This window comes from Bos javanicus, chromosome 21, assembly GCF_032452875.1.
Source record: "Bos javanicus breed banteng chromosome 21, ARS-OSU_banteng_1.0, whole genome shotgun sequence".
NCBI lineage: Eukaryota > Metazoa > Chordata > Mammalia > Artiodactyla > Bovidae > Bos > Bos javanicus.
Window position 1 is genome coordinate 26922624 of NC_083888.1, and position 121896 is coordinate 27044519.

General features: G+C 44.0%; 4 protein-coding genes across 6 annotated transcripts; 2 read left to right on the plus strand and 2 right to left on the minus strand.

Annotated features, from left to right (window-relative positions):
- Positions 1-34429: 34429 nt before the first annotated feature.
- MCEE (methylmalonyl-CoA epimerase) lies at positions 34430-42529 on the minus strand. Its single transcript, XM_061394617.1, has 3 exons — positions 42408-42529; positions 37418-37752; positions 34430-34858 (listed from the first exon to the last, which is right to left on the minus strand). Exons 1-3 carry the CDS (start codon positions 42457-42459, stop codon positions 34706-34708), a joined length of 540 nt encoding a protein of 179 aa, XP_061250601.1. The 5' UTR covers positions 42460-42529; the 3' UTR covers positions 34430-34705.
- A 238-nt stretch (positions 42530-42767) lies between these two features.
- MPHOSPH10 (M-phase phosphoprotein 10) lies at positions 42768-55492 on the plus strand. The gene is made up of 11 exons (XM_061394614.1): positions 42768-43295; positions 45603-46302; positions 47126-47277; positions 47741-47912; positions 50158-50299; positions 51088-51155; positions 51981-52118; positions 52841-52951; positions 53451-53558; positions 54628-54858; positions 55241-55492. Exons 1-11 carry the CDS (start codon positions 43207-43209, stop codon positions 55388-55390), a joined length of 2061 nt encoding a protein of 686 aa, XP_061250598.1. The 5' UTR covers positions 42768-43206; the 3' UTR covers positions 55391-55492.
- Positions 55493-58656: 3164 nt separating this feature from the next.
- On the plus strand, positions 58657-81343 carry FAN1 (FANCD2 and FANCI associated nuclease 1). Of its 3 annotated transcripts, none has more exons than XM_061394612.1 (14): positions 58657-58802; positions 59274-60820; positions 63045-63185; positions 63583-63784; positions 67486-67719; positions 69248-69379; positions 71960-72068; positions 73026-73145; positions 74942-75106; positions 75548-75695; positions 76604-76751; positions 77461-77655; positions 78292-78420; positions 81098-81343. In XM_061394612.1, the coding sequence occupies exons 2-14, from the start codon at positions 59566-59568 to the stop codon at positions 81108-81110; spliced, it is 2991 nt and encodes a 996-aa protein (XP_061250596.1). In that variant the 5' UTR covers positions 58657-58802; positions 59274-59565; the 3' UTR covers positions 81111-81343. The 3 variants fall into 3 exon arrangements, with proteins under 3 accessions (XP_061250596.1, XP_061250595.1, XP_061250593.1); XM_061394611.1 differs by having other exon boundaries at positions 58658-58815; positions 76604-76707; XM_061394609.1 differs by having other exon boundaries at positions 58658-58802; positions 76604-76707.
- A 1161-nt stretch (positions 81344-82504) lies between these two features.
- MTMR10 (myotubularin related protein 10) lies at positions 82505-121224 on the minus strand. The gene is made up of 16 exons (XM_061394613.1): positions 120914-121224; positions 120312-120372; positions 108329-108465; positions 105785-105857; positions 105187-105329; positions 99292-99382; positions 93445-93604; positions 92880-92967; positions 92711-92799; positions 92183-92313; positions 91081-91150; positions 90402-90472; positions 88745-88914; positions 87505-87675; positions 86231-86413; positions 82505-85475 (listed from the first exon to the last, which is right to left on the minus strand). Exons 1-16 carry the CDS (start codon positions 120971-120973, stop codon positions 84879-84881), a joined length of 2295 nt encoding a protein of 764 aa, XP_061250597.1. The 5' UTR covers positions 120974-121224; the 3' UTR covers positions 82505-84878.
- Positions 121225-121896: the final 672 nt, after the last annotated feature.

Sequence of the window (121896 nt, forward strand, 5' to 3'; positions counted from 1 at the left end):
ACACCCTTTAAGGAAAAAAAAAAAAGAGGAAAAAAGAACCCAAATAGCCACAGGATAAGATGCTCAGCATCCCAAATTATTACAGGGGTGATGCTGATCAAAACAACAACAAGAAATCAAATCCCATTTGACAGAATGGCCATCCTAACAGTCTTCAAACAGTACATGGAGAAGAAAGCCAGGAGATGACAGAAACCCCCCTCATGTTCCCTGGGAACAAGCATTGGCAACAGCCTCTTGAAGGGACAGCCTGAACAGGCCAGAACAAAAGGGTCAAGAGAACTAAACCTAAGATTCTAATACCCACACCTGGGCCTACATTACAAAAAACCATCATTCAAAATGACACAGGCACCCCAACCTTCAATGCAGTGGTACCTCCAGCTTCCAAGAAACAGACTCAAGAAAAGTTCTGCTGACAGACTGAATCTTAAGGAAATGTTGTACATATATACAAGGGGCTATTACTCAGACTTCAAATGTCGCCACTGAAATTATGAAGTGATACCAGTGGTCCCCACAAGGATGTACCTTGGAGGAAAATACACTAAGTGAAGTCAGCCACAGAAGAAGAAAATAGCAGGTGATGTCCTGGAGGGCAAAATTGGGAAAAAAAGAAAAGATACAGAGGAAATAATTTACATCATAAAATGAGACTTTGAGATTCAAACACAAAGATTTTAAAAAAAGAGAGAGAGAGAAAGTGCCAGGAAGGAATTAGGAGGTTGTTACTACCCTATACACTGAAATCTGTATCTGTAATAGATTATATACAAGGATTATCTCCTTTCTTCCTTCCACATATGCACTGAAATGTCTATCTCTAACATTTTTGTTGTTGTTTGGTCTCTAAGTCATGTCAGAAAATTTGCAAACCCAATGGACAGTAGCCCACCAGGCTCCTCTGCCCATGGCATTTCCCAGGCAAGGATACTGGAGTAGGATGCCATTTCCTCCTCCAGGATCTCTAATATACCCCCAGAAATATGTATCGGTATTAACCGAGCAACAAGGATTATTTTCCACCTTCCATCCTTCCTTCTGTGCATGTATCCAGAGAAATATTTATCTCTAACATATACAAAGAAATATGTAGCAGTAATAGAACACCCACAAGGACTATGTTCTTCCTTCATTCCTTGCACACATAGAAAAAAACTGTACCTCTAATAAATGTCCCACAGGGACCTGATGTTCAGCACAGAGAACTTTACTCCACATTGTTCAATAAACTGTATGGCAAAATAAATCAATAAAAAGTACTAAAGCCCATATGCATGGGTTGTAGCTGAATCAGGCCACTGTACACTGTGGACAATGACAAAACTGCAAATAGACTAGACTTCAACATAGCACTGGCACGAAATATAGGAAAGAAAAGTAATGTCTAGTTTATTTCTTCCAACCTGCTTGACTTAGGATGCTATCTGAATCTTGGTAGCTGAGTAGGCTTAAACCAGGGCTGGATGGGGGTGGTGTCGAGACAGCCGAGCAGGGTGCCCTTCACAGAGAGCCCTCTTAAACCTGTACTGTCTGGGTTGCCCTAACTGGGGTCAGAATCCCTAGTGAACTGAAATCCTAATGGCTCGACCCTCTGACTTAGAGGAATATAGAAAATTGCCCAGACCTCAGGTCTCCTGGTGCTGGGGTCCCCAGCTCAAGACTCCTTCCTGAGAGTGCAGCCTCCTTGGCACCTCAGCAGGGAGTGGTGCCCCAGGTAGGCATGAAGCTAAAGGGGAGGATGAAGCTTCAGTGGGGAAGAAGTGGTGAGATACAAGTCCTTGGGTGTTTTCTCAGGCACCTCCACTCTAATTCACTGTCCAGGAAGTCGACATTCCCTAAGGCTCTGGTTGCAGGTGAGAGTTGGGTATGAAGAAGTGCTGCCACCTTGTGGACATTTACTGGAACTACACTTGCCAACAAGTGCTTACTGGCACCTCCAATTCACAAGGGGGGCAGTTAATGACAGCTGCTCTCAGGAAAGGTCATGTGGTGGGTATTGCAGAAATCAATTCCAACCAAAATCAACTTTCAAGAAGCCAACTGTAACAGGTAAAATTTCCTCACACCCTTTAAGGAAAAAAAAGACCCAATCAGCCCAAGGACAAGATATTCCACCTCCCTACTTTATTACAGGAGGAATGCCAATCAACACAGTAAGAAGTCAATTCCCATCTGACAGAATGGCCATCCTGACTATCAGCAAACAATAAATATTAGAGAGGCCCTGGAGATGAGTGAACCCTCCTTCATATTCTGTGGGAATGGACCTTGACAACAGCCCCTAGAAAGGACAGCTTCCACAGACCAGAAAGAAAATTTCAATAGAGGTAAGCCTAGAATTTCAATACCCACACCTGGGCCTATATTACGAAAAACAGTCATTCAAAATGACCCATGCACCGCAACATTCACTGCAGTGCTATTTACAGTAACCAAGACACAGATCCAAGAAAATGTCCCTCAACAGATTAAATCTTAAAGAAATGTGGTACATATATACAATGGGCTTTAATCAGACATGAGAAAGAACCACTGAAATTATGAAATTCTGCCAATAGTCCCCACAAGGATGGACTTTGGAGGATCATACACTAAGTGAAGTTAGCAACAGAGGGAGATATCAGCAGAAGATGTTCCTTGTAGGCAAAATTTTAAAAAGAAATAAGGGGAAGTAATTTACAACACAAAAAGAGAGTCTGAGAATTGAAACACAAAGAACTCCAGAGGGAAAAAAATGAAAATCCAGGGATGAATTAAGAGCTCAAGAAGGGAATGGCACCCCACTCCAGTATTCTTGCCTGGAGAATTCCAGGGGCAGCAACGCCTGGTGGGCTACAGTTTATGGGGTCGCAAAGAATTGGACAGACTGAGCGACTAACACTTAACACTAACATATACCCAAAAAGCTGTCTGTATCTGTGATAGATAGTCCACAGGATTATATCCTTTCTTCATTCTTCCACATTTACACAGAAATCTGTATATCTAACAGATACTGCACAGACACTCAATGTTCAGCACAGGGAACTTTGTTTGAAATCCTGCAATAACCTCTAGGGCAAAACAACCCAAAAAAAGAACAGTATGTTAATACATGCTAAGTCGCTTCAGTCATATCTGACTCTCTGCAACCCCATAGACTGTAGCCCACCAGGTTCCTCTGTCCATGGGATTCTCCAGGCAAGTATACTGGAGTGGGTTGCCATTGCTTTCTCTCGGGGATCTTCCTAGAGGATGTTAATATATGTCATTTTGAACCAGGTGGCTGTATACTGTAATACTGATAACAAGCACCAAATGGCAGATCAGCCATATTCCTGTATAGCATCGCCATTAGATTAAAGAAAATCAAAGCCTAGTTAATTAATTCCCACCTCCCTGACTTGGGGGCTTCCCCGGTGGTGCAGAGGCTAAAGCATCTGCCTGCAATGTGGGAGACCTAGGTTCGATCCCTGGCTCGGGAAGATCCCCTGGAGAAGGAAATGGCAACCCACTCCAGTATTCTTGCCTGGAGAATCCCATGGACGGAGGAGCTTGGTGGGCTACAGTCCACGGGTCTCAAAGAGTCAGACACGACTGAGCGACTTCACTTTCCCTGACTTGGGCTGCTATCCCATTCCTGGAGTCTGAGCAGCCTTGGATCTTATGACTGGCCTGGAGTGGGACTGAGTAGCTGGGCAGGTATCTTTAATTGAGCCCCCTCTTTAACCCATACTGTCTGGTTTGCTCGGGCTGTGACCAGACATCCTAGCTCAACCAACGGATGGTTGCCCAACCCTCTGGCCTTGAGTTTCGAAAAGTAACTTAGTCCCCAAATCAGTCCTCTTTCCTGAGAGTGCAGCCTCCTAGGCACCTCAGCAGGGTTCTGTGGGCAAGATAGGGATGAGTCGAGAAGTGAAGAGTGAAGCTTTGGGGGAAGAAGTAGTGGGACACAAGCCCTTGGGTCAGGCACATTTCACTCTAAGTCTCAGCACAGGAAGCAGACATTCACTAAGGCTCTGGTTTCTCAATAAACCAGAGTTGAGCATGAAGCTACAAGTTAACCAGCAATGCTTACTCATACCTCCAATTCACAAGGTCTGTGGGGCTGTTAACAAAAGCTGCCCTCAGGAAAGGATCTGGGGCTAGTACTGCAAAAGTAAATTCCAAACACAAACAATTTTCAAGAAGCCAATTGCAACAGGTAAATTTTCCCGACATCCTTTAAAGAAAAGAATAAAGGAAAAACAAACAAAAACTCCCACCCTGCAACAGGGTAAGATGCTCAACACCCCTAATCTTTACAGGAGGATGCAAATCAAAATGACAATGACCAATCAAATCCCACCACTCAGAATGGCATTCTCATGTCACAAAAAATAATGCTGGAGTCAGGAGGAGAGAGAACCCCCCTCCACAGTACATGGGAATGGACACCGGCAACAGCCACTAGAAAGGACAGCACCCCCATGCCAGGAGGAAAAAAAAAAAACCTTTCTAGACAACTTAACCTAGGATCTGACATTCCCACATGTGGGCCCAAGAAAAACCATCATTCCATACACCCCAATGTTCACTGCAGCACTACATATAGTAGCCAAAACACAGATCCAGGAAAATGTCTACTGACACATTAAAGCTTAAAAAAGATGTGGTACACATATACAATGGACCATTACTCAGCCTTGAAAAACCACCACTGAAATTATGAAATTATTCCACTGATCACCACAAGGATGGACCTTGGAGGATCACATACTAAATTAAGTCAGGCAGACAAAGTAATAAAATAGCATATGCTGTGAATGCTAGGCAAAAAGAAGAAATAGAAGAACACAAAAAGAGACTCTGAGAACTCAAAACACAAACAGAGGGTTCCAAAAAAGTTGAAAGAGCAAGGATGAATTAGAAGGATGGGACTAACATATACACAGAAATCAGTATCTAAAATAGATAATCCAAAAGGATTCCTTCTTTTCTTCTTTCCTTGCCCCTTCCTCCCACAAATGGGTTTCCCTTGTGGTTTAAACAGTAAAGAATCTGCCTGCAATACAGGGGACCTGGGTTCAATCCCTGGGTCAGGAAGATCCCCAGAGAAGGAAATGGCTACTCACTCCAGTACTCTTGCCTGGAGAATTCCATGGACAGAGGAGCCTTGGCGAGCTACAGTCCATGGGGTGGCAGAGAGTAGGACATGACTGAGAAAATAATACTTTCACCTTTTTTTTTAAACTTTCCTCCCACAAATACAGAAATCTTGGAATCTCTGAAGAATATACAGAAATCTATATCACTAAAATATACACAGAAATCTATATCTGTAATAGATAATCTCCAAGGATTATCTCCTTCTTGGCTTTGTTCCTACACATATAAACAAAAATCTGTACATCTAACATATATACCAAAATCTGTATCTCTAATAGATACTTCACAAAGACCTGATGTTCAGCATGGTGAATTTTGCTAGACCTTCAGCAATTACTCTGCGGTAAAAGAATCCAAAGAAAGAGATATGCTGTATGGCCATGTCATACTAAATCAGGCAGCAATACACTAATAACAAGCAAAAAACTGTAAATCAACTATACTCCTACATAGCCCTGGCATGAGATTAAAGAAAAGAAAAGGAAAAAATTCAATGACTAGTTATTCCCTCTGATGTCCCTGACTTAGGCCGCTCTCCCATTCCTGGAGCCTGAGCAGGCTTGGGTTCAATGACTGGCCTGGAGTCTGGTTGAGAGAGCTGGACACGGTGTCTTTCATTGAGCCCCCTCTTAAACGTGTACTGTCTGGTTTGCTCTGGCTGGGACCAGAGTCCAAAATGCACCCAAAGGATGATGGGTAGACCATCTAGCCTCAAACCTTGGAAAAGTAACCTAGCCTTCAGGTATCGTGGTACTGGTATCCCCAGTTCAAGCCTGCTTCTTGAGAGTGCAGCCTCCTAGGCAGCTCAACAGGAGCAGTGCCCCAGGGTGGGAGGAGTCTGAAGGGGATGGGTGGAGATTTAGGGGTCATAAGTAGTAAGACACAAGCCCTCTGGTGTTTGTACAGACACATTCCACTCTAATTCACAGCCCAAGAAGCCATCTTACCCCATGATCTGGTTACAGGTGGAACCAGAGTTGGGCAAGGATGAGTGCTGCCATCTTGTGGACATTTCCTGGAACTACAACTTTCCCACCAGTGCTTACTGGCACCTCGGATTCAAAAGGCCTGTGGGGCTGTAAATGAAGGCTGCCTTCAGGAAAGGTCCTCCGGCAGGTATTGCAGAAATAAATTCCAAACACAACCGATTTTCAAAAAGCCAATTTCAAAGGTCAGTTTTCTTCACACCTTCTAAAGAAAGAAAAAAGGAACCCACAGGACAAGATGCTCAGCATCCCTAATTATTACAGGAAAAATGTCAATCAAGATGACAAGAAATTAAATCCAACCTATCAGAATGGTCATCCTCACAAGTCTGCAAACAATAAATGCAGGAGAGAGCTCGGTAGTGATGGAATCTACTGATAGTCAGTGGGAATGGAGATTGCCATAGCCCTAGAAGGTACAGCCTCCACATGCTAGAAAAAAATCTTCCAAAAAACTAAGCCTAGAATCTGACATACCCCCAACTGGGCCTATATTCAAGAAAACCATTATTCAAAAAGACACATGCACCCCAGTATTCACTGCAGCACTAGTTACAGGAGCTAAGACACAGAACCAGCAAGATGTCTTTTGACACACTAAAGGTTAAAGAAGATGTGGTACCTATATACAAGGGACTCTCATTCAGTCATGAAAAAGGGCTACTGAAATTATGAAATTATGCCACTAAATGTCACAAGGATGGACCTTGAAGTATTACAGACTAAGTGAAGTCAGCCAGGCAGAGAAAGAAAATAGCACATGATGTCCCTTGTAGACAAAATTTAAAAATAGATACAAAGGAGCAAATTTACAACACAAAAAGTGACTCTGAGGATTCAAACACAAATAGAAGTTTCCAAGAAAAAGTGAAAGAACAAGAAAAGTGAAAGAACAAGTGAAAGAACAGAGCTAACATATACACAGAAATCCGGATCTGTAATAGATAATTCAGAAAGATTATCTTTCTTTTCTTCCTTCTTTCAAATATACACAGAAATTTGTATCTCTAACATGTACAGAGAAATCTCTATCTGTAATATATAATCCAAGATCATTATCTCCTTCCTTCCTTCCAGATATGCACTGAAATCTGTAGCTCTAACATACTCACAGAAATCTGCATCTGTATTAGGTAATCCACAAGGATTATTTCCTGCCTTCCTTCCTTTCTTCCAGCACAAGTACACAGAAATACTTATTTCTAACATATACATAGAAATTTGTTGCTGTAACAAATAATCCACAAGGACTAAGCCTGCTTAAGCAAACAATGATTAATAAATAGAGGAAAACAATAGAATAGGGAAGACTAGAGATCTCTGCAAGAAAATCAGAGATACCAAGGGAACATTTCATGCAAAGATGGGCACAATAAAGGACAGAAATGGTATGGACCTAACAGAGGCAGAAGGTATTAAGAAGAGGTGGTAAGAATACACAGAAAAACTATACAAAGATGGTCTTAATGACCCAGATAACCATGATGGTGTGATCACTCATCTAGAATCAGACATCCTGGAGTGCAAAGTCAAGTGGGACTTAGAAAGCATCACTAGAACAAAGCTAGTGGAGGTGATGGAATTCCAGCTGAACTATTTCAAATTCTAAAAAATAATGTTGTGAAAGTGCTGCACTCAACATGCTAGCAAATTTGAAAAACTCAGCAGTGGCCACAGGACTGGAAAAGGTCAGTTTTCTTTCCAATCCCAAAGAAGGTCAATGCCAATGACACCAGCCTTATGGCAGAAAGCGAAGAGAAACACCCTCTTCCAAGAACACCAGAGAAGACTACACATGGACATCACCAGATAGTCAACACCAAAATCAGATTGATTATATTCTTTGCAGCCAAAGATGGAGAAGCTCTATACAGTCAGCAAAAACAAGACCGGGAGCTGACTGTGACTCAGATCATGAACTCCTTATTGTCAAATTCAGACTTAAATTGAAGAAAGTAGGGAAAACCACTAGACCATTCAGGTATGACCTAAATCAAATCCCTTATGATTATACAGTGGAAGTGACAAATAGATTCAAGGAATTAGACCTGATAGACAGAGTGCCTGAAGAACTATGGACGGAGGTTCGTGACATTGTACAGGAGACAGGGATCAAGACCATCCCCAAGAAAAAGAAATGCAAAAAGGCAAAATGGTTGTCTGAGGAGGCCTATACAAAGCTGTGAAAAGGCCTACATAGCTGTAAAAAGAAAAGAAGTGAAAGGCAAAGGAGAAAGGAAAGATATACCCATTTGAATGCAGAGTTCCAAAGAATAGGAAGGAGAGATAAGAAAGCCTTCCTCAGTGAACAATGCAAAGAAATAGAGGAAAACAATACAATGGGAAAGACTAGAGATCTCTTCAAGAAAAGTAGAGATACCAAGGGAAAATTCCATGCAAAGATGGGCACAGTAAAGGACAGAAATGGTATGGACCTAACAGAAGCAGAAGATATTAAGAAGAGGTGGCAAAAATACAGAGAAGAACTGTACAAAAAAGATCTTCATGACCCAGATAATCACAACGGTATGATCACTCACCTAGAGCCAGACATTCTGGAATGCAAAGTCATAGGAGGCATCACTACGAACAAAGCTAGTGGAGGTGATGGAATTCCAGTTGAGCTATTTCAAATCCTGAAAGATGATGCTGTGAAAGTGCTGCACTCAATATGCCAGCAAATTTGGAAATTCAGCAGTGGCCACAGGACTGGGAAAGGTTAGTTTTCATTCCAATCCCAAAGAAAGGCAATGCCAAAGAATGCTTAAACTACCACACAATTGCACTCATCTCACATGCTAGTAAAGTAATGCTCAAAATTCTCCAAGCCAGGCTTCAACAGTACATGAACTGTGAACTTCCAGGTGTTCAAGCTGGATTTAGATAAGGCAGAGGAACCAGAGATCAAATTGCCAACATCCACTGGATCATTGAAAAAGCAAGAGAGTTCCAGAAAAACATCTACTTCTGCTTTATTGACTATGCCAAAGTCTTTGACTGTGTGAATCACAAGAAACTGTGGAAAATTCTTCAAGAGATGGGAATACCAAACCACCTGACCTGCCTCTTGAGAAATCTGTGTGCATGTCGGGAAGCAACAGTTAGAACTGGACATGGAACAACAGACTGGTTCCAAATAGGGATAGAAGTACGTCAAGGCTGTATATTGTCACCCTGCTTATTTAACTTATATGCATAGTACATCATGAGAAACACTGGGATGGATGAAGCACAAGCTGGAATCAAGATTGCCAGGAGAAATATCAATAACCTCAGATATGCAGATGACACCACCCTTATGGCAGAAAGTGAAGAACTAAAGAGCATCTTGATGAATGTGAAAGAGGAGAGTGAAAAAGTTGGCTTAAAGCTCAACATTCAGAAAACTAAGATCATGGCATCTGGTCCCTTCACTTTGTGGCAAATAGATGGGGAAACAGTGGAAACAGTGTCAGACTTTATTTTGCGGGGCTCCAAAATCACTGCAGATGGTGGCGGCAGCCATGAAATTAAAAGATGCTTGCTCCTTGGAAGAAATGTTATGACCAACCTAGATAGCATATTAAAAAGCAGAGACATTCATTCCCAACAAAGGTCTGTCTAGTCAAAGCTATGGTTTTTCCAGTAGTCATGTATGGATGTGAGAGTTAGACTATAAAGAAAGCTGAGCACTGAAGAATTGGTGCTTTTGAACTGTGGTGTTGGAGAAGACTCTTGAGAGTCCCTTGGACTGCAAGGAGATCCAACCAGTCCATCCTAAAGGAAATCCAAAATCCTAAAGGAAATAAGTCCTGAATATTCACTGGAAGGACTGATGCTGAAGATAAAACTCCAATACTTTTTCCCACCTGATGGGAAGAATTGACTCATTTGAAAAGACCCGGATGCCGGGAATGATTGAAGGCAGAAGGAGAAGGGGATGACAGAGGATGAGATGGTTGGATGGCATCACTGACTCAATGGACATGAGTTTGAGTAAACTCCATTAGTTGGTGATGGACAGGGAAGCCTGGTGGGCTGCAGTCCATGGGGTCACAGAGTTGGACAGGACTGATCGACTGAACTGAACTGAAGAGTAACTAAAGAACCTCTTGATGAAGGTGAAAGAGAATGAAAAAGCTGGCTTAAAACTCAACACTGAAAAAACTAAGATCATAGCATCTGGTCCCATCACTTCGTGGCAAATAGATAGGGAAACAGTCATAGACTTTATTTTCTTGGGCTCCAAAATCACTGCAGACGGTGACTGCAGGCATGAAATTTCCTGTTCTTGGAAGAAAAGCAGTAACAAACCTAGACAGTGTATTAAAAAGCAGAGATATTACTTTGTCAACAAAGCCCCATATAGTCAAAGCTGTTGTTTTTCCAGTAGTCGTGTACAGATGTGAGAGTTGGACCATGAAGAAAGCTGAGTGCCAGAGAAATGATGCCTTCAAACTGTGGTGCTGGAGAAGACTCTTGAAAGTCCCCTGGACAGTAAGGAGATCAAACCAGTTAATCCTAAAGGAAATCAACCGTGAATTTTCATTGGAAGGACTGATATTGAAACTGAAGCTCTAATATTTTGGCCACCTGATGCAAAGAGCCAAAGTATTAGAAAAGACCCTGATGCTGGGAAAGATTGAAGGCGGGTTGAGAAGGGGACAACAGAGGATGAGATGATTGGATGGCATCACTGACTCAATGGACATGCTGTTGCTGCCGCTAAGTCGCCTCAGTTGTCTCCGACTCTGTGCGACCCCATAGACAGCAGCCCACTAGGCTCTTCTGTCCCTGGGATTCTCCAGGCAAGAACACTGGAGTGGGTTGCCATTTCCTTCTCCAATGCATGAAAGTGAAAAGTGAAAGTGAAGTCGCTCAGTCATGCCTGACTCTTAGCGAACCCATGGACTGGAGCCTACAAGGCTCCTCCATCCATGGGATTTTCCAGGCAAGAGTACTGGAGTGGGGTGCCATTGAAACTCAATGGACATGAGTTTCAGCAAAGTCCAGGAAACAGTGAAGGACAGGGAAGCCTGCATGCTGCAGTCCATGGGGTCACAGAGAGTTGGACACAACTGAGTGAGTGAACAAGAAGTGCTGATAAAACAACTGACCAGGACCCACTGTGTAACACAAAGAAATGTACTCCACATTCTGCAAGAACCTATAAAGAAAAAACCCCAAGAAATCATATATACACCTGTAGATGTGAAACAATTTGCAGTAGAAAGAAAAGGAAAAATAAAAACACCCACAAGGTTGTAATTCACTGTGCACTCCAGTTCAAAAGATGGGATGAAACAGAAATAACCAAAGGAAATTCTGATTCTATTCCCCTCAGGACATACTGGTGTCACATCCCTGGAGCCTGACTGGTTTGGGTCCCAAGGCTGGAGTGTCCTGGGGCTGAGGGAGCTGGAAGCATGTAGCAGGCAGTGTATCTCCAGAATGGACCTGGAGTGCCTGTTGCCTCTGGAGAGACCCCAGACTCCAGACACAGGCAGGAGAAATTAAGAGATTGGAATTAACATATACATATTAATATATATATCAAATAGATGATATATCAAATATATCAAACAGGTGATAAAAGTACCTACTGAATTGCATAGAAAAGTTTATTGAACACACTGTAATCACCTATATGCGAAAAAGGACCCCAAAGGAATAATCATCTATGTGTAACTGAATCGAGTTCCTGTATACCTGAAACAAACATCAGAAATCCACTCTATTCCAATAGAAAATAACAAGGAATTTACAGAAAAAAAATGTGGCATGAAGTAGGTGCTTCTGTCTTGTGGCCATTGTCTGTCATAATATCATGAAGAGCTGTGCTGCTGGGAATTTAATATTCACAAGGATTCAGGGGCAGTAAGGTGTGGGTCTCCTGCATTGTAGGCAGACACTTTACCATCTGAGCCAGCAGGGAAGTCCCCCTAAGAAATGTTCTAAGAGTGGTCATTGAAAAAGAATTCAAAACAAGGCAGGCATTAAAGAAGCCAATTTCAAGATGTAAGTTTAAGTCACACATTTTTAAAAATCACGTGAAAAGACGTCAACATCATTAAATATTAGAGAAATGCAATTCTAAAATATAATGAGGTATCACATCACACTGGTAGGAATGGCCATTGCCAAACACTCTACAAACAATAAGTGCTGAGAGGGTGTGCAGACAAGGGAACCCTCCTCCACCGATGCTTGGGATGTAAATGGGTAACAGCCACTCTGGAGGACACCGTGAGGATTCCTTCAACCATGAAAATGAGAATGAAATTAGAAAACATCCTAACACCGAACACAAAATAAACCCCAGAGAGTATAAATATCTAAATGTAATGATGTGTGTGTGTGTGTGTGTTAGTCGCTCCATCGTGTCCAACTCTTTGCGACCCCATGGACTGTAACCTGCCAGGCTTCTCTGTCCATGAAATTCTCCAGGCAAGAATACCGGAGTGGGTTGCCAGTTCCTGCTCCAGAGAAATGTAATGATGGATACTATCAAATTCTTGAGAAAAATATGAACAGGACACAATTTGACATAAAATGTAGCAAGTTCTTTATGGATCCACCTCTTAGCATAATGAAAAATAAACCACAAATCAGAAAGTGGGGCTGAATTAACCTTAAAAGCATTTGCATACCTAAAGGAAACCTTCAAGGAAAGATAAGAACAATTCTCAGAATAGGAAAAAATATTTGCCAAGGAAGATACCCACAAGGGATTCATCTCCAAAACATACAATCAGCTTGTGTAACTTAATATCAATAATACATACAACCAAGAACAAAATGGGCTAAAGATTGAAATGGTTATTTTTCTGAGGAAGGCCTACAGACTGTACTTAGGCACATGAAAATGTGATCAGCATCACTAATTATTAGAAAAACACAAAGTCCAATGAGTTAAGCACTCATATTGGTCAGAATGGTCATCTCAAAACATCTTAAGGAATAAATTCTAGGACTTTCCTTGTGGTGCAGTATTAAGAATGTGCCTGCCAATACAGAAGACACAGGTTGGAACCATGGTCTCAGAAGACTCCATATAAATAAGGCCACAAAGCCCATGTCACAACTACTAAAGCTGTGCTCTAGAGCCCTTTAACTACAACTACTGAGGCCTCCCACCGCAACTACTGAAGCCTGGTGCTCTAGAGCCCACGTTCTGCAACCTGAAGCCACCACAATGAGGAGCCTGGACAGTGAAACTAGAGAGTAGCCAGCCCCCTTTCACTGCAGATAGAGAAAGGTAGATTTCTGCAACCAAGGCCCAGTGCAACCAAAGACAAATGATTAAATAAAATTATTTAGAAAAGAATAAATGCTGGAGAGGGTGTAAAGAAAAGGAAACCCACCTGCACTGTTGATTGGAATATACATAGGTTCATCCAGTGGGGAGAACAGTATGGAGATTCATTTGAAAAAATAACAGAGAAGTACGTTCAGTTCAGTTCAGTTCAGTCACTCAGTCGTGTCCGACTCTTGGCAACCCCATGAATTGCAGCACGCCAGGCCTCCCTGTCCATCATCAACTCCCGGAGTTCACCCAGATTCATGTCCATTGAGTCAGTGATGCCATCCAGCCATCTCATCCTCTGTCGTCCCCTTCTCCTTCTGCCCCCATTCCCTCCCAGCATCAGAGTCTTTTCCAATGAGTCAACTCTTCACATGAGGTGGCCAAAGTACTGGAGTTTCAGCTTTAGCATCATTGCCTCCAAAGGAATCCCAGGGCTGATCTCCTTCAGAATGGACTGGTTGGATCTCCTTGCAGTCCAAGGGACTCTCGAGTCTTCTCCAACACCACACTTCAAAAGCATCAATTCTTCGGCACTCAGCCTTCTTCACAGTCCAATTCTCACATCAATACATGACCACTGGAAAAACCATAGCCTTGACTAGATGGACCTTTGTTGGCAAAGTAATGTCTCTGCTTTTTAATATGCTATCTAGATTGGTCATAACTTTCCTTCCAAGGAGTAAGTGTCTTTTAATTTCATGGCTGCAGTCACCATCTGTAGTGATTTTTGAGCCCCAAAAAATAAAGTCTGACACTGTTTCCACTGTTTCCCCATCTATTTCCCATGAAGCGATGGGACCGGATGCCATGATCTTCATTGTCTGAATGTTGAGCTTTAAGCCAAATTTTTCACTCTCCACTTTCACTTTCATCAAGAGGCTTTTTAGTTCCTCTTCACTTTCTGCCAGGACCCAGAAAACCCACACCTGGGCATAAATCCAGAGAAAATAAAAATGTAAAAGACACCTTGCAATCTTGGCCCACAGGGTGCAACAACCAAGTCTGGGAAGCAAGCTAATTATAGAAATTTCAGATGAATGGATACACAATGGGGTACATATACACCATGGGGTACATATACACAATACAATATTTCTCAACTATAAAGAGTAGGAAATAATATCAAGTCCAGTCACGGAAAAGAAATTAGAGATCATCGTTCAAAGCGAAGTAAGGGAGACAGTGACAGACAAGCATCATATGATATCACTTCTAGGTATAATCAAAAAATGGATGAAAATGAACTTCTTTCTTAAAGAGACACAGTCTCACAGACTTAGAAAAGAGACATCTGCTCACCAACATAGAAAGCTATGGTGAGGGAGAAATGAACTGCTTCACACTAATATATGCACAGTACTACTCATAAAGTCACCATGACCTACTGTGTAACACAAGGAAACATACGCAACACTGTGTAATTACCTATATGAAAAAAACCCTCAAAAAGTAATGTATATACATCTGTGTAGAAGAGAATCAAGTTATGCTAGATTGAAAAGGAAGAAAAAAGAAGCAACCCATATGATTATAATTCACCTGTATATTCCAGTCAAATTATAGGATTGAAACATTAAAAAGAAAAATAAAAGAAATGCTGACTCATTTTCCCTCAGGCCATAGTGACCTAGGCTGTGGTCACATCCCTGGAGCCTGATTGGATTGGGTCCAAGGCTGGAGTGTCCTGGGGCTGAGGGAGCTCTGAGCATGTGGCAGGCAGTGTGCCTCCACAAAGAACCTGGAGTGCTTTTGCCCTCTGCAGAGCCTCCAGATACAGGCGCAAGAAATTAGGTGTTTGGAGTTAACATATACACATTAATATATAATCAAAAAGATAAAAAATGAGCTACTGAAAAGCAGAGGGAAGTTTACTGAATACACTGTAATCACCCCTATGCAAAAAAGAACCTAAAAGAGAATAGATAAATGTCTATGTATAACTAAATTTAATTTCTGTACACTGGAAACAAATACTACATCAGAAGTTGATTCTATTCCAACAGAAAATAGCAAGGAAATTACAGTTAAAAAAAACAGTGACGCATGAAGAAGGGCTGCTGCCTCCTTCTTCACACGTCACTGTTCATGGTGTAACATGAAGACTTGTGCTGCTAGGCATTTAATACTCATAAGGATCCAAGCTCTGTAAGAAAAAACACACACATCCATCGAGCAATGTCTTAGGAGTGGTCATCAAAAAAGAAGTCAAAAGAAGGCAGATGTTCAAGAGGCCAATTTCAGGTGGTAAGTTTAACTCAAATCCTTTAAAAAAATTAAAAGATGTCACTATCACAAAATATTAAAGAAATGTAAATCACAACTCCAATGAGGTATTTCCTTACATGATTCACAGTCACCTTTGTCCACAAGTCGACAGTAAGTGCTAGAAGGAGTGTGGGAAAAAGGGAACCTTCCTACACTGTTAGTGGAAAGGTAGTAACAGCTACTATTGAGAAAAGCATGCAGGTTTTTAAAGAAATGAGAATGAGAATGCAATTAGAATACTCCCTGATGCATATGCAAAAATAAACTCCAAATAGATTAAAGACCTAAATAAAAGTATGGATACAATGAAACTCTGAGGAAAAGAGTAGAACACACTTTGACATAAAACGCAGCAAGTCCTTTTCTGATCCACATCTTAGAATCATGAAAAATAAAAATAAATAAATGGGACCTCAGTTCAGTTCAGTTCAGTCACTCAGTCGTGTCCAACTCTTGGCGACCCCATGAATCGCAGCACAGCCAGGCCTCCCTGGCCATCACCATCTCCCAGAGTTCACTGAGACTCACGTCCATCGAGTCAGTGATGCCATCCAGCCATCTCATCCTCTGTCGTCCCCTTCTCCTCCTGCCCCCAATCCCTCCCAGCATCAGAGTCTTTTCCAATGAGTCAACTCTTCCCATGAGGTGGCCAAAGTACTGGAGTTTCAGCTTTAGCATCATTCCTTCCAAAGAAATCCCAGGGCTGATCTCCTTCAGAATGGACTGGTTGGATCTCCTTGCAGTCCAAGGGACTCTGAAGAGTCTTTTCCAACACCACAATTCAAAAGCATCAATTCTTCGGTGCTCAGCTTTCTTCACAGTCCAACTCTCACATCCATACATGACCACTGGAAAAACCATAGCCTTGACTAGACGGACCTTTGTTGGCAAAGTAATGTCTCTGCTTTGGAGATGGTCAAACAGAAGATGACAAGAGTGAACGTTGACATTCTAGGAATCAGTGAACTAAAATGGACTGGAATGGGTGAATTTAACTCAGATGACCATTATATCTACTACTGCAGGAATCCCTTAGAAGAAATGGAGTAGCCATCATGGTCAACAAAAGAGTCCAAATACAGTACTTGGATGCAATCTCAAAAACGACAGAATGATCTCTGTTCGTTTCCAAGGCAAACCATTCAATATCACAGTAATCCAAGTCTATGCCCCAACCAGAAATGCTGAAGAAGCTGAAGTTGAACGGTTCTATGAAGACCTACAAGACCTTTTAGAACTAACACCCAAAAAAGATGTCCTTTTCATTATAGGGGACTGGAATGCAAAAGTAGGAAGTCAGGAAACACCTGGAGTAACAGGCAAATTTGGCCTAGGAATACGGAATGAAGCAGGGCAAAGACTAATAGAGTTTTGCCAAGAAAATGCACTGGTCATAGCAAACACCCTCTTCCAACAACACAAGAGAAGACTCAACACATGGCCATCACAAGATGGTCAACACCAAAATCAGATTGATTATATGATTATATTCTTTGCAGCCAAAGATGGAAAAGCTCTATACAGTCAACAAAAACATGACCAGGAGCTGACTGTGGCTTAGATCATGAACTCCTTATTGCCAAATTTAGACTTAAATTGAAGAAAGTAGGGGAAACCACTAGATCATTCAGGTATGACCTAAATAAAATGGGACCTAATTACCCTTAAAAGCATTGTAACAGCAGAGGAGACCATAAACAAAACAAAAAGACAACCCTCAAAATGCAACTAATATTTGCAAACAAAGACACACATGAGGAATTTATCTCCAAAACACACAAACAGCTTATGCACCTCAATATCAAAGAAACCACCCAATCAAACAGGGGCACAAGATTTAAATGGACATTTCTCCAAAGAAGACATAGAGGTGGCCAGGAAGCACATGAAAAGATGCTCAGCACCTGTAAGTATTAGAGAACTGTAAATCAGAAATACAATGTGGTATTGCCTCACATGGAGAAGGCGATGGCACCTCACTCCAGTACTCTTGCCTGGAAAATCCCATGGACGGAGGAGCCTGGTAGGTTGCAGTCCATGGGGTCGCTAAGAGCTGGACACGACTGAGCAATTTCACTTTCACCTTTAACTTTCATGCATTGGAGAAGGAAATGGCAACCCACTCCAGTACTCTTGCCTGGAGAATCCCAGGGACGGGGGAGCCTGGTGGGCTGCCGTCTATGGGGTCGCACAAAGTTGGACACAACTGAAGCGACTTAGCAGCAGCAGCAGCAGCAGCATTGCCTTACGTAGGTCAGAATGGTCAGCATCAAAAAATCTACAACAATAAATGCTGGAGAGGATACAGAGGAAAAAGAAACTTCCTCCCTGTTGATGGGAATGAAAATAAGAAATTCACAAAGGAGATCAGACCAAAGGTTCGTTAAAAAAAACCCCTAACCCTCTTACACTGTTGGTGGGAATGTGAACTAGTATAGCCACTATGGAGAACAGTGTGGAGATTCCTTAAAAAACTGGAAATAAAACTGCCATATGACCCAGCAATCCCACTGCTTGGCATACATACCAAGGAAACCAAAATTGAAAGAGACATGTGTACCCCAAATGTTCATCGCAGCACTGTTTACAATAGACGAGACATGGAAGCAACCTAGATGTCCATCGGCAGACGAACGGATAAGAAAGCTGTGGTACATATACACAATGGAATATTACTTAGCTATTAAAAAGAATGCATTTGAATCAGTTCTAATGAGGTAGATGAAACTGGAGCCTATTATACAGAGTGAAGTAAGCCAGAAAGAAAAACACCAATACAGTATATTAACGCATATTTATGGAATTTAGAAAGATGGTAACGATGACCCTATATGCGAGACAGCAAAAGAGACATAGATGTAAAGAACAGACTTTTGGACTCAGTGGGAGAAGGCAAGGGTGGGATGATTCGAGAGAATAGCATGTATATTATCATATGTGAAATAGATTGCCAGTCCAGGTTTGATGCATGAGACAGGGTGCTCAGGGCTGGTGCACTGAGATGACCCTGAGGGATGGGATGGGGAGGGAGTTCGGGATGGGGAACACATGTACACCGATGGCTGATTTATGTCAATATATGGCAAAAACCACTACAATATAGTAAAGTAATTAGCCTCCAATTAAAATTAATTAATTAAAAAAAAAGAATGAGCATTGAAAGAAAAAAAAAAAAAACTGAACAGAGAAGTACCATAGGACCAGCAATTCCATTCCTGGGCATAGATCCAGAGAAAACCATAATTTTAAAAGACAGGTGCACCCCAATGTTCATGGCAGCACTATGTACAGTACTCAAGACATGGAAGCAAACTAAGTGGATAAGGATAGATGAATGGGTAAGCAAGATGAGGTAATGCACACAGTGCCATATTCCTCAGCCATAAAAGGATGACATCATGCCATGTCCAGCAACAAGGAAGGAAGTAGAGATGATCATACAAAGTGAAGTGAGACAAAGAAAGACAAGTATCATATGATATCACTTAGTGGTAAATTCTAAAAATGGATACAAATGAACTTTTCCAAACAGAAATGGCCTCACAACATAGCAAAACACTTTATGGTTACCAAAAGGGAAAAGTAGTGGGCAATGAGAAGTGAGAAGGTATTGATGAACATGTACATACTACTCTTTAAAATAATCAACAAGGACCCCTACTCAATACTGCATAATAAACTATATGGGAAGAGAACCCAAGAAAGGACATGTACACATCTATGCATAAGTGAATCATGTTGTTCACCTAAAACAAAAAAACATACAAACACACCCTACAACATTGCAAGTCACCAACACCAATACAAAAGACAAAATACAAAAAGAGAATGTTGGCTCTATTCCCCTCAGGCCTTGGTGACCTGGGCTGATGTCACATCCCTGAAGCCTGGGCAGCCTTGGTTCCCAAGGATGGACTGTCATGGGGTTGACAGAGCTGGGGAGGGTGTGCCAGCCAATGAGCCCTGCTCCATGGATCTGGTGAGCCTGCTCCCCTCTGCACGGGCCCACCACCTCCAGATGCAGTGAAACTGGGAGGGAAGAGCTTTGAAAAGCCCTGTGGGCTTCCTTTCTCCTGGTGGTGGGGTTCCCACCACCTTAGGGTCTCCCCATCTATGGATGAAAGCACTCTCCACAGAGTGGTGTTTCAGGAATTGGGATTTGGCCAAGGGATAGGGGTAAAGAAGAAAGAAGGAATGGGACATAAGCCTTAAGTGTTTCTTCTGGCACATTCCACCCTAATTGACAATCCAGGAACACGACTTACCCCAAGGCTCTCTTTCCCTCAGTAACCAGAGTTCGGCATAAAGACATGCTGCCACCTTGTGGCCATTTCCCATAACAACAACTTTGAAACCAATGCTCATGGGCACTTAACATTCACAAGACCTGAGGGGCTTAAGGGAAAAAACACCTGCCCTCAAGAAATGTCCTAGGGGAGGTCATCGGAAAAATATTAAAACAGAGAAGTCATTCAAGAAGACTATTTGAATAAGTAAGTTTAACTCACACTGTTTTAAAAAATCACATGTAAAGATGTCAACATCACTAAATATGAGAGAAATGCAAATCAAAGCTTCAACAAGGCATCACCGCACACCAGTCAGAAAGGCCATAGACATAAATGCTACAAACAATAAATGCTGGAGAGGGTATACAGCAAAGGGAACCTTCCTACACTGATGCTGGGAATGGAAATTGGGAGCAGCCACTTGGAGGACATTGGGCAGGTTCCTTAGCATGAAAATGAGAATGAAATTAGACTACTCCCTAACACCAAACACAAAAATATATAGCAAGTAGATTAAAGGTCTAAATAAAAGGACAGATACAATGGAACTCTTGAGTAAAAAAAGCAGAACACAATTTGACATAAAATGCAGCAAGATCTTTTTTGATCCACCTCTAAGAATCGGTACTAATAAAACAAAAATAAATAAATGGGACATAATAGACATTAAAAGCATTTGCACAACACAGGAAACTATCAGTGAAAGAAAAAGACAATCAGAATAGAAAAAAATTCATGCAAAGGAAAATAGCCACAGGAAAATTATCTCTACACATACAAACAACTCATAAAGCTCAATTAAAAAAAAAATCCAGTAAAATATTGGCCCAAGATCTAAATGCACATTTCTCCACAGAAGGCATAGAGATGGCTATGAAGCACAAGAAAAGATTTTCAGCATCACTAGTTCTTAGAGAAAGGCAAATCAATTGTCCAATGAATCAGAATGATCATTTGGGAATATAAATGGGTACATCCACTAGGGAGAACACTATGGAAGTTCTCTAAAAAACTAAACATAAAAAAACCTAAGCACAAAAGTACCAAGTAACCCAGCAGTTCATACTTAGGCATAGACCAGAGAAAACCAAAATTTTAAAAGATACCTGTACCCCAACGATTACAGCAACACTAGGTACAATAGCAAAGATGGGGAAGCAACTTAAATGTACAAGGACAGATGAATGGATACAGAAGATGTGGATACACACAATGCAATATTACTCAGAAATAAAGAGGGATGGATGAGATGACGCCATTTCCAGTTACAGGGAAGAAACTAGAGATGAGCATACTAAGTGAACTAAGTGAGACAGGGAAAGACAGGTATCACAGGATATCATTTCTGGTGGAACCTAAAAATGGATACAAATGAACTTTTTACAAGAGAATCAGCCTCAGAGACTTAAAAAAGAAACTTATGGTTACCAAAGAAGAAAGTTGAAGGGGGCAGAGAGAAATTAGCTGGTTCAGATAAATATATATAACCATAAAAAATGTGCTGAAGGGATCTTAATAGTCACAAGTCTGACAGGGCTATAAACGGACACCCACCCTCAGGAAATGTCTTGGGGTAAATCATCGGAAAAGAATTCCAAACAGGGCCAAATTTCAGGAAAGCAGATTCAAGAGGTAAATTGTGCTCACAAGGTGTAAAATAACAAAAGTACATGGAAACATACTTCACATCAGTAATTATTAAGTCGATGCCAATCAAAACTACAATGAAGTATCACTTCACACTGGTCACAATGGCCATCATGGAAAAGATCTGCAAAGAATAAATACTTCAGAGAAAGTATAAAAAAGGGAGTCCTCCCACCATCTTGGTGGGAATGTAAATGGTGAATGAAGACACTATTGAAAACAGCAAGAGTTTCCTTGAACACTAAACATACAGGTATCATATGATCCTGAAATCCCACTCCCAGGTTTAGATCTGGAGAAATTCATCACTCAAAATGACATGTGCACCCCAATTTTCAGGGTAGCACTATTTACAACAGCCAAGACATAAAATCCACCGAAATGTCCACTGACAGAAAAATGAAGACTATGTAGTATATCTATACACTGGAATACTACTCAGTCATTAAACAGGATGAAATAATGATATTGGCCACAGCATGGATGGACTGAGAAATTTTCATACCAAGTGAAGTAAGTCAGAGAAAAAGAAAAATATCCTAAGATATTATGTACAGGTGCAATCTATAAATTCATACCAATGAACTAATGTACAAAACAGAAATGGACTCACAGATTGTGAAAACCAAATTCTGATTATCAAAAGAAAGTTAAAAGGGAGGGATAAATGAAGAGTTTTGATTAATATATAAACACTGCTGCTACTGCTACTGCTGCTAAGTCGCTTCAGTCGTGTCCGACTCTGTGCGACCCCAGAGACGGCAGCCCACCAGGCTCCCCCGTCCCTGGGATTCTCCAGGCAAGAACACTGGAGTGGGTTGCCATTTCCTTCTCCAATGCATGAAAGTAAAAAGTGAAAGTGAAGTCGCTCAGTCGTGTCTGACTCTTAGCGACCCAATGGACTGCAGCCTACCAGGCTCCTCCGTCCATGGGATTTTCCAGGCAAGAGTACTGGAGTGGGGTGCCATTGCCTTCTCTGATATAAACACTAATATTTATCAAATTGATAATCTAATAGGACCTACTGAATAGAGAAGGGAACTCTATTGAAAAAACTGTAATAGCTTATATGAGGAAAAAAATGGAAAAAAAAGAATAGATATACTTCTATATAAAATCGAATCAAGTTCCTATACACATAAAACCAAAGAAACAATGGAAATCAACTCTAGTCCACTATAAAATAAGAATTAAATTACAAAGTAAATTATCTGAGCTTGGTGAAGGGGAAATCATATAGTAGTGACACTATGAATTAGACATGTGATATGCTATGATATTAATATGACACCTCCAAAGGTTTTCACTCAGCAGAACACACAGCAGCAACCCACTAAGGTTCCTGACCTCATATGAATGCAACAAGATGAAGAAAAAGGACCACAGGTTAATCAGGGCAACACCTTCAATTCAGATGTTGGGAATCTCAGAGTGGACAGGACACACTGCAGGTAAAGACCAGATATGTGGTCTCCAGGTACAGGATCTCATCCCATGTGGAGGGGGTTGCTGCTGCTGCTGCTGCTGCTGCTAAGTCACTTCAGTTGTGTCCGACTCTATGTGACCCTGTAGATGGCAGCCCACCAGGCTCCCCTGTCCCTGGGATTCTCCAGGCAAGAACACTTGAGTGGGTTGCCGTTTCCTTCTCCAATGCAGGAAAGTGAAAAGTGAAAGTGAAGTCGCTTAGTCATGTCTGACTCTTAGCGACCCCATGGACTGCAGCCTTCCAGGCTCCTCCATCCATGGGATTTTCCAGGCAGGAGTACTGGAGTGGGGTGCCATTGCCTTCTCTGTGGAGGGGGTGAGACCACACAATCCCCTGACTCTGCACCTGGGGTCCCACGACCCTTGGTTAGGACACCAGGACTCTGCTGGTTGGGCCCCTAAGGTGAAAACAAGTGGGCTCCTGTAACCTCCTGGGAAGGTGTAAAGTAGTGTAGAGTCAATCTCCTCTCCCCACACTTGTCCCAGGGAAGACCTCCTCTTTTCCCTTTGGTTCTATGTGATATTAACTGTTTTTATGGCTGTCATGATAATGTTGAACACACTACTTTGTTTCTGGCAGGCTCAGTCCTTTCTTGTTCTACTGAGGTGTTGAGAAGACAAACACGAGGTGCAGGGCTGGAAGACGAGGGGTAAGTCTGGTCTCTGCTGAGTAGGGATGGCCGATTGGAAGGAAATCACAGCAGCAACCTCACCTGCTGCCCATTGACTTTTTGCCTGATCCGTGTGCCCTGCAATCAATTCACCAGGTAAGCCTACCTCCCCGCCATGCTCATCCTGGTGAATTGGAGTAATTACCAGGTAGACATCTGAGGAAGCTCCAGGAGCCCCAGGGAGGGTGAACCTTGCAGGGGTAAAGAGAAAAACAGGCACAGGCCTGTATAAAGTGAATACTGTAAAGCATGAATTCCTAAACACCAGTGAAGCTCTCGTGTATTCTTCCTTTTTCTTAGTTGTGTGTGTGTGGTCTCCCCATACATATAATCCTGACCCATGCAAATGGAATGAGGCTCACACAGTGCCTAGTCCCCCAACCTGGGGTCACACATCCCCTTGGTTAGGACACCATGGCTGTGGTCAGTGGACCCCTAATGTGTAAACAAGCCAGGTCTCTGGGGCCTCCTAGGACCCTAGAAAGAAGTGTAGGGACCATCTCCTCTCCCCTCAATTGTCCCTGAGAAGTCAGGCCCCTCCTGTTTTCACTTTGGTTCTGTGTGATTTTTTGCTGGTTTGAATGCTCATGCTAGAGGTGAACACAGTACCTCGGTTCTGGCAGGCTCTTTCTTGTCCCGCTGAGGTGCTGAGAAAATAGGAGATCTGGGCTGAAAAACGTGGGGCAGCTCTGTTCTCTTCAGAGTAGAGAGTCAACTGGAAGGAGATCACAGCAGCAACCTCACCTGCTGCCCATTGGCTTTTTGGCCAATCCCTGTGCCCTGGAATCAATTCGCCAGGTGAATCTGCCTCCCTACTGAACTTGAATGTGCTGGAAAATTGAAATGATTACCAGGTAGCCCACCTGAGGGGTCTCCAGGAGCCCCAGGGAAATGAACCTGGCAGGGGACAGACTAGGAGCCTGACCGCAGCACTGACCCCCGGGAGGGCCAGGGAGGCCCACTCAGAGGACAGCACGGTTCCCAGAGAGGCCCACCCCGGCCGAAGACCCCAGACATCTGAGCACTGATGCTCAGATGCAGGCGCGGAGTTTCCAGACAGAGGCCAGGCCAGGCCTCCACCTGGGTCTCCATGTCCCAGCACACACAGAACAGTCAGGATTAAATGTCCTCATTGTAAAAAGCGCATGGTCAAGTCTCAACATCGTCAGTGTAGACTTAGAGAGGTCTAAATCTACCATGTAGATGGAACTTGGTCAGGTTCAAACTAGTTTAGGGCTGGTCTCCCAGGAGGCACAGGTCACACACATGCAGGGTCTCTTATCGTTGGACGGGGGCTCACCCTCATGTGGGAGCTAGGATGTACATTTCTTGAAGAAGAAATCATCACTCGGCTCCACACTTCACCCACATCAGGAAACTGAAAGAATCTTGTCATTAAACATCTCAATAGGCAAAACAACATTACCAATTTCTCTAGCGACATGATGGTCAGAATCCAGGGGAGATCCAGGAATTTCTTAGAGTGCAGCCCAGTGTCCTGTAAAGACAGACAGGAAGTGACCTGATTCTAGCATCCCAGGCTTCCAGTAGGAGGCGACCACACTAGAAGCCTCTGGAAAATTATATTCTTCGTCAGAATAAAAATATATTGTTGAAATTGCAAACATCAGTTCAGTTCAGTCGCTCAGTCGTGTCCAACTCTTGGCGACCCCATGAATTGCAGCACACCAGGCCTCCCTGTCCATCACCAACTCCCGGAGTTCACTCAGACTCACGTCTATCAAGTCAGTGATGCCATCCAGCCATCTCATCCTCTGTCGTCCCCTTCTCCTCCTGCCCCCAATCCCTCCCAGCATCAGAGTCTTTTCCAATGAGTCAATTCTTCGCATGAGGTGGTCAAAGTACTGGAGTTTCAGCTTTAGCATCATTCCTTCCAAAGAAATTCAAGGGCTGATCTCCTTCAGAATGGACTGGTTGGATCTCCTTGCAGTCCAAGGGATTCTTAAGAGTCTTCTCCAACACCACAGTTCAAAAGCATCAATTCTTCGGCACTCAGCCTTCTTCACAGTCCAACTCTCACATCCATACATGACCACAGAGAAAACCATAGCCTTGACTAGATGGACCTTTGTTGGCAAAGTAATGTCTCTGCTTTTGAATATGTTGTCTAGGTTGGTCATAACTTTCCTTCCAAGGAGTAAGCGTCTTTTAATTTCATGGCTGTAATCACCATCTGCAGTGATTTTGGAGCCCCAAAAATAAAGTCTGACACTGTTTTCACTGTTTACCCATCTATTTCCCATGAAGTGATGGGACTAGATGCCATGATCTTCGTTTTCTGAATGTTGAGCTTTAAGCCAACTTTTTCACTCTCCACTTTCACTTTCATCAAGAGGCTTTTTAGTTCCCCTTCACTTTCTGCCATAAGGGTGGTGTCATCTGCATATCTGAGGTTATTGATATTTCTCCTGGCAATCTTGATTCCAGCTTGTGTTTCTTCCAGTCCAGTGTTTCTCATGATGTACTCTGCATATAAGTTAAATAAGCAGGGTGACAATATACAGCCTTGACGAACTCCTTTTCCTATTTGGAACCAGTCTGTTTTTCCATGTCCAGTTCTAACTGTTGCTTCCTGACCTACATACAAATTTCTCAAGAGGCAGATCAGGTGGTCTGGTATTCCCATCTCTTTCAGAATTTTCCACAGTTTATTGTGATCCACATAGTCAAAGGCTTTGGCATAGTCAATAAAACAGAAATAGATGTTTTTCTGGAACTCTCTTGCTTTTTCCATGATCCAGCAGATATTGGCAATTTGATCTCTGGTTCCTCTGCCTTTTCTAAAACCAGCTTGAACATCAGGAAGTTCACGGTTCACATATTGCTGAAGCCTGGCTTGGAGAATTTTGAGCATTACTTTACTAGCGTGTGAGATGAGTGCAATTGTGTGGTAGTTTGAGCATTCTTTGGCATTGCCTTTCTTTGGGATTGGAATGAAAACTGACCTTTTCCAGTCCTGTGGCCACCGCTGAGTTTTCCAAATTTGCTGGCATATTGAGTGCAGCACTTTCACAGCATCATCTTTCAGGATTTGAAATAGCTCAACTGGAATTCCATCACCTCCACTAGCTTTGTTCATAGTGATGCTTTCTAAGGCCCACTTGACTGCACATTCCAGGATGTCTGGCTCTAGGTCAGTGATCACACCATTGTGATTATCTGAGTCGTGAAGATCTTTTTGTACAGTTCTGTGTATTCTTTCCAGCTCTTCTTAATATCTTCTGCTTCTGTTAGGTCCATACCATTTCTGTCCTTTATCGAGCCCATCTTTGCATGAAATGTTCCCTTGGTATCTCTAATTTTCTTGAAGAGATCTCTAGTCTTTCCCATTCTGTTGTTTTCCTCTATTTCTTTGCATTGATCACTGAGGAAGGCTTTCTTATCTCTTCTTGCTATTCTTTGGAACTCTGCATTCAGATGTTTATATCTTTCCTTTTCTCCTTTGCTTTTCAGTTCTCTTCTTTTCACAGCTATTTGTAAGGCCTCCCCAGACAGCCATTTTGCTTTTTTGCATTTCTTTTCCACAGGGGTGGTCTTGATCCCTGTCTCCTGTACTATGTCATGAACCTCATTCCATAGTTCATCAGGCACTCTATCTATCAGATTTAGGCCCTTAAATCTATTCTGACTTCCACTGTATAATCATAAGGGATTTGATTTAGGTCATACCTGAATGGTCTAGTGGTTTCCCCTACTTTCTTCAATTTAAGTCTGAATTTGGCAATAAGGAGTTCATGATCTGAGCCACAGTCAGCTCCTGGTCTTGTTTTTGCTGACTGTATAGAGCTTCTCCATCTTTGGCTGCAAAGAATATAATCAATTTGATTTTGGTGTTGACCATCTGGTGATGTCCATGTGTAGAGTCTTCTCTTGTGTTGTTGGAAGAGGGTGTTTGCTATGATCAGTGAATTTTCTTGGCAAAACTCTATTAGTCTTTGCCTTGCTTCATTCCGTATTCCAAGGCCAAATTTGCCTGTTACTCCAGGTGTTTCTTGACTTCCTACTTTTGCATTCCAATCCCCTATAATGAAAAGGACATCTTTTTTGGGTGTTAGTTCTAAAGGTCTTGTAGGTCTTCATAGAACCGTTCAACTTCAGCTTTTTCAGCGTTACTGGTTGGGGCATAGACTTGGATTACTGTGATATTGAATGGTTTGCCTTGGAAACGAACAGAGATCATTCTGTTGTTTTTGAGATTGCATCCAAGTACTGCATTTCAGACTCTTTTGTTGACCATGATGGCTACTCCATTTCTTCTGAGGGATTCCTGCCCACAGTAGTAGATATAATGGTCATTTGAGTTAAATTCACCCATTCCAGTCCATTTTAGTTCACTGATTCCTATAATGTCGACATTCACTCTTGCCATCTCTTGTTTGACCATTTCCAATTTGTCTTGATTCATGGACCTGACATTCCAGGTTCCTATGCAATATTGCTCTTTATAGCATCGGACCTTGCTTCTATCACCAGTCACATCCACAGCTGGGTATTGTTTTTGCTTTGGCTCCATCCCTTCATTCTTTCTGGAGTTATTTCTCCACTGATCTCCAGTAGCATGTTGGGCACCTACCGACCTGGGGAGTTCCTCTTTCAGTATCCTATCATTTTGCCTTTTCATACTGTTCATGATTTGCAAACCTAAAATATTCTTAAAAGCTTGGCCCTAATCATTGCACTTCTCATTGGTTCCTTTGTATTCAGATTTTCTGGGTAGAAACAAGCCATCATTTGAAATTAGTTTCTTCTAATTCTGTTATTTGTTGTTATACAAATGAAAGGTCACATTTGAAAAAAAATAAGAATTTTTCTGCAAAAAATACTGACTCAAAGAGCCCATAAGCTGCATGTACTTTGCGTTCTAATAGTTTCATTTTCCTTCCTGAAGAAACCTGAACAAATATGCCTCCTGATTTTGTTAAATTTTATTTATTTTTTAATTGATGGATAATTGCTGTACAGAATTTCGTTGTTTTCTGTCAACTATCAACATGAATCAGCCATAGGTACTCAGATGTCCCCTTCCTCTTTTTTTTTAAATTTTATTTAATTTTTAAACTTTACATAATTGTATTAGTTTTGCCAAATATCAAAATGAATCCACCACAGGTATACATGTGTTCCCCATCCTGAACCCTCCTCCCTCCTACCTCCCCATACCATCCCTCTGGGTCATCCCAGTGACTAGCCCCAAGCATCCAGTATCGTGCATCGAACCTGGACTGGCATCTTGTTTCATACATGATATTTTACATGTTTCAATGCCATTCTCCCAAATCTTCCCACCCTCTCCCTCTCCCACAGAGTCCATAAGACTGTTCTATACATCACTGTCTCTTTTGCTGTCTCGTACACAGGGTTATTGTTACCATCTTTCTAAATTCCATATATATGCGTTAGTATACTGTATTGGTGTTTTTCCTTCTGGCTTACTTCACTCTGTATAATAGGCTCCAGTTTCATCCACCTCATTAGAACTGATTCAAATGTATTCTTTTTAATGGCTGAGTAATACTCCATTGTGTATACGTACCACAGCTTTCTTATCCATTCATCTGCTGATGGACATCTAGGTTGCTTCCATGTCCTGGCTATTATAAACAGTGCTGCGATATCCCCTCCCTCTTGAACCTCCCTCCTACCTCCCTCCGCATCCCACCCCTCTAGGTTGTTAGAAAGACCCTGCTTGAGTTCCCTGAATCACACAGCAATTTCCCATTGGCTGTTTTACATATGGTATTGTAAGTTTCCATGTTATTCTCTTCATACATCTCACCCCTGATATTTTTGCTTCTCTGTTCAAACTGAGCTAAAATGAAATTGATATTCCTATCAACAAGAGTTTTTTAGTTTTGAGATGTCATACCAGGGTAACAGGGACTGGAGAAAATGGAACGTTCCCACGCTACTGGTAGGCAAACCACATCGTTAAAATAAACCTTTGGGTGTTGGTTCGAGTACATGCCAGAATATTGTCTGAAGTGTTAGTTGCTTAGTCGTGTCCAACTCTTTGTGACTCCCATGGACTGTAGCCCTCCAGGTTCATCTGTCCATGGGATTCTCCAAGCAGGAATCTTGGAGTGGGTAGCCATTCCCTTCTCCAGGGGATCTTCCAGACTCAGAGATTAAGCCCAGGTCTCCTGCATTCCAGGCATATTCTTTACTGTCTGAGCCACCAGAGAAGCCCAGAATATTGTACAGACCCCAATTAAAACTGTCTAAAATTTTCACTGGCAGGGTCACCACCTTTGGGCATAAGGATGTCCTGCAGTCTTCTGACAGTTCCCCACAGCAGCAACCTTAAAGGTTTCACTTCTGAATACTTAATATTCACAAAAATTGCTGGGCTTTAAATGACACTTGATATCAAGAAGTCTCCAGAGCTAAAGAATAAAAGATGCAAAAAAAGGTCAAACTATCAGAAGAAAATACCAAGAGGTAAATACAGTCTCTAAGTTTTTCTTAAGAAAGCACAGGAAAAGGTTCTCAGGTGAATAATTAGACACAGGACAATCAAAATGACAACAATGTATGGCCACAGAGAAGTCCAAAAGATCACTCTCAAAAATTTTAGAGACAAAGAATGCGAGAGTCCGGTGAAGAAAAAAGACCCTTAGATAGTGCTGGTGAATGTATATTGGTAATGTTCATTGGAGGACGTATGTAGATGTGCATTTTTAACAGCTGAGACAGACAGACCCTATAATCTGGCAGTCCAACTGCTGAGAGTGTATGAGGAGAAAACCAGATTTTAGAAAACTCATGCACATAAGCACACACTGCAGCAGTTCACAAAACAGCCCAGATATGGAAGTAAGCAAATGTACATGGACAGATGAATGGATAAAGAAAAAGGAATACATGCATGCAAAGAAATATGGTTCTGACTTTAAAAAATGAGATAATGCCAACTGCAGGGACACAGATAAATCTAGAGGTAATATCATTAGGTAAAGTCAGTTAGATGGAGAGAGAGAATTATTATATGATATCACGTACTGGGAATAGGTACTCATAGCATGCGTGCATGCTAAGGCACTTCAGTACTATGAGCTTATTGACGTGTGAAATAAGAAACAGTCTTAGGCAATAAACTTATGGTCACCCATGGGGAATGGTGGGAAAAAAGGCATAAATTAGGAGGGAGGAAATAACTCATACCCACAAATACATAAAAAATAAGTGATCAACATGGGCCTACTTGAGAAAGTGTGTTGGACTAAACACACTGTAATAACCTACATGATAAAAAACACAAAAGATGAATAGATACAGAAATAAGTATAACTGAACAAGATTTTGTACATCTATAACATAACCTTGTAAGTCATTTTTAGTCCAATTAAAAATACATATTAGGGGAAACAAAAGTATTAAAGAGACCCAAGTTTGGGGGGCTTCTTCTCACATATTCCACTCTAGTTTACAACTGGGCTCTAAGACTATAACTCCGGCCTTGGATCCCATAGTAACAAAACTTGGGCATGAAGGTGTTCCTCTGCCTTGTGTCCATTTTTCAAAACAGCAACCTAAAAATACTGCTCTAAGTTACTTCATACTCACAAGCAGTGCTGGGATCTAAATGATCAGATCAGATCAGATCAGATCAGTCGCTCAGTCATGTCCGACTCTTTGTGACCCCATGAATTGCAGCACGCCAGGCCTCCCTGTCCATCACCAACTCCTGGAGTTCACTCAGACTCACGTCCATCGAGTCAGTGATGCCATCCAGCCATCTCATCCTCTGTTGTCCCCTTCTCCTCCTGCCCCCAATCCCTCCCAGCACCAGAGTCTTTTCCAATGAGTCAACTCTTTGCATGAGGTGGCCAAAGTATTGGAGTTTCAGCTTTAGCATCATTCCTTCCAAAGAAATCTCAGGGCTGATCTCCTTCAGAATGGACTGGTTGGATCTCCTTGCAGTCCAAGGGACTCTCAAGAGTCTTCTCCAACACCACAGTTCAAAAGCATCAATTCTTCGGCACTCAGCCTTCTTCACAGTCCAACTCTCACATCCATACATGACCACAGAGAAAACCATAGCCTTGACTAGATGAACCTTTGCTGGCAAAGTGATGTCTCTGCTTTTGAATATGCTATCTAGGTTGGTCATAACTTTCCTTCCAAGGAGTAAGCGTCTTTTACATGACCTTAAAAAATTTTCAAGGGAATCCCATCAAAACAAGTTAAAAGTTGGCAGACTTTCAAGAAAAATACTTTCAACTGTAAATTCTCGTCACACTGTTTTAAAAAAAAACCCAAGTTGCTGAACATCGTGATCTATGAGAGATGTGTGAGTCAAGAGTATAATGAGGGATCACTCTGCACCAATGTGAAAGGCCATTGTGAACATTCTGCAGAGAAGAAACAGTGAAAATGCAGAGACAATGGAACCCATTTATGGTGCTTGTAGCAGGTAAAAGATAAAAATAGTACAGAGATGAAAATGGAACTGCCTTAAAAAAATAAAAATAAAGCTACTATAAGATCCTGCAGAAGCACTCCAAGGAATATTTGAAAAGAAGACAACATTTTGAAACGCACATGCAACTGAGTTTGCACTGGACTACACTTTACAATAGCCAAAAAATGGAAGTAAACATATTGTCAGTGGGGAGATAAATGGATAAAGAAAAAGAGACCCATGTACACAATGGAATATAACTCTGCCAGAAGAAAATTAAATAATGTAATTTTCAGGAACACTGAGTTTGCTCAGACTCATGTCCACTGAGTCGGTGATGCTCTCTAACCATCTCTTCTACAGTCGCCCCTTCTCTTTTCACCTTTGATATTTCCCAGCATCAGGGTCTTTTCCAATGAGTTGGCTCTTCACATCAGGTGGCCAAAGTAATGGAACTTCAGCTTCAGCAACAGTCCTTCCAGTGAATGTTCAGGTTTGATCTCCTTGCTGTCCAAGGGACTCTCAAGAGTCTTCTCCAGAACCACAATTCAAAAACATCAGTTCTTCAGTGCTCTGCCTTCTTTATTGTCTAGTTCTCACATCTGTACATGACTACTGGAAATACCATAGCCTTAACTATACAGACCTTTGTTGGTAAAGTGATGTCTTTGTTTTTTAACACACTGTCTAGGTTTGTCATCACTTTCCTGCCAAGAAGCAATAGGCTTCTAATTTCATGGCTGCAGTCACCATCCACAGAGATTTCAGAGCCCAACAAGAGGAAATCTGTCACTGCTTACACCTTTTCCCCTTCTATTTGCCATGAAGTGATGGGACTGGATACCATGGTCTTAGTGTTTTTAATGTTGAGTTTTAAGCCGGCTTTTTCACTGTCCTCCTTTGCCCTCATCAGGAGGGTCTTTAGTTCCTCTTCGCTTCCTGCCATTAGAGTGGTATCATCCACATATCTGAAGTTGTTGAAATTTTTCCTGGCAATCTTGATTTCAGCTTATAACTCATCCAGCCTTGCATTTCTCATGATGTGCTCTGCACATAAGTTAAATAAACAGGGCGACAACAAAAACAGCCTTGCCGTACTCCTTTCTCAGTCCTGAACCAGTCAGTTGTTTCATACAAGGTTCTAACTGTTGGCTCTTGACCCGCATACAGGTTTCTCTGTATGTGGAGACAGGTAAGATAGTCTGGTATTCCCATCTCTTAAAATAAGAGTTTTCCACAGTTTGTTGTGATCCACACAGTCAAAGGCTTTAGCATAGTCAATGAAACATAAGTAGACGTTTTTCTGGAATTCCCTTGCTTTCTCTATGATCCAGCGAATGTTGGCAATTTGATCTCTGGTTCCTCTGCCTTTTCTAAATCTAGCTTGAATATTTGGATGTTCTTCACATAATGCTGAAGCCTAGTTTGGAGGGTTTTGAGCATAACCTTACTAGCATGGGAGATGAGTACAATTGTCTGGTGGTTTTGAACATTCTTTAGTACTGACCTTCTTGGGGACTGGGATGAGGATTAACCTTTCCCAATCCTGTGGCCACTGCCAGGTTTTCCAAATTTGCTGACATTTTGAGTGCAGTACTTTAATAGCATGCTTTAGGATTCTAAATAACTGCTGGAATTTCATCCCCTCCACTAAGCTTTATTGGCTAAAAATAAAGTGCTTAGTGCTTCCTAAGGCCCACTTGTCGACTTTACAATCCAGGATGACTGGCTCTGAATTCACAATCTAGGATGACTGGTTCTGAGTGAGAGACTACACCATTGTGGTTATCGGGGGTCATTAAGATCTTTTTTGTACAGTTCTTCAGTGTATTCTTTCTATCTCTTCTTGATCTCTTCTGCTTCTATTAGGTCATTATCACTTCTGTACTTTACTGTGCCCATCTTTGGATGAAATATTCCTTTGATATTTCTAATTTTCTATGTCTACTGACTAAAAAAAAAATCACCTATGTACCCACTAGATTAGGCACCAAGTTTGCCACAAAACTTCCTGTTTATAATCTAGCACTAGCCCCCAAAATAAAGAGCCTGTGAACATGCACTGCTACAGAAGAACAAAAATTCTGAGGTCAACACTTTATCCTTAAACAGTTTGCTCTAAAAAAATTCTCTAAAACATCCTTAGAAAGCCCTTTGTCCCAGATATATAGCCATGTGGCTGTCAGGTGTTCTCTATGCCTCCATCCTGCCCCTCTTTACACACAGCAGACACACTGTACTCAACCCCATTTCAGAACAGGAATAATTTATTTCTCTGAATATGACTTTAATAATATTCCAGAAGTATTCAGTAGTCAAAGTTTTCTCCAAATCAAGAAAAAAGAATCCAACATAATCAGCAAATATTTTGTGTGTGTATCCATGTATATACACACATGTAATTAAAAAATCTCTTTCTGTAATTTAGTTCTGACTTCTAAGTGACAGAAGCAGTGAAAGACTCGATGTTGAAGCACCCTGTGATAAGGCTTTTTCAGGGTGATCAGTTTCTTGTGAATTATTCATTAGGCTTGCTCCAATTCCACAAGGACTCCACCACAGTCACTAGGATGGAGAAAGATCACTGGTTTTCCATGTGCTCCTATTTTGGCCTCTTCACTTAAAATACGAATCTTCTTTTCTTTCAAATCCATCACAGCCACATTTATATTATCCACCTTGAGAAAAGGAAATAAACAAGAACACATCTGAGATCATAAAAATACCAAACTATAGTATCGTAAGACATAGAAGAAACTTTGCAAACGTGTGTCTAACTCCTCTGCCTTTGGGCAGAACCATTCTTTAACCATCACAAAAATGAGAGTTTGCTAAATTTTCCTAGGTGAGCAACCATAGTGCTTAAGCATTTTCTCCATTAGTAAACATTTCTCCTTAGGACCTAAATGATGTCTGCTTCACTTCATGGCATGTTCTTGTTGCAGCACTATTGATGATTCTTCACAAGTTATTTTTCCTAAGAGTCTTGGCTTCCTCATTTACAAGAGAGAGATGAGGTCCACCATATATATAGCTAAGAGTTCAAAATGAGATAACAGATGAGAAGCTCTGAGCACAGTTTGTAGAAGGTACTCAACAGATATGAGTGCCTCCCTGATCTCCAAACCGCCCATCTGCCAAACTGTCTGATTATTACTTTTATTTTGGCCATGCAGTATGACATGTGGGATTTTAGTCCCATGACCAGGGATCAAACCTGTGCCCCTTGCACTGGAAGTGTGGATTCTTAACCACTGGACTACCAAGGAAATAACCGGTTATTACTTTTGAGATCAGAACTTCATATACATGAAAATCACTATTAAACTGTCACCAAAATATCTTTCACCATTCTTGAAAAATCCAGACATGTATAATTTTGCAAATCTCTTCTAAGCCATTTCTATTTTCTTCATATTTATTGGTAGTCTAGAAAGGATCAAATGTGTTTCTGAATACTTGATGGAAGAGTGGTTTTTCTCATTTCTGAGGGCTTCTCAGGTGGTGTTAGCATAAAGAACCCACCTGCCAATGCAGGAGACATAAGAGACACAGGTTTGATCCTTGCGTCCAGGAAGATCCCCTGGAGAAGGACATGACAACCTACTCCAGCATTCTTGCCTGGAGAATGTCATGGACAGAGGGTCCTGGAGGACTACAGTCCATAGGGTCACAAAGAGTCAGATGCAATTGAGCGACTTAACACGTACCTGTCTTAGAAAGTCATCCTCCTAGACTGGGAACCCAGTAAGTAGATAGAAAAGGATAGTAAGAATCCCTACATTCTGAGGCAGTTCTACATCACCCTGGAGTTTAATGATCTAACAGCTTCACAAACAATTAAAAAAAATACAAAGCCCCAGAGAGGATAACATCCATGTAAACAAATATAGACTTAACAAATTTCACATTTATACAGACTTATTTTCAAAGAGCCAAGGATTACATACTGCCTTTTAAAACTGGTTGAACAATGGATGAGGATACCAAATGTTACTAAAAATAAACTATAATTTCTTCAAACAGAGTACATTCTTTCTGAACACAAGCACTCGGTGGAGGATATGCAGTAGGTTCTCTAATATGTTTGCAATGTGAACTGAATAAATACTTGTGTTCACGCTGGAATCCAAACCCCCTCTTTCCTGGACTGAGAATGAAGCCTAACTATTAATTATGTCATTTTTAAAATCAAGAGACCTATCCTACCAAAATAATGTAAATCAAAGCATAATTAATACTGCTGATATTCCAAAAGCAAGTTTTCAGAACATGAACATTTATGGATAAAGCCTCTCTAAAGAGACTGTTCTTGTCTAACATTTTTTTTCCCCAGAAATTGTTAGCAGATGCAACTGAGAAGATGTGAGAAATCACAGTCGGTAATTGAATATGTATTGCCTTTGTAATACAGGTCAAGTTATTAAAATTTTAAAGGTAGAAAATAATTATAATACTTAGCATGTATATGGAAATTCTTACTTTATAAAGTCTTGTCACTTGCTTCTTCTAATTGCCTTGTGACAAGGAAAACAGTGTATTCCTACTGCACAGAAGGTGCACATGATCAGTAAATACCATAGCAAGAACGCAAACCTGTTTTGGCCAACTTCAGTGGATGCTGCTGCTGCTGCTAAGTCGCTTCAGTCGTGTCCGACTCTGTGCGACCCCAGAGACAGCAGCCCACCAGGCTCCCCCGTCCCTGGGATTCTCCAGGCAAGAACACTAGAGTGGGCTGCCATTTCCTTCTCCAATGCATGAAAGTGAAAAGTGGAAGTGAAGTCGCTCAGTCGTGTCTGACTCTTCTCGACCTCGTGGACTGCAGCCCACCAGGCTCCTCCATCCATGGGATTTTCCAGGCAAGAGTACTGGAGTGGGGTGCCATCGCCTTCTCCAACTTCAGTGGATAGTGACAGTTAAATCCAAACTTCAGTGAGACATATTTTCATTATGATTTGCAGTCTTCTAGAGGGATAGAGTCTATATCTATCGATCCATCTTTGAAGAGGACCAATATTACTATGATTTTTTCCAGTAGTCATGTACAGACATGAGAGTTGGACCATAAAGAAGGCTGAATGCTGAAGAATTGATGCATTCGAACCTGGATGCTAGAAAAGACTCTTGAGAGTCCCATGGACTGCAAGGAGATCAAACCAAATTGAAGAAATTTAAAAAACATAAAAGACATTTTAAAAGAGAAATTTACAACACCAAGGATTAAAGTAACTAAATACCTCAATGCAGACATGGTGCATCCCTCCAGCCTTGTTTTTCTTTAGGAATCCTGCAATTGGACTGTCACTTCCCAGTGGGTGCAGCAGCTCCATCTTGGTGTTTCCCAGGTTGACAAAAACGACGGACACTCCATGCTCTGGAAGAGGGACCGGCTCACCCACCTCAGCCCCCAGAACATTTTTGTAAAATGCTCTGGCCTTTTCCAAGTCTGGCACTGCAACTGCAACATGGTTGAGTCGACCCAGGTTCCATACAGGGCCAGCCCCTGGATGTGAGGACAGTGACGCGGAAGTTCTTACTGTTGAAACTGGAGTCCGAAGTCTGGGGAAAAGCCCTGAAAAATTGAACTGCCATTGACATCCCTCTTTTGAGAATTGATGTTTTTCTAAAATTAATTTTTAAAAATACATGTAAAAATTATTTACTCATTCTTTTTAATTAGGGAAATTAAATCAGAGGAGATAAATGAAAAACGTACATCAGAATTATTCATCTTGCTCTGAAATAACTGTCTGGAATTAAAAGGCTAATTCTGAACTTTTTATTCACTGTTGCTTTGTTTTTGGCTGCACCATGCGGCTTTTGGGATCTTAGTTCCCTAACTGGGGACTGAACTCACAGTCTTGGCAGTGAAAGCACAGAGTCCTAACCACTGGGACACCAGGGAATTCCCTTCTGTGCTTTTTAGATTCAGGACAAAGGGTGACATTTTTCATAATAATTTATATTTACCAATAACACTTAAAGGAAAGCTGCATATCACATTCATTTGTTACTCTCTGTATTTCATAAAGCATAAGTTTGAATGTAACAGTGAAATGACATGCATTTAACGATGAGAGCAAGGAATTTTCTTCTCTACCTACAACCAATTTTTTTGTCTTATATTCTGTAGTAAGTTAATGAAAGTCATAACTATAAGTACCTTTTAATGTGTACTTTATTTGGATGATTATCAACTAAAGAAAATATCTCATTAGGGGAAAACACAGGCAAAGATCAAGAGGGTACTTAAATCTATGAGAACTTTCTCTGAGTGAGTTTAATTGTTCTTTTTATAATTTTGAAAGACTAGAAGCAGAAATGCCTCTAAATGTGAAGAAAATTTGCATCTGGAAATAGAAGCAGCCTGCAATGTGTTCTTCCCCAAACACTGGACTTTAAGAGCTGGACTCCCCACAAGAATGAAAATCACATGTAAGTATGAGGTCTAAATATAATCTTGCAAAACTATACCACTTAATAAACAAGTATGAAATAGCAAATTGAAGAACATGCATTTTATTTTTATTTATTAGGCTGCACCAGGTCTTAGTTATAGCATGCGGGACCTTTCATAGTTGCAGCATGCGAGATCTAGTTCCCAGACCAGGGTTCAAACCTGAGCTCTTTGCATTGGAAGCTTGGAGTCTTAGCCACTGGACCACCAGGGAAATCCCAAGAACACATAACTTAAACAAAGAGTTGTTAGTTTTTAATGAAAAACACTTTAAATAGTACCTAGTATCACAGAGCTTCGGCTAACCTAAAATTATTAATAATTTCCCTTTACTAAAATTTTTGATTAACAGGGATATTAAAGTGGCACCATTTGATTTGATTGAGGACTGTATGGTCTTTCTTGTCGGGAAGGCAGTCTCCTCAGCCTCAAGGGGAGGGGCCTGGGCCTGGAATGCTTCACCAAGTGACACAGAGCCCACAGCCTGAGTCACACTTATCACCTTGTGGGGCCTCTCCCTCACTCAGGATCAATGACTACTCCTTTGTTTCTGCTTAAAGTGTGACAGTCACACCTGTCCTCCGCAGGGAGGGGACAAGGTTCCTTGTACTGTGGCACTGTGGCAAAGGGGAGTGTGTACAGGCAAAGCGTTCTGCCCTAGCCACAGGGAGATAGACCTGCTGGCCATGGGGGACAGACATCCACTACTGACGTCATCTTGCTCTGTGTCTTCTCCACACACTGTCCCAACTGGTGCTCGTGTTCTCCTTGGAGACTCCAGTTCTTTGGACTCAGTGTATCACCATGAAATTCAATTGTGCTCCAAGCCAGTACACACATAAATATACCATTTAAAGCAAATTTCATAAAAAGAATACCTAATCCTTACTAGATGGGATGTGTTCTAATCTTTTCTCTTTTATTTTAGTTTAAAAAAAAATACTGGTCCTACCTGCTAAATATCTGCCTTGCTAGTGTCTTGTAAAAATTAGGTATTTGATGTAAATATACTACTAGCGCAAGACATATATAACTGGCAAACAATAAATTTGGCCATTCTTATTGTTAATGACACACAGTGACTGCTGGTTCAGTGGCAAGCAGGGTTCTGTGGAGACCAAGGAGCCATATGAAGGGCACAGTGAATTTTAAAAATGCTAACAACCAAGAAAATCATCGGTCAGAGTGCAGAAATGGCCCAGTCTCTACGCCTTCTCCACACCGCTGAGATCTTTCACCCGGACAGATCCCATGGTTTAACACCTCGCTGATTTGACCTTTCTCCCAATAAAGACCTACAGGTTATCTTAACATTAGAGTTATGCAACAATACTACCACACAATCTTGCCTAAGCAAATGGTGATCACAAATTCTGAAACAGGAGTGCACCGTGAGGTGGTCCAGATCTGCCTATTAGTTTTGATGGCCATAAATTAGAGAGAATAGTCATAGTTCAAGAGAGTACTTTAATAATCTTCCCACTTAGAGGGGGAGAAAAAAAAAAAAAACTGGTCTGATTTTCTTCCAGGTCACCCTGAGTGGCAAAGCTGGGTCTCAAGTCCAGGTCTGTCTGACAACAAAGTTGATATTGTTCAACCATGATGTTTAATTTTCCCATTCTACTAACATTATGTACCATTTTTTTTTAGCTGAGCTGTGTGGCATGTGGGATGCTAGTTCCCCAACTAGGAATCAAACTCATGACCCGTGCATTGGGAGCATGAAGACTTAACCACTGGACTACCAGGGAAGTCCTTCTTTACCATTCTTTGATTCTCAGTTTCTAATATTGTTAGGGTAAATCCTATGAATAATATCTATTTTCTAAGAAATAGCTTTCTAAGAGATGAGATGACTGTTTTGTAAGTATTTTTTCATGTATATATCACCTCTTTAAACTGATCCAGGGGAGAAGGCAATGGCAACCCACTCCGGTATTCTTGCCTGGAGAATCCCACGGACAGAGGAGCCTGGCGGGCCCCATGGGGTCGCAAAGAGTCAGACACAATTTAGCAACAAGCATGCACACACATCCTTTAGGCCCAACGTGTGCAGTTTGGCTCATCTCATTAAAGATGCTTGATGTCATCATTGGTTAATTTCCTTTTATTTTCCCATAGACTTTTTCATAGATGCTATTTTTCAAAATCTGTATGGCTTTTTTTTTCCCTGCTTGTTTTGTTCTGCTATGAATTGCTTTGCTTTAGTGAACTTGTGCTAGTATACTTAGCTCACAGACGTTCAAGCCATTGTGAATTTTCCTCATCTCCATAAATAGTTCATCTGTGCTTCTCCCTAATGACGTTTTATTTTTACCCCCATAAGCAACTAAGGTAGAAAAATAAAATGTTTACCATGGAAAAATAAATAAATAAACTGATCCAGGGCTGAAACAGTTACAACTATTACGGTGCACTTTGTATAGGGCTCATCTCTTAGATTTGGTGACTTGCAATGATAGATGTGTAAGACATTTTCTGACTGTAAGAAAGACTATGTTGTTGTTTAGACACTAAGTAAGTCGTGTCCGACTCTTTGCAACCCCATAGACTGCAGCCCGCCAGGCTCCTCTGTCCACAGAATTCTCCAGGCAAGAATACTGGAGCGGGTTGCCCTTTTCTTCTCCAGGGGATCTTCCGAACCCAGAGATGGAATCTGCGTCTCCTGCTTGGCAGGCAGATTCTTCACCACTGAGCCACCTGGGAGCCAAAAACAGTGATCAATAAAGTACTTGTTCAGTTAGAGACGGGGCTTTAAAGGACTTCAACTGTAAGTTTCAAGACAGCATTTTCTACGAGAGAAACCTAACATTATTTAGGGTTCATGCCCTTGAACACTTTTTGAAGGTGCTCAGCTTAAGTATTTGTCACGTATGTTCAGGAGTAACTCTGAGATATCACCACTTGGTAACTCGTTCCCATCAGGGAATTTCAGATTAAGAGAAATAGCTACCCCTGATGAAGGATGAAGAAAAAAAAAAAGAGGAGAAAGTAGATGAACTGGGATGTCAGAGAACTTGAGAGGTTTTGTTTCTTTTTTAATGGTGGTATAGAGAACTCAAGAAACCTTCCACATTCGTCTGCTGCTTTCTTCCCTGGCTTTAAACAAGATCGCGAATATCTTAGGGTACGTGGGAAGAAGGCACACACCTTCCATATTCTTTACACAACTGACCTTCCAGAGTGGACCGGGAGTTCAGCCTGCGTTTTCAGTGCTTCTTCTGGTTCCTCCCCCGTCTCTCACTGTCCCTCTGCCATTTACCACATTTTCGTCTGGCTCGGCCTGGCTGTCCCTTAGCCGGACGACCCCGCCTCGGGACCACACAGAGAATTGCTGACCGTCAAACGCAAAGTTTGAAAGAAAGTGAAAGTGAAGTCGCTCAGTCGTGTTCGACTCTTTGCGACCCCGTGCACTGTAGCCCACCAGGCTCCTCTGTCCATGGGATTCTCCAGGCAAGAATACTGTAGTGGGTTGCCATTTCCTTCTCCAGGGGATCTTCCCGACCCAGGGATTGAACCCAGGTCTCCCGCATTGCAGGCGGACACTTTAACCTCTGAGCCACCAGGGAAGCAAACACAGAAGGAAATCCCCAGGCTAACCCGACGCGTCCCTGGGAAGCTCTAAAGGCGCTGACAGCAGCCAAGGAACGTGCCTCGGGGGCAGACCGCAGCAGACCCAGGTGTGCTGACCACACGCGGCCTTTTCACGCCCCGGCCTCCCTTCCCGCGAGCCCCCCCTCCTCGGACAGCCCCGATCCCGGAGTATTCACCTGCGGCGCTCGCGGCCGCCACCTTCAGCACTCGTGCCATCTTGGGAAGCATCTGCTAATTCCAGACTTGCAGTTCCGTGGGAGGGGCGACTGTGCGGCAGGGGGCTGGACACTCGTGTTAGGGGCGGTGCGAGAGGCCGAAAGGGCGGAGCAAACGAGGCTAGGGGCGGGGTGAGAGCCCGGAAGGGCGGGACAACCTGGCTAGGGGCGGTGCGAGAGGCCGAAAGGGCGGAGCAAACGAGGCTAGGGGCGGGGTGAGAGCCCGGAAGGGCGGGACAACCTGGCTAGGGGCGGGGCGGGAGACTGAAAGGGCGGAGTAGACGAGACTAAGAGCCGAACAAAAGCTCCGAGGGGCGGGGCAAAAGAAGCTCGGGTCTGGCGAGTGTGCGGCGTGTGTGTGTGTGTGTGTGTGTGTGTGTGTGTGTGTGTGTGTGTGTGCGTGTGTGTGTGTGTGTGTGTGTGTGTGTGCTGAAGTCACCGAGTGTTTCTAAAGCAGAAACTTAAAAGGAGGACGCGACACCTCCTGTGGGCCCCTCAGGAATACAAAACAAAAAGTTTGGAGAAATTTCATCGAGCTGACCAAAGGCGACTTTCGGTTTCCAGCCCCGCCCCCCTACGCAATCCGGTTAAAGTTCTCGGGCCGTCATTGGCTGAGGCTGGAGGTGGGTCCGGAACCTGTGTGCCGCGGAACCTTCGTTTCCTGGCTTCAGCCGCGCGGAGGCGAATCTTTGCGGCCTGGTTTCCGGGCGGTGGCTCACTTCCTTTGCATGCGGCACTGTGTACCGAGCGGCAGTTAGCCATGGCCCGGCCAGCCTGGCGTCGGCGGACCCTGGAGCGGTGCCTGAGGGAGGTCGGTAAAGCCACCGACAGCCCAGAGTGCTTCCTCACGTAAGTGCCCAGATTCCGGGCTCTGGTGCGGCGCAGGACTCGCGTGGGCGCGGGCTGCGGGCTCCCGGCAAGCTCCAGATTAGGAGAAGGGGAGAGCTCTTTTCCTTACGATTCAGGTAGTTTTGCGCTCCCCTGGCCTGTCACACTTCTTTAGATAGTTAAGAGCTATGTTCTGTGGGTCTCCCACAGAACCACAGTTCTGTGCTGCTGAACTCAAACTAACCTGGGTTATTACAGTCTCGAGGTCTTCATGCTCTCACCCTTCACACAGACACACCGGGTGGCGTGCTCTTTCTTCCATCTGTTCCCAGAGCACCCAGTGCTTACTTCCTCAACATCAGACTTTATTGAAAGTACTAACTTGCTTATCTATCCAACCCCCGACTGAGCCTGTTGAAAATTAGAATTGTCTTTAATCTCTCTTCCCAGCACGAGCTCTTGGTGTTTTTGTTCGAAGACTATATAGAGATCTTGTATTTCAAGCCCGACCTTTCCCTTGAACTCCAGGCTCACAGCCAACTAAAGCCGTACATTGAGCATCTTAGATTCAGTCTGTCCAAAATGAACTGTTGCTCTGTTTGCTTCCTATCCTCTGCCTTCCCTGAGATCCTTTCCCCATCCTCTCCACCTGCCTTCCCTATCACATTGTATCTTTACAGGTTTTCAGACGCAAACCAAGCCGCTTCCTCAGTGTCTTCCTTTTTCTCAATTCTACATCCAGTTCATTAGCAAATCCTGTCAGTTACATCTCCAAACAGTATTCCGAATTTGACTATTTCTCACCATTTCTGCAGCTCTGATCCTAGCACAGTTGTGCATCCTTTGTCTGCGTCAGCCTCCTGATCACCTTCATTTCATTCCTTCTTCTTGGCAGGCCATCTTTCCAAGCATAAGTCAGGTCATTTTGCTTCTCTGCTTTAAAATCTTTACTTTTTTTTTTAAGATTTTAAAATATTTGTACTGTTTCATTTATTTACTTTTAATATTTACTTGTTTATTTGGCTGCACCAGGTCTTAGTTGCAGCACTCGGGATCTTTAGTTGCTACATGTGAATTCTTAGTTGCAGCATGTGGGATCAGTTCTCTGACCAGGGATCAAACCCAGGCCCTGTATATTGGAAATGTGGAGTCTTAACAAATGGACCACCAGGGAAGTACCCAAAACCTTCACTTATGAAAATGACAGCCTCTTATCTCTGAGGCCTGCATGATCTGGCTCCCACCCAGCTCTCTAACCTTCCCTTCTGCCTCCTTCACCACACTCAAGCCAAGCTGGCCTTTCTGCTCCTCAGATTCACCAGCTTCATTTCTGTCTTAGGAAATTTGTTCTTGCTGTTTCTTCTACCTGAAATATGTGTCTCCAGATTTTTTGTCAGACTGTCATCTTACAGATAGGTATCAGCTCAGATGTCACAGCTATTCTGTGACCACTCTTGCCATAGCAGGTGGACTGACTGAATGGAGTGGCCTGTGATATAGCAGAGTTGAGAATTTAAGGCTAAGATACACTCCATGCATGCTCAGTCATATCTGACTCTTTTATGACTCTATGGACTGTAACCCGCCAGTTACATGGGAGTCCATGGGACTCCAGGCAAGAGTACTGGAGTGAGTTGCCATTTCCTCATCCAGAAGATTCACTCTTTATCTCTAGGCAAAGAGGTCTGTAATGGGTTCCCTGCCTGAAATCTAACAGATTCAGAGATACTGGGTTGTCACCTTTTATATACTAATGCAATTCTTGGGCAAGACAGTACACTCTTGGGGGCCAGAATCTATATTTAAAATGAAGATTTCATCCTGCCATGTGCCGCAGCCTGGAAGGACCTAGAGAATATTATGCCTGTTGCAGTCAGTCATAAAAAGACAAATGCTGTATGTTATCATTTACATGTGGAATTTTTAAAGAAATATAGATGACTGTATATAGCAGAACAGAAACAGACTCACAAATATACAGAACCAAAAAGTGGTTGCTGGGGGTGGGGGGGCGGGGCGGAAGATGAAATAGGAGTGTGGGATTAAGAGATACCAACTACCATGTGTAAACTAGATGAGCAACAAGGATATATTGTATGGCAATGGAACGATCTTGGCCATTAGCTTCTAATAACTTAATGGAGTATAATTAATAAAAATACTGAATCACTGAAACTAATATAATATTGTAAAGCAGTACTTCAACTTTTTAAAAATTTGATTTTGCACAAGAGTTGGCCTTTTTTTTTCGTTTCATTTCTGAGTGCTGTGAACTTGTTAACTATAATTATAAATCTCATTTAACGCCTTCTCCCTGCCTCTTAACAGCATTCAAGATGAACTGGCATCAAAGTTTACTTCTTTAACAAAAGTACTTTATGACTTTAATAAAGTACTAGAGAATGACAGGAAACATGGGAGTCCTTTAAAAAAATTGATGATAAATAATTTCGATGATGAGCAGATTTGGCAACAGTTGGAACTGCAAAATGAACCAATTTTACAGCACTTCCAGAGTGCAGTTAGTGAAACCATTGAAGATGAAGACATCAGTCTTCTCCCAGAGAGTGAAGAGCAGGAGTGTGAAGAGGATGTGATGGAGCTGGAGGCTGCTGACCAGGAGGACCTGGAACAAGATTTAGAGGAGGAGGAGGTGGAGGAAGCAGAGGAGGTGGAAGTGTCAGACCTGAGTGCTGATGATCCTGAAGCAGATGAGAGAGCCAAAAACTCAAGCAAATTGGATCTGAGGAAAAGCCCAGATTTCAGCGATGAGGACTCTGATCTTGATTTTGATATCAGCAAACTAGAACGTCAGAGCAAGGTGCAAAGCAGAGTGCCTAGGAAACCAACAGAAAAGTCCATAGTAGATGATAAATTCTTCAAGCTCTCTGAGATGGAGACCTTTTTAGAAAACATGGAAAAAGAAGAGGAACAAAGAGATGACCAAGAGGAAGATGATATTGATTTTTTTGAAGATGTGGATTCTGATGAAGATGAAGGAGGACTGTTTGGAGGCCAGGATCTTAAGGTAAAATTTGCGGAGAGGACAGAGTGTTCTTTCTGCCTCATCACATGAGATGGGTTTCTGTTTCTCCAGAAGAGGGTTGCTGCTAAGTCACTTCAGTCATGTCTGACTCTGTGCAACCCCATAGACAGCAGCCCAGCAGGCTCCCCTGTCCCTGGGATTCTCCAGGCAAGAACACTGGAGTGGGTTGCCATTTCCTTCTCCAATGCATGAAAGTGAAAAGTGAAAGTGAAGTCCCTCAGTTGTGTCTGACCCCATGGACTGCAGCCCACCAGGCTCCTCCATCCATGGGATTTTCCAGGCAAGAGTACTGGAGTGGGGTGCCATTGCCTTCTCCAGAAGAGGGTTAAATACTTCAAAATTCACCAGGGGATCAGTGAAATATTTAGATCAGTTTTTAAAAAAAAAGAAAGGGACTGGAGAAATTAAACCAAAGCCATCATTTCCTTATCATGAAACACTCCTTTGTAGCTTCAGAACCACAGTCACACATGTTACGAAGATTCAGAATTTTCCCTCAAACATGGATGTTCACCAAGCACTAAGAATAAGAATGAAAGAAGGTATTTGTATACTTTATATAGTCAGGGATGTTTTGGAAATACTTGTAGTTAGAAGATTTGGAGAGAAGAATGTGGTGCTCTGTCCTACCAGTTATAAATGAATCTGTGCTTCTGTTCAGTTTGCTGTGGTCCAATAGTTTTAGGGTTTTGTAGTAGTGTTATTAGTTGCCGACTTCCCCTACACAGTATGCATACACATTTATGTGTGATTTAATGTATTTTTCTATCCTTGATTTAAGGTTTTAAAAGTATTTTTGTTTTAGTCAGGTAAAAGTTCCAGAAACCTGAAATACAAAGATTTCTTTGATCCAGTTGAAAGTGATGAAGACGTAGCAAGTGTCCAGGATGATGGGAATGAACTGGCTTCAAATGAAGAGGAAGAGATTGCTGAAGGAGAAGAAAGCATTTCTGAGACGTGAGTATTTTGAGTCCTTTACACTGTAAGCTGGAGCTGCCGATTCATCTGTGTACTACTAGTCATCAGATGTGATTGTCCTAAGAAGTGGGATTCTCTAAAGTCAGACAGTCTCAGAATAGCCAGAGGAAGTCACCAAATTTGAAGGGACGTCAGAAACGACCTAGTGTAAATCAGTGTGACTGGCAGTAGCAGGCAGACCTTCCTTACCAGGAGCTCTGATATGTTTTCTGTGCCAATAAAAATACCCTGTTGTTACTTAGGTGAGATAAGTCTGTATCATAGATTGATGAATAATTTGTTTTCTATATATTGGACACTTTGTTCTATTTTACCTAAATACTGGAAGTTCTGAATATTTAATTGCATTGTCTACAAAAAAGTTTATCTGCTAAGCTTGTTTCTTTTTGATTTTCTAATGAAAACTGGTATGTTTCCTTTCATAAATGTTTTGGTCTCATAGGGATGAAGATGATGACCTTGAAGAAAGTGGAGACAGTAAACAACATAAAGAAACCTTGAAAAGAGTGACCTTTGCTCTGCCCAATGATGAGGACACTGAAGATACAAATATCTTAAATGTACAGAAAGACTCTGATGAAGTCAAATCCTCTTTTGAAAAAAGACAAGAAAAGGTAATAATTAGGAAATTTAAGGGATTTTTAAATTATGTTTAACAGTGACTGTCAAACTCAGACTACTAACGCATGTGCCCTGGTTTTGTGTGTGTGTGTGTATGGCAGGAGGCCTTTTTTTTTTTTTTTTGATGGTACACCTAATTATCCTTTAAAAAAAAAAATCTTGTTGCTCTCTGTGGCAGTGCATAGAAATAACCGTGTGGGAAGCAGGCAATTTACAAAATTCAGTGCTGCATTTCCCAACCTGTGGCTTTCAGTATGGAGTCCATGTGTAAAACTTGTTTCTCTGTCCTTGCTGTCTTTATATCTGAGACAGGTTTTTTCCTAACTGGCTGTCCTATGAGCCTCTCCTGGTAATCGCTTCAACTGCTTATATCTGTGAGGTGCCGTTGGAGAAGGCAATGGCAACCCACTCCAGTACTCTTCCCTGGAAAATCCCATGGATGGAAGAGCCTGGTAGGCTGCAGTCCATTAGGTCGCACAGAGTCAGACACGACTGACGTGACTTAGCAGCAGCAGCAGTGAGGTGCCATGCAGCCGGAATTCTAATTAATACATTCAAACACATTTTCCAAAGTTGATAAAAATTATTTCCTTATGACATGCTGTCAGACAAACAAAATGTTGTTTGAAAATAATAGATATAGCCTGGCTCCAGACATTGGGCTTTATCTTAAAATGTCTTAAAATTATATCACACAACTTGAAATGAGAATAAGTAAATAACCAAAGATACCAAGGATATCAAGAGCATTATTTTAAAAAGAAAATCTGAGTTAAATGTATTATTATCGCATTGTTCCCTGAAGAGAAAGTCTTTAAGGAAAAAAAAGTGAAAGAAAATAAGAAACTTGTCCTTGGGTTAGTGACCTTCCCTCCCTACATTGCAAGTGGGTTTAGTTCACTGGGGAATTGTATCAGGCCTTCAGGAAGTGTATAATTTAGTACTGTTTGATCAGTTCCCACATATGAAGAGTAAAGCTTCCAAATTGTCTTCTTGTGAAGACACGAATGATTACACGAATACCCCAACCTGACAGGTAACATTGAAACATGCATAGTCTCACTTGTGAATAGTGATGTGGAAATGCAAAATAGTGCAGTGAAAGAGTAACGCTACCACAGCTGTGTAGGCCTCATCCTCTTGATTCAGGATTAGGAAATCAAGTTAGGTTAAGGAGAAAAATCACATAGTCACCTCCATATACATTTAGTAAAATTCAATATTCATTCCTAATTTTTTTTTTCATTTCTAGCGAAATATAAGCGTATCTAGCCAAAATCTGCCATCCTGCTTAATGGTAGAATTCTAGAAACATCCCTTTAAAATCAAGAATAAGACTTATTTCCATTACCACCATTACTATTTCCACTGTTACTTAAGATTCTTATAGAAGTGTTACTCAGCCAGGGCAACTATGAAAGAAAACACTAATAAGAGATGAGAAAACTGAAATGAAAGCTTTCATATTTGGAGAGAGAACTAGAAAAACCAAACAGGTGAACTGGAAAGCTATTAGGAAAAATAATTTGGTAAGGTTGCTGAAAATACTGTCATCTTATACACCCTGAAGTCATTATAGATGCCACCTCTTTAAACATTAGAGATAATTTGGATTGTGGGTGTGGATCAAGGGGGTAGTATATATGTGCTTAGTCGTGTGTGACTGTTTTGCCATCCCATGGACTGCAGCCCGCCAGGCTCCTCTGTTCATGGCATTTCCCAGGCAACAATGGTGGAGTGGGTTACCATTTCCTTCTCCAGGGGATCTTCTCAACTCAGGGACTGACAGGTGGATTCTTTACCACTGAGCCACCTGGGAAGCCTGGAGTCAAGCGTTAGGCTCCATCAGATACTGATGCCCTAATAAAAAATTACTTAGTCTTGGAATGCTTAATAATTAAGTTGATAGTGGTTTGTGAATAAATAAAATAGGTCAGTTTCACTAGAACAGAGCCCAGAAATACACCCAAATGCTTCTGGGAGAAGTGAGTAAATAGTAAACATAACATTTCAAACGAGTGCGGGAAAGAGGTCATTTACAGCTCCTTATCCTACCTCCAGATAGGAGTAGAAGTCACAACTGCCATCCTTAAAAACATGCAAAGACAAAGCGGGATTTTATTCAGGAACAATGCATTTCTTGCTCTCCCCCTAGTAAAAGTATTAGTTGCTTTTACTCACCTGTATGTCTTAATTCTATTTCCAAACGTGTGGTAACTCTTTCTGTCTCTTGCTCAGATGAATGAAAAAATTGCATCTTTGGAAAAAGAGTTGTTGGAGAAGAAACCTTGGCAGCTTCAAGGAGAAGTGACAGCGCAGAAGCGGCCCGAGAACAGCCTCCTGGAAGAGACCCTGCACTTCGACCACGCCGTGCGCATGGGTGCGTGTGCCCACTGGGCTTCCACGGGTGTTCACGTACCCTTTTCGGTGGTTTTCATAGATTAGGAGTAATATTTCTTCCCCCCAAACTTTTTATTTTAAAAACTTGCAAACATACAGAAAAGTTGAAAACTAGTACGGTGGACAAATGTGTGCCATTCTCCTGGGTCTGCCGATTGTTAACCTTTGGCCGTGTTTGCTTTCTCCCCCTGTTCATGTGTGGCTGTGTGTGTGTGTGCTTTTTTCCCCCCGAGTCATTTGAAAGTAAGTACCCAGGATCATGACACTTTGGTCCCGAGTACTTTTACTATTTTCTGAGAACTAGAACATTCTCCTGTACAGCCACAACGCCACTGATCCATCCAAGAATTACTACTGTACTGGTAATGCCGAATGTGTCACCCATAATTAGAGTCCTGCTGCTGATCTGTTTACAGTGCCTGCTGTTACTGTCCAGTGATTAAATTGTCACTCCAGCCAAAATCTTTGACCATCTCATTGAATTCTTTCTTGTACCCATTATGTCAGAATGAATTTTCATTGTATTTAGTGCAAAAAGGAGTGCATCCCCAGGTGCACAGGTTAAAAGTGTTAGCACTTATCACTGTGTGTACTTTGTAGCTTTGTGGTTCTCAAATTGCAGGGAGCAATTGCAGAAAGGTTAGCTAACACACACATTAGTGTCCCTTTCCCCCATTTCTGATACGGGAGGTGTGGGGTGGCCCAAGAATTCACAAAACTATGGGTTCATTTCTATCTACCTAACAGTACACGTTCTGTATCCTTTAGCACCTGTGATCACAGAGGAAACCACTCTCCAACTAGAGGATATCATTAAGCAGAGGATAAAAGATCAGGTCAGTAAGAATGAAATTTAACTTAAAAGTTCACTGACATTTTTAGAAATAGAATATTTTGGGAGTAGGAATAGCACTCTCTTTTCCTAGAATATTTGTTCCTATCAAGTTTTTGTTTAAAAGCCCTAAGTCTACCTCAAAGGTATCCTTGACCTTTGTTGTATGAGATACTGTCCTTGCTAGCACCCCAGAAAGAAGGGTGTCCTTCCTGAGGAGAACAAAGTAGCCAGAGCCCCTGCCATCCCCCGCAACCTCCCATCCTTGCTAACCTTTCGTGTGGTGTGGGATGAAGCTCTGGAGGGTGACTGGGGTCGGGCTTGACATGCTCACACCCAGGACCCTTGGTCCAGGCACCGTGTCTAGTGTGACATATGAAGGGTCTAGGTTTCAAGTGTGTAAAACCTACCAAAGAGTTTTTGTTTAAAAACTGATCTTATTTTGTAAACTTAGAGTAAAATTTGGGCATGAGGCATGTATAGCAAGAGATGACTTTGTAAGATGTGTATGCTTAAAATAGGAAGGGTTTGAGGGATGGGTATGATACACAGAGGATCTTTTCCTTTGAAATGAAGCAAACTCTTGTCTTGACTGTTGGACAAACCACCATGGGGAGCTGTGGAATTCAAATTGGTAACCAGCATTTAAAACAAAAAAGGACACTTGAGTGATGCACTCTCTGCTTTGAGAAAACGCCTTTCTTTTGGCTGCAGTTTGCTTACTCTGTAATGATAATCGGTATTCCAGAGGAAGAGGCCTAAGGGACCCTAGAAAGAAGTTACAGATTTTGTCAGTCAATTTATGTTCCATGTGCCTTTCCTGTTTCAGGCTTGGGATGATGTCGTACGCAAAGAAAAGCCTAAAGAGGATGCATTTGAGTATAAAAAGCGTTTAACACTGGACCACGAAAAGAGTAAATTGAGCCTTGCTGAAATTTACGAACAGGAGTACATCAAACTCAACCAGGTGAGGAGGCCACTATGGCAAAGCCATTGCCATTCAGGGAGGAGATGTAGAGAACGAGTTCTGTGGGTTCTACCTACTGCTCGAGAGGTGTGAGAGACAGAAGTCCTGAGCTGCGGTGACATTGTGTAGTGTGAGGCAGCATGGCTGTAAGAGCAGAAGGGCTGTAGTGCTCCCATGGAGTATCACTGGCTAGGGGTGGTTTGCAGTCACTCTTGGTCCCCTGGTACTCTCACAGCTAATTATTAACTTTCCAGCAATTATTACAGCTGAATAATACTCTGTTGTATGTGTGCCACAATTTATGGATCCAGTTTCAACAGTTGATGAGTATTTGGGCTGTTTCTGCCTCTCGTGAATAGTGTGTCCGTGGACATACATGTATATGTACTTAAATAAGTGTATGAGTACCTCCTTTAATTCTTTTGGGCATATACATAAACGTGGGGCTGCCAGGTCCTATGGTGATGCTCTGTTTAACTTTTGGAGGCACAGCCAGACATCTTCCTACTGTGATTGCACCATTTTACATTCCCACCAACAATGCCTAACTATTAAGGGCACAAAATTGTAAGTTCTAAATGTTAGCAGTTCGGTTGCAACAGTGACCTTACCTTGAGAAGTGTCTTTGGAGCTGAAGCCTGACGATGAGAAACTGGTGATGCCTTGAGTGTTCTGTCCTGTGTCGCCGCTTTAGTCTGATGATGTTGAACTGATTTCCTCAGCAAAAAACAGCAGAGGAAGAAAATCCAGAGCATGTAGAAATCCAGAAGATGATGGACTCCCTCTTCTTAAAGTTGGATGCGCTCTCAAACTTCCACTTCATCCCCAAGCCAGTAAGTGTGTGACATCTCAGGGAGTAGGTGACAGATGAGAGACGGGCTATTTGTTTGGGTTCAGATGCACACCTGCAGGGTTTCCCATGAACCACAGGTTGGGCCTCCCATGGGGAAGGCTCGTGTCTGGTCCCAGGACGGATCTGGACCGCCCCAGCTGGTCCAGTCTGACTTCCATCTCCTTGGCGGTCCCTACCAGACCCTCAGTCTTAGCCACAGGCTCTCTTCCTCTCCCACCCTTCTCCCTGTCTGGTCTCTGGTTGTGTTTTCACTGTGTGATGGACTTGGGGGTGTGGGTGGTGTCTGTACCTGGCATTCATCAGTGCCTGCTACCTGTCGGGTTAGATCCTTCATGTCCACTAGCTCAGCCAACAGACCTCACATCTCACATTTTAAATAATCTCCGTGAAGTATGTTATACTTCTTTAGGTTCACGATTTAAGTGTTTTACATGAGGACCACTTCTGACTTCCTATCAAACATGTTGTCTCTTTTCTAGCCTGTTCCAGAAATTAAAGTGGTATCAAATCTGCCTGCTGTCACCATGGAGGAGGTTGCCCCCGTGAGTGTCAGTGACGCAGCCCTTCTGGCCCCAGAGGAAGTCAAGGTAAGAAGCCAGTGTCGAAGTGTCTGTTTATAAATTGGTCGTTTATAGTCAGATCTCCATTTAAATAGTTTTCTTTGAGCTTGTAGTGTTTATTCTGACATATCTCAGCAGTTCCCACCTATAATCAAATTAGTAATATTATAGAATATTCAAATACGAGTTTTCTATAATCATGTATTATTATGAGATGTAGGTTTGAGAAATATTGTAAATGCTGATTACAAATATCTAGCATCAGTATCTTGTTATAATTCAGGTTGAATATTAGAAGTTTGAGGTTGTTAGATGTTAGCTAAGATGTTAGACTTGAAACAAACTGCATGTATTTAGCAGTGCTTTGATATTAGCATTTCTCCCTTTTGTTGTATCCATGTGAGGCTTATCAGTCCTGGAACCATGGTCTAGAACAGAGTGTGTGGGTCTAGGAAGAGCTAGACATACCCACCACACACAGGACACCCCTGCCTTGTGTACTTGGGAGCCCTCGCCTGGCGCGGGGGTGATGGTTTCTGCCAGGTGGACTGATTTCTGGCAGGGCCTCATCTCCCCAGCAGCCTGGCAGCAGAGCCCTCCATTTTTGTGCTTACTTGCTTTGCTCCACCCACACCCACCCTTCAGAGCCTCTGCCTCCTACCCTAGGCTGGGCTGGAGTAGAGGAGAAAAGGGAGGAAGTGGACCTTCACCAGCTAGATTTCCTGCCCTCAACGGCTCAGAGCTGGGCAGCCGTAGGCAGGTCCCTGGAACCCAGGATGGGGTCTGCCTGCTTCTCCAAGAGGGGAAGGCTGACACTCATGCTCTCCAGGCCACCTTTGTGAAGGAGTATGCAGAGCACACGTCGCGGGTCTTACAGTGCTTCCCGGGTCTTACAGTGCTTCCCGGGTCTTACAGTGCTTCCCGGGTCTTATAGTGCTTCCCAGGTCTTACATTGCTGAGTGGTCAGAGCCCCTCAGCCTGGGTCGGGTCAGGCTGCTTCTCACACGTGGGCCACAGTTCATGCAGTTGCTTCTCTTACAGTTTCCGAAGTCATTAGATTAGATTAATGAGTGTGTTGTTGGTGGTTTTTCAATAGGAGAAAAATAAAGCTGGAGATATAAAAACAGCTGCTGAGAAAACAGCTACAGACAAGAAACGAGAAAGGAGGAAAAAGAAATATCAAAAGCATTTGAAAATAAAGGAGAAAGAAAAGCGGAGAAGACTTCTTGAAAAGAATAACCCAGACCAGGCAGGGAGATACACCAAAGCAGTAGCCTCTGAGAAGCTGAAACAGCTGACCAAGACAGGAAAAGCCTCTCTGCTAAAGGTGAGGACGGGGAGGAGAGGTGTCAGGGGGCTTGAATACAGGGCCAGTGGCACACTTTAGGTGACCTGGGCATCTAGTGACCAAGCTCACCCACAGAGGGAAAGGGATGGGAGGGGAGGGAAGAGGCCTCTGTGGGCACTGGCTGTGTTACAGCCCAAACCTTGGATTTCAAGTGCAGGGGCTCATGGTCACCTGACGTTGTGAGACCACTGTAGTCGTATAAAATGTGTATAATACTTCTGCTCTAATTGGCGCAGGCTCTCATAATTCTGTCTAGTTCTTTTCCACATTTACACTGTGATGCCCTGTTGTAGTCATTTGTTTTTGTTCATCTTTAAGCATAATACCTTACAGCATGACCTTATGTTATTTCTAATTGCAGGATGAAGGTAAAGACAAAGCCTTAAAATCATCTCAGGCATTCTTTTCTAAATTACAAGATCAAGTGAAAATGCAAATCAGCAATGCAAAGAAAACCGAGAAGAAAAAGAAGAAAAACCAGGATATATCGGTTCATAAATTAAAGCTGTAATATATTTTGCATATAATGTAAATACTATTTACATGTGTAAGCTTATATTCTGTCATGGTTCAGTTTTGTAATAAAATTTTTGAGAACTTTTCTTCACACAGACTACAGATGTTTGAGAATAGCAAGCCTTCCTCTGGGTGTGTGGGGGGACCTCTCTGCCCAGCACCGTGTCACAGCCAGCTACCCACAGCAGAGGTCCTCACGTGTCTTGAGGGGGCCTTGGTTTTCTCCCACTGCCCTGCCATCCTTCCACAGGACAGTGGGGTTTCCATGAATGTATCTTACATCCTTCTCCTTGGGAAGTGATCTCATGTTGCGTGAGCAGAGGCTTGTGAAGGCTGGGGAGTCCCATCCCCATTCAGGTGGGAGGAGGCCAGTGATGTGGCTAGGAGAGAAGTGAGTGTGTTGGGAGGGCAGACCGGTGGCCACTGGAGCCTTCCATGACCACCATGCTGCTCCCTGTCTTGACCTCCTATCCAAGGAAGACTGTCTTTCATCTGTTAGGGCCTCACATTACCCTTTTGGAAGTAGAGAATGAGAACAAAGCTGACGCTGACGCAGCAATGAGCAGTGTAGGAGGGTTCCTTTTTCTCCATACCCTCTCCAGCATTTATTTAGTAACAACACTCTTAACCCTCAGTTCTGCCTCTCCTCTCTGCTCTTCATGACTAAACCTCTTGAAAGAGCCATCTAGAGTTTTTGCTGTAGAGGAAAAACTTTACCCTCGTAGGTTTAATCCCTGAGGGCTGTGAATTAAACTGTCAATAGAAGACAGATTAACAGGAGAAAGTATTCATGTATTGTAGTTTTACAAAAGAAGCAGCTGGGTAAATGGTTAGAGATTTATACACCTAACTTGTCAGGGAAAAGAAAAGCAGGTAGGTGTCTAGAAGAACAAATGGGAGATAAGTTTGTGATAATGTTTGCAAATTCAGCTGCCAGGGGTCTTCCCATCTTCATAGCCATAAAATGCCCCCAGAGAGGGAATTTATGGGAGGTTTACTCTTGGTCTCCTTCCTGGTAGGAAAAGCTGCACTAAAGAGGGAATTCCTGCCTCCTTCCCCTCTGACAACTGTTGCCTGTTAGAGGTCAAGGCATAATTACATACGGTTTTGAGACACAGATCTGTACATTAAATGCTGTATTATTGACAGTTTACACATCTAGATTTATGAATGAGAGGGAAGTGGGTCATGGACCATCATGATTGAAAAGGAAGCTTATCTCCTAAGGACTTGTGACCCTTGATAAGATTAAAAAGGAGGTCTGATTAATGCTGATACAGAACACACAACACTAATGCAGAAGCCCAAACTGGGAAAGACATGTTTAAATTTTTCTCATCTTGCCAGAAAACAGGAATTTCATTTAATCTGTACTTGCCTTTTAAACTCTAATTTATGTATATTTTTGTTTTTTCCCTATCTTCCTTCATCAGAATGTATTTGCCACAAAGGCAGGATTTCCTCCCCCCCCCCCTCATTTCTGCATTCTTTGTTCTGTTCACAGCACCAAGGACTTTACCAGGCATGAGGTTGGCACTCAATGCCATTCAATTTGTCAGTGAATTCCCTGTTCAAGTCCCTTTTCTCTTTGTACATTTATTCATGCATTCATTCAGCACACATTTATGGAGTAATCACACAGTGCTGGCTGCTGCTGTAGGCAGTGGTAAGGGACCACAGACAGGCACCCCATCCTCAGAAAGTTTCCATTTGGGTCCCTTGGGGTATTGGAACCAGCTGATATCAGCACTCAGTTCAGTTCAGTTCAGTCACTCAGTTGTGTCCGACTCTTTGCGACCCCATAAATCGCAGCACGCCAGACCTCCCTGTCTATTACCAACTGCCAGAGTCTACCCAAACCCATGTCCATTGAGTCAGTGATGCCATCCAACCATCTCATCCTCTGTTGTCCCCTTCTCCTGCCCTCAATCTTTCCCAGCATCAAGGTCTTTTCAAATGAGTCAGCTCTTCGCATCAGATGGCCAAAGTACTTGAGTTTCGGCTTCAACATCAGTCCTTCCAATGAACACCCAGGACTGATCTCCTTTAGGATGGACTGGTTGGATCTCCTTGCAGTCCAAGGGACTCTCAAGAGTCTTCTCCAACACCACAGTTCAAAAGCAGTTCAAAAACAGTTCGGCGCTCAGCTTTCTTCACAGTCCAACTCTCACATCCATACACGACTTCTGGAAAAAGCATAGCCTTGACTAGACGGACCTTTGTTGGCAATGTCTCTACTTTTTAATATGCTGTCTAGGTTGGTCATAACTTTCCTTCCAAGGAGTAAGCGTCTTTTAATTTCATGGCTGCAATCACCATCTGCAGTGATTTTGGAGCCCCCCAAAATAAAGTCAGCCACTGTTTCCCCATCTATTTGTCATGAATTGATGGGACCGGATGCCATGATCTTAGTTTTCTGAATGTTGAGCTTTAAGCCAACTTTTTCACTCTCCTCTTTCACTTTCATCAAGAGGCTCTTTAGTTCTTCTTCACTTTCTGCCATAAGGATATCTGCACTCAAGGGCTGGCTGATAAACTTTCAGTAATTTTGTTGTTGTTACACATAGCCATTATGTTAAATTAAGTAATCTCATTATATTAAACTATTAGGACAAAGAAGAACTACATTTACAAACTACATTTTAATGTAAAAAATATGCAAACTCACCATTCCCTATTACCTATCAACACATTTATTCTTTTACCTTTTTTAATTGAAGTATAGTTGATTTACAATATTTCAGGTGAAGAGCAAAGTGATTTATAGATACAGATATATGTGTGTGCGTGTATTGTAGGGTATCTCAAGATATTAAATATAGTTCCCCGTGCTACACAGTAGGTCCTTGTTGATCTACTATTTTGCTCTTGATGAGATGGGGTGCGTTCAGTTCAAGGTGGTATGGCCCTGGACTCCTGTGCTCCTGAGGTTTTGGCATCTCTTGCATCCGGCAGCAAACAGCATCTCTTCCAGGAACCTCAGCACACGCTTGCTGGCCAAGTGGACTCTTCGCCTGTGTTTCCTCCCAGGAGGCGGCTTCCTAGGTCACCGCATGCTCTAAGAACAGCAATTTACCCACCTTCCAGCCCGCCCGCCTCCGCCAGGTTGTGAAAGACAGGAGGGCGGACCTCCTCTGGCTCAGCCTCCCTGAACCGTTGGATGCCTTGAAGGTGAGAGGGAAGGCCGATTGATTGCTCGAACCTCCGCTGGCCTAGTCTGTGACGGCCGAGCCCTCGGGAATCGGCAGGGAATGCCTGGCGCGCGTAACCCGTAGGAGGCGTGTGGCTGTAGGGCCTGGTTTGCGGGCTGTAAGAGGAGCGTTGGCTGCTGGCGCCGGCAGGAGACAGAAGGGAGGGAGGGAGGAGGGCGGCCGGGCTGGCGGCGGAGCCCCAGGTGCACCTCCCAGGTGCGTATCCCAGGTGCGCACACGATCCCAGGGGAGGGCTGGCCTGGCAGAGCTTTAGCCTCAGGAGGTTCGGCGGCCGGAGCTGCGGGATCGCGGGGAGGCGGGGCGGAGGGTGGACAGATGCCCGCGACTCCCGGCGGCCCTTCTCATTACAGGCCTGTGCGGTAGGGATAGGCGTGCTCTGCCCCGGAGAAGTTACTCGTGCGGCGTTTTTAAACGAAGACCTCGCGTAGTTAGATGTCCCTTTTTAGGGTGGCTGATTTAGATCTTACAGAGGAGTCTTAGAACTTATCCCCGCGGCTGAGGGACACCTTGGGGTCGCATGGACAGCCGGAGGATGGCCTTGGGCTTTTCTTTCCAAGGCCAGAATCTATTCAAGGCCCCATCCCGTGAGATACTATCGTTGATCGTTTCTCGCCTCTGTTGTTGAATTCATAAATATGTTCTTAATCCACATGTTTTGTTTCATAGGAAGAAGAAACTAAATGAATAAAATGAAGTCCAATAGGATCCCATTTTTTATGATTTCAAATCAGGGAAGTAAAAGTAAACCACTGGTATCTTTCCCAGGTCTTACTTTGTGTTTTACTACTTGAAACAAACACTCAACTTTGCTTTTTTTTTTCCTTGGCTGCCCATTGGGGCATGCAGGGGCTCCCAGTTCCCAGACCAGGGATCGAACCTGGGCCCCTTGCAGTGCAAGTACAGAATCCAAACCACTGGACACCAGGGAAGTCCCCACCCAGCTTTCCTAACAATACTCATGATGTCTGTAGGCAAATCCTCCAAAAAAAGGCCTCGTACAAGTTTATCAAGCAGCAAAACTAAAAAAAATGAATCTAACTCTATTATTTCGTTTTTTAACAATGCACCCCCTGCTAAACTTGCCTGCCCTGTTTGTAGTAAGATGGTGCCAAGATATGACCTGAACCGGCACCTTGATGAAATGTGTGCTGACCACGATGACGTGACTCCAGGTGGCCCCAGGCACGTCAGCTTAAGTTCAAACGTGCCCACCATAGATTTGACCAATATTGCCTTAGAAGATATAACGCCGGAGAGGTCGTCACCATCAACGATAAATTTAACCCCTGGCCAAAGTGATTCAGCAAAAATGGGCAAAAAACAGCAGACCAGCCCCTACTTTAAAAGTAAAGGTGACTCGGTGTGCAGAAATCAAGACGAGCTGAGACATCATAATGTGAAAGTCATTTCTCTGGGAAGCCTGTCCTCTAAATTGTCCAGAAGATACATAAAGGCTAAAAGATCCCTGAATCAGAATGAGGAGTTCACTAATCAGAGTCTACAGAGGTCCTCATGCACAAGGGTTAAGAGCCTGGTTGATCAGCATTTGGAGGTGGAGGGCCAGGATCCACTTTTGGAGAACAGCTCTCAAAAGGAGAATGTGTTTACTGGTGATTCTCAGGAGGAGCTGAGTGCTCCAGCACATACAGTGGAAGGCACTAAGGTGGAGGAAGCTGAAGGCCAGACAGCTGCCCAGGAATGTGAGCAATCAGCCCTAACCCACACCTGCACAGGTGATGCGCCTCTGTTGTTTTCATCAGATTTAATTCTCGGGCATAGAAAGCCTGCTTCTGAGGACCATCTTGCGAAGCAGGAGAGTATCAAAGGAGTAGATGGTGAAGTTACTGAAAAATGTGAGACAGGTCATTCTGAAGAGGTGAAAATGACTATTGTTTCAGAAGTGACAAATCAGGGCTCACATCGGGAGGCAAAACCTCCGAGTTCCACACTTGGTGCTTCTATACAGACCAACAGCCAAACTCTTCCTTCAGAACCTGACAGTGGCTTAGAGGATGAAATCACTCATCAGATGCCTTTGGAGAAGAGGTCAAGCTGTGATGTGTCCTGGGTCACAAGTCCAGAACTGCCAGACCATCCTTACTACCTTCGGAGTTTCCTGGTGGTACTGAAAGCCGTGTTCGAGAATGAAGAAGACAGGATGCTCTTTGATGAACATGAGAAGGGCATTGTAACTAAATTTCATCAGTTATCAGGTATCTTGAGCCTGTTTGCTTTCGAGGCTTTGTTTGCCATTTGCTGCCCTGAGTTGGTCTGGGATGTGATAGGCAGAAACCTGATGACACTGAGGAATAGTGGTTTGGGGAGCCCCCTGGGAGTACTCAGGGGACTCAGAGCCAGTGATGGTGTTCAGCTCAACAACAATGTGCCTTTAAAAAGAGATAAGATTTGGGGCCAGGTGATGCCTGCTTCTGCACTGTCATCCTTATAAACTGTACTTGGCTTGTAATGGAAGCAGTTGTTTGTCATTTATATGTATATTTGATGGTTGTAAAACAGCGTTTCCCAGATTAGGGGGAAAAGAATAGTGTGACTTAGAAAAGCATACCTTGCATTTCAGACATGTAATCAAGCTTGCTGCTGTATTTGGTGGATTTGTTGTTTTTGCGGGCCATTTCCTCAAAAATGAAAATAAAATACAGGCAAATGAACAAACCAAGGGATACTGAGGCATATTTTTTTTCTCCAATAACATTTTAGTTGCCTGGACTCTGCCTTTTAAAGTAAAGGTTTGCAGGAAATGGAAGCTTTCAAGCTAAATTGGTACATTAATTTTTTTGCTTTTTTAATTTTGTAAATTGGTACATTTAAAAACATACGTAAATTCCTTGGCAGCCAGCTATGTGGCTCAAAGCAAATAGCACAGGTTTAGAGCAAGAGCTCCGCACTCCCCTCTGCCCCATCTCCACCCGCCATCAGCTGCTCATCCAAAGGACCTTGATGGCTATGTGCACATGAGTCCCTCTCAAGCAGGAAAAGCTTCCTTGGGGGCCATGCTGACCACTAGTAATAGTAGTAGGTCTGACTCCCTGTCCAGTTACAAAAAAGAAATCCTGAACGTTACCAATAACGGGTAAAAGAAGAAATTCAGTTTTACGTTCACAGTGTAACTGTGGCCCTGCTTGTGTGAGTGACACCCCATCGACTCTTGTGTCCAGGGTGGTCACAGATCTTTGGTTGGTGTACGAGCGCGTTTATTGAAGAAGTTAGTAACCCTGGGCTGTGGTGTGATTGAGAAGTAGGAACAGTTTCCTAGTGTAAGCTCTGCAGATTCTTATGGGCTGCCCTCCACAGAGAATTATCTTTAGTGTCTCTGTTGTGAAAATAGCTACTGTGAATCGATTTTGCCTCTTTCAAGAGAAAAGGGAAATAACTGTAGAAAATTTAATAAATAAGGTCGTATCATTTTATTTTCTAAATTTTTGGCCATACCATGCAGCATACAGGATCTTAGTTCCCTGACTAAAGATGGAATCAGTGCCTCCTGCATTGGGAGAGCAGATTCCTAACCACTGGATGGCCAGGGACGTCCCAAGACCACTCTAGAGTTGGAAACTGAAAGATAATTTGGGTAATAGGAAAACTTGAGACCAGGTTAATTAAATAGCTTGGTGGAGATCACTGAGTTAGAAATGGCCATTCTACCAAAGCCAGACTTTTTTTGAAAAATCCTTTTTAGATGATTTTCAGCCTAAAATAGAATATTGCATATGAAACCAAAAGCAGAGAACAGAATAACTGGAACTCTCAGTGAGGGGGGCGGGGTGTGTTTCTCTTGAGGGACTAGAAATGTTGGTTAGAAAGTGGGGAGCCTGGATCTTACACTTTTATTTTTTATTATTTTTTAAGATATATATATATTTAAATAGATGGTATTATTTCGTGTTTAATTTTATTTATTTAATTTTGGCCGTACCACACAAGCATGTGGGATCTTAGTTCCTTGACTAGGGACCCTGCAGTGGATGGGCAGATTCTTAACCACTGGACCACCAAGGAAGTCCTTTAGGTTTTTAAATGGCTAGTTATTATTACCAACTTGGAATGGTTTATACACTCATCTCTTTAATCTTTTCACTGGCTTTGGGAGGATGGTGTTACTGGCCCTCACTCCCACTTTTCATAACAGAAGAGAAGAGGGAGCCTTACTTCCAAAGACTGTCACAAAGGCTGTGTGTCCTCTTGCTCCTCCTGTCCTGCACGCAGGCCAAGGAGACATTCCTATGGGACTTTGTATTTGAAATAAGTTCTGTCTTCCAAAGGAAGAAAATGATATTCTTGGAAGATCAGTTGGGTCAGCCTATGTGTATTTGTAACAGCATGTTTTACTCACTTTGGTTTACAAAAGGGAGTAATAGCGTATGTGGTTTTCGAGAAGAAATAGAATGTTTTTCACTGATGATCTTAACTTTGTCACAGCCAATGGTCAGAAGTTATACGTAAGACTTTTTCAACGTAAATTCAGCTGGATTAAGGTGAACAAACTGGACTATGAAGAGATCTCTGCTGACTTAACCCCCGTGGTTGGAGAGCTGACACATGCAGGCTTCCTGCAGACAGGTACGGTTTGTCCAGGGGAACCAAAGTGGAAACACGGTGAAGGGAGTTTCTGGAAAATGAGGGTGGTGCTAGTTTCATGTCATCTCCTGATTGGTGCCTGAGAAATAGTGACTGTGTGTGCATCTTTTAAATTGGTTTTTTTGGTTGTTTTTTAAAAATTTTATTTGGCTGTGTTGGGTCTTTGTTGTGGCATGTAAGATCTTTGTTCCCTGATGAGGGATCAAACCCAGGCCACCTGCACTGGGAGCTCAGAGTTAACCACTGAACCACCAGGGAAATCCCTAAATTGAGTTGTTAATCTTAGGACAACAAATAAGTTTTTCTTCTTAAAGTATCAATAAAAACTGGAAAATAATAAACTTATTTAAAGTACTTTTTTTTTTTTTTAATATTTCAGAATCTGAGTTGCAGGAGCTCCCTGAGGTGCTGGAGCTTCTTTCTGCTCCAGAACTGAAAGCCCTGGCAAAGACCTTCCACCTGGCGAGTGCCCATGGGCAGAAGCAGCAGCTGGTGGACGCGTTCCTCAGATTAGCCAAGCAGCCTTCAGTCTGTACTTGGGGCCGGAACCAGCCTGGCATTGGCGCAGTGATCCTGAAAAGGTTTTGTGGCTCTTTTTTAAAAATCATTTTATTTATTTATTTATTAACACCAAAAACATTTTGCATTGGGGCATGGTCAGTTAACAATGTTGTGGTAGTTTCAGGTGAACAGCGAAGGAACTTGTTACAGTAAGAACATTTGAGTTGTTGGTTGGGCTTCTGTAGTGGCTCAGTGGTAAAGAATCTGCCTGCAATGCAAGAGGCCTGGGTTCCATCCTTGGGTCAAGAAGATCCTCTGGAAAAAGAAGTGGCAAATCACTCTGGTATTCATACCTGGAGAATTCCATGGTAGAGGAGCCTGCAGGCTACAGTCCATGGGGGTCACAAAGAGCTGGACATGACTGAACGACTAACACACACACACACACACACACACACACACACACACACACAGCACGTATTAAGGTCTTAAAACGGATGGTACGTGTTTCCAGATTGTGATTGTTTTTCAATTGCTGCCAGACTGAAAAGGCAGAGAACCTTAATGATCAGGTCTGGATTCTTTCTTGGGTTAGCTTTTGTAATTCTTGTCATACCACACTGATTTCAAGGACAAGAAAAACCAAGAGGCAAGAGGTTAGAGGCACTGGGCCCTTGGCATATTCTAGTATTTTATTACTCAAGAAAAATGCAGTTTTAACTACTCTCCTTAACAAGAGTTAAACATGAACTGTCCAGCCAAATTTTAATTTCAGTAGACTTTTTATTGAAACATAATCTGTCAGCAATAATATGCAATTTCTCTTGAGTTGAAACATAAAAATTTACCAGAAGCTGTGGATGGTTTCTTTTGTCCTTATAAAAGCTCCTGAACAGTTTCAGGTTGGGAAAGATCATAAAAATCTCACAATTTATTTCTTATGCCCATGTTATGTCTAAAGTATAACTATATCAACCTTAGTCTGGGAATCCATTTTTCAGAGTTGTTGAAAACGAGATGAGATAATGCTTTTGGCAAACAGTTTAAAGCAACATCATTGTTATTTTATATAATATGTGTGTGTGTGTGTAACTTTGAGCTGTTAACGTGCCAAGAGCCCATCCTTATTGGGAAGATACTACAAATATTAATCTTAGTAAAACACAGGTATAAATAAGGCATACATTATTAAGAAAAATGTGACTGTCAACACTTCAAAAAGTTTATACTGTAGATTTTCCAAAAGTATTTAACTAGATTATGTATTTATAGTTAATTGACTTATGGGTATAAGATCCTCATCCCTGTGGTTAAATGTCCTCTAAGTCTTTAATTTTATTTCTTAAGTATTTCATGGTATTCATGTATATAATATTTTAAAAAGTAAGTGAATACTAAATTAGCTGTTTCTTAGTGTAAGCACTGAGCATGTAGGAACAGAAATGGAAGAATTAAGATGAACATTTTTTATCACTGACATGAGAATTATAGAAAAATGAGAATCTTAGGACTATTTTTTAATATATATAACTTTATTTATTTATTTATTTTCAGCTGTGCTGGGTCTTCACTGCCGTGCAGACTTCTCTCCAGCTGCGGTGAGCAGGGCTGCTCTGATTGTGGTGTGAGGGCTCCTCATTGCAGTGGCTTCTCTTGCTGTGGAGCACGGGCTTCAGTAGTTGCAGCTCCCTGGCTCTAGAGCACAGGCTCAGTTAATGGCGGATGGGCTTAGCTGCTCGGTGGCATGTAGGATCTTCCTGGAGCAGGGATCAAACCTGTGTCTCCTTCATTGGCAGGCGGATTCTTAACCACTGAGCCACCAGGGAAGCCCGTTAAGACTATTTTAGTTTTTTACTAAAATCACTATCCTTTGAAAACTTTTTTAATTGAAGTATAGTTGACATATTAGTTTCAGCTGTGCAGCATAATGATTCAGTATTTGTACAGATTATACTCCCTTCAAGTTTATTACAAAATGATGACTGTATTTCCCTGTGCTGTGCAGTATGTCCTTGTTGCTTATCTATTTCATATAGGGTAGTTCATCTCTCTTACTCTTCTATCTGTGTCACCTCTCCCTGCTTCCTTCTCCTTGCTGATAACCACTAGTTTATTTTTTCTAGCTGTGAATTTATTTCTCTTTTGTTATATACATTCATTTGTTTTGTTTTTGAGAGTCCACAAAGAAGTGATAACATGTAGTATTTGTCTTTGACTTGTTTTACTAAGGGTAAAACTCTCTAGATCCCTCCACATTGGTAAAAATGGAAGAATTCCTTTTTTATGGCTAATACTCCATTACATAGCACACCTTTATCACTTTGTCTATTGACGGACAGTGTCCTTTATTTCTTCATTAAGCTGTGGAGCCCAGGAGTGGAACCTGAGTCTCTGATGGCTCCACGTGAAGGTAATACCTGGTTACCTTCCTCTGCAGAAAAAGCCTCCTTATTTGCACTCTCTGAATCCTTCTGGATAGTGGCTATGTGTTTAGTCACACTGAATGTTTCCTTCTGCAACTTGGAGTCCCAGTCCACTGGACATGCTCGAGACTCTGCGTGGGGTGGAAGGCTGGGGGTGCTGTCAGGCTCTGTGGCTGTGTGGTCCTCATGTAGATGGTGGTGAGGTGGGAACCCTACCCCTGTGTCTTTGAAACTGTGCTGGGGGCATTGATCTCTGGACACCCCAGGGAGCCAGCTTAGTTTTTGGTTTCATAGCTTCTGGGCTGGTAGGAAGGGTGAGGTCCTCCACTAGACTCCAGCTCTCACTGGGGGACCTTGACCTCCAGGCATGCCTGGCATCATCTGGAGGCATTCTTGTTGTGACTGAGGTGGGTAGTAGGTGCCACTGACATTTAGTGAGTGGAGGCTAGGAACACAGCTGAGCATCATCTAATGCACAGAATGGGCACCTTGCCCCTACCTCAGCCCCCAGAAAAGAATTCACGGCCCAGATGTCAATAGAGAAATCCTGTTGTGCATGGTGTCCAGGTTGTTAGAGCCAGAAAGCCTTGATTGTCACCTGCTGCCTGACCAAGAGCCTTTGATAATGACATTCTAAATAAATACCTGTGGGGCTTCCCTGGTGGCTCAGTGGTAAAGAATCCATCTGCCAATGTAGCAGATGTGGTTTCAGTCCCTGGTCTAGGAGGATCCCACATGCTGCCGGCAACTAAGCCTGTGTGCCACAACTATTGAGCCTGTGCTCTAGAGCCCAGGAGCTGCAACTACTGAGCCCACTCACCCTAGAGCCTGTGCCCTGCAACAAGAGAAACCACTGTAATGAGAAGCCTGCGCAGCACAACTAGAGTGTAGTGCCCACTTGCTGCAACTAGAGAAAAGCCTGCACACAGCAACAAAGACCCAGCACTGCCATAAATAAAGAAATCAAGTTATTTTAAATAAATAAATATCTGTTATTTAATCTAAATTGTCCCTGGAGTCAAGAATTGAGAGTTGCTAATGTCAAACAGGTAACACTTTGTGTTTCTCTGGTATTTCACGTGTTTGGGACCAGCGTAAACCTTACCCTGCTCTTTTATTGAGGCAAACACTATGTGAAGTCGTCTGCAGGTTTAATTTCATTGAATCTTCACCGTGTTCCAAGGTGGGGCTCTGAGCTCCAGAGAGGTTAACTAATGCTTTAACATCACACAGCCGGAGGCCAGAGGTTTGCTTCAGGCTTGGAATAATGAATGCTGTTCAGCTTGAAATAATCTATAAAATCTGATGTCCAAATGCTTACAGACCAGCAAGTCTCTTCTATACTGTGTATTTTTCAGAGCTAAAGATGTGGCGGGACGTTCCCTGAGAGTCTCTCGAGGCCCTCGGGCGGTATTTTCCCGGGCCCTGCTGCTCTTCTCATTGAGCGACATGGTGGAAGATGAGGAGGCCGCCTGTGGGGGCCAGGGTCAGCTCTCCACTGTGCTGCTGGTCAACCTGGGCCGCTTGGAGTTCCCCAGGTACACCGTCAATCGAAAGACCCCGATCTTCCAGGACAGGGATGATCTCATTAGGTAAGAGAGTGGTTGCTCACTGTAACAACTATGTATTTTTAAATTTATGCAGAAGGATCTATTATTGTTTTTTGCCATCCACAAGAGAAACATTGCTCAAAACCATTTTTTAAGTTTTTGCTTCCTGTTTAGTTTTTTACTCACTTGTATACTTTTCTAGGACTGTGAGGAGAATGCAGAAATGCAGTTTGATTAAGGCTGCCAAAACTCATGAGTTTTGAGTTAGAGCTACACAGTTTTCCCCTGGTTTATATTCCCAAATAGCTTTAGCAGGGGGAGCATTTTTTAAATATAGACATTTGAACAAACCTGCCTTGTGAGTATGTTGTTGGCATGAACAAGGCTGAATATCTTCCTGGTAATGATGCTTAAAATAAAGCTAATAACTAACTTGTGGACCATATACCAGAATCATGCAGACAATAGAAGTTTTCATGAATCTGTCTTGATCCATGGATTTAGCCAGTGCTAAGCAAAAGTGGATTTTGATTAAAAAAAAAAATTGCATAGATGTTGCAGGTTTATGATTCAAAGTTAGCTGAAATGGTTTCTGATATTTGATTTTAGGAAAGATGTTTAAGTGTTGTCTAGTATGTGCTTTAAAAAATAAGCTATTGAAATGATTGGATCAAAATAGAGTCAATATAAACTGATTTTAGCCCATTTTGCCTTAGTTATTAGGAAGGTCAATATCTTATTTGTATTCAGTAGGAATAACTTTTTCAGTCAGATCTTCTAATTAGAATGTTTTCTCCAATTCCACTTTTCATTGCCTTAGAGCTGTCCAGTTGAGTATTAAAAGAGAGCTAGATGGAAGCGTGTATAAGCAAATCTTTACACTTAGAGGATTCTGTTTTTCGCTTATTTGACAGTTTCTGCACACAGTACTAGAGTGTGCTTTTCTCTCAAGGGTGAGTCCAAAGCACAGTGACTGTGCACTCGGTGTTACAGAACTATGGGGCCCATGTCTTTGTTTTGGTATCTAAAGACACGCCGAGAAGCTGTCTGTCTTCAGTTACATAAGTTCAGAACATTTCAGCATCGCCATCTCCCAGATACTGTCCCTGAAGTTGGTTTTGAAAATCCCAAATAATTCTCTTAGCTTGGGCAGTATCCCTCTGGCCATCTCTGACTTAGTGAGTAAATGACCAAACCTACACTTCCGTATAATCCTGAGATTGGTTACATGTTGTCATAGTTGCTCCCAGATTGTTGAATGGATGACTGAGTGAGTAGGCACCAGAGGTCAGGGAGGAAGAGCTGGTCAGTGTTGCATCATGTAATGGGACATGCGATGTGATGGTAAGGTTGTGTGTCTTCATCTTTCTGGCTGGGAGGCCTGTATGAACACTTCTAGGCTATTCGTGGAGTAATAGTCAAATGAATCCTGAGATAAAACGTAACCCTTGTGTTTCCAAAAGCAGATCTGAATGTGTTGGGTGGGATGTGGGGATGTGAGGTTCTGTACGTCAGTGCTCATCCCGCCCTGAAACCTGAATGTCGTGGTTTCCCGCCTGTCCCCCCTCAGGTATGCGGTGGCCGCGCACACGCTGAATGACATCTCCACGGCGATGGCCAGCGGGGCCTGGGAGGAGGCTAGGGAGCTCGCTCGGTGTGCAAAGCAGGACTGGGATGGACTGAAAGACCACCCGTCCCTGAGGTGAGGTGGTTCTCTGGTGCCTGTGAGGGTTACCGACTGACCTAGTTGTTCTAACTGCGTAAGATCATCTTTTTCATGAGGAACATGCTCCTTTTGTTCCGTGGTGAGGCCAGCGTGTGTAGTTGAACTTCCTCCTCACTTTGCATGGAGTCAAAAGTATTGGGTGAGTAGCAGGGAGTGTCTGAAAGTTTGGGGTGATTTTTATACCCCCGGTCTGTCTGTGGCAGACAATGGCTTGTCACCTGCAGGGGCACTGGCCCGTCTGGGGTTTGGTCAGCTGAATTACAACCCTGGGGGAAGCCTGGCCGCAGGACAGAAGCTGTCTTCTGGTGGAAATTCCAGGAGCTGTTGTTTTGAACAAGAAAATGAATCATACCTTAAAAAAAAAAAAAAGAAAATTAAATTGAACATTTACTTCAAGAGTTCAGAGTACACAGCACATGATCCTTCATTCTTTTTGGTTTAATAAATGTTCAACGTGTTTCATAGGGTTAAGAAACTTTTTCCTTCCTTAGTACAAAGTGATAAGAAAAATTAGTAGTATTGGATATCTCTTTCAGAAAAACATTTAGGACAAAAGTCTACACAGAAATAATACAAACTTAAAAACCATAGCTAAGAAAATAGCCTTTACTGTTAAGAAAAACAACTGAATATTTTCTCCGTGTTTTGTTTGGGAGTAATTTAGATAGAGTGAGGCATTTACTTACAGGCCTTTGTAGGAAGCAGACAACTAGTGTGTACAATGAGTGTTAGCCCGTGATGTGCATGGACCCTGGGGGATTTTCTTAAGTAATTGGGCAAATGTGTAAACATTTCTCAGACTAAACAGGAAAACAAATGGTTAAAACAAGTTAATGGATGATTTTCTTGGTTTAAAAAAAAAGATAAGACCTCATGGCCGGGAAGTTGGGTTCCTGTAAGACAGAGGTCAGTAGCCTCTTGCGTGGAGGCCCAGTGGGGCAGCGGTCAGGCTCTGCCAGTGAATGGGCAGGACTGGCCCAGTGCAGGTGTGTTCTCCGACACCAAAATGTGTGTTTCTTGTAATTTTCACGTGCCACACGGTTTTTCTCCTTTTGACTTCTTTTAGCTATTTATAAACATGGAAACCACACTGGACTTGTATTAAAATCAGGTGGAGGCCCTGAGTCTGGCCTGGGGGCTGGCGTCTGCTGACCTCTGGCTCTCATTTCACATTGCCATCTGGTGACCAAGCAGGTGGCCATGAGAACATATATTTGTGGTGTAAAAAACTGCACACGACAGGCAGTGTTCAGAATGTATCTTCTTAGAAGAAAGAAATTCAGTCTGCTTTGTCACCTCTTCAGTTCAGTTCAGTTCAGTCACTCAACCGTGTCTGACTCTTTGCAACCCCATGGACTGCAGCACACCAGGCTTCCCTGTCCATCACCAACTCCAGGAGCTTGCTCAAACTCATGTCCATTGAGTCAGCGATGCCATCCAACCATCTCAGTCTCTGTTGTCCCCTTCTCCTTTTGCTTTCAATCTTGCCCAGCATCAGGGTCTTTTCCACTGAGTCAGTTCTTCCTATCAGGTGGCCAAAGTATTGGAGCTTCAGCTTCAGCATCAGTCCTTCCGATGAATATTCAGGACTGATTTCCTTTAAGATTGACTGGTTGGATCTCCTTGCGGTCCAAGGGACTCTCAAGAGTCTTCTCCAACACCACAGTTCAAAAGCATTGAATCTTCAGCACTCAGCTTTCTTTATGATCCAACTCTCACACCCACGCATGACTACTGGAAGAACCATAGCTTTGACTAGACAGACCTTTGTTGGGAAAGTAATGTCTCCGCTTTTTAATATGCTGCCTAGGTTGGTCATAGCTTTTCTTCCAAAAAGCAAGCGTCCTTTAATTTCATGGCTGCAGTCACCATCTGCAGTGGTTTTGGAACCCAAGAAAATAAAGTCTCTCACTGTTTCCATTGTTTCCCCATCTATTTGCCATGAAGTGATGGAACCAGATGCCATGATCTTCGTTCTTTGAATGTTGAGCTTTAAGCCAACTTTTTCACTCTCCTCTTTCAGTTTCATCAAGAGGTTCTTTAGTTCTTCTTCACTTTCTGCCATAAGGGTGATGTCATCTGTGTATCTGAGGTTATTGATATTTCTCCTGGCAGTCTTGATTCCAACTTCTGCTTCATCCAGCCCAGCATTTCACATGATGTACTCTGCATATAAGTTAAATAAGCAGGGTGACAATATACAGGCTTGACGTACTCCTTTCACAATTTGGAACTAGTCTGTTGTTCCACATCTGGTTCTAACTGTTGCTTCTTGACCTGCATACAGATTTCTCAAGAGGCAGGTAAGGTGGTCTGGTATTCCCATCTATTAAGAATTTTCCACAGTTTGTTGTGATCCACACAGTCAATGTAGCAAAAGTGTAGTCAATGAAGCAAAAGTAGATGTTTTTCTGGAATTCCCTTGCTTTTTCTATGGTCCAACGGATGTTGGCAATTTGATCTCTGGTTCCTCTGCCTTTTCTAAATCACCTCTTAGGATTGTCTTACAGTAAACACACCGAACCACTAAACTGCTGGTGGACATCTTCGTTTTAGGTACCACGAGAATTTACCACTCTTCCTCCGGTGTTTTACTGTTGGGTGGGTTTACACGAGGATTTTGTCCCGAAACGTTGAAATACTGCAGAGACTTCACCTGTACGAGGTGAGTGCACCAGCCCTCTGCCCCTGGCTCTTGACTTCTCCCACTAATGTGGTCTGCTGAACTGAGCTGCTGTCAGAGCCCCTGTGTGATGGGGAGGGTCTCCCCACATCCCTGAGGTGAAAGCCTCACCTCTGCTCAAGTTCCCAGGACAGCAGTCACGGACAGTAACCTACAACCTAAGTCTGGAAATAACCTACAATCAGGAGTGAGGGCTCTGGTCATGCCCCTGCTCATACTCAGAGCTGTGAGGTTGCTGGGCTCAGCTTCTGCTGTGCAGACACTTCTGTATTGAAACTCAGTGTCTTACAAAGAGGCTGTGCTAGAGCTGGGCTTCCTCACCTGGGTCCATGGACCCTGGGCAGCTCCGTGGGACTGGCTTCAGCAGAGTCTGTGGATCTGCAGGTGCATCTCTGGGGTTTGTGCATTTTTCTCAGGAGAATCATTAGATTCTTCAAAGAGATTCAGGAACCACAAAAGATGAGCATGAGACATGAGCTATGAACATGGACCACAAAGTCCGCCTGTTGAGGTGGGGTCTTTGGGTGGAGACCCTGCCTCATACCTGTCCAGCCCCCTCCCCGATTCCTCGCACCTTTGGCCGTGTGGCCAGCTGGGTTCCCAGGAGCATGTGGACCTGCAGCCCAGCTGCTGCTCCTGCCTAGAGCCTGGCCCCGTGTGGCCTGTGCTGCTGACCTGGTGCACAGAGAGTGCCATGTGGTGTCACAGCTGCATCCACATGAGGTGGCAGGGGCCCTGCTGAGAAGTGGGCGTGCCTCTGGAGCTCAGGCCACTCTCGGGGGATGTCCCAGGGCCCCCTCCTGGCAGTCTCAGGTCCTGGGCCTTATTTTAGAGTGCCAAGGATGCTGATATCCTTTGCCAGTTTTCCTGGCAACTCAGTGTAACAGCGGCCTTAGCGTGCAGGAGTCTAATGCACTTCCCTTCTTGTTGCCGGTGTAGGAAGCCGTGAAGGAGCTTGAAAATCTGTTGTCCCAGGACGTGTACTGTTCCGACAGCAGGGGCCGGTGGTGGGACCGGCTGGCCCTTAACTTACACCAGCACCTGAAGCGCCTGGAGCCGGTACGTAGCTGCTAGGGCCACCAACCTTTCTTCAGCTTCGCATACATTTAAACAGTAAAGCAAACTGTTAATACCTTAAGAGTCTAAATGTTGTTAGGGTGTTGATTTCTTTCTTTCTTTTTAAGTTTATATTTTATATTGGACTATAGTTGATTTAAAGCATTGATTTCTTACATATCCCTCTTTCTCTGTGGTCTGCCAACCCCACAAATAGGGGTGTGAGCACAGGGTGACCGTGGGTTCAGCAGGTGGATCATGTCAAGAGCTGGAGAGTTAGGTGTCCCTCACCTCACACAGGTGCGCTCTCTGGTTTGGAAACAGTGATTTTATTCACTCACTGCCCAGGGCCTCCTGGTAGAAAGACGGGTGAAGACGTGGCGTCTGGCTCTACAGGGTGGCCACCATCCCGTCTGGGCGCTGCCCTCTCTGGTAGGGACTTTGAGTCTGAGAACACTGTCGGCTGCCAGCCACTGTGGCCAGCAGGGCAGGGCCTCACGAGGCAGCAACAGTAGCCCTCTGTGTGGCCTCCCGTGGTCCCCTGTCCCACTTACCCCGTGTCTCTGTCCAGTGGAGGGCACTGCTGCCCTGGGAGTTTTTATTCTTCTAGTGGCAGGTCACATGAATCCAGTGATAGAGGGTTGGAAAAGTTGACTCTGGGCCTGGACGATGACACGCTCCATTTACTCCCTGAAACTAAAAGGCGCCTTGTCCCCTCAAGTGTTTCGAGCCAGAGAAAACTGTTCTTCTCCTGGAGGTGGGCATGGTGCTCCCTGCCCAGCGTCAGGAGAGGCCCCTGCTGGCCCCCACCTAGTGTGGACAGAGGGCGTGTGCACACTGCCTCTCTCTCTCCCTGAAATAAAACTTCAGAGGAGTTTATAGACTTTCCCGTCATTCAGGTCTGCTGAGAGGACTGTTTATTAATGCTCAGAGGTTATTTTTGACGTTGATAGAGCATTGTTTTTTTTTTTAGCCTTTTCCTAGAGGTCTTCCTGGCCACTCATAACCTGTGATTTTGTCACCATTCCTTCCCTCTGTATGTCAGTTTCCAGGGCAGGCAACAGCCAGCCTAGCAGAGGCTCATGTCCGCAGTTACCCAGCAGTCAGTCTGGCCAGGCTGAGCCCAAGGCTACCCCTCCCTACAGCCAGCCCGGCTCCGTTAGGGCTGCAGGGCAGCCAGCAGGGCCTCATTCTCTCTGCTGGATTCCTCTGGGCCGCTACACTCTGATGGTCTGATCTTCACTGACTTCTGGGCTTTTTTGTTCTTGTTACTTTTTATTTATTGCAGTAATTATATATAACAACAACAAAAAAAAACCTTGCCATTTTAATCACCTCTAGGTATATAGTTCAGTGGCATTAATTATATAGCTGACCCTAGACTAACTCAGAGGTTAGAGGTTCTGACCACCCCCCCACCCCCACATGGTCAAAAATCCACATATAATTTTGCAGTTGGCCTGAGCACCCCTTGGGGCCCCGAGCATCCCTACCCCAGGTCTCTATCCCCAGTCTCCTCTGTCTCCTGAGGCAGTGTGTCCACACGTGTGACCAGGACGTGGTGTTGGGAACATGACTGCTCCTGCCCCACACCTTTGCCTCAGGGTCTGTGCTCCATCTATGCGTTGAAGGTGTCTGTGTGAGATGTACAGGAATAATGTCCTTGTCCCTGGCGGGTGGCTCTGTCTACTGCTAATTAGCAAAAGGAATGATTAATTGATGGTGGGGTTTCCATCCCATGAAATGGGGGTGCCGCTGCCTGGGCCTTACTAACACTGACAGTGCCATGCTCTCCACAGGCTGTCCAGTGCATCGCTGCAGGCCTGGCGGATCCTCATGTCCGGACAGGCCACCGCCTGGCACTGTACCAAAGGGCCGCACGCCTGCGTGCCTCTCCCAGCGGCCAGAAGTACATGCATCTCCTCCGCCAGCTCCCAGAGGTCACCGTGGAGGACGTCAGACATGTGCGTGAATATTCTGGGGGCACTGTGGGTGCATTTCAGGGGTTTTTCCTGAACGCAGCCTTAGAGCGGTTTCCAGCACACATTTCTCATAGACTCAGAAAGCCCTCTGGTTTGCTGTGGGCAGTGACCCAGCCTTGTTCCCACCTCAGCCTGGCATCGAGGTGTCAAAGAGGCCTGGTCAGCAGGGGCTGTGACTCTACCCCTGAGTCAGCAGCTCACAACCCTGCCAGGCCTCCTGCCCGCAGCCCAGTCAGGACCCTGAAGAGCAGCTCAGAGCAGCGCTCCTGGGCACCAGGCGATGACCTGCCCACATCCTCAAGACCAACCCGGTGCTGCACTAAGGACAGGTGGCCTTTCAAGGGCAGAGGAGAGTTTGTTTGGGGCTTCAGGGCTGGAGCAGGAGTGGGGCTAACAGCTGTTCCTCACCCCCCACCCACCCAGGTGACCGTCACAGGCCGGCTGTGCCCACAGCGTGGATCAGGGAAGTCTGTCTTCGTGCTGGAGGCTGGGGGGGCCTCCCCTGCCACTGTCCTGTGCTCCGTGGAGGAGCTGGCACTGGCCCATTATAGACACTGCGGCTTTGACCAGGGTAACTGGGCCATGTGGCCACGCTGGGGGGTGTCGTTACTCTATCCTGTCCCTGTGGGAGGCCCTAGAGGGCACAGGAGAGAATTTTATCACCCCAGTTCATCAGGGCCGTGTGCTTCCTCATGTCCAGTGTTCACACCTGCCACCATGAGGGTGGCGTGTTCTGGTAGGGACATGAGGAGCAAGGGTGGCTGGATTGCTCTTAGAGATCTTGGGTCAGGCAGGTGGACAGGATTGGAGAGGACCACAAGATGCTGCCCATAGCCAGCCGCTCAGAGGTACTGTAGTGTGTGGAGGAGCACCAGGGTCTCGGGTGGGGGCATCAGGTGTGCCAAAGGGCCATGAGGGGCCCACTGGGAGCGGCCCCAGCCCTGGCGACCCTGCTTCACTGTTCACACGGCCTGGAACTGGGCTGGGCCTCTCTGAGGTCACCACCCCATCTTATAGTCTGGATGTGGGGTGGGGATAGGGGGTCTGGACTGGGTGGTCTCTGATGTGGAAGTTTTCTGTAAAACCCCGAGTCCTAAACCCCGGCACTGTGTGGTGTCCAGGTCGAGGCAGAGGAGTGCTGTGGAAGGAGGCGAATGGGGTCAGAGGCAAAGGCTCCTGGGCGCCCACCCTCCCCCGTCAGACCTCCTGTTTGTTTTTAAACATGTCCCTTAGGTTTTTCCACTCTGAAACATGCATTTGAATTTTGTCATAATTACTAAGACTTTCATCCTTAAGCAAGGCTTCTGTATATAAGCAATCTAATGTTAAGAAAATGAGCAGGGAATGGCATGAAAACAGCCTTTGCCTTTGAATCTAAAATATTTTTGCTAGTTTCTTCAACTTGAGCTGGCAGTAGGACATGGTGGTGTCTTTGGAGAGCAGAAGAGATGGATTTTTCTCGTGTGTGCCTTGTCTCAGGGATCCATGGGGAGGGGTCCACCTTCAGCACCCTGTTTGGCCTCCTGCTGTGGGACATCATCTTCATGGACGGGGTGCCAGATGCCTTCAGAAATGCCTATCAGGTAACCCTGGCCACGTTCAGGCTGCAGAGCCTCTGCACACACACGTGAGTCACTCCCACCCTGGGACCCTGAGGTTGCTGCCCCGGAAACCTGCCCCCAGTTATACTCTTCTGGATCCTAGTGCTAATTTCACTGTAAGAATGGCTTTTAATTTTTAAATCTGATTCATAGAATTTAAAATGTAAGCTACTTTACTGGAATCATTCCTCTTGAAACTTTTCGTGTCAGTGTCTTCGGCTTCACCCTGGTGGGGCCCATGTACACTCATGTGCTTTGTCATACATGTCTGCTAAGAGCTCCACTGTGTGTGCATGTTCAGTTGCTCAGTCCTGTCCGACTCTCTGCGTCCCCATCGACTGTAACCTGCCATGGAATTTTCCAGGCAAGAATACTGGCATCTATTGCCATTCTTTCCTTCCGGGGATCTTCCTGACCCAGGGATTGAACCTGTGTTTCCTGCATTGGCAGGTGGATTCTTTACTACGGCACCACCTGGAAAGTCCAAGAGCTCCACCAGTTTAACCTAAGAACTCTTTTAGCAAATTGTACTTGTCTTTGCAAATTAGTTCTCTAAAAAATCAGTGTCATAAATTGCTTTTATATCAGGTTACTTGGGTGATTTTTATATATCTTTTGAGAAAAAGCCTGAGTCCACTTCATCAGAGTGGTCAGTTTCCAGATTTGATGGGCATTGGCTCCTCTGATGACCCCAGCCTCCCCGGCTTAGTGTTAGCTGGTTCTCCCTGCACACAGGCGGCCCCGCTGGACCTCTGCACAGACAGTTTCTTCGAGAGCAGGGCATCAGCCATGGAAGCCCGGCTGCAGCAGATCCACAGCGCCCCCGAGGAGAGCTTGCGGGCCTGGGTGGCAGCTGTGTGGCAGGCCCAGGAAGGCAGGGTGTCCTCCCTGGTCAGCTGGGATCGCTTCTCTTCTCTGCAACAAGCCCAGGTGAGAGTCTGCAGCGGGGGTTCGCTTAGGAAGTGCCTCCAATGTGGGTTTCCTTTTGGCAATTGTAACAAAAGACAAGTATGCACACATTCACATATATGTGTGCCTGTATGTATGCACACACCCATGTACCTGTGTGTATGTTATACCTGTTCATGTATATATGCAAGCACACGCATACACGTGTGTCTGTGCATGTGCTTGTCGTACCCCTGCCCACAGGCCTCTGTTCCTGAAGGGACAGTCCCAAGTGTGAACAAGCCCCAGTTATGCCTTCGGCCTGTTTGGTTGGCAGCCCCCTTGGCCTGGCCTGTGGCCCCTGGAGGGAGGACACTCTCCCTGTCCTGTGACCAGTGGCCTCCATGGACCGCTGTTGTATCCTAAGTGCTCACCCCAAATCCTCTCTTCTTAGCTGCTCCTTGGATGTTCCCGACTGGGTGAAAGCTTGGTAACTGACCATGGAGAACGCATCCCCAGAGGCTGGGATGCCAGCACCAGGGGCAGAAGGGCGCTTGGTGTCCTAGGACCCCATCTCTACTGAATTGACACATGGGGTCTCCCCCATCTCAGCATCACTGGGGGCTCCAGGGTCTCCATCCCAGGGGAGGGCTGACCGTCCCTGTATCTTCTGTCCAGGATCTTGTGTCCTGCCTGGGGGGCTCCATCCTCAGTGGCGTGTGCCGCCGCCTGGCCATGGACTTCCGGCACTGCCGAGGGGGCCTCCCTGACCTGGTTGTGTGGAGCTCCCAGAGTCATCACGTCAAGGTCAGTTGAGCTAGAGCAGAAAGTCATGTTTGTAATTTTATGATCAACTTAAAGGCCACAATCCAGGCATTTCTTGCTTGGTGATTGACAAGATTGAATCCCTCAAGAGCTGCTGGACTGAGGGCTAGGATTGTTCGGTGGCTGCTGGTAGAGGCGTCCACGGTGCTGACACCTGGGCCTCTCCCCATGCGGCAGCCTATTTCATCCGAGCAGGTGTGGGAGAAGGGCCAGGCTGTAAGCAGGACGGAAGTCAGTCTCTTTTTATCAGCTGAGCTGGCAGCGACAAACCATTGCTTGCGCTGTGTCCACTGTTGGAAGCAGGGCAAGGGCAGGGACTCTGCAGGTGTGAGCACCAAGGGGCTGGGATGGCTGGGGGTGATTTTTCTAAGCTCCGAGAGTGAGTGCCTGCTTACGTGCTGTAGGCTGGCCGCCACCCTTTCCTTACCTGGTCTCATCCTGCCTGTCACAGGCTAGTGGTTTTCTTAAACTACTGAATTTTGAGATGAAAAGAAAAATTATGGTACAGGTTCTTTATCAGATACATTTCATTCAGTGTGTGACTTGACTTTTCATTGTCTAAATAGTGTATTGAACAGTTGAAGTATTAAGTTTTGATAAAGTCCAGCTCATCTGTTCTCTCTGGGTCATGTTTCTGGTGTCATGTGACACTTCTGACTACAGTTGTGGATTTGGGTATTTTTCCTTTCGGTTTTGTCAATGTCTGCTTTATATATATTGTGAAGCTTTATTATTCAACATATAAACTTAGGATTTTCATGTCTCTAAACTTGTTTTTATATGAGTTTCTTATATTCTGTAGGCAGCATATATATGGGTCTTACTTTTAATCTAATCTGACAGCCTGTGCTCTTAATTTGTTAGTATTTGGAATATTACATTTAATGTGATTATTCATATCTGGCTTTAAACCTTTCATTTGTTTTTTGTCTCAGTTCTTCATTTTGTCTGAGGTTGCATTTTATCCTCTGTTGGCTTGTTAGCTCTGACTCTTCATGTGTTTTAAGTGGTTGGAGTTGTGTTTACAGTGTGTACTTAAACTTACCTACTTTCAAGTGATGTTGTACCAGTCCACATAGAATATAAAGAACCCTACAACAGTATATCTCTTCTCTCAGCCCTTGTGCTGTGTTCATACATTATGCCTTGACATGTTATAAACCCTAGAACACATTATTTTGCTTTCTACAGTGGACTAATGAGCCTTTATAGTTACTCATATAGATACAAATTCTAATGGTTATTCCTTTATATAGATTCAGATTTCCATGTACTATCATTCTCTTCCTGACAGAACTTCCTTTCACATTTCTTGCAATGGAAGTGTGCTAATAATGAATTATTTAGGTTTTATATATTTTAAGACTTTAAGTTTTCATTTTTGAAAGATAGTTTTTCCTAGGCAAAGAATTGGCACCCCACTCCAGTACTTGTGCCTGGAAAATTCCATGGACAGAGGAGCCTGGTAGGCTGCAGTCCTTCACTTTCACTATTCACTTTCATGCACTGGAGAAGGAAATGGCAACCCACTCCAGTGTTCTTGCCTGGAGAATCCCAGGGACGGGGGAGCCTGGTGGGCTGCCGTCTATGGGGTCGCACAGAGTCGGACACGACTGAAGCGACTTAGCAGCAGCAGCAGCAGGCAAAGGATTCTTTTTTCAATGCCTTAAAATATTTGTCCACTGTCATCTAGCTTGTATTGTTTCTAGTGAGAAGTCTGTAGTCTCTCCCCTCTGGCTTTTGACAATTCTGGCTGCTTTATTAGATCCCCCTGCCCTGCCTTTTTTTTTTTTTTTCCCAAACTTATATGCAATTTATGTTTCTTAGAGTCGTGTTCTTTAGGGGTCTGTACTTGGGAGTTCACCGAGCTTCTTGGATCTTTGGGTTTAAAATTTCCATCAACTTTGAAAAATTTTTTAGGCATTCTCTCTTCAAATATTTTTTTCTCTCTGTTCTGCCCTTTGGGATCTCTATTAAGATCTCTCTAACTCCTGTTAGGCTGTGGAAATGCTTTATTAATTAAAAAAAAAAAAACTTTTGTAGTTCATGTTGGTAGTCTCCATCGCTGTGTTTTGAATTTTGGTGCTCTGTGGTAGACAACACTGACGCAGTTCTGGTTCCATGGAGCTGATGTGTGCTGAGCAGTTTTATCTTACGACACACATCGTAAACAAGTGCACAGGAAAGGGAAGGACCCTTCTAGAAATGAATCTGAGCTGAGCATTGAGAGGGAAGGTGTCAGACACGTGAAGAGCAGGGAGACATGTCCTAGGTGGTAGGACTGGCAAGCATGGGCAAGGGCCCTGGCTTGCACGGGGAAGACACCAGGCCACACAGTTTTGTGGGTCCTGGCAAGGAGCTTGGGTCTAATCACAGACACAACAAAAAAGTGATTGAGGGGTGCTGAGCAGGAGAGTAACAGTGCTGTGTGTGCTGGAAAACTATTTCAGCTGCCATATTACGTATGAATCCATTTCCTAATTCTCTGTGGAGGACAGTCTGGTTTCTAAGAATAGGGGACTTTCTCACTGAATTCATATGTACATGTTTAGTTGTTACAGACATGTAAGTACAGCAGTGCAGCTGGGCAAGCCTTCTAAATAAATGGTCGTTAGTGGGAACTGCCACAGCCCACCTGAATAGCCCTTCTGTCTCCCAGCTGGTGGAAGTGAAGGGACCCCATGACCGGCTGTCGCAGAAGCAGATGATCTGGCTGGATGAGCTGCGCCGGCTGGGGGCGGATGTGGAGGTTTGCCACGTGGCTGCAGTCGGGGCCAGGAGCAGGGGTCCCGACTGAGAGCCGAGGGCTCGGAGGCATCTAAGACCATTAGAGCGTAGAATGTCACTACATCCTATTTAATTTTGGTTTTGTTATTGTCATAATAAACCTGGCACCTTAAGGATTCATCATCGTACAGTGTCTGTATCACCAACCTCAGTGATTGGCTTCAGGACACTTACCAATCCCACACATTAGTAAAGAACTTCCAAAAAGGTCAGAACCTTCGTGGCTATTTCAGGAGCTGGATGCATTATGTTATTAAGTTATATTTACAGAAAACTGGAAAACTGCAAAACAAGATGATTCACAGCTTTCAGTCTTTTATGAAAGCAGCATACACAATGTTTCTTTCTAAAAAATATATTAGATTCTTGAATTTATATATGTTTTCTGATTTCTCTGATTTCTTTAAGAATTAAGAAACACATTGTCATCAAGTGCCTTTTGGGCCTATCACCATGGAGAGGGACACTTGCTACCAAAGGCATTTAGCTGTCCCTTTCTGTCTTGACCCTTGGGTATGTCCCCGATGACTGAGGCAGTCTCCCACACTGGCAGAACTTGCTTTAATGTGAGAACACGCTGGCAGAACGCGCTTTAGCACTACTGTTTAGTGCAGATGCAAGGTCTGGAGCAGCCCTGGGTCGAGCAGGTCTGTCAGCACCATCCTTCCAGCAGTGCTCACTTTGGGTCTCAGTCGCATTCCAGTGATTCTCACAGATTTCAGACTTCTCTGTTATATTTGTTATGGTTTGACTTGCAGAAGGTTCAGATGATGGTTAGTATATTTCAGCAGGAAAGTATTTTAAGGTTTGTACACTTCTAGATATAATGCACGTTTAACAGACTATAGTGTACTGGAAGCATTACTTTTACATGTACTCAGAAACCAGAAAATTCACATGACTTGCAGACTGTGATGACACTCACTTTACCGTGGTTATGTGGAACCAACCTGCAGTGTCTCCAAGGTGTGCAGAGCCCTGGGCAGGGTGGGGAGGGGATGGACACAGGAAGGGATTGGTCAGGATGGGAGGCCTGGGCAGCTTGGCCAGGATCCTGCTCCCACAGACCTGATCCCTGATCTTCTTAAGGAAATATCACTCACCGGCTTTTTAATGTATACAGTGCAAGGCCGAGTTAGGGCCTGGTCCATGAACCCCCATGGCTGTGATGACAGCCAGTTGTGAACTGAGGTTTAGAGCAGGCAGAGCAGCAGGGATGAGACACAAGCACAGCTAGAAGAGAACATCCCACCTCTCACATCAATAACAAAGGCAACCATTTCTATGGACATTTTATTAGCACTCAGCACTTCCTTCACATTCATCACTGCTGGAAAACAGAATCTCTCACCTTCCTGCCCATCCTACTTTAATGCAAGTCACAATCAATTTTAGGCACAAAGGTTTTCATTTTCTTTCAAAATCAAGTTTCAGCTACTTGAGGTTACTGCTATAGCAAGAAGAGTTTGTTGAAGTACGTGTTGAACAGTTTTCACCCTCTGTTAGCACAAATTAATATACTTTCTTAAGTAAAGTTAGACACTTTTGGTTTTAAAGTTGGTTTCCATCACGAACAACAGTAAGACACTTTACACCTTGAAGTCCGATCCGAGAGTCTGCCCGCGTGGCCCTGTCAGAAGCTGGGCATCCATGTCCGGTGCTGCCCTCAGACCGTGTCCCCACATCCTCGGCCAGCAACGGGGCTGGTGGCTCTGCAGGGGCCAGGACTTAATGCTAGGATAGTTGTTGTTCATATTATGCACGATAAACTGTGGCACAATAATCATGATATAACAACTGTTCAGCAAAAATAAAATACTGTATTTTACATTTGATTATCATACAAAAATATGCATATTTTCTACTTTAAAACAGCATTAAGAGTACCTAATCATTTTAAAACTTGCAAGTTAAAAACATTTACTACAACGGTTGAAATAAATGTGATAGGGAAGAAAGCTATAGAGAAATAAATGCTCAACCCGAAAAAACAGTAACAAATTAGGACAATTTGTAATAATTAAAAAGCAGCCTAATGAAAAATGGGGAAGAACTGTTACAGTTTCAGTGGCAAGATGGGATTTGGGGTTTTCAGGGGGCTGGAGCTGGTTCCAGTCAAGGACTATAAAAGTCCTTGTGGCAACAGTGCTACTTATATAAACTTATATAACTAAAAAAGCCCTTATTTTCTAGGCAGGTTGGGAGAAACACTGGGTTTATCCACAAGATGGACTTCCTTAGACACTGCATAGGAACTTCCATCCTTTTAAATCCAGAGACATTATCCAACAATTTTTTAAAGGCAAGTAATTCAAACAGAAATACCTGTTTGTTACATATGAAGGTAAAGCACTGTTTTGAAAAAAACCTGTTTTAGAAAAGGACATAATCTAACTGCACACTTTAAAACATTTTTTGAAAAGCATAAGATGGCAGTTTAAGACAACGATATGACAGCTATATTTCAAACATCCATCTTTTCCCAAAAGTGAAGGCTGTGGTGGCTCTAACCGGCATAGCACCTGCCATCAGGAGCTCAGACAAGAGCACACCTGTCTTCGTCTGGCTCCTCAGCACTGCTGTCACAGGCAGGGCAGGGCAAGCGCTCTTGGTTACAATGGCAATACCCTGAGAGAAGTCCACCTCTACTCACCTGCCCTTCCTCCCCAAGTGCCAGGCACTCTGTCCTTCCCTGCAGGTGACCTGACTCGGGAGCTCACCACCCCTTTCCATGGGCAGGTGCCCAGAGTGGCTGGGTCTCAGTAATACTGCCAGTGCTGGCTCTGCTCCCCTCCGACCCCCAGACCTGGGGTGTCCAGGTGACTCTAGCTGGAGGCTTCATGACTAGCCTCCTTCTGATGTGTGATGGGACTCTGATATCCTAACTCAAATTGTTTTACTCTGTGCTATTCATATCTTAATAGTTAATAATCAAAGGCACTTCTAAGTTTAATTATATTATCTACAGCAAATGCTTTTGAAGTCAACAGTGCACATCATTTTAAAGTTAGCCCTAAGCAAACTCATGATTTTAAAACACAGTGATCTACGGTCCCAGACAGCAATCTAAAATAAATTACAGTGTGGGAACACACAACTCTCAGGTGAGTTCAACTAGAGATAATGAAAGTGACCAGAAAAATGCACGTATACCCATGACTACCCACTGGGGTCTTCTGGATGCTTCTTGAAAATACACCAGACACTAGTTCTTGACTCCCCTGATGGTTGCTGCTTGGGCTGCTAATCCGACCAAGGATCAGGGAAGCTTTAGTAGGTGGTTAGAAAGACAGATGCCACACACAAAACCTGATTAGTCTGATCACAGTAATAAAATCATGGGAATGTCTGCCTGCAAATGACCTAAAAATGAGCCTGACCCAGCATGACAGAGAGAGAACATAAATAACAAAAGTTAGGCCTGTCTTTTAAAAAACTGTGAAGAAAACATAATTCAACATGTTTTTAAGAATTAGTGCAAATTTCAGTTGTTACAGATAAATGATGAGTGTGTCCGACCTCTAGGGCAGCAGTTCTGCTCACCCCTCAGGACGTGCAGGAAGACCCCCTTGGTCTCCACGTTTGAGGGTCTCAGTGGACAGCCATATCTTGGCCCCACATGGGTCGGCAGTCCCGCTCGTTCCTCAGGATGGTCAGTCTTCATTGGCGAGGGTCTCAGTGGATAGCCATATCTTGGCCCCACTGAGAAACTTGCTCAGCGGTGTCCCCGAAATGCTCCGCCTGCACAGATTGCCCACCGGGGAGAAGGGGAAGGAGGATGAGAGGAAGTCCGGCGTGCCTGGGGCATCGTGTGGGCCGCCGGCACAGAAGTACAGCCTGCTTGGGGCCAGCTCGGGGCCGGGGGCTGGCATGGGGCCACCCCGGGGCTGTCGCAGCGCTCTGCTCAAGACATCCACCTCATCGGCCAGCAGTGAGAGCTTGTGGAAGGCCGTAATGAAGCCCCCGTGCTGGATCTGGGCCTCGGGGACCCAGCGGAAGTAGCAGAGTTTCCACAGCTTGATGTGCGCACCTGAGAGATGTGGCAGGATGGTCCCATGCAGGTCGGCCGGCCTGGAGGCCCATTCTTGGAAGAACCGCTCCGCGCCCCAGTCCTGGCTGTCCCTTGTTTCTAGAGGCGCTGGCTTCACCTGCAGGATTAGTGAGTTTCTTCTTGGCCGTAACTCCTCCTCACTGATGATGCCGTTCTTTAAGGAGGCTGGCATTCCTCTCAGTGTGGAGCTGTAGCTTTTCTGTACAGAGAGATTCTAGCATTATTCTCCTGGAGCTTCCCCTTTCAGAGAGATGATAAAAGTGTGATGGTGAACATACACTCAGGTAGAATTTCAACCTTAAAGGACATTTTGTCCCTCCCTTGGTAATACTTGCTCCAGTCCTCCTCCACTGGAGTTGGACACTTGGGCCTTGACTTTGCCAGGCTGTGGCCTGTATGAGGGTGGAGCTGATATATTCTCTCCGTCATAGGCAGACCTCTGGGAGACAGTGGATTCGCGATAAAGCAAGTCACACCAGGTTTTTGGTTTCCCGGCACATGTAAGTTATGTTTCCAGTATATGGTAATTTATTAAGTGTGCAACAGCATTATGTCTAAAAAGACAAAATGTGTACACCTTAAATACTTTACTGCTAAAAATGCTAACCCTCATCTGAGACCTAAGCGAGTTGTAATCTTTCTGCAATAGTGACATCAGAGATCACTGGTCACAGATCACCATCACAAATATAATGATAATGAAAAAAACTTTGGCTAAGACTCCTCCCACTCATTGCCAAGGGTACAGGTTCAATCCCTGGTTAGGGAACTAAGATCTCCTGAGCTGCACGGCACAGCCATAAAAGAAACAAAGCAAATGACCCCTCAAACCTGCATTAGCAATGCTGTCATGGGACGTGCCTGGACTTTCAATACCCTGTTCTGAAAAAGATGTTTTTGGTTATGTGTGTGCAAACACCAGGTTTCCACCATTAGTGCGTTTTTGTAGTTTACCTTTGTCCTTTTAAAGGACTTCACAGAACCATTCTGCACACAGGGCGTGCTCTTTCCAATGTAGAAGGGGTTGTGGAAAAGGGTACGATCCTTTGGTGTAAACTGGAGAGACCAGTCCCAAACGGAGGGGAATTTTAAACCCTTCTCATCACCCAGCTGGATATTTTTGCTTATAGCAAATTCCTGCAAAATAAAATATTTGAACATTTGTGAAAAATGCCAAACTCAAGATTTTCTCGTGGTAACTTCCTTTTTGATGAATTGTTCATCGTTATACGAGTGAAATTTTCTGAATGAGGGCGATTCCCACCCCTCTGGAGCAGCACACTCTGCTCCCCAGACGTTGCTGGCACCCGGCACGAGGAGGGCATGGCCCTTGCATGAGGAGGAGGGGGCCCCTGAGCAGTGAGCACGTTCATGAGTGTGAACTCGTGGAGGGAGCTCACCCTGGAGCAGTGGCCTGAACAAACCCTCCCCTTACACGCTCACACCCAGTCTTGAACAGCATGCGTCTTCAGGACACTCAGCTGCTGGTTTGAGGCAGCAGCTTCACAGATGAGGAACTCAAGACTCAGCAGAGTCCCAGCCCTGGCTATGACCACAGCTCACTGTGAAGGCAGCCCCTCTTGCAGTCTTTCCTGAAGACCCATGAGAGCGTCCTTCTGGGCACTGCAGCCTCTGTGGCTACACCCACTGCTCCAGACATGGATAAGACAGAACTCGTGGTTCCAGAAGGCTCCACCAGGGCAACCAGAAGCTGGTTTCAAGTCCCTCCCTAGTCATGGTTCTTCCTCTGGGTTAAGAGCTGGGACTGGAAGCTGACAGGCCTACGTAAAAGTGACTTGCCCCATGGCATCAGGGTCTGAGGACACTTGGGAAGCAGTGCCCAGTGAGAGTTCCAGTCTTGCATCATGCCTATGTTTCCTCTCAAATTCCTTCCCCATAGAATTCCCAAAGAAAAGTCATTTGCTTTATACCCCTTTTATTCTACTGTCCTAGGAAATAAATGTTTTCAAACAGGATCTTACCAATTACCCATTCAGACAGCTCAAATGTGAACGTATAAATACAAAAGTATATTTACGGTGGTTAAAATAAGCTGCATCTTTCAATAAATGTCAGAGAAAAAGACCTAGAATGCGCACTCATACAAATGCAACAGGTTCAAGTTCCTAGACTGTTATTCATCTGAAATTACAGCTTAAAATGGTATTCATAACTGAGACAGTTTAATAGGAACACAGCTACTGCACGTTGCCATGGTGGGTGCTCACCGTGCTCTGTTGCACACGCTGGTGCGGAGAGTTGAACAGGAAGGTGCCGAACAGGGCCACACGGGTGCTGTCGTGCAGCACCACCAGGTAAGTCTCAGAGAACTCGAAGGCCGCCGGGCACTGCTCCAGCAGCTGCCACGTGGTGTCCAGAAAGAGCAGGAACACAGGAGCCTGGCATACACACAAGGAAATGAGATTACCCGCAGGGCCCATGTCTACCCCCAAACTTCTCACTGACATGATGGAGAGATTAGTAGACAGTGAGGCCTGTGTGCGTGGCCCCAAAGCTGAGCTCAGCGTACATGAGTAGACTAGACGGCCATGGCACCCTAAAACCAAGGCTGGCCTGGGACATGTCTCAGCACCTCTCTGCCCAACAAGTCCACCACGCTGAAGTGGTGAACTAGAAAGAGAGGCAGGGAATCGCCCTGTGAAGGGGGAACAGGGAAATAAGTGTTTAAGCCAAACCTGGAAACAGTTCTTCAGAACATTTAAAACAAAAAACATCCAAACCAAAAAGCAGCTTCTGTAACAACTTTTGGCTGACCCTGCAGTCAGCATCCAGAGACATTCCTGGGTTTCAGAGACTGGCTCGTGTGGCCTCGGGGTCCTGGGGCACACCCTCAATGCAGCAGCTGGCAGCAGCCCCGGCACCCACCCAGTGTGTCTTGATGAGTCAGAGTCAACACGGGAAGCATTCACTGCTGGGGCTTCCTCAGATGGCAGGGACTGTTACACGGGACAGCGAGTCAGCAGTGCTCTTAGGAGCCTCCCTGACATGGGACACTGCAGGGCTCACAGTCCCACAAGGACTCGAGGCCGTGCCAGCCTCGCAGCTCTTACATGTGCCCCCCAGCCTCTCTCCCTTAACACATGTACCCCATTTTAAGAAATTATGATACTCCAAAGCTGGTTTTCCAAAATACCTAACATGCCTATTGTCTGCTTACAGAAGACCTGCCGTATTATTGGCATTTCTTCAAGCAGTTTTCAACTAAGAGAAACTCAACAGATTAATTTTTAGAGTGTTGCCTATCATACAGTTACAATAGTCTTCATAAACACCTCAACTTGAACTCTAATCCATGGGTCAGTCTTGGACTAAGAAGCTAGGATGTAGTGAAGGCAATGTTTTAAAAGCCTCCTTGTCCCCTTCTGCACAGAATCTCTCTCCCCATGATGACGGGGTTTTACCCTGTGCACGCTGAAGGACTGATGATAAGCATGAAGGCTTTGTTACCTCCTTCTCCGATCTCTTCAGGTGGTTGCATCTGTCCAGGAATGGATATCCGGCCATGACCCACTCTTTCTGTATCAGACTCTGAAACCCAGTGATGGTCCTGAAATAGGGGTCCAGCATCACTTGGACCAGAGAAGCTATGATGCAGCTCAGGTCTCTTCCCTCCTCCTCTGTCAGCGAAACGGAAAGACAACACTCAGTACACAGCAGAATGCTCAGAGAAGGACGGAATGGGAGGTAGAGCATACACTTCGGTGTTCTGTATGCGGCGGCCTTCGAGATCATCCTTGTTAGGACATTTCATTCAGGCCAGCAACTCTAAATATTACCTACAGATCATTTACACTCATGTTTAATGGAGAGATGGACTTTTACATATGAATGTTTTCTAGATATCAGAAGTGTAGCCCTCACTCTTTTTACATTTCAATGATCTGTGGTAAAAATCTCCCAAGAGTCCATTCTATTCCTGTTTTGGCAACAGTATTAAATATCCCACAATCTTTCCACTGATAGCTCGACAGGGTGACTCAGAGGTGAACGAGAGAAAGGGAACTATCCACCATCATCTGACAAGATGGCAAATGCTTCGCTCCCATCTTTCATATCTGATGTCCTTTAATAATAAGACCAGGAATACTCTGATATCAAAGTCAGCCACAAAAATCAGAAGAAAACTATCATATAGTATCCATTATATGTAACGTCATCAACAAAGTATTAACAAACCAAATTATCTCAGGAATGCAAGAATTTATCCTAGAAATGCAAGGTTGGTTTAACACCCGACAAAGTAACACACCATAATAAAAAATTAAAGGACAAAAATTACGTGATCATCTCATTAGATATAAAAAAGCATCTGTCTGATTAAAATTCAACATTTATTCTGGATAAAAACTCTCAGCAATCTAAGAAGAGATTCAACCTGACAAGTGGAATCCACAAAAACCTACAACTAAATCACTCTTGCCAGTGAAATCCTGGACACTTTCCTCCTAAGATGGGCAGCAGGACAAGGATGTCTGTTCTGTCACTTCTACTGTATAGTGTCCGGAAAGCTCTACACAGAGAAGTCAGGCAAGAGAGAGGAATCCAAGGCATTTCAAACTAGAGAGGAACAAGCTATAACTGTATTTGCAGACAATGAGCGTCCATATGTAAAATAAAACCCCTGAAGAATCCATAAACCACTACTAAAACTAATGAATTAATTTAGTAAGGTTGTAGGGATTTTATACACAATGAGTACACAATACATCTGAAAATGAAATTTAAAAAGCAACTATTCACAACAGCATCAAAAATAAAACACAGATTTAACTAAATAAGTTCTAGGGTTCTACACTAAAAACTATAAAGCTGACATGACATGAGAGAAAACCCACATAAATGGAGAGACATTCATTTCCTGGATCGGTAGATTCCATGTTAAGACAGTATTCTCCCAGTCTCTGGTTCAACATAGTCCTATCCAAAACCCAGTAGGCTTTTTGCTGATCCTAAAAGTTACACAGAAATGCAAAGGACCTAGAATAACCAAGACAATTTTGGTAACAAGGTTGGAGGACTTACATGTCTTAATTTCAAAGTGTACCCTAAAGCTACAGCACCCAAGATACTGTGGCCCAGGGACCACAGTGGCCAGAGTGGTTACCTTGCAGCACTACAGACAGACGCTTGCTCTCTAGCACATACACGAGTTCTGCTGCATGTTTAAGAAATGCCCTGGAAACAGAAAGGGAAACACAATGTTAAAAACTAAACTTCCATTACAGATATATTGTTTAAAGTACTTGATGTCAAGCAAATCTAATCTCTCACCATACCCATTTATAGTCTCTGTAACCTTTCTGAGTTTCTTCAGTATTTATATGAATACAGTTTGGTTTTTTAATCAGGGAATTCATTAACCTTTGCTGATTTACATGACCTTCTTGAAATCACCCAACTACAGAGACGAAGAAGAGATGAGTGGCTCCCAGGGGGCAGGGGTGGAGCTGTAGGGGATGGGGGCGCAGCCCTCCAGGGGTGGCAGGAGGGAGATGTAGTGATGGGGCAGTCTGCATCCTGACTCTGTTGGTGGTCACGTGGGTCTACAAATGTGATGAAACCACACATAAACACACGAGAACACCTGATTATAAATGCTGAACAGGGCCTAGCTTACACCACTGTCAGCTTCTCGGCTCCACAACCATCATCCAGTTATGTGAGCTGTTACCACTGGGAAGCAGGTGAGGAGTGCATGGCTCTGTAATATTTTTGCACCTCCTGCGGATATATAATTATTTCAAAATAAAGAGTTAGGAGAAAAAGAAAGCAGTTGTACAAACCTTACGTATTCCAACCACCGTGTATTCTCCAGTGAAGACAGCCATTTCTCTTCAGTTTCTTCAAACGGTTCTGCAATTAATATAATTACATATGTAATTCTATACACTCGTATATATATTCAATATACTACTTCCGGGCTTCTTAACATGATCAATTGAGAGTTAGATGATACATCACAGTTTCTAATACTTAAAAGTTGGCTTCAAGAAGTGTAATACATTTGCATTTAATAATAAAAACATTTAAGAGGTCGCACTACAGTTCTATAAGGAATGGAACCAAGCACTCCCCAGGCCTCCGTCTCCTCTCTGACTCTTTCGGGGAAATCTCGGAGACTCCAACCACCTCTGCCTCCTAGAGCTGCTGACCTGGCCTTCCCTGACTCTGGCCTTCCCTCCCCAGCCTCCTCACCACCGGCCTGGCCCTCCCTGCCTCCCACCCCTCCCTGCTGCCAGTGCCTGGCTGACATGGCCTTGGTGGCAACCCCTGCAGGGAAGGGGGCAGCTTCCTGGCAGGGCCTGTCCTGGCTCATCTCAAGCCCCTCGGCTCACAAACCCCATCCCTAGCCACCCCGAGGACTGGACGGCTGAAAGATACAGTTGCTGTGTTTCCAAACACACACTCCCACCCCAGCTCGCCTTCCAGTCCTGCTGCCTCTCCACACCCAGTGACGAGGGGTTCTCTGCGCACCCTTCACACCAAGGGCCCTTTCCTGTGAGTCAGCCATCCAGGGGCACATCGAAGCACCCCGTGAGCATGTGCTCCAGCAAACATACGTGAACTCTGAGGCTGCACACATTCTCATGTGGCTCAAAACATAACTCAGCACATTAGGGTCTTTGTTTGTTTGTGAGGTTACACACTGTTCTACTAGCAGACACTTTTCCTCCAAAACTAAACGCAGCTTAAACTTCATTTTCTAAGAGCTTCTGACATTCTCATATAATATTAATTTGTACAGGTATCTCAATGAGCCTTTACTTATTAACTATTTCTAAATTTTTAGGTAATGTCATTTTTCCTTACATGCCTCATACAATGCCTCATAGAATCACCCAGTCACTGTTTACATATGCATATATATAATAAAAATAAAATTACCATTAACACACAGTTGTTTAAGTTTTACAAAAGCCACCTGAATATCTTGGATGTTGGGTAAGGTCTTGTCCAAATCTGACTTGTAGACATCATTTCTCTGTGGATGACTTTTAGTTATTGCATTACAAATCCTAATAAAGACAAAACCTTTGAGTCACTATTCATTCTTTTATTCAACATATATGTTTTGAGCACCTACTATGAGCTAACTATGCCACCATCTTGGTGTGACTTGATAAACCTAGGCGCATTGAACTATAAGAAAAACTTGATTCATTCTGCAGTGTCTTGCCTGGGAATCACTGCACTCTGAAAGTTCTTTAGAGGCAACACTACAGCAAGATGTCAGCAACAAAAGATCCTTGTATGCCAAAGAACTAAACTACGTTTAGTATAACCTGAGAGTTAATTTTATTACGTTCATATCCTCTCCACAGTGGTAATGCTTGTTATGAAGTACATGGTGCTTTCTGACTCTAGCTAGAATGACAAAGATACCCCAAGCTCTGAGGGTGGTGGCCCACTTACCTCTGCTCAATCTTCCTCTGCTGCAGCACATCTCTTATGAGGGCTGTGCGCACGAGGGCACTGCCATTCGAGTGGCTCCAGCACCAGAACTAGGAGAGAAGCAGGGTCTTTACTTAACCGGCTGGAAAGTGGAACACAGTATTGGAGAGACCCAGCAGGCCTCACTTACTGGCATCCGTCTTCCAACAAAAGAATGGGAGAAGACCTTCAGGTCTTGATCTGCTAGCGAGCTCGGCACCACGAAGTACTCTGGAAGGCTGCAGATGAAAACACAAATCATGATGTGAGAGCTTGGCTTCCAGTGGGACAAGCATGCTCTGCAGACCCCACTTTAACTAATGTGCACCCCACCTGGTGAGCACTGTGGGTACACTGATGAGCCTAGACACAGTCGAAAACAGATGTGACGTGGTCAGTTATCCCAAAAGCTATATTATAGCAGAGAAAGAATCCAAAGGAAGCATTTGAAATATTGTCTAGAATGACTACTAATCAAACATGTATGCAATTTCTTAAAAAAAAACAAAACAAAATCTACCCTGGTCCTCTCAACAGGCTATGGGATAGGAAACACCAGTCACACCAACCCAACCTGACCCTCAAGTCTACCGAGAAGCATCAACTCCTTCTCTCTCCCTCTTGTCTGTTTCCCATCCAGTTACCAATGACGGTAGAGTCTGACAACTACCCCTAAAAGCGCCCCGGCAGTGAGCACCCTGCCAGAGCGAACTCACCACGTGGAGATCATGTAGCCCTCGTTGATGGAGCAGACCCTCCAGCCCGAGGCACCTGTCCTCTTCACCTCCCTGTCCCAGTCTGAGTACGTCTCGAACAGTGGCGTCTTCTGGCTGCCGCCGCCCCCAGCTCCCAAGGGTGCTCCATTAGCTTTGCTGGCTACAAGAAAAAGCAACAGTATTAAGCCAGCTCTGAATCCCCTCCTGCCTCCTGTCGCCAACACACTGTGATGTAGCATCCCTGTTTGTCTCCAGTCTCTCCAAGACCACCTCACCTGTCCTGGCCTGTCCTCACCTGTCCTGGCCAAGAGGCAGACCCTCCTCTCAGGACAGCCCCCACGTCCATTCCTGCAGCACCTCCATGCCCTGTCCACCCACTGGCTCTGCCTGCAGTGCCTTCCGGCACTAGAGAAGGCTCTCACATGGCCACCTGGACCACTCTCACTCTACATCACACACTGCCCGTTACATTCACTGACTACCTTCTCAGGGCATGAACAATGCTGCTTCCACATTTCCTCTCCAGTCATCTCCTCCTCAACTTTCAACTGTTTGTGGTCACTCTTAACCCCTTGCCCCAGTCTGAAGCATGAACCCAGGTCACTGCTGGTTTTGCCTAGAGAGAGAATGCATCCACCAGCGCCTGCACTCTTGAGCCGTCCGGACCTTTCATCTCCCGGCTACTGACTTCTCAGCCCTTTCCTACTGTGACTCACTGTGACACTCTTGGTCTCTACGCAGCTTTCCTCTGATGATAAGCTCATGTGGACTCCTCACACTCCACTAGAGGGCCAGTGCAATGGAGGGTTAGAGAGGCCAGGACCTGACCTTCCCAAGCAAGGAATCTTTCCACTTGAGAAGTGCTGCAACCTGCTAGGAGCATGTGCATAGCCTCAGGAGGGCCTCAGAGGGACCAGAGGGAAAGAAGGGTCCACTCTGGGTGACACAGGGCACCCCTCTCAGCCTGGGCTCTCCCTACTTGAGCTGGACTCAGCCCAGCCAATTGCTGCCACAAGACAGGCTTCCTGAGAAACAGGCTTTCAGGATGCTGCCCTTGCCCCAACATCTCCAACTGCATTCTCTTGAAGTGCCCTCGCAGGCCTGCCCTGACCCTTGTTGCCGAGTGCTCTCCAACTCCCATCCCCCTGTAGTTGTGAAGACCCTTCTCCATCCAGTGAACATGACATGCCCGTTCCCATGGACTACTTACTAAACCTGCTGTAAAACAGGTATTTTCTGAGATGTGACCACAGGCTAAGGCCTGAAAATGGAAAAACAAGTAAGGTTTCACCCCTACTTCAAGGTGCTTGTCAGTGCACTGGGTGGACGTGAGTGATGAGAAACAGGAAGCCCTGCGCTGTTGCTGGGGCCACAGGGTGGGTGGGGCAGGAAGGCTTCTGACCCGAGATGCTCTGAGCAGAGTCCTAAGGAACCAGCCAAAGCAAGCGCTGCCCAGTGGCTGATGAAAAGGAGAGGGGCATGCTGGGCAGAGCTGGACTTAAGAAATGTGGCCAATTTGTACACCATTGAGTACTGAACTACCTTAAGTGCAGTAAGGGTGCCAGAGGTGGCGGCAGGGAGGTTGGAGAATGCCCAGATGCACAGGTATGCTGTACCAAAGAGCAAGCACCAGCCACACATGCTCTTTACATTTCAACTGAAATTTAAGTTTAACCTAGATTTTAAATTCAGTTCCTCAGCTGCATTAGGCACATTCCAGTGCTCAACAGCCACATACGGCCAGTGACTTCACTACTAGACAATGCGAGGCACAGGACACGCCACCACTGGACAGCACTCATGACTCTAGATCAGGAAGGTTCTCAGGTGCCAGAATAGGAATTTCGGATTTTATCTTTTAAGTGGCATCAGAATTATGATGATCATGATTCTAACAGAGCTTGTTAAAAGTTAAAATGTTCCTTCTAAGCCCACATCCTGGCATGCTGCTCCGTCTCAGCACCTGCTCTTAAGAGTGACAGCCACAGGAACATGCTGGGACCCATGACTGCTCTAGAACTCAGAACCCACATGGAACTCCCAGGCAATTCCCGCTTTACTCAGTGTTCCAAAACACCAAAACCCACAACAAGCTAGCCAATGTTAGAAAACCTAAGAATTTCATCGTATGACCAAATTAAAGGGGGGAAAACCCTTCCAAGAACAGAAAAACATTTGACAGAGTTCGACACGTGCTCGTGATTTTAAAAATAGCAAATTTTAGCAAATTAGGAATAAAAGGGGATTTCCTTAACTCGATAAAGGCTATTTATCAGAAACAAACACCAAACATCATCCACATTCAAACCAAGAAAAGAAATGCTGCCTTTACCACCACCGCACACAGGTCCCCGCCAAGCACTGAGACCACCACCACAGAGTAGCTAAAAGAATACCGTGGACTTTCGCCAGGAGCTTGTAAATACTATAGCAGCTCTGCCCTAGCGGGGAGCCAGGACTGCATGCTTCTCAGTGTCCTGAGGTCGAAGACTAGGAAGCTGGGCTGAGAACACACTCACTGTCCACGTCTCAGCCGCCAGGATCAGGGATCTTGGACACTCGACATCTTCTCCAGCGAGAGCTTATTATGGGATGTGCAGCAGGTACTCTGTCACTAGCAAGTCTGGCAATTTTTATGCTTTCCAGGAAGTCCCAAGGCCCGAAGCCCATGCCTGTGTACAGGTGCCCAGAGAAGGCTGGCTGGGTTGGTCCTCTAGAAGAGCCAGCCACCCTGACGTTGCTGACTTAGGTCTCAGGATAGCCGTCCTCAGCCAGCTGACAGGGACAGGACAGGGAGCAATCCTGACCTTCACTAGCTCCTGTGACACCGTTCACAGGTCTTATCCCAGACTCTAGTCCTACAGAGTTTCCATGTAACCAGCCCCTCCATAGTTAGAATGGCCTCAAGCAACAGTAAAGACCATGAAGCAGTCAACACAGGAAAACAAAGCCCATCACTTCATTGACACTGCAGAAATCAGGGTCACACAGAGGGCGAGGAAGGGAAGAACAGAACCGTGATCATGAAGAAGTTCCAGAGAGCTGAGTCAACAAAGTGGTTCGGATGCAACATTCAGACCTCATGGGCTGGGTGGCGCCAGTGTTACTGTCTTTTAAAAGCTCTCCCAAAAGGGATTCTGGTGTATAGGCTGACGCATTCCTACTGCAGAGACAGAGTACCAGTCACAACCATTCACAGCTACATGTGAATGTTGGAAGAACTGACAAACAACAAACTAAAACTTTCTACAGTTTTGAATGGAGTTCGTTCTCTGGCAAGTGGTTTTTCAATAAGCACCTAAAGGAACATCCAATGCTTATAAAAGGAGGATAAGATTGCAAAACAAAACGACGTCACAGACTTGACTTTCTTGCAGAGTTTACACTGCACCCCGAGATGTTCTTGTCCCATCTGTAAGCAGGGGTCTATCACAGGGTGGAACTGCTGATCCTGGGCCTGTCAGGAACCCGGGGTTCTCAATCTTTAGTCCAGAAGCACAATCTGACCTCTTGTCAATTTCATAACAAAGATGGACCTGTATCTTTTGGACGTTATTTGTCCAATTATACACTGACTGGTGAAAACAGCATCCTTGTGGTTGCTTTCAGGTTAGAAGAGGAAAAACAGAACTACTGTTTCTGTTTGTGCCTATGCCTCCCACGGTGTCAGCGTGGGGGTTGTCCCAAGGGATGTCCCACCCGCAGGTGCCGGGCATCTTCCCAAATATCAGAATTCTCCCAGAAGTATTCAAGTGATGCTGAACACAAGAGAAAACCTCAAAACGACTAAGGCCAGCTAAAAGGCTTTTAGATAACTGCTGGGCACATCCTCCTGCTGCTCGTCCTGGCTGTGAGAACAGCTTTGTTGCCTGCCTGCCTGTAGTAACAGCTTCTTTAATCCAGCTGCTGAATCAAGGTGTCATCCTGAAGGTCAAGGGTGGGTTACTGGGTATTCCACTCACAGTTTAATGGATTCTGACTGCAGTGTGTGGAAATTTCAGGCCTCCTTTGATCTTACAGATGCAGTGTACCTTCTGCAACAGCAGGGAGGGTATGAAAGGATGTTACCCTAAGAGGAATCTTCCTAGAACTCTGGCTGAGCACTACATGTATGAAGTGCCTGCCAAGGAGGAGGAGTCTGAAGGATGCAATATAAAGTGCTCCTAGATATTTTACAGGTTAATCGTCAATCATTACTTTCTCGACAAGTGAGAAGATACAGAAGTGATGGATGGGAATAAGGAAACCCAGTGGTAGAAGGGCTATGGACTGAATAAACTATTTAAAATATTAATATCCCAAACATGCCCACAAGGAGTGGATGGACACAACCGTGAGCAGTCAGGGAATCAGGCCTCAGGTCACCAAATGCATCAGACAGTTCACTGTCCTGGCTGAGTTCCAGGCATCACACTGTGCAGAGTTTGCAGGTCCCTCCATTGGACTCGTTCCTACCAGAAAAAAGGCAGCTGGTCTGTATCATGAACCGTGGGAATCAAAGGCCCTCCTAGGAGAGGTGAGAGTGTGATTGGGGCTAACCCTGAGGATCGCATCTGCAGCCTGATGATGGGTCAGAGGGCCATCTGTCTACCTCCTAGTGCAGACTTATAGCACCTCATCTTCAGACAATAAGTGGATTTTCTTTATGTTAAGAAATGAAAAAATTATTTGTATTGTTCAAGCCTAAGTTAAAAACAGTTATATTTTGATACAAAAAATTAAGTTACAAACATTTTGTTATCCGATTTCTTCTAGTACAGTACCATAAGACAAAAACTATGACTTCCACCTGTCATCTCTGCAGTGTTTAGGAGCATCGTCTAAAGCAGTGAAGTACACTGACACCACATGCATCTGTGGGTGCTACGTGCTGCTCCTGCGTCTTAATGCAGTTACAACATGATACTGGAATACACTTTTATTACACACATTACTTAGATTACTATACATGTTCTAACAAAACGTAAAAGGCCAGTAAAATTAGTAACTTACAAGCTCCCCATCAGGACCATGCTGGCTAGGTGAAGGGACCTTTCACTACAAACATGCAGCTGAGTCATCCTGCTCCCTTAAAGACAGGGCAAGCATGAGACTCAGCAAGCAATAGACAGATGGTCACTAACCTACGACGGGATGAAGTAACACATGACCTCATTGATTTTCCTCTAGCCTTTTATGAGGTTAAAAAAAGGAAACCGGTTGATCAAAATTACATTTGTATATAAAATAACTCAGAATTATATGATCACTTACAATTTTCTTTGGTGGTGTCATCACTGACATCTATGTGAACAGAACTATTCACTTTTGTAAAAATGGTTTAAAATACACTGTTTTTTGTCCTTTGGATGAATGCTCATCTTCCTTTCATGAATCTTATTCATAATTATAAAGTCAATATTATGACTTAATGAAGTCCATTAAAGAGTTCAGCCACTTCAGCTTTTGCATGAAATCACCTTTCCAAAAAAGATTATGAATTTCAGATGTCGTTTAATTTCCTCCAGTTTTCTTAAAAGATTACTTTAACTCAAGCTACCAATTAATGGTGGAGAGGGAGAGTCATCTTCCTTCATCATAAAACACAAGCCACTGACTGCAGGTAAAACACTTGACACGCTTCCCATAAGCCTTCGTTACAGTTGCTTATAGGTTCTTCACTTTTAAAGGAAATAATCTGACAAATATTATCTCTTTTAGCACAGAGTGCTTAATTCTCTTATAGTTATGAAGGTAATAATTCAACAATCATTAAGGCTCAGGTACTTGGAGGCTTCTCATAAAACATAAGAATAAAATTTAAGACAATGTAAAGTTAGTCACAGTAGTTAATATTTTCATATTTACCTGAATTGTGGTATTTTTTCCCAACATATTCAAATGCAAAGAGTAGCTGGAGGTCTGTTGGCTGGGAATAATGAGCTATTGCAAGGCATACCTAGGAAAAATTCTACATTTAGAATTGATTTCAACACACGTGGTTAAATGAAACGTACAACGAGGCCTTGGGTGTGGGGAGCATCATCTGAGGCAAGGTCTATGGACACATGTTTCCATGTTTTCCTGCTGACCCAGAGCTGGAATGGGCTCTCTCAGGCCAGGGACCTCATTCACTGCTGTGCCCCCAGACACTGTTCAATCTTCAGTGACTACACGCTAAGTGTTCAGTACGTGTTTGCTGAGCTGAATTTTAACAGGGAAATAATTTTACTCAGATAAACAAAACTTGGAAAGTAAATGAAGCATTCTCAAAAAAGGCAGTGACATATCCACGCCTAAAAAAAAGAGAAATTTTCATTTTTTATGGACAATAATTATTTAATACCAGCAATTCCGAAGGCTCAGTATAAGGGATGCCTTTTAATGTTCATACTCATTTTAGATTTCATAAAAATCTAAAAACAGAAAAGCTACAATTTTTTTCTTACAAAAAATAAAAATTAGTAAGAAACCCAAAAGTTCATGGGTGGTTAAAAGAGATACATTAAAAAAAAACAACAAACAACTGTGTAAGTAAAATGGTTGAGACTCTGCCTGTGCTGGGAAAAGCATGGTCTTTGTAACCCAATGCTCAGGGCTTGAACCCAGCCCCACCAAGCACCTGCCAGGAACCTGTGTGAAGTCAACTCATTGCCTGGAGCCTCAGTCTGGGCATGTGAACCATGAAGATGAAATCAAGGCTGCACTGAGGATGGGTAACTCGAGCACATGCCCAACCTCAGGAGCAGCTGCACACGGGGGATACGGCTGCGATCAACCTCAACTGCTGCTGGACTGAAGGATGGTATTCCAGCTTACAGAATAAGCTCACAGAGCCCTGGACTAGTGACGGGAGACGGGAGAATACAATCTCACATGAGCAGACAGAGGAAAATGAAGACAGACGCAAGGAGAGAACAACAGACCATCTTACTTAAAAAGTTATCCTTTAGAAGAAAAAGCATTAAGCCAGAATGATATGCTTTTGACAGTGAGCAAGCAAGAAGTTTAGTTAATTGTTAGTCCTTGTCAAATTAGCCATGTCTGCGGTGGGCTGATGCAGATTCTATTCACTGGTAAGTATGTGTCAGTTGTTAGAAATATATTTTAGAAGACTTCTACAGAATAAATGCTTCCTGTCTTACTAAATTAAAACATAAAACTAGGAGAATGGTTATCATTAGTTTCAGTTTTGACAAAAAACGACAACAATAATGGCTCCTTCAAACTTACGAAATACCTTGCTGTTCTTAACACCTGTGGGAGAGCCTTTTCTGAGAGTCCATCCCACTTGGGAAGTTTAGGAGACAATGACCTGCATTTCCATCCCCTGCCTGCTCACCAGTCCTTAGAGCACTTCTTCTAGGAGCAAACTACAGAATCTACACGTTGAAAAAGTCCTTGTCACTTCCTACTCCTCTGGACACCGTGTTTAGTTTATAAGCTTTGTTGCACTTTTCTCAAGATTCTTTTTGCATTTTCGTCCCATTTTTCAGCACTACCAGAGCTACAATCTTAAGCCATACCTGCCTTATGGCATCTCTGTGGGCTTCCCTATATTCTAAAAAAAATTAAATAACACTTAAGGATTCTCTTCTAAAGATGAACTTTTGAGCAACAACTCTGTTCTCTGGATTATCTGCTGCAGTTACCAGATACCTGCATGCTGAATTAAATCTCCCCCATCAGGCAGGCTCTACCAGCCTTCCTGTACCTACCCCCACCTCCCACCCCATCCCTCAGTAGTCTCTGGTCTGGAAGCACCTGTCTGAATATGGTCCGTCTGACTCAGTCCCAGCCACCTCCTTCTCCACACTTTGTTCAAGAAGCCCTTCCCCACTGATCAACCAACCACTCTTTCTCTGAAGCTGTCATCTCTGGTCAGTGCTCTGTAGTTAACTGAGCTTGCTCTGTAGTTAAAGTGGTCCTTTCCAGGGCTTCACATACTAGTCATGAGCATGAATAAGGAGGAGGATACCGGGTTCTCTGTTTTACTTCTACTATGAAGTTCAATTCCTCCAGGGCAAACACCATGTCTCCTTCCTTCAACAGGTACTGTCGGAGCAGCCACCTGTCCTAAGCCCTGGGGACTCAGAATGAACAAAACAAACACAAACCCTGCGCTCACCCTGAGCTTACATTCTAGCGGGGAAGACAGACACTGAACCAGATCAACAGGAAAGTCTATAGTAAAAGAGACAAGTATGAGTGCTAAGGGGGAAAGTAAAACGAGCAGGGAAGAGGATGTGAGGTGATAGAGTGAGGGAAGGAGAAAGCACGTTAGTTCTTTAGTAAAGACCAGGCAAGGCCTCCGCGCACATCTGAGGAAGCCCAGGAGACTCCGCACTTCTGCCATCTCCTTAGTACTTTCTGGGGGCACTCTGCACTTCAGAACAGCTGCACTGAAAATACTAGTTTACAGAATGAGTTCCTAATGTAGTCAGGAAGTACTCCAAGCCCATCATACTAGTTATCACTTTGTCTGAGACCTTTAGAAAGCAGTCAGGGGCCGTGTTTACACAAAAGAAATCCACAGATCACTGATGATGGAATATGTTTTTTATGGCCACCAAGCCTATCTGCTAGGCAAAACCCAGCGCAGCCCATTTCTAAAAAGCCCTTAAAAATAGCACATCACATTTACAAAGGTTAGGAAACAAGCCTTTAAAAGCATTCGCATTTAAAGAAGACTACAAAAATAATACTGTGACACTGACTCAGTTTAATCTCCTGCTCTACAGTTGATTCTGGGGGAAGGAGACACAGCTGGATCTAAGCTGTTGGTGAGCAGTGTAACCACAAGTGCACATGACTCTGCTCAGGTAACCTCAGTCCGGGCTACCTTTGGGAACCCAGACAAAGGCACACACAACTGTGTCACACTCCCACTGTCACTGCAGGACACTCTGAGAAGAGCAGGAAAGCCAGAAGTCCTCTTCCTTCAGCCTTTCCACACACACTACCTAAAAAGCCTACGTCCATGTTCCTAGGCTCTATCACTAAGAGTGTAATAAGAGACTCAAAAAAGTAGGTCTCATTTTCATGTACAATTATTCCAATCTTAGGAATAATGTACAATGTACTCCCTAAGTATTAAAAAATTTTCAGAAAAACTCTACACCTTTGAAAACTGCTTCTGAAATAGTTCATTTGCCCTGGCTATTGTAGGAAATTGTAATTTTTTGTAATACTATTGATTGATATTTAGGCAATAACAAATAGACTACCAGAAGGCTTTGGAGCAATATTTAACAATATGTGAACCAATTTAACATTTCAAGATTTTGTAATTCAAACAGAAATATAACTGCTGTATTTCCAAAAATTATCAATGGTTCACACATCAGAGAACTGTGAACACGCATTTGGTCATTTTAAAACAATTTACAAAAATCAGAGTACTTCCAGAGAAAACAGTATTCAAAGTTTCCAGGAGGTAGAATCAAGCTGTAACTTCCCAACTGTGACCTAGTTTCAAACGAAAATTTTCACATGAAATAAAAGAGTATACTAGAATTTTTGTTTTAAATTCATGAAGACATTAAGCTTTGGCAGCCATACATGATTTAACCTCTGTGTTTGAAGATATGTAAATCAGAGAAAAAATTCTCCACTTGTATTCTTTTCTTCTGGCCGTACCACATAGCATGTGAGTCCCTGACCAGGGATGAACCTGAGTCCCCTGCAGTGGAAGTGCGGACTCTTAACCACTGGACTGCTAGGGAAGTCCCTCCATTTATATTCTTAATGCCTATGTTTCTTTCCTGTATTTCCCCTCTTATGATTATACAAAGACAAAAACAGTATTTCTTTTGTGTGTGAGGTAACTGCTTTTTATATTTTAAGACAGTGGGGAAAGGATTTTTGCCAGCAATCTGGTCTGCAGAAAGGGCATAAAAAACTGGAGCCGCCTGGTCAGTTTTGTGTAGATTATTCAGTGAGGCCCCTGAAGCACTTGCAAGCAGCAACAACAGATAAGGGATATTCTGAATTTCTGTTTCATTCATTTGGAAACTAATCATTTATGTGGAAATATGTTTCATGCTTCTACTTTGTACTGTTAAATTTAATTTTAATTTGTTCATGCTTTATTGCCTCAATTATACTTAGCAACAAGTATCCTAGATGGTGCAAGAAGAAGTCAGATAATTATGATTTTCAATGACTGACACAGTGTCATCTGAAACACAGAATAGAGGATGGGAGAAACGTAAACTTCCTGGAAGACTGTTGGGCCACTGTATCAATTTCTTACTTAAAAAAAAAAATCCTGTTGTAACTCCATTCCCTCAGTTCCAATGGTGTCCCTACTCTTGACATGCTATACATCCTGAAGGTAATGTTTCCATAAGCAGATTCCTGGTGCTTTGATTAAACAACAACTATAGAGGAATTTTAAAAATTAACTTGGTTCAACTATTTTATATGCAATCTACCACCTAATTAATTCTGAGGTCTTTCTACATAAGAACAGGTACCTCAAACTAGTAAAATGCCAAAATCACAAACTGCAGAACTGAATGGCTAACAGCAGCCATAAAAGTTATCTGGCTGAATTTCCCATCCTGCAGCATGCAGAAAGATGGTCTTAACACACTCTCTCTGAAAACTGGTCAGCCACAGACCCACCACCACTTCTGCTACCTAATCGAGCTGCAATGGCCAGGCATCTTCAGATATTCATTTCATGTTTGCCCTCCTGTAAAGAATCTGTTGACTCTGGTTCTAAAAATAAACTTATCACCTCCCCACCAAAGTACATGAAGACAGCTCCGATAGCCTCACTGATATCAACAGAAAATTAACTGCATTAAGTTTACTGACCATGGAGAACAAATGCACCCATTTCTTGTGGCCCAAAACTCCCTCATCACTCCTCTATTCTCAGTACACGAGAGCAAGGCTCCCATGGAGATTCTGTTAGTAGATCCTACACTTGCTGCACCACAGACTAGCTGAGGTGGGAGGTTGCTTAGGACCAGCTTCACTCCTCTACTAAAGCCAAAATATGGACTCAAAGAAGGAATTTCTGCCCTTGAATCTCACTCCATGAGTTTGCAGTAAACATTTCCTGGAAGGCAGGGGAAAAACAAGGCAATTAAAAAGCCCTTATCTTTTAGTTGCCCCTGTGGAATATCATTTAAATTCATTAAAATTTCTTTATTGTACTAATATTAGACCCCTCTACAACTACATATTTACCTAACCTTATGTAACCTCAGTCAAGCTTTTAGTTTGATAATAAAGCTCTGAGGTTCTGAATTAAAAGTCTTACCAAACCTCAATTACAATACAGCATACAGCATCATCTTTTCAATCTTTTTAACGAGAAAAAAACCAGATGGCAATGATCTTAATGTACAAGGTACATGAAAGTTTTTTGTATTTTAGAAGTTGATTAAAAAAATTATGTAGAATAGCTTAGAAGTGAAAGGAAGTGAAGTCGCTCAGTCGTGTCCAACTCTTTGCGACCCCATGGACTGTAGCTTACAAGGCTCCTCTGTCCATGGAATTTTCCAGGCAAGAGTACAGGAATGGGTTGCCATTTCCTTCTCCAGAGAATAGCTTAAAGTAGCCATAAACTAGTCCAAGGAAACAGTTCTAGAAACATTCCTGACTTTCACTTTAACATAAGGAGACATCTAATAACTTCCCCTAAAAAAAAACAAAAAAAAACTGAGCAGCTGAGAAATGAGAACTTCCATAAGGAACTGCAACTGGTGAACACAGTGCAAAAGTCATGACAGAACTTAACAGGATTACCTTTTTGGCACTTTCAGGACCGGATTCATCAAAGCGAAATCTGACAATTCTGAAATCTTTACAGTAAATAATTAACTCTGTTGGATTAAATTTCAGCTTCTGGTTTGGACCCAGAACTTTCTGCTTCCTCTTGTGGTCATTTACTGAAAAGGAAAAAAATTTCTTTCTTGATACTTACTCTTTAGTATACTTTAACAAACTCTTGCTGAGAACAACTGAAAGATCACCCACCACTTGGGTACTGCTTCTCTGGAATCTTTCCTGTTCAAATATGATTCTGAGAACTTTGGGGGGTCAGTTTTAACCCTGCTTCTGATGATACCAAAGATATCTCTTTACACAAAATCTCTACCATCTATACTTAATGATTAAGGTTTTAATTAAAAAGAGGACAAATACCAGAAAATATAAAAAGCCATATATTTTATATCTCTATTTTAAAATAATTTACGGATTACTTTTTAATTAATTTTCCTGGGACCCAAAAAATAAAAATAAAAAAGGAAAAAACCTACAGAAATAAAATTCCAACCAAAGTACTTGAGGGATATAATTCTTCAAGTGAGAATTTAGCAACTGAGTGAAGAATAATACATACGTGTGACTATTTGCTCAATACACGTTAAAGGCACATCATGTTCGCCAAGTAGGAGGTTTCTGTAATGGAATTTCTGAAATAAAAAAGTACGTTCATGTTAATTCTGTTAGCAATCACTTCCCAATGGTAATAACAAGCCTTACTGTTAGGTGTGATAAGCTCCAAGGACGCTCTCTGAAAAGAACAGAAAGCTCTTGCCTGTGTGTAGCTATGACAGGTGGAGAAGGCAATGGCACCCCACTCCAGTACTCTTGCCTGGAAAATCCCATGGATGGAGAGACCTGGTAGGCTGCAAGTCCATGGGGTCGGTAGGAGTCGGAACGACTGAGTGACTTCACTTTCACTTTTCACTTTCATGCATTGGAGAAGGAAATGGCAACCCACTCCAGTATTCTTGCCTGGAGAATCCCAGGGATGGGGAAGCCTGGTGGGCTGCCATCTATGGGGTCGCACAGAGTCGGACACGACTGAAGCGACTTAGCAGCAGCAGCAGCAGCAGCTATGACAGTGCTGGCACTGTGGCAGCACAGAACGTGTTCTAGTAGGAATCAGGGGAGGAAGAGAGACATGACATGCCTGCTTCGATCACATTCTCTCCACCTTTCTCCCACGCTTTAAACAATAAAATTAGGGCAGATTACACACTACAGTGTCACTATAACTTATAGGATATGTCACAGTATCCTATCAATCACTTCACAGCAAACACATGCATGTCTAGTTCAGGTAAAACTGTCACTAAAATAGTAAAGAAGTGGGCCTTCAAAGTCATCAGATTTTAATGGGTCAAGTCATAGCCTGATTTTCACAATGGAGATTTTAGAGCAGAAGGTCTACCAGAAATAAAAATCTTTAGTCAAATTACTGCTTGTTTGTTAAACTTACTTTTTAAACACACTTTCAAACTAAGGACATAGCTGATGCGATTAACCTTCTGTTGGTGGGGCACTGGCTAATTTTTTTCTATGAGTGGTACTGGATTTAAGCTCTTCCAGGTATATTGGTCTCATTTACAGTGAAATCTGGGGCCAAAGATAGAAATAAAGCTAAAAACAAAAGGAAAAACCCAAGTTTACAGTCTAATAAGCTAGTGTCTCTACATAGTAGGTATCTCTAAATGCCTTAAATTTAAATATACCTACACACTGCAATAGATTGAAATATACTTATCCATAGTTACACACTTCAGTCAAAAGTTTAGAATTACATCCAAATACAACTATCACAAATAAAGGTCTAGGGGGTGAAGTATATAACACTTTAAAAATCAAAATAGAAAATGAGAATTGAGGAAAAGTCCAGAATTATTAAGTTAGTCAAATGACTGAACTTTTGAGAACTCAAATTATATGGAGCTACTCTTATCCAGTTAGAAAATAAAATAGCAAGAGGTTATTAAGGAAAAACTTTATCAATATTTTTCTTCATTCTTACTAGAAATTTGAAATAAGAATTTGACTTTTGAAAAATGCCAGTTAAAGATACTATGAAATACATAAAACATGCAGCATTTATGAGATTATTTGCTGTATACTTTTTTCTCTTTATGACCAGTCAAAAAGGATCTCTTTGTTTTTATATGTAGGTTAAAAGATTTAGAAGGAAATAATAGCTCCCTTATTAAAAAGGTTACATAAGCAAAGATCACAGAGGATAAATATAGCAATGTGACTTAAAACCATTTCACTAATTGCACCCGTCTCAACATTCTCCTTAAACTTTACTTTGAATTTTAATGTAATACATTCCTAACCTTACATTCAGTTCAGTTCAGTTCATCTCAGTCGTGTCTGACTCTTTGCAACTCCATGGACTGCAGCACACCAGGCTTCCCTGTCCATCACCAACCCCTGGAGCTTGCTCAAACTCATGTCCATTGAGTGAGTTGGTGACACCATCCAACCATCTCATCCTCTGTCATCCCCTTCTCCTCCTGCCTTCAATCTTTCCCAGAATCAGGGTCTTTTCCAATGAGTTGGTTCTTCACATCAGGTGGCCAAAGTATTGGAGTTTCAGCTTCAGCATCAGTCCTTCCAATGAATATTCAAGACTGATTTTCTTTAGGACGGATTGGTTGGATCTCCTTGTAGCCCAAGAGACTCTCAAGAGTCGGAGTCTCCAACACCACAGTTCAAAAGCATCAATTCTTCGGTGCTCAGCTTTCTTTTATGGATGTAAGAGTTGGACTCTAAAGAAAGCTGAGCGACGAATTGATCCTTTTGAACTGTGGTGTTGGAGAAGACTCTTGAAAGTCACTTGAACTGCAAGGAGATCCAACCTTACATTACTCACTTAATAATTTTATTGTAGTTTTTCCATATCTGTGCTTTGTGTAAGAATATGTATTGCTTAAGAGTATAAAAGTGAAGTCACTCAGTCGTGCCTGACTTTTTGTGACTCCATGGACTGTAGCTTACCAGGTTCCTCCGTCCACAGGATTTTCCAGGCAAGAATATTGGAGTGGGTTGCCATTTCCTTCTCCAGGTATAAGGTATAAGAGTATAAAGCCTTGATACAATTAAACAGCATACAAATCAAACGCACCTGTAATGGCATTGGATCATCCGTAATGAAGGAAATTTTGAAGTTACTGCATATCAGTTTTCCCCACAAATCGTACTGGCTTGTGTCCGACGCGATGCATTTTCTCACAAAATTGACTTCATTTACAACAATTTCTCCTTTACAAAAAGAAACATATCATTGTGCAAACTACAAACACACCATAAAATGTCAACAGTTGCTGTGTAACCTAGAAGGAAAATTTCCTGATGACACTAAGAAACACTGAGCCAGGACTCCACAACAGTAACAGCCGCAGTGGGGCGCTGTGCTACATTTGTGAGATACAGAACCTGAGGCACAAAGACCTTGGGGTCTGAGATGTTCCACCAGAGGGGCTGAGCTGGAGTCTGCACTGTCTACTGTGCTACACTGCCTCTCATTATTTATTGAAAGGTGTCCCAGAGAAGAAATGACCTCCCCAGTCTCCTGCAGAGTATTACTTGATGGGATAGTTGTGTTCTATTAACATGTGACTTGATCTCCAAGGCCCATGTCTTCGATTCCTTTCATAAGGGATGAGAAACAATTCAGTGTTAATCTCAAGATTAAGAATGCAATCTATTTATCCTAAAATGTTAGTTGCTCAGTCATGTCCAACTCTGCGACCTCATGGGCTGTAGCCTGCCAAGCTCCTCTGTCCATAGGTTTCTCCAGGCAAGAATACTGGAGTGGGTTGCCATTTCCTTCTCCAGGGGATCTTCTAGACCCAGGGATCAAACCTGGGTCTCCTGCATGGCAGGCAGATTCTATACTGCTTGAGCCAGCAGGGAAGCCCATTTAACCTAAAATAAACCCACAAAGCCAAATCGAGTTTCCCTCTGCACTCACATGATAACTTAGTTGGCAACAAAACTTTAAAATATACTTTTGAATTAAAAGAGTTAAAAGAAATTAAGAAACCAAAACAAAAGTTATAACGTTCTTTGAAAAGAGTGATTTTCTGTAACTGATTTAAACCATGGTCATCATTAATCCTTCACGTTCTAAAATACAATCAGACCCAGGGATATGTTTAAGTAATCCGTGTCTAGAGTCCTTGGTGAAAAGGTTAGGGTGCTGATCCATTTTGCCTGTTAAACCCTCTAACAATGATGGACAGAACTGTTTGCTGACAAGACCCAAACACCCACCAATTCACAAAGCACAACTTGTCTCAAAACAATCTTCTCTCTTAAATAAATTTGAATTGCAAAGACAACTTTCAAAATTCTTAAAATGCACAAGGCAAGTTTTAAGAACAGAACCCTAACATTTACTTGAGGATTAAATTTAAATGTGCTCATGTCCAATTCTTGGCTTGGACCAGTGGAGTAACTGTTCCTTCTAAGCAGATAAGCCTCTTCCATGTGGCCTGCCAGGCCCCTCGTGCCCCCACATTGTTCTCACACCCTCCCTCCTCTCCAGCCTCAGTGGGCTTCTAGTCACTCTCAGGGGCTGGACTACTTTCATCCATGGGGTCTTCGTACCCTGTGCCCATTCCCTGGAATACTCTTTCCTTCTCCATCAGTCCAATCGCTTTCTCAGGAATGCCTGAGAAAAACCTCTACAGAGATTAACTCCCTCAAGCACAGCATCATCTACTTGTAATTCTCAGCCCTGATCACAGCTACTGCACAATGATGTACACTCTACATAAAGTCAGTCAGTGCCTGTCCCACCCTCAGGACCACATGCCCCTGGAAGCAGAGCACAGATTGATTTTTCTCCACTGCTGACAGTGTAGTCGTGAGCTGAAGACTGAGCACGGTGCTGGGGCCCAGTCAATGAGTGCTAACACAAGTAAATGAACCATTTCACTGCTCCGGGTTCACCAGACCAGCACCACCAATGGGGTAGGCATGGTTCCAACCAGACAGAAACCAGTGATGTAATAGGGCCATGTGCCAAGAGGGTCAGGAGATAAGTGCTAGCAGTAACCACAAATTTGGAAAACCGCCCCAGGCCATCCTGCTCGCCTACCACACCACAGAGAGCTGCAAAATCCTCTGGTGGGAGGTTCACAATGTTTTCCTATGTGGTTCTCTCAGCAACTCATCAGCTGAGAGAGTCAGATGAGTGACCTGGACCAAGAGAGAGACCAAGATCTTAAGTAAGCAGTATACTTGGAACTTACAAACAAGTGTTCTGATTTCAACTTGTTTCTTTATGAAAAGTATTAGTTGCTCATTCATGTCTGACTCTTTGCAACCCCATGGACTACAGACTGCCAGGCTCCTCTGTCCACAGAATTCTCCAGCCAAGAATATTGGAGTGGGTAGATGCTCCCTTCTCTAAGAAGATCTCCCCAACCCGGGGATCAAACCCAGGTGTCCTGCATTGCAGGCTGATTCTTTACTGTCTGACACAGAATTATATGCTCTGTATCGAGACATAGCAGGAGGCACCAAACAGAACTACAGATTCAAAGTGCTAGCCATCAATATACATTGATTCTCACCAAATAACTCAAATACATAAAATTTAAATCTTCCATAACCCCCTGGACACAATGTTTACCAAATGCCATATCAGAATCTAGCAAAGGAACGCTCAACCTTTTCTCTCCACTAGAAAATCATAGCTACCAATCATAAGAGGGCAGTTAACCTGGAGGGGAAAAAAACCCCCAAAACTACAAGAGTCATTTCCTATGTGATTCTCTCAGCAACTCATCAGCTGAGAGAGTCAGATGAGTGACCTGGACCAAGAGAGAGCTCAGACAGTTCGAGGTGGCACTCCTGTAACACTGAGCTCTTTACACAAACTCCTGGCTCACTAAGCAGAGCCCACACCACTTCATGCTCTACCACTTTCCTCAAGGAGCCAATTCACTCAGAGTCTCAAAACAATGCTACAAAAACACACCTGGTTAACACACATAATTCATACACATTTTGGGGGTATGTTATACTCAGATAAAAGTTTGCTTTAAAAAAAAAAAAGCCTCACCACAGGATTTCAAGATCCTGGGAAGCAGAGCAGGGATGATCACGGAAAGGAAGAGATGGTGGGCCTGTGGGACAGGACACATGACCACAGTAGTGCTGCTAGCCAACCGTGCTGATGACATCTGCACTCTCCTACCATGGGCACAAATACAATAGACGCAGTTCACCAAGGCACCAAAAATGAGACAAACATGAAAGGAGCAGAAGGCCTTTAATGGGTTCAAGGTGGGCCAACCCAGAAGGCAGCCCCCGGTTTTTGTAAATAAAGTTTTATTGAAATGTAGCCATGTTCATTCATGTGTGTACTATCAGGACTGCTTCCACAGGACAAAGGCAGAGCTAAGTACTTGCAACCAGAGACCTCATGGCTTGCAAAGTCTCAAACACTGACTGGGACTTCACAGAAGATGCTTGCCCAGCTCTGTGCTAGAAGATAGTCACTTAAGTGACAACTCTTAACATTAGTGAAATGAGGCTTGGAAAAAGCACTTGGGCACGTCCCGTCAGAAGACAGGCACTTTGAACCTGCAATGGTGCAGTGACCTCAGGGGGCTCAGGAGGCCCACTAAGCAGTGCTGAAGATTCACAACTTCCCTTGGATGTGTCTGCCACAGCTGGGGGGTGGGGTGGAGGTGGGGGGTGGGCAGGGAACAGAGAGAGGGAGAGAAAGAGGGGGAGAGAGAAGGAGAAGAAGGAGGAGAGGATATTTCAAAAGGACATAGGAGCCAAGATGAAAGAATTCATGATCCATCAGTAAAGATGGAGAAATGGTCACAGACTGAAGCTAGGGAGCCAGGATAACCAAGTGTACTATGGTGTCCTGACTAGAACTCTAAAACAGATAATAGCCATTAGTGGGGGGGGGGGGGGGAAACTAGGGAAATGTGAATAAAACTAGCAGCTTAGTTAATAGTGCTGTTAATTTCTTGTTGTTTAGTTGCTAAGTCATGTCCAACTCTTTGCAATCCCATGGACTATAGCCTGCAAGGCTCCTCCGTCCATGGGATTTCCCAGGGCAGAATAATGGAGTGGGTTGCCATTTCCTTCTCTAAGGGATCTTCCTGACCCAGGGATCAAACCTGCGTCTCTGTCATTGCAGGCAGATTCTTGACCACTGAGTCACCTGGCTGACTAATTAGCTTAATTTCTTAGTTCAGCTAAATTTATTGAAGTTATAAGATAGTAACATTAGGGGATGCTGGGTGAAGACTATGTGTTAACTATCTGTACGCTTTTACAACGTTTACTTTAAAATAAAACTATCAAAGAAAAGAAAATGGACAAGAAATACACAATACAAGCCAAAAAAAAAAACAAACAAAATAAACTAGGGATCTGCTGGGCTGTGGTCCTTCAAGGAAAACTGTCCCACAACTTTTCAAGCGTGGAGTGGAAACGAGCCCCTGGCAGAAAAGGCAAGAGGGCAGGAGGGAGGTAGAAGAACAGGAGGGCACTTTCATGGGGAGATGCAGAGTAGGAGCTTCTTCTTGTGAGCACGTCATAAAATAAGCGCCAAGTTAACCTGGCTGGAGGCTTAGCTGATAACACTAAGTTCTGTTCACATAGAACCAAGCTTTATAGTACAAGGATCACACAGCCAGCTCTCTGCTCGCAGAATAGTCTTCTGCTCACACTTTATAAACAAGAGGGGACCCTGGATAGGAGCTATCCTCAGTGGCTGCCAGCCATGTCCTGCAGTTGTAGGCCAGGAAACCAGCTCACAGACAGGAGAGAAATAGGGAACACAAAGCCCTCTTCCCAGAGGGGTCAGATACAGACACACAAGAGCCACCTGACTGTTCTTGCTACATTTTAAATTAGTGACCTTGAAGAGGAAACTCACAACAAAAGCTTCAAAGCTCCTGAGAACCTCAATGGTTTCCCAGAGACTGTCCTCCTGGGCTTTCCCTGAGGAGGGAGGCCGGAGTGCTGCCAGCCCTGTGGGAGGATCCTCGGCCTCAGGCACTTGCCAGCACACCACGGGCAGGAAGCTACAGGGGCCGCAGGACAGGGGCCGCAGGAAAGAAAAAGTAGGAAATGAGCTTCGGTGCAGTATGTGAAAAGCACCAAAGAAAAATCCGAACCAGAAGATGACAGGCCAAGACGTTCTACTACAACCTGGTAAGGGATCAAGAAATCATCAAAGTTTGTTTTCTCAAGACCTTTTCATCTGTAAAGATAAATAAGGAAATATAATTAAAATTAGTAAGTCTCCAAATGGTACAGCTAGGAAAGCTTATAACTCCCTGAGAACCAAAAAATCATATCACATTATCTTTCATAATATCTTACAGGTTTAGAAAGTCAATACATATTTGATGAATTAAAATAATTTTCCCATAAATTTTAGTTTGAAAAATAGCTTATGACAAAGCCTCACTATACACAGAAGCTAATTAACCTATGGAATGTGCAGAGGCCCAAGGCAAAACTCCAGTCCAAGGCCTTACATCAGGTGAGTGACTGTTCCAGATGGCCTGGGGCTGAGGATCCCTGGGTGTGGGACTTTGAACACTAAAGCCAGGACCTGAGGGTCCTGAGCCGCAGAGAAATTCAGGTCCTGGAATTAAAGTGGCCTACCAGTTACAAAGGAAAGCTGAAACTCTGCACCAGCCATCTGAGGCTGCCCCTGGTTCTCACAGGGTCACACACGACACAAACAAGCACAGAATCAAGCACCAAACCCAGCAAGCGCTGCCCATGATGGGGGTTGGAGAAGGGCAGCAGGGCAGGCCTCAGGAAGAGGCAAATCTTGACGGCAGATGACAGTCAAGACAGAGAGAACATGTGATCACAGTCACCAAGGACTGGATAAGGAAAAAGTCATCTGGGTTGGAGAGAGACAGGTATCAATATTGGGAAGCAGAGCAGAGGTCAGCAAATTACAGAGATTAAAGACTTGGGATGGTCTCCTGCTTGAGCAGGACTTTTCTTGTGGAAGTTCATGAAGAGTTTCTGAGCGGGAGCCGCAGGGTCAGGAATGCCAAGGTGGCCTGAGGTCCTGCAGCAGGAGCCAAGGAGTGGCCGGCTCCAAATCCTCAGGAGGCTGTCCCAGTGAGGAACAGACCCAACGGGAGACACCGCAGCTCATTACGCTGCTCATGGTTCTGAGGAACAAGTAAAGGTCTTTGTCTCTCAAGAGCAGGGTATCTAAAAATTAAAATACTATGAAATTCAGTCTACAGTGAACTCTAAATCCTAGCTACAACAAAACAAAACAAACGACACCTGAAACTGACAGTCTTTGTTTTAAGGGATTCACAATTCGATAGAGGAAATAATACCTATAGTGAGGCAAAGAACAGCAATACATGAACGGTCCAAGCAGTGAATATGTTTTAAAAAAAAAAGCAAGTAAACCAGACAGCTGTCCAACAATGGCTATTTTCATTTCCGGATGGCCCAAGGTTGTACCCTTTTCTGATCTGATTATAAAGGACTCTGACAATCCACACATTCATTATCGATCTACCGCTTAATCTTCTAGTGGAAGTGCTGCTGGCACTGCAGAGAGAAGGGGTAGTGGAGCTGATCCCTGGCCTGTGCACAGAGCACGTGCTCTCCAAAGCCCAGGCCTCCCCAGTCCAGCTCAGGTGCCCTTCCTCTGAGCCCCCACCACCTCCACTCCCTCCACTGAAGCCCCTCCTCAGTGGAATGAGGCTCAGGGAAGGACCCCCTCTCTGCTTGGTCCTCCTCTATAGGGAGCACACATGCAGCACCGGCTCCACAGTTCACTCCCTGCTGAGGGCCACACACTTCAGGCTTTCCTTGTTCCCAGTCTGCAGATCCTTAACAAGACCACATCTCAGACACAGAGGAGAGAGAACTCACCAGGCCCCACTCCTTTCAATCACCCCCCACGATGAAACCGATGGTGATTCACCAGCCTCAGCTCAGCTCGGCCAGCAACAGGAAGCCCACTGACTCCCCAGGCATCCCCTTTACTGGCAGCTGAAACCATCTGAAAGCTGCTTGTCAAAGTGGCTCAAAATCAGTCATGCCAGCAAGGGCAGAGCTGAGGATAGAACTCTTTATACCTCACCAGAGCACTCCCCCTAGGATAACATCCAAGCCTAGAGCATAAATCTGGAACTTGGTGTCAGCAGCTCAGTCGGACAGGTCCCGCTGCTTAGTGGTTATGGCACAGCCTGGAGTCCGGCTCATCACCCTGACCTTATTCTTGCTGGCATCACTGGGCAAGTTACTTATCCTCCACAACTTGCGGAGTTTTCTCATCAGTCGAAGAAGAGAAGTTGGCGCCTTTTTGACGGGGTGGCTCTGAAGAGCAACCTGCAGGCTACATCATGTATGAGTTAAGGATCTTAATCCAAACTGTCAGAAACACGCATGGAACTGGCTTGGCAAGAAGAAGAATTCTGTCTCTGGTGTCGGCTGGACTTCAAGGAGAAGGGAACCACCAGACTGCCCCCCTCCCCCACCTTGGTGCTCTGCCTCTGGAGTTCTCGATGTGACATCACTCTTTTGCGCAGGTCCTCTGGAGCCTCAGCTACAGGCAGCACGACCAAAAGGGAGCTCTTCCCTAAGTGCCCATCTGAAGATACCCAGAGGCAAACCTGTGCTCCTGCCAGCCAGTCTAGGGTTGGGGTATCACCCTCACTGGCCACACAAGAACGCCAGGCTGCGTGGAGTTGTGGAAGGAGAATTTGTCAAAAGAGAAAAGGTATGTTTTTCAGAAAATAGTGGAAAGACTCCAGGCAGACAAAGTAAGAGATGTTCTTTGGGTGAAAGGGAAGTCGCTCAGTCGTGTCCAACTCTTCGCAACCCCATAGACTGCAGCCTACCAGGCTCCAGCATCCATGGGATTCTCCAGGCACGAGTACTGGAGTGGGGTGCCATTGCCTTTGGGTGGGTGCTCATTAAACTGCACCTTTAACAAACAATAATTTTACAGAATGATCTCCAGCTCAAATTCCACAAAACAGGTACACTACAAAAATAATTTGGGGAAGTGACACAAGAGCTTACTTAAAAACTCAAAAAAATTAAAGTGACAGCTGCTAACAGAAGAACATATCTACACCAAAGAAGCTGGAAAGACATAATCTCAGAATAAAGGACAATCCTTTTAATCACAACAATTTAGCTTTATGGAAAAAAGCCCCATTTTCCCTCATTATCTCAGTTTGACCAGGGGCGGATAAAAACTCCATCCAGATATGATGCCAGTCAGGCCCTGAGGAGAATCTGGGAATCACTGGCCCAGGTCATCTTCGGCCTTGTCCACAGGCTGTGTGGAACTCACCCCAGCCCTGCTGCAATTCATGCCTCTCCTCCCCCATCATTGCAGCCTGGGTGCCTGGCTCCCAGGAGGAGCTCAGAGAGGGCATCCGCCAGCCCAGCAGCTAACAAACAGACACAACTTATATACGCTGGAACACACACACACATACACACACACACACACACATACACAAGCACACATGCAGTTTAAAATTCATACTCTCCCTGTTTTCAAAAGATTGGCGTGATTTTACACACACAATACAGTCATTAAGGATGCTGCTGCTGCTGCTGCTAAGTCCCTTCAGTCGTGTCCAACTCTGTGCGACCCCATAGACAGCAGCCCACCAGGCTCCCCCATGCCTGGGATTCTCCAGGCAAGAACACTACAGTGGGTTGCCATTGCCTTCTCCGCATTAAGGATGAGATTCAGGTAATGATGAATCTGGACATCGGGGCCACAAAGCTGAATTAGGTACAATCTTCACCTCAAGGAGTTTCATAAACTGGGCAAGCTGGGAATTATTTACATAAACCACCATCTAAAATTAAATTTCTAGTCAGTTTCTTCTGTTTCCTATGCTTAATAAAAGCTGAAGATCATTTTAGTATAGCCTCATTAAGTTCAACAGAGCACTCGGTAACTACACACAAATAAACAATTGATTGTGTGTTCCAATTTTCATCTGCTTATTGAATTAAAAGTTCAAACTTTGGGCAGCTGAAGTAGGATATCCTTGAACCCAAGGCACCACGCCAAAGCGTAATGTCCAATACTACATCTCTGAACAATTACTTCCTTGTTTCTTGTGCCTATGCAAAGCCACAGGTGACTTGGCCAAGTTTCCTCTTTTAAACTATAATGAAGGCTAGAACTGTATTATTAAGCTCTCTTAGTAAAAGCCCTAAGCTAGCCCAGGTCTTTAGATTACCAATGCTGCAGTTACTTTCCATGTGTCTCCCAGGATTCACAGGTGGAGGGCAGGGCGGCCAGAAACAGAGCCGCAGAGGTTCTAGCGGGAGTCAGAGATGCAACCTGAGAGGTGAAGCAGGGTGGGGTAGCTAGTGAGGTGTGGGAAGGCCAGGAGAAGGTATGAACAGGAGGGGGAAGGAGGGCGAAAGACATGCTAATTTAGGACTAAGTGTTCTGTGAAGAACAGGTTAGGTGCGGACAGAAGGCTGGGTGTCAAGCCATCATGTGTGCACACACAGAGCCAAAGAAAAAAACGCTACCATGGCTAAGAGGATCCAGATTGAGCTGCGATCTCTAAGACAAGTAAACCACTGACAGTTAGGAAACAGGTTTCCATCTTCCCCATAAAACTCTGACTTTTTAACAGGAAGATAAGTCTCTTGGACTACAAGGAGATTAAATCACTCAATCCTAAAGGAAATCAACCCTGAATATTCACTGGATGGACTGATGCTGGCTGAAGCTCCAATACTATGGCCACCTGATGCAAAGAGCCAACTCATTGGAAAAGACCCTGATTCTGGGAAAGACTGAGGGCAGGAGAAGGGGACAACAGAGGATGAGATGGTTGGATGGCATCACCAACTCAACGGACATGAGTTTGAGCACGCTCCAGGAGTTGGTGATGGACAGGGAAGCCTGGTGTGCTGCAGTCCATAGGGTCGTAAAGAGTTGGACAAGACTTAGTGCCTGAACCAGTTTTTAGTTGAACTCAGCTGGTAAAGAGTCCTCCTGCAATGCAGGAGACCCCAGTTCGATTCCTAGGTTGGGAAGTTCCCCTGGAGGAGGGATAGGCTACCCACTCCAGTATTCTTGGCCTTCCCTGGTGGCTCAGACAGTAAAGAATCTGCCTGAAATGCGGGAGACCTGGGTTTGATGCCTGGGTTGGGAAGATTTCCTGGAGGACGGCATGGCAACCCACTCCAATATTCTTGCCTGGAAAATGCCCATGGACAGAGGAGCCTGGCAGGCTACAGTCCATGGGGTCACAAAGAGTTGCTCACGACTGAGTGACTAAGCACACAAAGTTCTTAGAGCTTACTGATATGTATCAACACATTCACAAGCATATCTTAAACACATAAGTTAATTACTGAAAATCAAGCTCTATCATTTGTAGCTAAGACCATGTGGTTTATTAGTGTCAAATCAAATCAAGTATTGGAAGCAGGGAATCAAAGAACAGGGCCTGCTCAGTCAGAGCAAAAGGAGCCAAAGTTCAGTAGCTCACAGGCTCTCATTCAGGATGAGCACTGCTTGCTGCAGGGACATTTAAAAGACCAGAGTGACTAAACCCAAAACAGATCACGCACAAGGAGCAAAGAATACTTATTAATTCTATTCTTCACTCTGGGGACAAGTGCAAAGGATTATTTAGTACATGCAGTTTGGCTAAAAAGCATTAACAAAATAAAGAGAAAATATTTAAAACTAACTTCCATAATTAAGTTGAAACAATTTTAAAAGTTAACATCTGTAACATGTTACCAAAGGTTGATGTTTTAAAGTTGTTTGTTCTACTTAACATTGTGGCTCAGCTGGTAAAGAATCCGCCTGCAATGTGGGAGATCTGCGTTCAATCCCTAGGTTGGGAAGATCACCTGGAGAAGGGAAAGGCTACCCACTCCAGTATTCTGGCCTGGAGAATTCCATGGACTATATAGTCCATGGGGTTGCAAAGAGTTGGACACGACTGAGCAACTTTCACTTTTCACTTAACATTTAAAATTTTACAGCACAAAATTTAAAGTTTCCATATTTGTTCAGTTACTACTTACAGAGCTCTAGTCATTTTACCAGATTTAGCATTAAGTAATGACTGAGATTTTAAAATGTTGATAGTAGCCACACAGACTGGTATTTGATTGCATTTCAGGTTTAAAATGGGCTTTCCTGGTTACTTTCCCCAATAATCGAGTTAAACAACTGACTTTTCCTAACTATCATATAATGACTATACACTTCAAACTACCAATCAGATAAATATCTTATATGCGTTAAAACTAAAGCGTATAACAATTTACCATCAATTCTTAGTGATACCTCTAAGGTCATTTAAGGTCAATTTTGCTCTACACCAGTGCTTCTCCAAAGGGAGAAAGTTTTGCACTAAGAGCTCCCCTGACAAAACAGTTTGGCAAGACATTCTGGTTCTCACAAAAGGTAGAGGAGGGGGTGCTCCTAGCATCTGGGGGTAAAGGCCAGGGATGATGCTGAATACGCATCATGCAATGCACAAGACAACCCTAAAACAAAGAATGACCAGGCCCAAAATGTCTGGAGTGTCTCTGTTGGGAAACTCCATTCTAAATTGAAACAAGGAGATTTGCAAACACAGCCAGCTGACACCTTCAAAAAAACAATTGCCAAGTAAGTGATTCAAAGTGCACTAAGCTTTGTTATTAGTACAGAGACTCAGACATAATAAAAGTTGCTTTTCATTCTATTGAAATGACCTGACTATTAACCACAAACGCATGAAGTTGCAGATGGGTATGAAGGGCAGTGCCCTCTTACTACCTAAGCAATTCATGAGTGCTTAAAAAAAGAACATTTCAGGAGACAAAAAGAAAATGAGGTAATGACATTCTTGACAGTTTTCTATGATGCTTCAATTTTCAAGGACAAACATCAATTAATCATTACTTTTTGTTGCTGTCCTTTAGTTCTAACCAACTTTTCCCCCCTCCACAGTTGTTAGATGTTTAACTCGCTAAAGTTTAAAGTAAATGAGTAAAGTTAACCACATGATACTAGTTGGTAAAATAATCTTAGGCCAGTATCTGTCAAATAAAGTATCTGCCAGAACTCTCATGCTTACCTGGCAAAAGAACGGGCTCCAGTTTTTTAATTTTCGGTTCCGAATTAATCTTATCGTCAGTCTGAAACACATTAGCAAAAACAAATCAAAATAAAAATTCCGCCCCCACTCCGTGAGAGAAGGCAAATTTTTTTCCTAAGTGATGACACACGCGACAGGCACGTATCCCCCCACTTAAATTCTTTCATATTTTTACTAAACTCCTGTTCGTGAAGGTATTGGGAGTCGGACCTAAAAAGCACTATTGTACAACCCCCTGAGGCGCCTCCAGGTGTTCACATTTACAACAGGTAGGTGACCCCTCCCTCCAGAAGCCCGCAGGCGATGCAATCTCGCCGGCGGTCACAGCGTGGACAGCCGCTGGGCAAAGGGCTATATAAATCCCGGTTCGATCGCTCCCTGGGGTTCCGTCTCCGAGCAGACAACGGCTGCGGTGGAGTTTTGCAAGTTTCCACCGAGCCGGCGGGGCTCGCTGGAAGGTGGCTTCCCCGCAACGGAATCCGGGGCCGGGGTCCGGAGTCCGGGACAGCCTCCCGGGCCGGCCCGCGCGCGGCTCCCCGGAAGCGCGATGAGAGGGCGGCAGTGGGGAGACGGCTGTTTACCTGGGGCGGCGGCAGGAGGTAGGACCTGAAGGTGGGTCTGGGCGGCTTGAGCGAGAACATGATGCGGCCGCCTGCTCGGTCCGGCCCGGTCGCGGCCCGGGACCCGCCTCCCGACGCCCGCGGGCTGAGAGCTCCCGGTGCGACTGCCCGGGCTCGGTCTGCAGCCAGCCGGGCCGGGCGGGCTGACGGGCGGGGACACGGCGGAGCGCCCGCCCGAGCGGGGAGGAGCCCGGGCCCATCCCCGGAAGGGGCCCGGCGCCGCGCCCCGCCCCGCCCCGCGAGACGGCGCGCGCAGGGCCGGCGGCCGGCCGCTCCCGGCCTCTAGGCTGCGCGGGCGCCGGAATGCGAGGCTTGTGCCGAGCGCCGCTGCCCTGCCCTCAGCGAGTGCGCCGGTGGGGAGTGAGGCCCGGGAGCCATCTTGAGAGCGCGGCCCGGGCGGGGCTGGGGGCGCTCCTACGGCGGCCGGCAGGGTCCACGGAAGCCAGGGGGACGTACGGCGGCCGCCTGGGGTCACGGGGGCGACCCGCGGGGGTCACGGCGGCTCGCGGGGACGTACGGCGGCCGGCATGTGTCACGGACGCCATCCGTGGGGGTCACGGGGACGTACGGAGGCCGGCGGGGGTCACGACAGGTCCCTGGACGCCGCTCGCTACTTCCCCAGCTCGCGCGATCGGTGTTTGCCGTAGTCAGGAGGATCCCAGAGCGGGGAAAGGGGATCCTGTAGCCCGAGATCTACCGGTCACGCCGTCTGCGGCCAGCCTGTGAGGATCGGGCACCGGGGAGGCGGCCCGGGGGAGCGGGCAGTGACCGGGATCAGACGGTCAGCGCAATGCCTTCAAGGTGCACAGTGGGGGAGATCATCTCCCATCACCCAGTGTGTCTGTCCGTGTACGGAGCCATGAGCCTTAGGTGTCCTGCTGAATTGCGTGGGATGCTGAGGCTGTTGACAGAGGACGTTGCCAGGCAACCTGAACGCCTCCGTT

Excerpts from the sequence above, each read along its gene's own strand:
- MPHOSPH10 (XM_061394614.1), top strand. The coding sequence starts at position 43,207 with ATGGCCCGGCCAGCCTGGCGTCGGCGGACCCTGGAGCGGTGCCTGAGG. Across the intron at positions 43,296-45,602 it reads AGCCCAGAGTGCTTCCTCAC|CATTCAAGATGAACTGGCAT; the intron begins GTAAGTGCCCAG and ends GCCTCTTAACAG. Across the intron at positions 50,300-51,087 it reads CGACCACGCCGTGCGCATGG|CACCTGTGATCACAGAGGAA; the intron begins GTGCGTGTGCCC and ends TGTATCCTTTAG.
- FAN1 (XM_061394611.1), top strand. The coding sequence starts at position 59,566 with ATGATGTCTGTAGGCAAATCCTCCAAAAAAAGGCCTCGTACAAGTTTA. Across the intron at positions 75,107-75,547 it reads CCGTGGAGGACGTCAGACAT|GTGACCGTCACAGGCCGGCT; the intron begins GTGCGTGAATAT and ends CCACCCACCCAG. Across the intron at positions 76,708-77,460 it reads CCTTCAGAAATGCCTATCAG|GCGGCCCCGCTGGACCTCTG; the intron begins GTAACCCTGGCC and ends CCCTGCACACAG.
- MTMR10 (XM_061394613.1), bottom strand. The coding sequence starts at position 120,973 with ATGTTCTCGCTCAAGCCGCCCAGACCCACCTTCAGGTCCTACCTCCTG. Across the intron at positions 93,605-99,291 it reads GAAAAAATACCACAATTCAG|CCAGCAAAGCTAATGGAGCA; the intron begins GTAAATATGAAA and ends TTTTTCTTGTAG. Across the intron at positions 86,414-87,504 it reads AGCGTGTGCAACAGAGCACG|GAATTTGCTATAAGCAAAAA; the intron begins GTGAGCACCCAC and ends TTTATTTTGCAG.
- MCEE (XM_061394617.1), bottom strand. The coding sequence starts at position 42,459 with ATGCTTCCCAAGATGGCACGAGTGCTGAAGGTGGCGGCCGCGAGCGCC. Across the intron at positions 37,753-42,407 it reads GGCGGCCGCGAGCGCCGCAG|GGCTTTTCCCCAGACTTCGG; the intron begins GTGAATACTCCG and ends TCAATTTTTCAG. Across the intron at positions 34,859-37,417 it reads TGCACCATGTCTGCATTGAG|GTGGATAATATAAATGTGGC; the intron begins GTATTTAGTTAC and ends CCTTTTCTCAAG.